Source organism: Taurulus bubalis (assembly GCF_910589615.1).
Source record: "Taurulus bubalis genome assembly, chromosome: 21".
Classification (NCBI taxonomy): domain Eukaryota; kingdom Metazoa; phylum Chordata; class Actinopteri; order Perciformes; family Cottidae; genus Taurulus; species Taurulus bubalis.
In genome coordinates, this window is record NC_136609.1 from 4,623,864 (window position 1) to 4,768,042 (window position 144,179).

General features: G+C 41.4%; 1 protein-coding gene across 4 annotated transcripts; it reads right to left on the reverse strand.

Moving 5' to 3' along the window:
• Positions 1-24,717: 24,717 nt before the first annotated feature.
• Positions 24,718-106,661, reverse strand: nlgn4xa (neuroligin 4 X-linked a; the record flags this gene model as incomplete). 4 transcript variants are annotated; one of them, XM_079236952.1, is made up of 6 exons in its annotated part: positions 24,718-25,612; positions 37,949-38,738; positions 41,521-41,706; positions 81,646-81,798; positions 95,183-95,242; positions 106,211-106,661. In XM_079236952.1, the coding sequence occupies 6 exons, from the start codon at positions 106,659-106,661 to the stop codon at positions 24,718-24,720; spliced, it is 2,535 nt and encodes an 844-aa protein (XP_079093078.1). The 4 variants fall into 4 exon arrangements, with proteins under 4 accessions (XP_079093078.1, XP_079093080.1, XP_079093079.1 ...); XM_079236954.1 differs by having other exon boundaries at positions 95,183-95,205; positions 106,171-106,316; XM_079236953.1 differs by lacking the exon at positions 95,183-95,242.
• Between the last annotated feature and the right edge of the window lie 37,518 nt (positions 106,662-144,179).

The following is a 144,179-nucleotide window of genomic DNA, read 5'->3' on the forward strand; positions in this document are numbered from 1 at the left end:
ACGAGCATGTTGAGGATACTATCCGTCAAGACAGCGGCTTGCTGTGGTGTACATGATGAATTTCCCATCAAGAAGCCTCTCATGGTTTGCTGTTTTTGTCTGGAATCAAAAAGATAGTATATGTAATAGCATAATTTATATCAACTCAATACATACACACTTGTTGTTTTAGTTACTAGTTGTGTAAAGGTAAGTAACCCAAAGAGCGAGCGCGCACACACACACACAAACACACACACACACACTACAATGATGGTAATCATTTCATGAATTGTAAGTGCAAGTTAAGTTCATATATACACCACATTTAAACACAGCTTAAGATGACCAAGTGCTATAAGAACTTTATGTCAACAATAACCGATATGGGACAAAGCACAGAATATATACATGACAACAGATTGAAAAATGAATGGGCCAAAAAAGGCGAGTGAATAAAAAACGTAGCTTTAGTCTTACAAACTATACCACCCCTGCTTTACTGTTATTAACGAGCTAGCGCTAAAGCTAACGTGATTTACGAGCTAACGCTAACTTGTCAAGCTGCACCAGAAGAGCTACTGGAGGGACGTTACGTTCCTCACTTAAAAACGGGACAAAAGTAGGATTCTGTAGTGACTTACCCTGCTGTTGAACTCCTGTCCTCCTCATCAAGGACTCCAACATGCTTACGTTTCAGGTGCTGCATCATAACCGTGGTGCTCCCGTGCCATGTCATGTCTTGTTTGCATATTTTGCAATTAACTCTTTTTTTTGGTTTATTTAAAGTGAAATGCTCCCACACCTTGGACGACTTCGGTCGCATTGATTTAGCTGCCTCCGCCATGTGTTTTTCTTTAAATTACGTTTTTTTTTTAAGGTGTGGATTAGAACAACTCTCCGGTGGTCTTTCCTCTACCTGCGCTCTGCTCCGCTCCGCTATGCGCGCCGCTCAACTCTTTTTTTTTTTTTTACATCATCGCGACTTATTGCGTGGCGTAATAATCGCGCGACACAACGAATCGATAATACAATTTGTTGGCAACACTTTTGATAATCGATTTTATCGATTCGTTGTTGCAGCCCTAATATATATATATATATATATATATATATATATATATATATATATATATATATATGAGTGCAGGAGAACACTGACCCTTCCTCTTTTCATACTTGAAGCCAAATGCTACACACACACACACACCCTGCTGCGGACTTTGTTGTTTCTGATCACCAGCAGTACTGCGAAGTGATGATAAATATAAAAGCGTGTGTTTTCGGACATTGACTTTTTATGAGTTGGCTGTATTTCTCCGACAGGCGAGGTGTTTGATTAGGACACACATTGTAACACTGTGTTGCAATTAGCACATGAACTGGGCTTTAAATCATTCCACTTTTGACCCCCGCTGAGATGCATTTTGGACTCTTTTAAGATTACAACTGCTGCAGACCTTGATAAATAGTTTTTACACACTGTTGTATCAATAGAAGCAGTCAAAGTTGAATTATATTGTCTCTGTATGGAAGATATTGAGGGTGTTCGATGTAATTTCCAAAGGCTGCCTGTGAATTGAGAAAAAAGGCAATCGATGAACTCCCCAGCACCGAGCATGCAGGTGCTGCTACAAAGGGAAAGTCCACATTGAGCCAGTTCAATTTACATATGCTGCTTTTTTTCCCCTCTCCATTTCAGCACCATCCAGAGTAGAAAAATGTTTTTCTCCCCTCAAAATGGAGTTTTTCCAAAACAGCTTTCAGAGCGTGTAATGCCCGAAGCCACACAGCCTGCGTGAGCGGCGCGTGGCGGCTGAACCGCTCTCTCATGCTGATGTCCACAAAGACAGTTCTATGCTGCCAGCCCTTCTTTCTGCATATTGTGTTATCATAAAAGCCAGAAAGTGTATTTTCATTCCATTACAAATATCATTCCTATTCATTTTTTTTTGCCTTTTATGGTATAGTCCATTTTTTTACTGGTATTTAAGTTGAGTATACTTTGCTTCTCTGTAGAGCACTCTGTTTTTAAAAGGTGCTATATAAATAAAGTTATTATTATGTGTGTCTGCTTCCCTCTGCAATTACTTTTTTATTTACAAAAATCAGATTTTGTTGGGAGTGCAGTTAGTGACAGTGTGGACTCCATGGTTGCTCTCACAGCTTGGAGTAGCAATGGGGGGGGCGGCAGTGGTGTAGTCCAGGGTATACGCAGGTATACAGTGTATACCCACTTATTTTGCAGTCAGCATTGCGTATACCCACTTCTCAATCACCGCTGGTGCCTGGTGCGCATTATTTAGTAGTGCATGGGTCACTCACAGGCGGTCCGGGTCCGGACCCAGTCACCGTTGATTGATCATTGTTAACTAGATATTGTTGTTTTGTAACACATCGTTTTTAATATATTGTTGAATATTTGAACGATGATATTCAATATTTGTGGTGATATTTGTATATATCTCAAGAGGTATGCTAAAATAGTGTTCAGCTGTTGAAAACCTTTTTTTTCAGTTTTAGGACTTTACACTTTTGAGTTTATCTAATTGGTTTTGATGTGTGGAAGAGGATGATTTGTGTTTTTTATTTAAAGTGAAACATGAACAAGGATGCATGGTCTAATTCAGTTTTGAAGTCATTTATTTAAATAAATGTTAAAACTGTGTTTGCCTCATGAATATATGTTATACTCATGCATCACACCACCTGTGTAGGACCAGTAATATCTGCTCCAGGTGAAGTAATGTTAGTTTCATAATAGTACCACACTCTGGCCTACACTATGTTTTGTAAATTAGCTGTTCCAAGAGACAGTTTACAAAGAAACTACTGGTCTATATGGACAACTTGCAAAGCGAGAGAATAGTTGTCCAATGTTGTGTGGAGGGAGTAAGGATAAGGAATAGTTCACTCAAATTGCATAATTATGTAGTTGTCTCTTACCAGTCTGTGGGTCAGTATTGGGTCAGTAATTTCATAATCCTTATTCCCTGAGGTCAAGCAGCAGGAATCATGTGTAAATAATACTAGGTTAATCATTTTTGGGTAAACTAAATAGAGTATGTCACTATTTATAAAACAGGGGTTTATCCTTTGCTGTATGGGCTGCTTAAAAAAAATGCAAAATTAAGAGTGTACCTACTTCTCCAGGGACCACTACACCACTGGGGGGCGGGGCTTAGTAAAGAGTCAATTTATCTCTTTGTTGCTTGTCATTGTGATTGTACACATCATTTTACCACATGAATATTCAGTGAAATGTTCTCAAAACTTACCAGCTCAATTAAATTGTGTTGGCCTTAATGTGGTAATGTTTGTTGTTGGTCTGTTTGTTGTGGCGAAGCGGAACGGGAGCAAGAAGCGTTTCATATCTTCCAAATGTCTGCATCTAACTGCACTGTCACATTGGGGAAGGTTGGGTGAAACTATTTGCAGTAAATGACATCCTATTAAAGTTGGTGTTCTCGTGGGTATGCATTCGTCCCCACAGATCGACTGACGCCAGCAGTAAGAGAGGAAGTCATAGTTTGTTTGTTTTATTCTTTCAAAGCTTTGGATCGGTCTAGAGCAGATGGTATGTGAGGCCGAGTACGAAAGATATGCTGGTGAGTTATATAAAGTGGCAGCTTACAGTTTGTAGTTGTTGATTTTATTCCCTGTTTGTTCCACTTTAAGTTGTTATTGGTTGAATGACTAGGGGTTTGTGTTTTGTCTTTATTTAAAGCGAGACACTACAGGCAACAACATGATTCTGCATTGCTCTGGTAAACCTTTTGTACTATCATCCAAAATACACATTTTTCATCTATTTACACCTGTACATTTAAACATTTGCATATTAAAACATAATATTTCTGAAAACTTGTAATACAAATAATTTTTATGTCTTGAATCAAAATGTCTGGACATTTTCAATAAATATCTTCTAGCCATTTATTTTTTCCCTTATACTCTTGAGCCAAAACTCTCCAGTCCCACTGACAAACACCAAACGTCCTAGTTTCATCCCCATCTATCTTCTGAAGGTCTCCCTGAAGGGGTTTGTTCTTATAGCCTTCATAGCCATATTTATATTACTAAAAACAGTCAAATGAATTATTTATGACTGACAGTGTTTTCTGACTATGAAGTCATAAAAAGAGTCTCTCTCTCTCTCTCTGAAATCAATAGTGGGACACCTATTAGATACATAATTGAACTATGCACTTGCGGGTGTGTACCCTTAATTAACAGGTTTGGTAACAAGCCTTTTTCTTGCAGACTCCCTCCATCTCCATCTTTACATCTCGTTGCAATGGCCTGAACCTGGTCCTTTCCTGGCTATCCTGATTTTGGGCCATACAGAAACCATTGCTATATTTTAATTGAAAAATAGCCATGCTGGATATTATATTTCAGAGGCTTACCCTAATGAAATCCTCAATAGGAGTCAACATTTCCATATTCTTCAGCTATTTTCTGCTTGTTTTTGTGGCATTAAAGTGGCTGCTAGACTTTGAAATTGGATTATCATGGTATTTGCTTGAATGTAACCAGAGCCAGCGTATAACAGTGGCAGAAACCAAGTCGACTTATAGGATCAACAACTTAGGGAATTTCACAGCAAATAAGAAAAGAATAGCACCAGCATGGTTTCTCATGTGATAAGACTTTCTGTCACATTCTTAAGAGCTGTGAGAAAACTGAGAAACATACCAGCTCAGTGTGCAACTGATGAAGCTTAAAACCATTTAGGTAGTCGTTTAAATTAGTTTCCCTCAGTCATTACTTTTCTACTTAAAGGCAATGCTTTTCAAATTCCATGAAGGCAAGTAGATGTGGATTAGATTGAAATATAAGGATGCATGCCACTTTTTCCCAAATCTTTTTATTGAAGTACTACACAACAAAATATAAATTTGACTCATTTCATGGGTTAGTATATCTTTCCTCAAGCCTGTACACGGTTTATTTCCCAAGCAATACTACACACGGCACAAGAACTCAAGCAATGTTTGAAGTCCAATTCCAATACTTTTTTATTATTCAGCTGATATTTTCAATATGTTTGAATGTGGCCATGTTCGTGCCCAGGGCCTCACGGAACACACTGCAAACAAATGAGAGATTTAAAACACCTTGGTGTCTGTCTGTCTTTTGCATTGCGTCATTTATTTACTCTAATATACAACGATCAGCCGACCAGGGGCTTCAGATAAAAACTAGCCTTGAGCTAAATCTGACAAAACTGTATGGGGCAGTGTCGTCACTTTCACTTTTCATCAAGCATCAGATATTATAGAATCCACAGAAAGGGAACACACTTAACTTGAGCTTTGATAGAAACTGTAATACACTATCAACCGCCTGTGTGTTTGATTTATATCTCATCGATAGACAATAAACACAATGTGTGCTTTATGTTGGGCTACCCTGTTTTAAACTTGTTCCCACCACTTCATGAATAGTTCATTAATTATACATTCTGCATTATGGCTAAAGAGAAAAAAAATGAAATATCAGGCAACATATCTTTTTCACAATGTTGTCATCCAAACATTTACAGTTTATAAATAATGTATTTATTATTACGAAATTAATTAATCATGTCTTTTTTTCTTTTAACCGCAACATCATTGCCAGGCACCATGTCATCTTGGTAAATTATTTAATAAACCAATTATTTTCGGCTTCTATTCCCTTTATAAATTATTCCTTATTATAAAGAGCTGGCAATTCATTTGCACTCTCTCAGACGACAGAAATGTAAAGTGGAATTGTCAGAAATAACTTCTACTGTTATCAAATTATACTTTAATCAAAAACAATGTAGACTGCCATCAGTAGACGAGTAAAGTCACTTGTGACTAAAGTTTCATTCCCACAGAATTTAGTCTGTAAGGCAGCATGTAAGGACAATACATGTGTGTATATAGAATGTATTAGCATTTGCTAAACGGTGACTGCATTCTCATCTGCAGTGTTCATAATTACACATGTGCATTATTTCTTTACATCCTAGCATAGACATATTTCACCCCAAATGACCCACTGTTTGTCTGTGCACTCACTGGCTCTTTTATACATTAAGTCTCGTCCAGTGAGACGCACTTGAGGCTTGATTGTGTAAAGCAACGGGGTGTCCCTTACCACTCTCACATGGTAGATATGGATACGAGAGGCCATCTCTAATGCATTACACACTGCTCTGTGTACATTAACTGTGCTGTGGTGGCGGCGAGTCGGTAATCATTGCAATCTCTTTCCGTTGTCACGGCGGAGTGTCTTCTTCCCGCCTGACGGAGGAGCAACGCTCCCTCCTGCTCTTCATGAGCACTAATTAGATCCAGAGGCTTCCTGTGGCATCAGCACCTGCATAGTGATGATTCCAAATTTACCTCACAAACAAACAGGTGGGGAATCATTATATCCTCGTGAAAAGGAAGATGGATATATATTGCCATTTTAGAGTTAAGTAAGGTTGTGTTGCAGTGATAATTACCTTGCATATTGTTTTTTTATATGCACACATATACGCCTCCTAAATATGTACTGGGCTTGAGGGCCAGTTCAAATGTATTGTTAGAGGTGCAAAGTGTAAGATTGGACAGCATTTGTTCAAGTTAACAAATAAACTATCTACAGAAAGGTGACAAGGTTTTGCCGAAAATGTTCGAGCTGCCTATTTAGTCAGCAGTCACTATGCAACATTAGCATTAATGTGGCGTTGTGCTCGTGAATGTGAAGCCAATATTAACTCTCCTTTTCTCTGCTTTGGTCCCCACCAACCCCCTGAGGGAGATCTCTGACTGTGATGAGACTGAACTAAAACAGTTACGTTTTGGACCATAAAACCCAAACCATGAACTCAAGGAGGCTAAAAAGCTCACAGCTGGAGGGAACTGCACAGTTGGTGACAATTCTCTGGAAACAACATATTCATATTTGACCCATTGTTAACAGAACATATGGATTATTATATGAATGATTTTCATGTCCATTATAAACCTTTCCAACCTTAATGTCTACTATGTGCAGGGCCTACAGCTAGACAACCACTGCCAACTGTTATGCTTTGGTTTCTTGGTCAGTTTATAAAAAAGTATTTGCACTACAAACTCAAGCGAGTGTGAACCATACCATGGCATTCAGTTATTCATAACTGTGTTTAAACTGTGGAATATTGCATCCAAAACAACATGGGAAACAATGCTACAACATTAATATATGTTCCATTTGTTGTGTGTAATGTATAAAACAAAAACGGTTCCATTTAAATCCAATTGTAGCACCAAAGATAATGTCTGCTCTTCCCCAGTGGAACATCATTAATTTTCAGTAAATATGAGACCTTTCTGTAAACATAGTCTGGTTAGCCTAATGTTACATATTCTACTGCTGATGCTGATTTACAGTGAAACGAGCGGCGTGCCACGGTGCCGGGGCGTTGATTAAGCAAACATTAAAGTTCCCATGATCCTCCAATGCATACAAGAGGAGGAGCAGAGCCACGAAGGGCCACAGCCGAAGCACAGCTACTCACATTAATCAATGGATTCTGTGAGTAAACGGAGGGCAGAAAGTAAGCAAAAGATAACGGTTTCCTTCAACCCAAGAGGTATTATAGGTCACAGGCACAGCATGATATTGTACTGTGTTGTAGGGGACCAATAGGACCGAATACACAGGGCCCTTTAAGATAAGGGACGTGGCCCTGGTAACAAGGGGTTAAAGGGCACCAGGAAGTGAATGTTGTTTATGATTGTTGGGATGTAAATAAACGGCCGCAAGTTACAGCCAAAGGGAATACTCGCCTCGTTGTTTGTTTACACGCTCCTACAGTGTAATCAAATAATGAAACTCAATATAAAATCATAAAGCTGAGGGAATAGATATTATAAATATATGAAATATAGCTGCTTAATAGCCCAAAATAATGTTGGTGGGACAAATACAAGCCAAACCGAAATCAGTGAGTGTAAACGAATTGCTCGACAGAATAGATGCAGTGTGATAAGTTGTCAGTTGGGTCTGATGATGCTAGGAGGCGGGCTTTATCTGTAACATTATTGGACCTCACTAACGTTCTTGCGGGATGGGGTAAAAGCCCTGCAGTCCTGTTCTAAAATCTTTTGAAAATCTTTTCCAGAAGAGGAGGATTTTCTGCAACCTTTGCATCTAACCTAATCATAAGAACACCCACCTGGGTTGCCATGTTGTGGGAAATCCTCCTTCTGCAGAACACTTGCTCTGTCCTTTTAGGCCTTTTAATTTATCAGGAGGAATCCTAATCAATCTATTAACAACTTATTGAATGTTTACAACTGCACACTTGATGCATTGTATTATTATGAATCTATGAACTTTTAGTACATGACTCATTGACTATCAATTAAGCCATTAGTTACAATTTATAAACCTTGTTAGAAGTGGTAAGTGTATAAATCAGTGTTGGGACTAAGATTTGCATTTTGAGCTTTGGTGGTCAGACGAGCCTTTTTCTTACGTAACTCATGGGTTGTACCTTTTTTAAAACTTGTGATTTATGTTAAGCATTCAGAGAATGCAGTGTGTTTGTGAAGCATCCACACTGACAGGACTACATCTGTGTCTGCGGTAAAGAGGCATGGAGAGATGAGAGACCTCTGTAATCCAGCAGTATTAAAACAACCTGCAGGGGAGGAAGGCCGTGATTAAATTTGTTTGTCTGAGACAGACGGAGCCTTTACGTTTCGTGAGTAACCTAATTCTGCCGATGTCGGCCGGGGCCAGTGAAAGCACTACTCCCTGCGCTGCTGCCCTCCAGCCCGCCGCCATAAATCATCTGTGCTGTTTCATCAGGCGGCGGAGCGGCAGGGCAAGCTATCATCTGGCACTGACCTCCACGTCCTATATGCTGTGGTTTCCATCAGAGGGAGATGCACTCTGTTTCCCTCCACAGGCTCACAACACCAAGCCGCAGTGTGTGTGTGTGTATATATATATATATATATATGTCTGGAGCTGCTGTTAGTGTAATCATCTTTACTGGTTACCAGCTGGTGGCTGAAGAATAGCAATGTTCAGGCAGTAAAGATGCACATTAACCTAAACAATACCATAATATTCTCAACATTACAGTGCTGTTGTTTTTGAGAGAGAAATTTCTTCAGCTTTACCACTGTTTTCATTTTTATTATACGTTTCATGCATCTGTTGCACTGTAAATTGGGTTATCAATCTTGCAAACATGTAATTTATTGTGTAATTGAAGTGCACTTGATTATGCAGGACTTGGAAGGTCAATTGTGGACTGCACACGCCATGCATGGAAGGCAGCAGACTATGTTTCCCCTGCATGAGGATGAGACAGCTCTGGTACTAAAGCTGAGGAAAGAACTCCAGAACACAGACCATCTGTGAAAAGACTATAGTGCCAGAATATCTATGCAGCAGCTTTTCATTAATAGTTTATAGTCGATAAACAGCCTACAAATAACCTCATGCTTTATGCATCATAGCCTATAGGTTGACTATTGTATTTAAATAAACAGGTTTTATAGCACAATAACATTTATCAGATAAGTATAGAACTCCACACGGCAGTTCAAGACACGGCAAAACTACTTTTCAGCCCTTGTACTCCAGAAATCTCTAAATATTTTGGAAGAGGAACAACATCACCATCATGACTGTAATATAATTACCAAACTACACTAAACTGTTAAGCATCAGAAATGTATTTTTCTCCTGATCTTATACAATAGTACAACAATAGTAGAATAACTAGGGGGAAATGTGTCTTCCCCTAAAGATCCACACAATGTGCACAGTGTCCGTGAGGGTTTAGTTCTGTCCCACTGTCACATTGTAGAGTGCTTTACTGCCATCAACATTATTACATGCCAAAATAATTATTTGCACGTTCATGATATATATTCATTCAAGATGGCCGCATATGGCAGCCTCGATATTGCGCCCTCGTGTTTTAAATTTTTTTTTACAGTTTATACAGTTTTACAGTTTTTGCCTGTTTGTTTAGTTTTTAGCTCTGTAGTTACACCACCATTGCTGTAACTGGTTCCTCCCTAATGGCAATTGTTGTGTTCATAGTCTCGACAGGTGTCCTCATCGGTCTCCTAACAGGTATCTCGGTTAGGAGAGGCGAGCAAAGGTGGTTGTGCCTATAGGAGCTGGTTAAGGCCGTGGGGATATACTGTGGTTAGTGTCACCATCCACTTTCTTTCTTTAGCCAACCTTTGCCTGTCTGACCACCATGGGGCCGACTCCAACCCCATGATCGCCAGGTTTTCCTCCCCATGCTGTCTGAAGTGATCGTACAGGTGAGTATGCTTTTTAGTTTTGCAAATCAGGTATAGATGTTGTTTTAATCTCGCAATTAAACTGCTCTTGGTTTGACCAATGTACAATTTTGCACAAGCCCGGCATTCAATACAGTATACCAGATTCCGAGGGTTAGGGTTAACACTGTTGAATCTTTGAATATCTCTGAACACTTGACAAACTCTCAACCAAACTCGGAAGCGTAATTAGCCTGCCAACCCCAGGATTTCCGGGTTTGGTCCATGGTACTGCTTCTGTCCTGCTATTGGAACCATTGGTCTTCTTACCCCTGGCTGCCACATCGCTGGCCGGCACAAGCCCACCTGTTTACCCTGCTGGGATCTTTCCGCTCCGGCGTGATGAGCAGACCTGGGTTGGTCACCGCTAGCCTCCACTGTACCAGGATCACCAGGCTAACAGGCTGGTAGCCTCTCCAGGCTACCACTCTCTACCAACCGGAGTGCTGGCGTCCTCCCGTTGGTATTCTGTGGATTACCCCGCTAATTCTTAGGCTGCACATCGCTTCTTGTCTTGCGGACGGCCAGCTCTTGGTCACAAGCTGGTGCTAGCTTAATGCTAGTACTCCCCTACCGGACCATGCCGCCACTAAACTCCTCGTCGGACCTTTGCGGCTTCGATAAAAAACTGCGCCCGGACTGCGTGGACATCTTAAAACAACATGGAATACTTTGCCGAAGCCATCCTTCACACAGAGGCTCTAGCCGCATGTTCATCTCCAACTTCACGTCCCAAAACTCTATTCCATCCCTCTGGTTCTGTCAGAATCGCACTTCCTTGCTACGTAATCACAACAAACAACACGTGAATCTGTCCAATCTCCGTCCCCTTCCTCAGTCCTCACAGCCTATCACAACGCAACGTCACCTGAAACTGGCCTTGCTCAACACCCGCTCACTCAACAATAAAAGCCTCATTCTGAATGAATTCATAAGGACAGTAACCTTGATATCCTCTGCCTCACTGAAACATGGCATAAACCCCTGGACTATTTATCACTAAACCAGACCACTCCCACAGGATTCACATGCATACAGTGGCTTGCAAAAGCATTCATACCCCTTGAACGTTTCCACATTTTGTCACATTACCGCCTTTTGCTGCAATTACAGCTGCAAGTCTTTTGGGGTATGTCTCTACCAGCTTTGCACATCTAGAGACCGAGATGTTTGCCCATTATTCTTTGCAAAACCGCTCAAGGTCAGTCAGATTAGATGGAGAGCGTTTGTGAACAGCGATTTTCAGATCTTGTCACAGATTCTCATGGGATTTAGGTCTGGACTTTGACTTGGCCATTCTAACACATGAATATGTTTTGTTTTAAACCATTCCATTGTAACCCTGGCTTTATGTTTAGGGTCGTTGTCCTGCTGAAAGGTGAGCCTCCACCCCAGTCTCAAGTCTTTTGCAGACTCCAACAGGTTTTCTTCCAAGATTGCCCTGTTTGGCTCCATCCATCGTCCCATCAACTCTGACCAACTTCCCTGTCCCTGCTGAAGAGAAGCACCCCCAGAGCATCATGCTACCACCACCATGTTTGACAGTGGGGATGGTGTGTTCAGGGTGATGTGCAGTGTTAGGTTTCCGCCACACATAATTTTTTGCATTTAGGCCAAAAAGTTCAATTTTGGTCTAATCTGACCAGAGCACCTTCTTCCACATGTTTGCTGTGTCCCCCACATGGTTTCTGGAAAACTGCAAAGACTTCTTATGGTTTTCTTTTAACAATGGCTTTCTTCTTGCCACTCTCCCATAAAGGCCAGATTTGTGGAATGCACGCCCAATAGTTATCCTGTGGACAGATTCCCCCACCTGAGCTGTGGATCTCTGCAGTTCGTCACCAGAGCTGAGTCACCATAGGCCTCTTGGCTGCATCTCTTGTCAGTGCTCTCCTTGTTCGGCCCGTAAGTTTAGGTGGACGGCTGTGTCTTGGTCGGTTTGCAGTTGTGCCATACTCTTTCCATTTCCGGATAATGGATTGAACAGTGCTCCGTGACATGTTCAAAGCTTGGGAAATCTTTGTATAGCCTAACCCTGCTTTAAACTTCTCCACAACTTTATCTCTGACCTGTCTGGTGTGTTCCTTGGAATTCATGGTCCTGTTTGCTCCCCAATATTCTCTTAACAAACCTCTGAGGCCGTCACAGAACAGCTGTCTTTGTACTGAGATTAGATTACACACAGGTGGACTCTATTTAGTCATTCGGTCAACATTCAATCATTGAGCAGTCATCAGGCAACTTCTGAAGGCAATTGGTTGAGAAAAGGGGGCTGGATAATTTTGCACACTGCACTTTTCAGTTTTTTATTTGTGATTTTTTTTTTTTTAAATCATGTATAATTTTCTTTGTACTTCACAATTGTGTGACACTTTGTGTTGGTCTTTCACATAAAATTCCAATAAAATATATTATGTTTGTGGCGTGTAATGTGACAAAATGTGGAAACGTTCAAGGGGTCTGAATACTTTTGCAAGCCACTGTAATTTTGAACATTTTGCCTTCAAACTCTCTGGAGGAACTGCTACAATGCTTCAACTTCACACTATGTCAACTTCCCCACTCATAGCCGAGGTCACATCCTGGATTTGGTCTGCTCCACTGGTTTCACAATACCTCAGCTATCCAGCCTCAACATCTCTGACCACCTGGCTATCACCATGGACATTGACATCCCTATCCCCATCCCAAATGCCAATTTCAATCCGGTTTCCACTCACAGCACTGAAAAAGCCCTTATGAAAGTCACCAATGACCTCCTCCTCTCCTCAGACTCCGGTCACCTCAACATTCTCCTCGAACTGCAGTCTTTGACACCATCAACCACAGCATCCTTCTCCCGTCTCAAATTGTCCCTCAATATCACCGGAACTGCTCTCTCCTGGCTCAAAAAAAGATCTAATAGACAACAATTCATCAGCATCAACAACTGCACCTCCTCCACCGCTCCTCTGTCTCAAGGCGTCCCCCAGGGTCCAGTGCTTAGTCCTCTTCTGTTCATCCTCTACCTGCTCCCTCTTGGCAACATTATACGCCAACATGGTCTCCTCTTCCACTGTTTCGGCGATGATGTCCAGCTCTACATCTCCACAAAGGCCATTCCCCCCACTACTCACTCCACTCTGACCAACTGCCTCACTGACATCGAATCATGGATGAGAAAGGCCACAGGTCCAGACGGCATAAGGTCAAGGCTCCTCAAATCCTGCGCAGACCAGTTGTGCGGAGCACATGTTCAACTTGAGCTTGAGGCTGGGGAACGTACCACAACTATGAAAGAAGTCCTGCGTGGAACCGGTATCAAAGACTTCGCGGCCCAAGGACCTCAACAACTACCGGCCGGTGGCGTTGTCATCCCACCTGATGAAGACCCTGGAGAGGCTGGTCCTTGCCCATCTCCGCCCTCTGGTGACCTCATCTATGGACCCACTTCAGTTCGCCAGTCTGGCATCGGGGTGGATGACGCCGTCATCTTCCTGCTGCAGATATGCCTCTCTCACCTGGAAAAGGCTGGAAGCACTGTGAGTCATGTTTTACTACTTCTCCAGTGCCTTCAACACCATCCAGCCTTTACTTCTGAGGGACAAGCTGGAGCAGACCGAGGTGGACCACCACCTCACTGCATGGATCCTGGACTACCTCACCAACTGTCCACAGTATGTGCGGGTATGGGAGTGTGAGTCAAATCGGGTGTCCTGCAGCATGGGAGCCCCACAAGGCCCACAAGAGAGCACACCCGAAGACCTTTCTCGACTCTGTGGTGGCATCAGCCATCTTCTATGGAGTGGTCTTCTGGAGCTGCAGCATTACGGCAGCTGACAGGAGGAGACTGGACAAACTGGTGAGGAAGGCCAGCAGCGTGCTGGGGGTGTCCTCTGGATACTGTGGAGGTGGTGGGGGACAGGAGGATGATGACTAAGTTCTCATCCATGATAAACCACGACTCCCACCCCATGCAGGACACACTGGCAGCGCTGCACAGCTCCTTCAGTCACCGGCTGATTCACCCCCGGTGACTGAGGGAGAGGTACTGCAAGTCCTTTCTTCCCACTGCTGTCAGGCTGCATAATACACTGAGCTCTCAGTAGACCACGAACACTTTTGATACTTTGGACACTTCTGAACACTTTAACCATTCACCTGGTGCAATATCCAACACGTGCAATACGTTTAAGTACTTTTATATACTTTTTTTATACAGACTGTATATTTAATATTCTTCTTTACTGTTTTTTATTGTTTTTTATTACTGTTTATTTATGTTGCTTGATTTGTATCTTTTTTGACTTGTGAGCAATGCTGCTGTAATCCTGTAATTTCCCCACTGCGGGACTAATAAAGGATTATCTTATCTTATTTTATCTTATGCAAGCCAATTTTCTGAAACTCAACTGTGATAAATCTGACATGATCATCATCTGTCCCAAATCCATCACTACACTTGTTCCTGACAGATTATCTTGTGTGTTACATCCGATCTCTCCAGAGTTATTCCTGGTTACTATCCCAGATCTGCCTGTTCCTGATTTAGGATTCTCTGCCTGCCCCTTTTGGATGTGTTTGCCTTTGACTGATCTCCTGGGTTTGACCCTGCCTGAACTTGAGTAAATCCAACTTTCCTGGTCTATCTGTCTCTGTCGTGCTTTTGGGTTCCGGTACGAGTAACTGTTACAAAGTCGCTGTAAACATTGTGCATGCTTTGGGAATATTCATCCATCCTTCCTTCCATCCGTCATCCTGGCAGATATTATTCATTTTTAAGTCTGTGTCAGACTACTTGCTTAACATTACATTTAGTGCTACATTTACTCTTTTTAGATTTTGGTGCAGACTGGTTTTATAAAAGTGGAGCAAAAACTTCCCTTAAAAGGAGATATATATATATATATATATATATATATATATATATATATATATATATATATATATATATATATATATATATATATATGTATATATATATATATGTATATGAGCACTGTTCTATAAAGTTGTGGGCCACAGAGTCAAGATTTTAAATTTGCTGAAAATTACAAATGATCCTCAGAGGGCTTTACAATCTGTACACGCATGACATCCCCACATCGGTTCAGGAACAAAATCCCCCCAAAAGTGAAGTGTGAAGAAACCTTCGGGAGAGGAACAGAGAACGATCCCTCTATCACGATGGACAATAGATTAGTTATGACACATTCTGGTGTTTATACCTGATATTGTGTCAAGCACCAAAATCAGTGGATCCTACAATTGACTAATTATGCTATCGGTTACATTATGGCAGAGTCTCTGAGACTGAGAAGATGACATCACAGTGATGTCTTCAGTGTTATTTGCTCAAAGTTCAAACCTCTCCACCATGACATTATAATAACTGTTTCAAACGCTGAACAGAAGCATGAAGGATAATCCTATGAAGTGACGGTATCAGAATATAAAGTACATACAAAGTAAAGGCACTCATTCAGAAATGTGGTCCCATGGTATCTTTGTCTCCTATAATTGGGCTGTCAGCGCCTCATTACAAGCATCTTAGATCTTCGGTCTCCAGGAGACTTAACTTCATCCTTCTCTCTTCACTCTGGGAATGGCGTCTTTGAGGTTTGCCTCGTGTGTGCGTGCAAAGTCCTTCCTGTAGGTGTTGTGTTACAGAGGGGAAAATGTGTGGCTCGGGTCCTTTTGCCCTTGGGCACCCGCAGGAAGTGTCTTGACGTCTGAGAATAGATGGTGTCATTATGTTGAACAAAGGCTGCAACAAAGAAGGGATACCAGAACATTTCAAAAGTGATAAATAAGCATATTTACTCACAAAGTAACAATGAATAACAAAACAAAAATGGAAATACGTTATCACAAACAGACCAAACCGCAGCCCCGTCAGCAAAGACCAGGTATGAAGGAATCTCAGGTAGTGGGTCGTGGGCTGCAGTGGAATAGTCCTCTTTGGTTAGAACCTTCCTAACTGAGTGAAATGACCTGAAGTACCTAAGTGCCCGCCATGATTAGTGCCGGTCGAATTCTCTAAACGCAAAGGAAAGGAGCTTCATGCTTCCTTACTTAGCTCCTTTAGCATAGGAACCACTGGACCTGCCTTTACGAAAGGAAAGGAGATAATTCCGATCCACAATTCCTTGCGACGGCAACATTTAAAGTGACGTATCATTCGGCCGTTCACGAGAACAAACGATCATGACCGAGAAACGCAGATCATGTAAATAAGCATTAGCATAACTTGGAAATACTTTTAACAATCTGTTAAACCTGCTGGCAAACGGTACGTTGTCAATAGATATAAACTGACTGGACTGGAGAATTTGTGTTTTAAAGTTAGTGGGGAACTTTTGACTGGTTATGAAACGGTGTCAATGTAATACTGATGGTTCTGTATGACCTAGATCAGTAAACAGGTCCATCAGAGAGAAGACTTTCTGTTTGAGTTATTCCTTATGATTTTCACTGCTTCAACTCTCTGCTCTGCCGGACGCCGATACCGACACCATGCTTCTGGAGACCCGGCCATATTGCCTATTGGAGGGACGAAAGGCAGACTAACAGACCATGCTGCAGCAAAATTAGGTTTTCTCAAAGGACGACATCGAGTTCTAGGGGAAATGAAAATGTTAACAATTACGTCCAATTTCCTGTGTAATAACCTAATCTGGTCAACATTTAATTTTCTCCAAATCATATCCGCCAATGCACATTAGCTGCACCTGAATGTAATTCTTAATAATTGTGGATTCCCATTTTAAGGTCTTTAAGTAATTGATGGGTGAAGCAGCATGTTGAACACTCACCACACTGTAGTCTGAGTGTAAAGAATGAATCAGGAGAGTAACTAGTCAGATACATTTTGCTGAGTGTGCTTCCGTGTTCTACAATGTAAAATGGACCCTTTGAGTTGCATTGGATGATTTTGCAGCATGGTGTTGGAGTTCTGTGTTAGTATTCCTCAGGTGGTATAGAGTGTTTATGTTAATTATTTTATTCAAAGATAAAACTCCATAGATTAGTCAACTAATGAAATATGGACCCTCTGAAGGTTTTAATTAAATCTCACTTATGTGGTTGACAAGCAGGTGAAGATTTTGCTAATATTAATTAAGCTTGGCTCCAAGCCCAAAACGTATTTTAGTATTCTGCTCCAGATGCTTCCACCGACAGGCTGAAAATATTACATTATACTGGTTGTTGGCACACCTTTGAGCTGGGGGACCAGGTGGAATCCATCTTCAAAGTAACAGTGACAGAAGAGGAAAAATCAAACGTGTGAAGCCTTTTGGCACTACAGTAGATATGAACCAACACATTCACATAAACAATGATCTCGCTAATTGCTTTGGCCAGACCCAAAATGTTAATAATAAAACATTCTGAACTGCAGTCTGAGAAGGGGCCGTGAAGTTGGATGAGATCCACTGAACAACAGCTGAGCACACAAGATGTCGGTACATCTGCTGGGCAGTCACAGAGCCACATTCACCAGCGTAATTACACCTCGAGCAGACCGTCTCATTCTTACCTTCAATCTTTGCTCTCCCGGTTCCCATTTTCCACTGTAAACATTTTAATTGAATGGCATCAGTTTGATGTTGTGACGAGAAAAACGGGAAAGTAAAGAGAAACAAGGACGTCAGAGGAGGCCAGCTGCTTCCAGCATAAGTCCATCCAGGATCACTGGCTTGCTGATGATCAGTCTATTGCACACACATGAAGCTTGCACAATGGATTGGATCAGTTCAATTTTAGCATAGAAAATTGCAAACAGCATATTTTTCAGTAATTATAGTCCACCCAAATGAATGATGGTACAGTCTGTCGGTCATGTATCTTTAGCAAAATCATCTCATGAATCTTAGGCTCAATGCACACTCATACGTTTTTCTTTTAAAACACATTGATTTTGCGTCCACACAATACAAAGACGTTTAAAAACGCTGTTAGTTTGAAAACTTTGGGGTTGAGTTGTGTGGACGGGCAGAAACGGAGAGCTTTAAAAAACAATGGAACGGTCCGGTCTGCCTCACTGATTCGTCACGCCGCTGAAGGAAAACTAGCATCAGCCTTGATTACAGATCGACTTCTGGGGTCAATTCAACAAGGATAACAGGATACAGGCGTTGCTGACCTCGTTCTCTATACTAGCAGCAGTTGTGCTGTTAAATTCTGCATTTGTGCGGCTTTGAGGAGGGTGATGGACATAAAATGAAGGACTTTCCTTTTCTTATCGATCCTCGTTTTGTTCTGCTCAACTGTTGTGAAGTCCACACAGAAACTGTTGACCCGTAAGCTAGTAAGACTTGTTACTGAATCTGATTGCTATGGGTCCGCTGAAGGAGCGCTGGAAGCGGCTTCATTCAGACACTCGTCCTGGAGGAGTCGGAGCTGTGTGCGACTACGGATAATATTATGAACCCAGACACGGGGGCAGAACTAGTGGTTATTTCAATGGTGAATGGCGGAAATGGTAAATGTTTTCACAGGGTAAAGCCACGGAGATAAGCCCCGCCCCCTTTCCACAGCGAATGGTTACGAAAAAGCGTATCCACATAAAGTCGAGCGAGTAAAGCGTATCCACATAAAGTCGAGCGAGTAAACTCAAGCGAAAAAGCATTGCGAAAATTCGCAACTCTTTTGGTGTGAACACAGCATTAGTCTGCTGAGCCTGTGGTCAGTCCTGAAATTGTGCAGTATACAGCAGTATACAGCACACAATGCAATGAGAGTGGGAGGAATTGGGGATCATCAGGGGCACACGGCTCAATCGGACTCTGGGACCACCTACCGTGTTAATTCAGGCCTGGCCTTCACAATCTCTGGATATGACTGACAACCTGCTGTCATGAGGCTTTATGGAAGGAACAATTATAATGTGTCCCAAAGACCTACACAGGGACACGCACACTTTTGATTCATTATTACCAGGCAGACATTTTTTAAACTTTGTGTAGGCCCATGTTGTGGAAAGGGAATTTGAAAATGTAGCTGGCATGAGCCCCATGATCCTCTGCTGCCAACAGCTCTGAGCCACTCATTTACATGGACAACAAGTGATGTGGAAAATACCTCTGGTCTGGAACCTCATGCTGCGACTGATGAGAGACCTATTTAGGGGGCTGTGAGTCGAGGACAATATTTTCCAAAGTAAAAGATGTTGAAGAAGATTTCTAGAGGCCATTACCGCTACATCGCCTTCTCACCGCTCAACTGCATATATATTGACTGAAGATTTTATATTCCTCTATTAAGGCTCCAGCTACCCAGGGAGGGGAATGCAATCAACTGGCTTGGCTGCTGAGGTGTTTACCTGCATTTTAATTCAAGCTTGGGGAGCACATCAGAGGTTCTGGCTGCAGCTGGTAACAGCAGGGTTCTGCGTGGCGTTCATAAGTCCTCACCCCAAACCTGCACACACAACCTTCATCTCTCGCCCGCTCCCATTTGGTGCGCTACCTTGTCACCGTGGCGATCGATATTCCTCGGTAATGGCTGCCTGGAGAGCGGTGCACTTGACTGACAGCTCTGGGACTGTGGTTGAGTGATGAAGCGTTGTTTGCCAGCTTAATTAACTTCTAGTCGACTCTCCAGTATTCACATCAAGCCACCCCGGCTCCACCCCCACCCGCCGCCATTCTTCCTGCATCACTCCTCACCCGGCCCATCCTCCACCCTCCACACCCATTACCCTCAGCATCAACAACATGCCAATTAAAAGGGCGCCTGCACATCCGTGCTGCTTTGTTTCCACACGAGTCTCAAAATAAATATTCATTTCAGTATGTATAAGGCTTGTTTGCTGGATCATATATTATGGATCAAACAATTTTTCTAATGAAAGAAAGTTTTCCCTGTCTCCTAAAAATAATTTTCCACATCAACCTTCACTTATCGGGGAGCTTTGCAAATGTCACAGGAGATTGTATGGAGACATTCACTGCACCTCAGTAACTACAGATTACTATTAAAGATTTCAATTTTCCTCCCGTCACTTCAGTTTTAAGTCAAAAGCTAATTTGCTTGGCTTGTTGCAAAGGGGATCAATAGATGGAATAGTGCGAAGGGTGGTGCTAGTGGAGAGGGTGATTTCTAGACACTTTGGCTGAAGACAGCTTGCTTCAAGCCGGGATGCGAGTATCAGGGGAGGCTTGTAACCACGGCAGCAGCACTCTTTGCTATTCAGCTCACGAGTCTTGTTTTCCCTTACGGAGCACAACAGCAATTCACAAAGGCCAAAATAGTCCGAGAATTTAGCTTTGCTGGCAGAGCCCAAACTGTTTGCAGATGCAATTCAATGTTTGAAAAGTTTCAAGTGCAAGATTGCCGGTATTGATCGAGTCGAACTGAATAAGCACTCCACAGCCGCATCGCTGCAACAAGAGTCAATCTACCGCCGATGACAATGAGGGTTTCATTGCATCATCCTGAGAAAGGTTTCTTATATGTGTGTGTGTGTATGTTTATATCTTTTACAAACCAAAATACCAAATTACCAAAATAATTCAGATTTTTTTAGGTCCAAAGTATGTACCGTGAAATGCGGGTTATAAGGCGCACCTACTAAAGTCGTATTTAATCATAAACAAGCCGCGGCGGTTATAAGTTCGCTGCTGCTACTGACTGCGTCCCCGCTGCTTGAGTCTGCCGTCGAGCCGGGGATGGTCCCGCTACCTTCAGTGGTTGTCAGCTAGCGCTCACAACACTTTTTATTTTTTCTGCTGAATTTTCAGTGTTGTTTACTTGAGCTCAAACAGTGTAGGGCAGTGAGCGCTCGCGAGCAGCCACACTCCCTGCTGTCCTGCTTGCCTTTCATCCCACCACCCCGCTTGGCTCTCCACCGGCATCCACTGACGATGCCACCACGATCACCCGAAGAGGCGCGATGGAAAACAGGTCTCCGCTACAGGTCAGCACTAGCTTGCGAGCTAGCAGCGAGCACGAGCTAGCCTCTCCCACCACCTCCACAGCGTTAGCTCGCGCTGCTAGTTGGTCAAAGTAAGCAGCTAAAAAAATAAAAAAATAAATAGCGGCTTATAACCCACATTTTACGGTAGTTAAAACAAACTTGTCCTGTTATAACTTGTGTTGAATAATCGTAGAAAAAGTTTACTGGCTAAATATAACCTACATAGACGCTTATATGTCACTCAATTATTGTATAATCCAGGGGTGTCAAACTCATGTTAGTGAAGGGGCCGCATGCTGCCCAATTTGATCTCAAGTGGGCCGGACCAGTAAAATCACAGCATATTAACGCATACATAATGACAATATTTCTCTATGTTTAAATCATTGGTGAAGGTTTTTGGATGATAAACCCTATTTTAAGGTATTTTTACAATAAACTAGAAACATAAAGACCAACAATTCAGACATCAGCCCACTGTTTACCTGCCTGGGCTCTCCTCTGCAGATTCCCTCGCAGTTGAGCAATATTTATAGTAATGTCAGTGGTCTAATGAATTCTGACTCTGGGTCAATGTATAGCGTGCCCTAGGGCTGGGCGGTATGGCCAAAAATTCATATCACAGTATTTTGTAAGATTCTGGCGGTTTCACGGTATATCACGGCATTTTTTTTCCAAAGAAACACATTAATTTATTGACGTCGAAAAGGACCGTCACCGCCGTCGCTCGCAACTGGCCAGCAGCTGTTTTGATTGGTACACATTGGGATTTAGGACCCAGGGGAATACCTTGATACTCGGCCGTACGACTATTGTCATTCCTCAGCCGGCAGCAACAATGAATGTTTACAGTCACAGATACATGTACAGCGGTCTGAGCTACTTACGTCTCACGGATATAAGTTGACTCGGGGTGTGCAAGACATGACATCGCCAAAAGGCATGATGGGTAAAGCCCGCCCACTGTGCTGCACAGGAAAAGACTTCTTCCTTCACAAGAAAAGTCTTCCTGTGTGGGCGGTGCCATTTACCCAGCATGCCTTTTGGCGATGTCATTTTGCACACCCTGAGTCAAATGAGTTAACATGAGAAGTAAGTAGCTCGGTCCGCTGCTCCTTCAGCTTCAAGCTGTCAACATTAAATATTGTTGCTGCAAGACAGCGGTGACCGGTATGACGGTATGTGAACAATTCATACTGTAGCACAACTGTATGTCGCACAGCCCTAGCGTGCCCGCCTTTCAGTCAGTGGTTCGAGACCCAGCTCAGCTTTCTTTCTTTTTTCTGCAATTTTAACAATCATCCCGCAGGCCAGACTGGACCCCCTGGCGGGCTGGATCCGGCCCGCGGGCCGTATGTTTGACACCCCTGGTATAATCCTTCCTGTATAGTGGTTAAAAATAGTCCTGTAACCGGCACAGATAGCAGCATTTTATTTTTGTCAGAACATTTGGTTTATTGATTGCTGTCGGGATGTAAAGAGAATTTCCACAAATACGACAACGTTGTCTCTAAAATACATGACCCAGCAGCTTTGAGGGCCTTTAGGCTAATTTGTGCACAACAACCACTTGTCTACATTCAAAGTTTCCTCTCCCTTTCTCTTTGTGCTATTACCCACAAGTATTATTTTTTTCAGAGTTAAAAAAAAAAATAATTGTCAGTTCACATTAAAATCCAACCAAGAAAGGCAGAATGTGCCATTTTAACTGCTTTGTTTTCTTGTGAAACTATGCACCACGCACTGAGTTTTTTTGTTACTTAATTAACTGAAGCAATCAACAGAAAACCACGATATAAACTATAGAAAATAATTAATATATGTTAACTGTATCTCTATCAAAAAGAGAAACTAAGAGCAGCAGAGTGGTTAGGATGATGAAATTGATTAAAAAAAAGAAGTATTTAAAAAAAGTCAAATAAAGTATTGTCAAATTGACATTGACAGACACCCGATCACATCCATCCAATCAAATACAAATATATTTTTTTCTCTTTTTTAGAAAATACTGTGATATTTTATTAAAAATGTTGCAGAAAAAGTTTATACAGGTTTCCAGCCAGAAATATCTCTATTATCACTTAAGGCAAAACCGCAAACAAAAATAAGACAAACTAAGGATTTTAAAACTCTACATTAAAACCCTTGTCTTCTTGACTGGTTTAGGGACCAAATGGCAAGAATATATCTTTTATAGAATTTACAAATGTAGCTTAAAATCTTCTGGATGTACTTCCATTTTTTTCCATTTTTTGTAATGGGATGCAAAACGGAAAACGAGTTATTGGTTACTTTTGTTGTAATTTTATAATAATTAATATCATTAATATTTACACTCATTCACTTGCTTTTGTAACCCAAAATATCACAAGCCTGGCACAATACTTTACATATTGCTAGCATATGACAATTTGAAATATCTAACATATATTTCTTTACAAACATATCCAACTAATATTGATACGAAAAAATCTCTGCCTTTTTTATTTCTAAACAATACATTGCTGGTCACATTGTAAGCTCAGGCAGTGCTGAAATTGCAAGACAGAAAAAGCCCACAAAGAAAACTATGGGAAGCCTAACAGGATGACAGCGGGTGATGGGATCAAGTCGTTCCTCATTCTCAGACAGAAGACGTGTCTGAAAATGGAGAGTAAAGCTCTTCCTGGACATGCAATGTCTGAAGAGTGGAAACAAAGCAACGTACGAGACAGTACTGAATGTAATGACCTGCAGACGCATACGTGCACCTCTCCGAGGATGGATTGTGTTCGCATTTTGGTTGTTCTGTGGAAAAATATTGAAACGCAGGTTATGATCAGAAGAAGAATGAATGTTTAGATATATTTACACGCACCTAAACAGAAAGCACAAGCTGGGAAACCCAAAAGATGTCAGCCAAAATAATAAAAAAAAACAATAATAGAAGGATTTCATAATACATCTTTTTTTCTTTTTTAGATTTTAAAATGTCCACGCACAACTATATATACCTTTTTTCTTTTCTTTTCTTTTTTTCTTCTTTTTTTTTTACAAAGTTTTCATAAATACATTTCAGGCTGGGGTGTAGAATCCTGTGCCCAAGTCAGGTGTCTATGCATGAAGGATCATGAAAAGAGGATTTCAGACGTTTAATTGTTGCTTTTCAACAAGGGTTGCCACTGTCTTCCGGTTGTGTATTTATGGCACAAAAGCCTCTGCAAAAGCTTCTCTGTCACAATGAAACTGTTCATTTTATATTGTAAGAATATTAATAGTCTTCCCCTGGTTGCCTTTTCTTTTGGTCAAACACCTCAAAAACCATCCATGAAGCTTAGCTCCAAGTAGAGTTATTACTATAGTAACATTCACTTTGAATATTTTCAGGATCAATTTATACTGTATATGCTTTTCCAGAAGACATGGTACCAAAATAACATCTTCTAAGGCTGTGCTTCACACCCTTAGCCACTCATATTTGCCTTGCGAGGTTAGCGGCTGATCCAGAGGGAATCGTCCCATCCCATCCCAGAGAAGCTATACCCGCGTGGTGGAGTGGCCATGGGGTAAGTTGGTACTGTTCTGGCTGCCACCGAAAGTATTGAAGTTGTGCAGAGGCTGCATGCCAGCCAGCGAGTTAGGGATCATGGTGATGGTGCTGGGCGTCATTAGGGGTATGTCGTCGGGCGAGCGGCGCAGCGTGAGGGTGTAGTCGGGCGGGCAGGTGAGGCGCAGCGTATCGTGAGTCTGCAGCGCCTCACACTCGTGGTGATGCTCGTGCTCCAGCTCCAGCTGCTTCATCTGCAGAGACATCAGCTCCTCGCTCTGCAGGTGGGCCACGTCGTTGGCGGTGGAGGGCGTGTTGGTTGGTGCGGAGTTGCGCTGCGGGGTGGGGACTCGCCGGTTGGACTCGTGCCGCCGCTTGTCTTTCTTGTAGTAGAGCGCGGCGAAGGCGAGGATGTTCAGGAAGAGCAGGGAGGCTCCGACCGCGATGGTGACACTGAGCTCGGTGGAGTAGTCCCTCTTGGTCTCGATCACCACAGTCGACTCATCGGTCAGGTCGCCGCTCTTGCGCTGGTCCGTGGTCTGTTTGGTATTGGCAGGTGGGACCCCTGGGTGGCGGGTGGTGGATGGCCAGTTGTTTTTGCCAGGGAATCGCTTGGTGTAAGGGTAAGGGGTGGTATCCTGTGGAGGTATTTTGGTGGTGGTGGAAACGTATTGAAAGAATTCATTGATGTTGTGGAGATGCGGAACTAGTTCTAACCAGAAAGCCACTTTGGTCGCGCGGTAGTGGTCTCGGACTCGAGGTTTGAGGCCAATGTGAAGGTAGAGCTGGTCTTTGGGGTTGTACTTGGTCCAGGCTACCTCCTCAAAACGGTTGGGCTTTGTGTGGATGAACTTTGTATCCTGTGGAACCGGTTGATTTGGATCCCTGAAAGAGGAAAATAAAAGAAAGAAGAAATGAAAATCAAGAAGATTTACTCAAAGCCAAACTCTTTTCTATGCAGCTGGATACAACCTGGATACAGGGCTGAATGATTAATATGGCTCATCCCTCCAAATCCATTATAACACAACAAGCATGAATTAATGGGACGTCAAATAACAGGAAACATTTTAAATGTATCATTCACCTCATCACCATTTAAACAAAATACCCATATTTTTAAACATTTTGACTCTGTAAATGCGCTCGTCCTTCAAATAATTTTAAAGCTGCATGATTTATTTGATTGGATCCACTTAGCACTAATTTGTGACACTTCCAGATGACTAATTATTTAAAAAAGTCAAAGCCTTTCTTCTATTTTTCTGCTGCCTCTGTTCAAAGCTAAAGCGTTTTGCGGTGACTCTAAATTTAAAGACACAAGGTGACAACATGTCCTTGTATACACCAATGACACATTTCCAGGTCTTTTGTCACATTTTCTTAATATTCAATCTCACTCGGGATGTTACTTCTCTGTAGTTTGGAACAGAGCTTCTTCTCTAGTGACTTTGTGGGAGCGATTTCATTAACTTTGGAGAGGTGAGGGGGAGTGAAGGCTAGACAACAACCTTGGAGCCGACACACTGGAGTGTTTGTGTAGCTGTGTGTGTTGTTGGGTTGGTGTGTGTGTTGGGGGTGTGTATCTGAATACTCAAGAGGAGGAACTCGTCTTGAAGCATGCATTGCATTTTAGGGGCCACCGAGGAAAACTAATGAACTCCTATGTATAAACAACAAACAGTGAGGGTCGGTTTGTGTTGACTGTTTATAAATAGGGGTGTGTGTGTGTGTGTGTGTGTGTGTGTGTGTGTGTGTGTGTGTGTGTGTGTGTGTGTGTGTGTGTGTGTGTGTGTGTGGAAGTGTGCAGTCTATGCATGGGTGTGTTACGGATGTGCAATTCCACCTCTTCATTCAAACAAATGCAATATATCAAACGTAAAGTGTTGGTGTAAGAAGGTGAGAATGCCCATGTTGCTAATGCACCGTAGAGCTGTGTTGCCAAAAGCCATACTATAAACAATTTCTATGCATGATATCAGTCGGTATCCACATTGGAAAAGTGACAAAATAAAGTTTTCACAAAAGATTCTGAGTCAGGCTAAAACCCATTATTTGTGGATGTGCTGTTGATGGCCACGTTTGCCCTACAATGCAATTTGCAAAAGGAAATAGAGAAGCTGCCATAGCTGCAAAAAAAGAAAAGGTAATTTAGGACAGCTCCAGGAACAGCCCATACAAAACCAAATAGCTATTACATTTTGGATCTGCACGTTTGTGCAGTTTAATTGTCAATGCCATTTCAAAGTTGATGTTTGATTGATGGTGCACGCTTAAAATAGTTAAGTCTGTTGATTTCTTTTATACCAACTGCACACAACAAATATACCATTAATGTAGTGGTAGTATGGAACATGTGAGCCTGAATGGACGTTCGGAGCTGCATATGAATTAAATCATTTCAACACATTGAAATTCAATTTCAGTGTGCTCAGTCCATATTTGATTGTTAAAGTGAAAATGTAATGGAAGTTCAGTCTGATCATTAATGATATGGTTTAAATAATAATTATAATAAACTTTTCAAAAACGGGTAAAGTATGTAAATGTGTCTCTGTTATCTTCTAAATGCCCCAGTTCTGTTGTCTGTGGTTGTCACATTGCATGAAGCTGTGGTTATCCTCAAGGTCACAAAAGGTCATTTTATGCAATGAACAAAGATTGGGGACTACTATAGGGACTGACATCGGATATGAATACAATTGAGCTCATTGAATCCACAAGAGCTTGAGTTTTCCAGTCATACCAGTCTATCCCAGTGGACACCCTTTGAGAATAGGGGCATGCTCCTAACTGCATGGGATTAGCTCTAAATTGGCACGTCTGTCAAGGGAACTTTTTAAAGTTATTAAGCCTCCTACCTGACAAGCTAGCATGACAGGGTACCAATGGATGCCTTTAGTTTCTAGTGTTTCACATTATACCTCCCTTCACTTTAGCTCTAAAACTGAGCCTACAGTAAAGTTGGCTTGTGTTTGAGAAGGATTTTCTGTCAAGGTGAAACAGCAGATTCATATGGCAGGTAACATTGTGAGCCAACCCATGGGTTCTCTTTCAGGATAATACCCAGAGTAAGACGATGCATTGAGTCAGAGGAATCAGCTGAGGTAAGATTCCTCCAGAGTCATCCCTGAAGCGTACAGAATTCATTTGGTTGGTGTGGTTGGTCTGAAAATATCCTAACTTGGCGCAAACCTGGAGCTTGTTCAAGCAGTAGAGGCCTTCTGGGAGACAAAGATTTCTGAAGTTTGTTCCACTGATCGTGCACAAAGGAGGGAAGTCAATTTGCAAACACAAGACCTTCACACACTCCATCGGCTTGTGCCTCTTTTTATTTTACCATTTCAAACGGTCTGTTTTAAAAGTACTTCATCGTGTTTTTTTGTTTATGCTCCAGGCAAACAGCTTATTATAATATTTGATTGAAACCCATGTATACCCAATATTTAATGCTGATTCATTGGTAACCTGGAATAGATCACTTTGCTCAGCCTCCTTCTATATTCTATCATTTACGCTGTCAGTGTGTCAGCTGGCTCTAACGACGAGCCGGGATAGACCCAATCACCAGCCAATCATCAGCCTCCTGATGCATATTGCTCCACATTCCTTTACTGGGAGGATTTACGTGGGACCTCTCAGAAGACATCAACCTAAACTGTGCAGTGATTATGCACATTTTGCCCTTTATTTAGCCATTTGGACCAGATAATTCCAGGAACTGTTCCAAGAACTCACACGCTACACCAGAAGCTAAAAATCCTCTTTGGGTATTCCTGTTTGGTTTTCCACCACATTTGAAAATGTATAAACATTAAGCACATTTTTGAAAAAACAACAACAGCAATATGGCTAAACAAACCAAATTAACTTCCGGATTCCTTCATTTGGTTGAATGCATGTCCTTTTAGTTATTTAAAATGTTTCTTAGCTCCAGCTACAGAGGACATCAGGCCTTTTGCGAAATTAAACACGGGAATGTATTATTTCCATAATTCTTAATGAAAAAATGTTATATACATAATGTAGATAACCCTCTTATTCCTTGTCCTGTTTTCCGCTTTGTGACAATTACTTTTCCAGTTGATCCAAGTGGCTTTTTATTGAGTTTTAGAGAAACATTTCTTCCCAGAGTTTATTGCAATCATTCAATTTGAACAAATCAGGAGAAACATGATCACTACAGGGGCGACTGTGGCTCAGCAGTGAGCAGAGTCGTCCTTCAATCAGAGGATCAGTGGTTCGATCCCCGGCTCCGCTAGCCCATGTCGATGTGTCCTTGAGCAAGACACCTAAATTGCTCCCGTAGCTGCGCCTATGGTGTATGAATGGCTGATAATCTGATGTGGCCCCTTGCATGGTAGCTCCTCTCATCAGTGTGTGAATGGGTGAATGATGTCATGTAGTGTTAAAGCGCTTTGAGTGGTCGGAAGACGAGAAAAGCGCTTTGCAAGTACGGGTCCATTTACTACACAAGAAGAGGATTAAAAACCTTCTGAAAGATGTAATGGAGAGAAACGTACAATATTTCCCTCCAAGATGTGGTGGAGTAAAAAAAGGAGCAGAACAAGTACATTGAACTTGGTACTGTACAGGACTGTCTCAGAATATTGTGATAAAGTTCTTTATTTTCTGTAATGCAATTAAAAAAACAAAAATGTCATGCATTCTGGATTCATTACAAATCAACTGAAATATTGCAAGCCTTTTATTGTTTTAATATTGCTGATTATGGCTTACAGCTTAAGAAAACTCAAAAATCCTATCTCAAAAAATTAGAATATCATGAAAAAGTATATTAGTAGGGTATTCAACTAATCACTTGAATCGTCTAATTAAGTCGAAACACCTGCAAGGGTTTCCTGAGCCTTGAAAAACACTCAGCTTGGTTCAGTAAACTAAATCACAAGTATGGGGAAGACTGCTGATCTGACTTCTGTCCAGAGGACAGAAGTCCAAGTTGCTTGAAATCCAGTGTGAAGTTCCCACAGTCAGTGATGGTTTGGGGTGCCATGTCAGCTGCTGGTGTTGGTCCACTGTTTCATCAAGTCCAGAGTAAATGCAACTGTGTACCAAGAGATTTTAGAGCACTACATGCTTCCGTCTGCAGAAAAGCTCTATGGAGATGAGGATTTCATTTTCCAGCATGATGTGGCACCTGCCCACAGTGCCAAAACCACCAGTAACGGGTCTACTGACCATGGCATTACTGTCCTCGATTGGCCTGCCAATTCCCCTGACCTGAACCCCATAGAGAATTTGTGGGGTATTGTGAAGAAGAAGCTGAAAGACACCAGACCCAACAATGCAAATGAGCTAAAGGCCTCTATTGAAGCATCCTGGGCATCCATACAACCTCAGCAATGCCACAGACTGATTGCCTCCATGCCACGTCGCATTGATGCAGTAATCCGTGCAAAAGGATTCCCAACCAAGTACTGAGTGCATTAATGGACATTTTCAAATGTTTGATTTTGTTTTGCTGTTATAAATCTTTTTTTTTTACTTGGTCTGAGGAAATGATGAGGAAAGGATTGTTGAGTTTTCTTAAGCTGTAAGCCATAATCAGCAATATTAAAACAATAAAAGGCTTGCAATATTTCAGTTGATTTGTAATGAATCCAGAATGCATGACATTTTTGTTTTTTTAAATTGCATTACAGAAAATAAAGAACTTTATCACAATATTCTAATTTTCTGAGACAGTCCTGTATGTACTTAGACTGAAATGGATTTGGTTAAAGTAGATGGATATATTGATACAGATGGGCACAAACAAAACAAATGAATTATGTCACTATCATCACTCTCATACTAAAACGATTGTAACAGAGTAGTTTGCTTGTATGGACCCCGGGAGGAGTAATTACTGCTAAGGTTACTGATCTAACACAGAGGTCCAAACTATGACTTTGGCTCATGTGGCTCTCATTAAAAAGGTACTTGGCCATAATGCAATTTGCCCTCCAAATGGTGGCTACATATGGAACTATACATAAGGCACCGCTAGCGTGTGGTGGGCCTGTCATCTCAGTGTAACATATGCTGCAACAATATGCCACTGAAATTGCTCAGGAAAAAAAGATAACGTTTGGGGCCTTTGGTGCTCATTGAACTGCAAAATAGCAGTTTTGCTTGCATATGTTTCCATTGAGCATCCAATCTGTTGTTAATAGCAGCGAGTCTTGCCATAGGTGGCGATACTAAATCTCTACTCCTCAGTCAGGTGTATGAAAGCAGACATTTCAGTCACAATAGGTGTCAGCAGAGTGTGGAACAGATGCTATCGTGTCTGCGATGTAATGGAGTCGGTGTCACTGTTTACTACCTGCCACCAGAGCAGCTTTACATTTCAATGCAGCATGACTTTTTTTCAGTGATAAACAAACATGCTAATAGAGCGCTTTTTAATCTTTTGACTATTTATTTATTTATTATTTCTTAGCTTCATAAATTCACTTTTTCAGTTCATGATGAATATTTTAGTCTATGAAATGACTAGGGCTGCAACTAACGATTATTTTAATAATCGATTAATCGGCTGATTTATTTTTTCGATTAATCGATGAATCGGATACAAAAAATCTAAAAGTCAAAAAAGCATTAATTTCCAACCCTTTATTCAAAAACAGAAGTGACAGTGCAAATTCACAGTGCAAAACATCTTCAGAAAGCACAAACAGGTTGCTCCTTGAACATCCCTGAACCGTTAATAAAAAATAAAAATGGACTAACACTAAAAACATACACATGTATGCTTTACATCTGCCAAATGTGAGCCCTTTTTACTGTAATTGATCTCCTTGGAGCACAGGCTGCTTTTAGCATACCCTGCTTTATCAATATGTATGAAACACTGGGACAGTGGGAAGCTGTACTGCTCCTCTCACGTCTGCATATAGAGCGTCCTCTTCCTGAAACTATTTCGTGGTCGTGGTCATAAGAGACCCAGAAGGGGTCTCTTATGACCACGATATAAGAGACTAAGGCTAAGGCCGACTACGTGATTTGGTTCATTCTACTTTGAGTAAATCAAAAACCTGCAGACAGATCCGCCGGTGTGCCGATTTAACGATAACGAGTGACAGCGTGAACTGAACCAGTTCACACTGTTTTTTCCAAGCAAGACTGAACTGTAACGGAACATAAAGTAACTTTAACGACAATACACAACCCAAACTCGCTAGCTAACGTGATAGCAAGCTGACTAGATTCCATTAAAACAAGTTTGAGGGAAATGAAGACGCTGTAGACATCTTAACGCTGATTGGCCAAGACTCGACACATCAAAGATGTTTTATTTTTGCGAAGATCACAACGTTTTCTCCGTGTGTCACTCCAATCTCAGACACGCTGGCAGGCCAGTTGCTCTGCTACGCTCTTTTTTTCTCTCCGCGACGTATTGACTGGCGTAATAATCGCGCGACACAACGAATAAGGAACGATAAGGAAAATTGATTTTATCGATTCGTTGTTGCAGCCCTAGAAATGACAATGACAAGGAATTTGATGCTTTCGGCTCTTTAACATGTGTACAGATTGTAAAGCCCTCCGAGGCAAACTTGTATTTGTGATGTTGGGCTATATAAAATAAACTGAATTGAATTAAAACTTGCTAATGTATTTTGTCTGACCAACAATCCCGAAACCTTATTGTACTTAATATACAATAATATCAAACTTTTGAGAAGATGTATAAGGCAATATTAGGTATTTTCACATAACTAGTGTAGTGCCCTTTCTTCTGATTGCTCATCCTCTGGTATTGCGTCCATATTATTTGTTTTATTAGATTTAAACCATTCATTCATTACGGAAATGATCAGTAAAGCATAGTCCAGCTCTTTTGTGTATTACTTACATTAAGTTTGGTCACTTTTAGTCCCTGTTATCGATCAGGCTTAAGATCCTACACTTCCCACGAGGCAAAGCGGCACCTTCTGTCTGGTAAACACTGTTTAAACAGTTTTGTAACAGTGGTATAATGTAAGTAAGTACATTTACTCAAGTATTGTCATTAAGTTTAATTAACATGTACTTGACATTTACACAAAGTTTAGAGTAGTGATTGTTTTTAATTAGCCAGAACATCATTGGTACCATTTACTGAGCATCAGTGATAGGGGTGATTGTGAAGAGCTCAAAGGATAAAAAAGTCCTTTTTTCCTGTGTCGAGCAAGAGATACATAGGAATCAGCTGCCGTGCCAGCAGACTATAGAACTGCTTCTTTCCTCAGGACCCTTCATATACGATAGTGCTTTGTTATGTAGCAAAATAGGACCAGAATCTGTATTTCATTGTGCAACCCTGTCGTACATTGAAATAACTTGTAACATGTATGCGTTGAGAATCTTTATATAAAAGCCCTTATTCCACACATGTCTTAAGTATTATCAACTAGATGTACCTATAGTATTTTCACATTGTGGTATTGGTACTTTTATTGAAGTAAAGGATCAGAGTATTTCCTCCACCACTGTTCTTCAAGCCCAAAATAGCCCTCGTCTGTAGAAGAGGGGTGGAATCCACAGCAGCCGCTGCGTGACTGCAAGCCGCTGAGCATTATGGGAAATCTGTGCTTCCTGCAGAGCTGGTAGTCGGAGGTAACCAGCCTTGAGCAGCAACTGTCTGGGTCTCTGTGTCTCAGAGTCTGGCTGCTCTGTGACCGTCAACAGAAACATATTCATGGCACTTTGAGAGAGTCACTGTGTGTCTTTGAGTCGTGACAGTACATAGTTGTAGCCATGCTGTTTATTGGCAGTTATGGTACGGTGCATGAGCCCTAAATCTCCTGTTAAGCTCTGAATATTGGCTCCTTTGTTATGATTACTGCCAATAGAAGAGAAATACATCTCAGCCAGTATTTGTTGGGGTAGTCAATGTAAGAAATATACATCTGAGAGAATTCTTCTCATTCAACTTTTAAATCCAAGAGACGCATGGAATCTTGTTTTATTAGAAAGATCATCTCTATTAAAATCATATGTATCTGCCAAAGCTTGTTGGTAATAAAGACTTGCCTGTGAGATTATGTGGCTGACTGTTGAAGAGCACTTTGGTATAAAGTACAGTATAAAAAAATGGATTTAACTGGACTTTAAACAGCTGGAGGCTGAAGACGGGATGTAAGAAGCTGCAGTGCTCTGAACTGCAGGACTGAACACTTCATGTAACCCATTAAAACCAAAATGTTTGAGTACACCATTTCAGTAAAAAAAATCATTCTATTGATTCAAGCTTTCAATCGACAGTCCTGGCTTCAAAATGGTACTTTATACTTTTTTTTTATTGAGTCGTTTTCTCATGTTTGACCGATGTGGCGAATGCAGGCCATGTCCCTGGTTTCCACTGAGCATTGCTGCTCTGTTATAGAGGACTGCAATGCATCAACATCAATGTTGTTGCTAATAATTGACATATACCAGACTGTAGGGGAGGGGGATATCATTTAGTGGAAGCATGTTTTTGTGGTGGACACTAATTCAACGTATCCACTTGACAATACAACGGTCAGAGTTAACGACTTAGTATGAAATATTGAGAAAGACCTTTTAGTGATCGATGTGTCGGGTCAAACAAACAGGGGAGTGTCGCGTTTGTGATGGTTTTACCAAAACTAGTTTTTTTGTATTGCCTAAAGCTAATGTTGGTTTGTATAATGCTCTCACGACTGTCAGAAATGAAAAATGGTGGTGCAGGCAGGAAAGATGCTTTCAGTTGATATACACTACCATTCAAAAGTTTGCAGTCACTTAGAAATGTCCTTATTTTTCAAAGAAAAGCATGTTTTTTTTAAATGAAGATAACATTAAATTAATCAGAAATACACTATACATTGTTAATGTGGTAAATGACTATTCTAGGTGGAAACGACCTGAATTTTAATGAAATATCTACATAGATGTATAGATGCCCATTTCCAGCAACCATCACTCCAGTGTTCTAATGGTACATTGTGTTTGCTCATCGCATAGAAGAGTAATGGAGGATTAGAAAACCCTTGTGCAATTATGTTAGCACAGCTGAAAACAGTTATGCTCGTAAGAGAAGCTACAAAACTGGCCTTCCTTTGAGCTAGTTGAGTATCTGGAGCATCACATTTGTGGGTTAGATTATACTCTCAAAATGGCCAGAAAAATAGAACTTTCATGTGAAACTTGCCAGTATGTTCTTGTTCTTAGAAATGAAGGCTATTCCATGCGAGAAATTGCGAAGAAACTGAAAATTTGTCTGGATGACCCCAAACTTTTGAACGGTAGCATACATTATTTTGAAAGTCGTGCAGATCAACATGAAACCCATTTGTTCATGAACACAGATGCATTTCATGAACTGCCTTGAGACTGTGTTCCCCGTACAGGCCAGCTGCACACCAACCCCTCTAGAACCAGAACCTGAAGCAGCAGTTTGAGAAAGTCAACACAATGCGTGTCAACTGATCCATGAGGACAGAAGCTCGCTGCATTCAGAGAAGAAAGTTCCCATTAAAGCAGGAAGTCAAGCAGGTCAGAGATAACTTTAGAACGGGGAGCTTTACATCCAGCTCATGAGGTATGAGGACAATATTACTGAAAGAGAAGCAGAAATGAACCGCATTTAAGAAATTCTCATCATCCAGGTGCCAGAGGCTGGGAGAGTCCAAGCTTGGTGGCAGGGAAAGAAAATGATACAATGGAAGCTTCCTTTAAACGGGAGAATGAATAGATTAGGACTGCCTTTGAGAACAACTGGCACAAGATGAGACCCGGTGTAGTTGTAGGGAGGAGAGCATGCAAGCTAAATGTGAGGAGAAGGTATGACAGCTAGAACTGCTGATCAGAAGAATTAAACGAGATGATCACCAGATTAGGACAGGAATTATGGCTCGAACCTGTAAACGCTGGTCCAACATCCACAAGGAAGACATCCTCAAACAGTGAATAAGAGTGGAGGAGGATTTATGGCCCACTGCCAGACAAGCTAGATCAAGAATGATATATATATATATATATATATATATATGTCCATTCTATATAGAATGGACAATATATCCAGTTTATGGTATACTTTAGAATACATGCTCAAAATTACTCAGAAATATCCTTCACTCATTTGAAAATGTGCTCCCTTCGTCTGTACAGGAGGCTCTTTTGAAGAAGAAGAAGAAGACGAAGACTAGCAACAGTGACTGCTGAGATGCTGGGGTCTGACAGGTATCAATCCTAATTGTCTTCTAAAAACCGCTGTACAGTCAATTAAAATTTGGTTGATATTTAAATTAGTACCAGTGAGTGATAATAATAATAATTTTGTGTATTTTTGTTTGGTTTACTTGCATGAGGATGCAGACGCATAAAGAGAACAATGCCACAACCCGGGACATCCCCTTCATTTTAGTTGGACCCAATGGCTCAAATGTTAGTGACGTTCAGTATATTTATTTTTATTTTCACAGTCCTTTGAACGAAATGTTGACAGCAGGAGTGTGTTTTGTGTGTGAAGCACAGTTTTTACCTGCTGCGGACCGTGTCAATTAATGTTGCCCTAACAGGAGGACCACTGTGAAGCAGTGCTAACTGAACTAATACATACATTACAATTTCCCTTAAAAGGTGAATTTAAGAAATTATGTAAAACTGAGAAAATGATCTGAGACCTCAGGGAGTTAAAGACTAAACAATTATGTGAATGAAAAACAAGCTAGTTAATCATTACTCACATTTTTTAACTCAGTTGTACTGTATATCAACACAGAGGTATTAGACATCCTCCGTGTCAAATCCAGTCAGCACATGCTTGGATTGATAAACAGCACAGTGAGAACCAGCCCATAATAATCACACTGATCGCATTGTGTGTACATCCACATGGAGAATCTTATTTTGTACATAGTTAACCTGCCATGAAGCACGACGGGAGGCTTTGCAAAGTGTGGGGGAGATTTGTTGAGAAATGGCCACTTTCACTCTCCCTCTCTTTGAGGTATGAACCGGACGGGAGTCAGACCGACAGCAGGGGAGTAAACGCTGCAGCCTATGAAGCTGATCAAGACTCCATCATATTTATTCAACTTAAAGTGAATTTTCAGGATGGCTGGGCTGCAAACAACCTGATACCTAATCTCAAGGTGCATGAAACAAAAAACGTGATCCAAATATAAACAGTGAGCCAATCCTCTCATCAATTCAGAATAGCCGCATCACCAGGGGAGGATTGGACCGCCACTTGATCTCCTTGACTCGTGAGTTAATTATTAATACACTAATCATAACAGAACCTCTGTTGATACCCCACTCAAAATCCATCTTTGGAGTATATGAAATGAAGGTTACATTTAAAGGTCATTTAATTGTATCAGATTGAAGCTAGTTGGTGTGCACTCCAAAGACCTGGTGTGTGGGAGTTTGGATTCAGCATTCAGTGTTAATTATAGCCGAAGCCTCTTTTTTGTCTTTCAAAGAAAAAGAAGCTTTTAAGAAACAAACAGGTGACAAATTAAAGAAAAGTGTAACATGCAAGAGATGTTATGTATTGAATATGAGGGAGTGTTGTAAATGTTGTGTCATATTGTCCTATTTCCCTACTGTATGTGATTAGCTGCAAACAGAGGTATGTTCAGGTATGACCATGCTGAGGTAGAAAGAGGATGAGGAGGAGAGAGTAAAATAAAGAGATGAATAAATGCGTAAATAAAATGGTCGTTACAATTACGTTGATTAGTAAGTTTAATAACTGCATAAATGATAATAAGAATACGAGTCAGGAAAAACAAATAAGTGTGTAAATAAATCGCGTGAGAAAGCTTGGTGATTTGTGTTTTGGTACGACTGAAGTGAATTCTACAGTGAATCTGACCTCATCGCGTGTAGAACATTACTTAGGTTTTTTGAATGAAGCCAGTTTGTCGACGCTTTATTCATTGAATCGCACAATACAGCAGATCTAACCTCTACTTTCTAGCCATGCAATTTCCATGGTTTTATGGAAGAATCCATTGGAATGTTGCATGTTTTTACAACAATCCCTGGATTACTTTTGATACCAAGGACACAAGAAAACGTGATCCTAATAAAGATTACTTCGAAGCAGATTATGGATGTTTACTCTCAATGGACGGTGTTAAGAGTAATTGATTTCCAGCAGTGCGTGATGACTCCAGGAAGAAGGGGGGACGTTTTAGACCCAAAAGTGAACGATAAGGATACGAACGGCATGGCTTCAAAACTCAAGAAAACACTCACCCTGTTTTAGCGAAGTTAGTCCAGTAGGTCATGACGACGGCGCTCAGCATCACATCGTTCTTGGAGAAGTTGCAGTTGAAGAGATCCGTGGGGCCGATCATGGGGATTCCAAAGACGTACGGTACTTCGTCACCGTGAGCCGAGTCGGCCCAGCTGGGCTTCATGTCGCTCTGACAGTGGTGGTAGAACGCATAGAAGTAGGTGGGCGAGCCGTACTGGGCGTGGAGGTCAGCTGTGGCCACTGCTGGGGCCACCCACTGGTGGTCGGTGAACAGAGCCACCAGGGTCTTGCGCCGGGTCTCTGGGTTCTCCTTGTCCGCCCAGTCCGTGTACATGAATTTGATGGTCTCGCGCAGAGTGTCCTTGCCCTCCGGGTAGCCGTAGAGATGGTCCACAAAGTCCGACACGGCAAAGTCAAAATCATTGGCAGACACCCCGTCCTCGCTGTCCACGATGCCATCCACGAACTTGAACCCCTCGCCCTGATTGACCCCTAGCATGATGTCGTAGTTGAGGAACTCCCCTTGTTCCATTAGGATCTGGGGATCATCTGGGATGACGTCGCCGTCGATCACGGGCCCGAAGGCGATGTGGTATTTGGCGGGCGTGATGTACTGCTCGATCAGCTCCTTGTAGTTCTTGTTCTGCAGGCACTCCACCAGGTCGATGGTGTCCAGCATGTTGCAGCCCACCTTCTCAGCCAGGGCTCGCGTGTACTTGGCCGGCTGGTAGTTGACGGCCCAGCTGGACAGCGCTGTGCCGCTCTGGATGATGGCTTTCTGGAACAGATCTGAGATTGGAGATGGTATTAGTAAAGCACACACGTGAACAAAAGCATGGACATTTCGCTTACCTTCCTAAAATAATGGTCATTTTTTCAGGTTTTTCAGAAAACACAAAAAACTTAACACAAGCTGCCTCTAGACACTGAACAACAGGCATACTGTAATACCGGTCAAATTATGTTATGATTACTAATAGCATGTTCCAGGGAGATTTTCATTGACAAAAATGCTAAATTGCTAGCTTAAATTCTAGCTTCAAAATGCCATCTTGAAAAGCTTGTCAAATTGCCTACGTCACATTGTCTTGTTATCAGAGGTGGCCAGTATCTTGAGGAGATGATTTAGGCAAGAAAATCATTTTTGTCAAATATTTTCAAAAGGACACAAAGAAGGTTTTGGGGTGTTATTCCAAATGCGAATCTTGTTTTCCCTCAGCCGCTGAAGGGGTGTGTCTGTGTTGGATTGGCAGCACTGACAGGCTGAGTCCCAGCAGGGAACCAGAGACAAATAAACAAAGTTGTGCTGTAGCTTTACAAGCAATTGGCAAACAGAGTTTTGTTCGCAGTGGTTTTAAAGAGTAAGGTGCATCTAAAGTGACACATTTGACATTTGCAGGTATGTTTTTTTCTTCTATTTAACGTGCTATAGCTGACTATCTAATTAGAAGAAATATCCTGCAAGCGGATGTCAGCAGTGCCCTTTTCCTCGGTGGGCGTCTCAGGCGCTTGTTTGTCTCAGCAGCTGTCTGGCTGTTTGTCAGTGTGAATGCTGCCTGGTAGCATTACTGCTTCATGCAAATACAAATGATTTAGGCTGTATGGACACAAACTAATGGCAACCAGTTAATGAAAAGGGACCAGGTTTAATCATGGAACTGTCCCGTTAATCTTTAAATATCACGATACAAAGCCAGTCGGACACAGAATTCTTAAGCTCTGTCTCCTGTCACACCAGCATACAAACATGTCAAGGCGAATCAAAGGGTGATTCAGAATATTGACGTTCCATCGTTGTGTCCCTAATGAACAACCCGCAGCATAAAAGATATTTGCTGCGTATATAGCAACAACACCGTGGGCATATTTCACATCCTGGAATATTCATAGCACAGCTTCACAGACTGCCAATCAGCAAGTAGGCCACAATGCACTAGGAAAGCTGGAGTTACGTGTTTTTTTTTGTTTTGTTTCACAGAGTTCTATTTATACTCATGCAAACACACAGTGGTGGTGACTCAACCAGGCCGACTTGAAAAGTATGTTTGGAGCGCACAGCAGACAACTCCCACAAGGCCTGGTTAGCAGTGTAGGAGCTGTTACTGCTGCTGCTGTTAGTCTAATGCGGAAGATCAGTTAGACTTACAGTCAAAATGAACTACAAAACTACACACAAGAGTGACTGAGTAATGATCTTGGTATGTTGCTGATGGGTCCTCTGTCTTCCATGCAGCTTAACAAGAGCAGAGCTCCATTTTAGAGGAGAACACTTAAAAAGAATCCAGATCACAGAGAATGCTCGGCAGGGCACGGTGTGTTTTCTACTCTCTCCGCCATGATTGATGTCCATCAGAACACGAGGACTTTAATCTAAATGTAAAGTAAGACGTTTATATTCCCTCGAGTCCACCGTGAAGAAAAATGAAAGAGACCTTATAACTGCAACAAGCAGCAAGATAAAAAAGGTTGATTTTGTGGGAAGGGGCATTTTTCATTCCACAAACCCTGTATTAGTCACACAGAGAAAACAATGAGCTGAGAACTACAACATCACTGTCTGGGTTCCAATCCTCCAAATCCTCTTTTTCCTGACAGATGGGTTTCAACCGTTGCATGCAAGTTGCAACTAATCATTTGTGAAAGCCAGAAAGAGAGCAACCTTTTTCTCTTCTGTGTCCATTAATAATACATTTAATAAAGATGCAAATACAGTATCATAATTCAGAATCTAGCCTCCATCATCTAATGCGTTCAGACTGAGGTGGAATACACACTTGAATAAACACATACTTTAGTTGCTGTCCCGGGTGGTGATCCAAAAGGATGTCATGAGAACAGGCTATTTTAATTACTGATCAGTGCCTTCTTGCTACTGGAGTGATGTTTTCTGTGTTGGTGCTCATGCCATGTTTAATGAAGCTGAGCGGAAGTTCACTCAGGAAGACTCTGTATAAATATTACATATTCTTCATCCTGTTGCTGCAGTTTGTTCTGTTGTTAATGTTGTGAAAATATATCACTCAGTCCAGTTCTTTGGGATTTTGAAAACATTGAAATATGAAACAAGGAGGGCCGAGAAGAGATTTCTTCCTGACGGTGGTACTGAAGTTAAGCAAATTATTATCTATTAATTATTATTAATTATTATGTGTCTCATGCACAACTAGCAATATATCGTGACAGTTTAAGAAAATATCACAAACGGTTATTTTAGTTTCTGTGAGTTATATTTTTTTAAAAGGTACTGAACCTTTAAATCAAATGAAACCAATGCTCCAGAGGTTACTGTGTGGCCCATGTACCAGAGCACCCGTAGATACACACACAAATATATATATATATATATATATATATATATATACGCGTATATATATATACATATATATATATATATATGTGTATATATATATATATATATATATATATATATATATATATATATATACACATATATATATATATATATATATATATATATATATATATATACACATATATATATACACATATATATATATATATATATATATATATATATATATATATATTGCCTGTGGGCCAGCAGACGTACCTTCTGAGTAATGTGAGAGGGTGAGCAGGCTGACGCACGACGCTCCGGCGCCAGAGCCAAAGATGGTCACTCTCTTTGGATCTCCTTTGAAGGCCTGGATGTTCTCTTTGATCCACCTGAGAGCCTGGATCTGATCCAGCAGACCGTAGTTGCCCTTGGCTGCCTGGTCTCCTGTGCTTAGAAACCCTGGATTGATGAAAACAAACAAGAGACAAAAAATTATAATTTCAACAAAAGGTCTTTGACATAAATTGAATCAGAATTGAGATCGACAAACATGGACCCTTCACTGTTACATTACATTGGTGAAATGAAGGCACTTCAGCGCTCGTCTGAATTCATCTGGCAGGTCTTCAGTATTTTATGAAAGTAGCACTGTCTCTGTGTTTATTACCATGAGACTTGTACTGAGCTTTTTGAGTGAGGTCTGACCAGTAAAAAGTGTCTTTCTTTGCTAAATGAACAGGATAAATCCTGCGTGAGCACCCAGACGTCGTGTGCACGTTGATAACAATTGTGTGTTTGAAAGACACATCTTCCTCCTCTGTGCCATACAGCTCCATTGCTGTCTCAAAACTATTATTAATACATCAATGAGCACTGGGTGACATGTTCCTTCATTACCACGAGCACATGTTTATTTTGACTCAATGCCACGTACACCATACTACTGCTAGAAATAAACATTTAGACACTGGAGCACATATGAATCCGCAGCTGGAAATAGTCATAAGAAAAGCACAATTATTTTTATTTGAGTGATATTTTCTAAAAACTACTTGTTTACGGTAATAATGAGCCTCTTTCATTAATTTAATTATTATCCATGAGCTGTTATGTTTTCAGTAGAACCAATACAGACACGAGCACTGAAGCTGCTCATCACTTCCTGTTTAGACACCATCGTCAATGCAAGATACGCCAAAAAGGTATTCTTATTTACTGTCTCTCATAACTGTATTCTTTCTACCATCGATAATTCCTCTACATAAAACCCTGGACAGTAAAATAATGATCCTATTTGTAAGTCGTTCAATATTGAGATCTGCTGCCTCAAGTGCCAACATGCAAAGAGTCAAGTATGCAAACGCCTTGGATTTGATTTCGCCCGTGGCTCCAGAAATGGTCGGCCAATCGGGATGCCTCCCAGTCCAGTGCCAGACCAACCGGCCTGGCGGCGGGTTCAACATCCCAAACTTGTTGACAAATTAGCAAATGCGCCTAAACCCCATTAAGTGGCTTTCTAAACGCCGCCACGGCGAGGGACTGGCGGCTCGTCTCGTGCCAGGCCTGTGAGCGCCCGGCCAAGCCTGGCAGCGACAGCCGGCACCAAGACCGAGGCGGTGTAAGTGACAAATGGGATGAGGACTGCTGGGTAAGAAAGGGGGAAAAGAGGAGAGGTAGCCTGTGGCTCTCTGATGGAGAGCAGATCCGGTTTGTCATGGTAAGGTGGAGGGGATGATAGAGAGGAAAGAAGGATTACAAGGCCTCTGGCAGCCTCAGACACCCTAGGGTGACCCCCGGCCTTCTCACTCCTACGGCCTTCTCTTCCTCTTCGGTTACCCCTGTTTTTCTCCCCCCTCTGATCTCTCACCTCAAAGGAGCCGAGGTGAGCAGTATGCCTGCCGGGCTCTCCCCAGGATGTGTGAAGATTAGTCAAAGCTTCATTTTAAATCATTATGTCCCGAAAATAACTAAGCCTACGGCCAAGAGATACATTATGGACACCATCAGAAAAACACAGACGTATCAGAAACCTAAGAGACCTACAAAAAGAGCCCTAATATAGAATGATAAGAAGCATACAGATTGTGTATTTGATCAAATAAACCTGTACAGATAGGATCTCTTCTCTATCAAAACTAGCATTTGAAAGGGTAAGATATATTTGACTGATTCTTAACACACTGTAGTATAAATACGTTTTTTATACACTATGACAATTTACACACTAGTAGCTTTCTTGAGTCAATTTATTTCTGTTATGCAGTTGGATAACAGAAATAAATTGACTCAAGAAAGCGATTTCCGTGCATGCAGATTGTGTGTTTGTAAGGTCATTCAGTGCATTCAATGAAGGCCTGCTGTATCTGCATGATGATATGCTGCTGTTACAACAATATGAATATTGAATGAAACTGCTATTTCCAAGGTCAAGACTTCCAGTTCAAATTCCAAGTTCTCTCTACCTGAGCACTGGTGAAATAGAAAGTGAAGAAATGATGCCCAATGTCAGAGCTGGAGCAATTGTGTGCTGTTCTACCTGTCACTCAACCAGTGCATCAACCTTAACAGAACATGTATGGAGAGAAGAAATGTAGCTATTACACGTTTGGCCAGAATCTGATAGACAGCCCATCGCTGTATTTTGTTTTCTCAGTTCCTGCTGATTCAACCCATGCTGTGACTGACACTGTGCTCTCTCACGGAGCCCTTCATCAACAACGTGGCTCTGGGGGGCTTTAAACCCTCACCTCCCCTAGTTCTATTAATTCTGCCTTGACAGGGTGGAGGAGCTAATGTAGGTCATGACAGAGTACAGAGGGACACAACCAAGAGGTCTGAACACGACCGGGGCAGGAGGTCTAAGGTGTGATCGCACTAATTCATATTTTAACCTGTTTTAAGTGGAGCAGTGACTGGAAGATGATATATTTTTATTGAATTAGCCCTGCCTGATGGGGGCATATCTGGTGAAACACTACATGGTGTTGAGTGCATTGTGGTAGTGGTTTTGGAAATTGAAAAAAGAAACCTATAACCTTCCCTGAACATGGGAATGCATCAATTATGTATGTCATAACAATAGCCAGACTAAAACCTTGTTAACATCAGTATTCGGACAGAGCTTAATTCCTCCAAACCTGCAAAACCTCCTGGATAAAGATCAGGATCCGTGGGATCAAATTGAACAAGTTGATGAAATGCTGGCATTTTGGAATACAAGTGATTTTCAGCCGACAGCAGAAATGAGTTAGCAGAGCCCAGTCCTGCAGCTCCATGTGCAGCAGCTAAACTGATCAATCTGCACTAAACATCTCGATTGAAATTTAAAATGAGATTTTACCAAGTGCTGAAAATACCATGGGCGTGTTATCTAAAGGCCACAGCGTGTTTTTTTTACACAGTGTGATGTTAAAAAGTAGCAGCATCAGATGGCAGCAAAGCAGTGTGAGTGACACAAATGACATGGAGTAAAATGGCACGGCGGCTCGATGGACAGGCGGAGAGCCGGCAGAATGCTAGCTTTGTTATCTTCTTGTAGATTTAGGCATGCGTCAACGTAACAGATCAAATTGGGACTAATCAGCAAATTGTCACATGACCGACACTTTAAATACAAAAAAATAGTATTCTTTTTGTCTATTTAATTCTAGAAATGATAGCACATTCATAAGTTGGTCGCTGGCTCTACCTACCTCTTTAGCATCAGTTTTGGACCTATTCACTTTGTGACTCAGAGACGGGGGGCAGTTTCCTCTAGTAACATGCGTTGTGTCTTTTCAAAATAAACTTCCGTGGTCATGGGAAAAATACAGGTCCCGCATGTAACATGTATAATGTCTTTTCAAAATAAACTTTACGGGAAACGTACAGGTTTGTGCTCAATACATTCATAGTGTCTTCAAAATAAACTTCCCATTTCAGAGGAAACCTAGAGTTTGTGCTATTTACATGCATACAATATAATTCTTGTCATATGCATTGAATGTGTTGAAACTCTGGTATGTATCTATTTTTTTCATAAATGTTTTAGTTCACAGGAGACCAACAGTTTCCACTTGTTACATGCACAGTCTTTTCAATATACAATTGATTACATATCCAGTAGGATAACGTTGTTTTTATGTTTTCTTTCCCTCCCTAAACAACATAGCTAGGTCTAGGAAACAGACCCAATCTTTACCGCAGCTGAACCAAGTTTGTGTTCAAATAAGTGTTCGTTAGGTAAAATAACTACGCTGTTAAGCAACTGCGGTTTTAAAAGTCCAGAATATATGAAACACAACTACAGTGCAACAACTCAACATTCCTAGAACAAAGTCCAGGGTTTGTTTGACTCATACGTCCTCCATGTTTCACTAGTTCAGCTAAGTAAACGCTCTGGCCCTTGAATAATAATGAAAATCTGGTGCGTCTCATGCAGACGGCTCAGTGCTGCGGGGCGTTGACTTAACTGCATTACTGACGCAATGGGAGTGAGACCAGGTTAAGAATGTAAGTTTATGTTCCATGCAAATTATTGCAATGAGTTCCACGTAAAGAGGAATACAGATTTTGAATGTGGACCCTTTTATAAGATTGGAAATGTAGATTGACATTGCATATTGAGTTATCTGAATCAGTATCAGGAAAGGAAAAGTTGAATTGGTGGCTGAGATAAAGTTATGTCTCCATCAATCACATCACACATTATACTGTTTTACACTTGACAACTTAATTGGACAATTTTGTGACTAAACATGACTAAAAGTGACTGAAGAAACAAATTCCAAACCCAACTGACAACAAGACCCTCCATTCAAAGTGTAACGCTGTCTTTTGTACTGAGGTTTTGGGTGATTTTTATAGGGATACGGACTTTTTCTGCTTGGAAGCACTCAGCTCCGACATGAGACATCATCAACTGGGCATAAAAGCTCAAACAAACACCCCGAGAGTCCTCATTCAGAGGCAGATTAATTGTGAGTGGAGCAGCCAAAAGCCTTCCTCTTCTTGTGTCTCAATCTGGGAAAGAGATGGTTGTCATAGCAAACATAAAATGACATCAAATAATCTGCGCACATTTACTTCATCCATCACTCTTGTTCAGCAGGAAGGGAAACAAGAAGAGGTCCTTTATCATGCTGTCCTATGGAGAGGCAGAGCTTGACAACATGACAGTAATAGAGCTTGATCGTGCTCCCTGTGAGAAGATAATCTCTCCCACAGCTCCCAGATAAAATGTTAATTATCAAAGGGAATGATGGGATAGGAATGGTTTGGGATAAGGTCAGCTCATCCACACTCAGAACTAGAACCTGTCAGACCCACCCGGCCGGGTCAGCTGAATCCCAGGGATGAGGGAAGGTGAAGCGGAGACAATCAAAGCCGGGCGTTTTGTCGCAGCTGAGGTCTGTAATTAGGCTGAGGCATTAAAGCCCACGCGGGGCCGCCTGGCGTTAAACACAACCTTCCCGCCTGGCAGCGTGGCGGTGACACAAACACGGCACAGCTGTCACAGGGCGACAGCCACGCCGGTGCATTTGAGGGTCACATCATGTGGAAGCTTTTGGATGACAGCGGAGCAATGAGTCACACTAAGAGTGACATCATGATAATGACTGAAAAAGACAAATGTGGACATTCCCCAACAACTTCTCTTTTTTTTTCTTTCACTTAAGCTGCAGATTAGCTGTGGTTGGCTAGGCGGCGTCCTGTCTCCACACGCTGGACAGATTTGAGGGTATTTTAGAGGATGACACCAGTGTCATTTTTTTCCCATCATCATTAACGGCTGTGAAAAAAAAACAAAATGTATTTGCCGGTGATTTGCAGGTTCTCCTCGCCTCCCAAAGCCGCCATGAAGAGGAGCTCACAGAGCCGCCTCGCCTGATGCCATCACTCATGTTCAACAACACGTGCTCTGCAGTCTGTCTTGCTGTGACTTTATTATGCAGCTAATTACCAGTTTAATGGGACTATTTTAACTTTTGTCCCATTACTGTGAACAGTTACTTACTTCTGGTGGGAGTGAGGAGGAAACACAGCGGAAGGCTTAATGGAGGTGAAACACACAGTGGTCTCCTCATTCTTCCGCTCACTGTGAGATATAGAGATGCAGTGACTCAAGAAGTCATGTTTGGTACTGATATTTTCTCATAAAACATCTATATAAAAAGTGAAAGGTGTTCCTGAGGTTTCCGAACATTATTCTCAGATAAAAGAGTTTCTTCTGCGTCTATAAAGTTGTCATCGATCATTTAGACGATGACAACTTGACTACAGTAGACAGAAAACAGTAGAAACAGTGTCACCTGAAGGTATTCTGGTGCATTATTGGACCTGTTGCATTGAGGCAAAAGTTGAACCAGGACGTTTTGTTTGTTTGCTGGACCTCCAACGCACTGGCATCATTGAAATAAACGTTTGTTTGTGCATCATCTTTCTGAACAGAGCCATAAGCTTTCTTCTTTCTCAAAAGTGGTTTGAGTGGTTGGAAGACTATAAAAGCACTATTACAGTGCTAGTAGAGTCCATTTACTGCTGTTATGTCTGAACGAAGACATTCACCCCGTCTTTAACCCTAAAACACGAACCGGGGGATTTTCACCACAGCGATTGTGGTTACGTTATTTTCATTGTGTTGCTTTTGTCTGAGTTGTGTGGGTCTTTGTGTAGCTTCATGCTGCTCACTGACGTTATTGGAGGTGGGAGTGTCTTGTTGAAGGTTACTTTCAGGTAGGCGTGTCTTATTATTGAAGGTGGGTGTGTCTTATTGAAGGTGGGCGTGTCTCTTTGCTCCAATCCCAGTTTTTTTCAACAGGCACGTGTTCGGGTGATTTTCACCTGACGTTAGTGATAGAGGGTGAAAACATTTCGGATGTGTTTTAGGGAGACTTTTCCTTCACAGGACAAGACTCACAAAGAACAAGTTCATAGCTCCATTATTTATATTTTTAATCATGTTTTATTGACGATTCCCTAATTTTTCACCCGATTTTGAGCCTTTTCCCCCCCATAGTACCTGTTTTTGGTTTTATGAGAAGTTCTATAGGGTAAAATAAAAGAAGAGTACTTCAACTTGCCTTGTATTGTTGTAATTTAATATATTTTGATTTTTTTTTAACAGGTACATTATATCGGGTGAAATATACCCGACGTTAGTGAAGGTGTGACTATTTTTTGTGTTTCTAGGTTTTAAAGGTGATGCTCTTTAGTCTGCTGCCACTTCAGAACTTATGGTATTTAATGTTTGTTAACATTCACCATCCTTATCTGGACATCTGTAGTGAAACACAACACGCTATGTGGGTTAAGACTGTGTTACATTGCTGGGGTGTTAGTAATTACTTGGTGCTTAGTTTTTCACATTTCACTTTTAATTCAAATGATTTTCTCCATGAATGTTATCTCCTTACGGTTGAAAGGCTGTTTCAAAGCAGATTCAGCCTTTAAAACCCACCAAGGATAAATGTAGATGTACGTATAACCTCTACATTACCATGACCAATACAGACTCAACCTCTTTGTTTTTAATAGTAGCTATAGCCCTGCTCTTTATATTAGTAAAACAAAAATAAAAAGTGTTTCTCGTGACGTTTGCCTGTGATTGTCACATTGATGGGTTAAGACTTTTCATGGGTTTTAAAAGGGACGGACAAAAATAAAAAACTCTCTTGAAGGTCCCCGCAGATGAAGTCTAAGAGCCTTAAGGCAGATAACTAGACAGAGTGCAACAATACGGCTTTCATAACAGCTTGAATGGACTCAATCAACACAGCTCCTCCATGCTGAACATTCATATGTAATTGAATGCCACTCACACACAGATGTTGCCAGATGTAGCTTAATCATTTGGGGGCATTGTTTGAAGTAAATAATATAATAAATATGCTATCTGGGTGTTTGTGATTTTTAGTGAGCAGCTCTGTGATGAGATAGGACTTCTCTCCTGATAACAAGTCTTCTCTTGTTGTTTACTTCGACACTGAGATGTTTGTCTCGCAGTATCAAAGGAAACAACATCCTGATCTAGGACAAGCCTGCTAATCTATATAAGTATTCTGTGTGTGTGCGATGGTGACAGTATCACAGGCTGGTGAGGGTTCTTACACCAGGTACCATCAGCTCTTAAATCCAGATGAGATGCTGGTCACCACTCACATAAAGACTTATTCAGGTCTTAACGTAAAGCTACTACGAGGAACTTTCATTCTGGCTGGTTTTTGTGTTTCCGACTACCAGATAAACTTTAGAAAACTGCTCTTTTTACTGCAGCAGGGTCTGACATTGGGGGGTCTGACATTGGGCACAGTCCTGGTTCTTGTTCTCCTGGGCCTCCCTTCCCTTCAGCTGACCCAGCAGTACAGCCTGTGTCTCCAGCAGCATGTGATGAAGCTCTGCTCCCGGCCAGAGGAAGAGCTACTACTGCCTGGCAGGTGAAGACAGAGGCACCGCTGGAGCTTCTGGTGAATCTGCATGATTTTTGTCAGATTTGCACCAATGACTTGCATTAAGAATGATTCAGAAATAGATCATCTATCGGTGCTGGTGTTGTTTGCTTCTGTAGGTCATACACAGGCTTCAGTGTTAAACTAAGACTGTCTCTCACAGTAACTTGAAGTAAAAGTACCAAAGTAAAATTGATGGCATTACTTAATAAAGTCCGGCATTCAGTTTAAAGACAATAGTATTCGCAAACTGTAAAGTGTGAACAAAGCAGAGTGTAATATTATGACATTGTTCCAGCACTAACAAACTGCTATATATATATATATATATATATATATATATATATATATATATATATATATATATATATATATACACTCACCTAAAGGATTATTAGGAACACCATACTAATACTGTGTTTGACCCCCTTTTGCCTTCAGAACTGCCTTAATTCTACGTGGCATTGATTCAACAAGGTGCTGAAAGCATTCTTTAGAAATGTTGGCCCATATTGATAGGATAGAATCTTGCAGTTGATGGAGATTTGTGGGATGCACATCCAGGGTACGTAGCTCCCATTCCACCACATCCCAAAGATGCTCTATTGGGTTGAGATCTGGTGACTGGGGGCCATTTTAGTACAGTGAACTCATTGTCATGTTCAAGAAACCAATTAGAAATGATTCGAGCTTTGTGACATGGTGCATTATCCTGCTGGAAGTAGCCATCAGAGGATGGGTACATGGTGGCCATAAATGGATGGACATGGTCAGAAACAATGCTCAGGTAGGCCGTGGCATTTAAACGATACACAATTGGCACTAAGGGGCCTAAAGTGTGCCAAGAAAACATCCCCCACCATTACACCACCACCACCACCAGCCTGCACAGTGGTAACAAGGCATGATGGATCCATGTTCTCATTCTGTTTACGCCAAATTCTGACTCTACCATCTGAATGTCTCAACAGAAATCGAGACTCATCAGACCAGGCAACATTTTTCCAGTCTTCAACTGTCCAATTTTGGTGAGCTCTTGCAAATTGTAGCCTTTTTTTCCTATTTGTAGTGGAGATGAGTGGTACCCGGTGGGGTCTTCTGCTGTTGTAGCCCATCCGCCTCAAGGTTGTGCGTGTTGTGGCTTCACAAACGCTTTGCTGCATACCTCGGTTGTAACGAGTGGTTATTTCAGTCAAAGTTGCTCTTCTATCCGCTTGAATCAGTCGGCCCATTCTCCTCTGACCTCTAGTATAAACAAGGCATTTTCTCCCACAGGACTGCCGCATACTGGATGTTTTTCCCTTTTCACACCATTCTTTGTAAACCCTAGAAATGGTTGTGCGTGAAAATCCCAGTAACTGAGCAGATTGTAAAATACTCAGACCGGCCCGTCTGGCACCAACAACCATGCCACGCTCAAAATTGCTTAAATCGCCTTTCTTTCCCATTCTGACATTCAGTTTGGAGTTCAGGAGATTGTCTTGACCAGGATCACACCCCTAAATGCATTGACGCAACTGCCATGTGATTGGTTGATTAGATAATTGCATTAATGAGAAATTTAACAGGGGTTCCTAATAATCCTTTAGGTGAGTATATATATATATATATATATATATATATATATATATATATATATATATATATATAGCTGTCAACACAAAGTGTCAGCACAGCAACAGGTAAAGAGTCTGACATTAAAGTGAGAGCAGAACACTGACTACTTGAAACCATCAAAAGCATGCATTGGATATACATCGCAGCGAGAGGAGTCTGCTGCGTGTTTTAACTCAAGCTGCCTAAACGGTTTGAACTCATTCAGGCAGCATTTAAAATGCAGCATTGAAGAACAGTATAAACCATAAGGCATCATTGCCATTGAATGTGTTGAGGCCTTATCATGCAGAAGGTCTGTGTGTGCCAAAACATAGTTGTAGTACTAATTAAAAACTAATAAATTATTCTTACATGAATTAAAAATCACTCCTCTTTCAGTGTAAAAGTGTAATTCAGTGATTAAGTGGGTTCAGTGATCCAAAGTATTTAAAAAAAAATGAACATCATGGGTCAAGCTGCAAAAACAATGGATCCTACATTACCCATAATTCAACTTGATAGCATTGTTTCAATCTGCCCTCCTTTGCAGATGAACACCCACATCTTTCAAACTCTATACTCCGGACACATTGGCTCTGTCTTACATTTGCATGTGGAGGCGTTCACAGGGCCATAGTTCACTTTAGCTACACAGCTGAAGGTGGAAATACTCTAAATTGTACTATAAATAATAATACACAGTACAGAGCATCTATCATTCACTACTCACATGCACCTCATATGCTAAATGCATATTTAGGAAATGTGGACATTAGACATAATTTGTTCTTATATTCTATAATGAATAACACCAGCTGTGAAATTATTGGAAAGAGCATCAGTTTTAAAGATTGAAAATCAGTTTTCCTGTTTCCTGTCTATATGCTATATGTGCTAAACACATCCCGATCTATGCACTGGACTGACAGAGATGGAATGGATATTGATCTCCTCATCTGACTCTGGGTAAGATAGTAATCAGGCATATTTTTCAAAAATATAAGAGTGTTGCCTTAAAATTCAAACTCGACAGGCAAAGGGGAAATCAGATTTCCTCTGTGTACCACAGCTGCATTTTAATTGCAGGTGTAAATATAATCCTGCTCCCTGGAGCGTAACACTGAGCCCTTTTGGTTTTGTGACCAAAATTCTAAAGAGATTTGGATGAGAGCTTCACTCTGCAGGAGCATGCAGACATGGTGCATGGACACATGAGGGCATTCAGCTGGTGGAATGGTTTCTGTCTCCACTGCACGGTGACAGTTCACCACAAAAGCATAAGAAATATGATTTATCTTTCCTGGAGTGGTATTCATTGTCTAGATTGTTTTTATATCCGAGGTAGAATGAAGGTACTGGTATCCTGTGAAACTAGATAACATGAGGCCTCCATTAGCATGTTATGGTGATGCTGCTACTCCATCAAGCTGACAGAGCTGCCATGGAGCCCACACTGTCACTAACTGCACTCCATGAGTACATATGCGTTTTACAGACATATATTGGGTGTCAAATCAATTTTCTTTTCAGCGAGACCATTTTTTTCAAACTTGACCTCACTGTATAAAATTACCTTTTGTGACATCTCAGATAATCACATGCTCATGAAACTTTACAACCACACAACTACCTCGACCTTCAGAAGATGGTATATTGACAAGAAGAAGATTTCTGAGCAGCTTCCAGAACACAAGTGCTAATTATCCAAAAAAATGCAATTCATATTTTTGATACCAAATCACATCATGTATTTTTCTATATGGTGTTCCTCAAGGTTGGGGTCTCTTAAGGTGGTATTTCTAAGGTATTTTTGATCATTTTGATCAATTCTCAAGTAAATCTTGCACCAAATCTGTGAAACAAATAGTTTCAACCCCCATATGAAAGAGTATTGAAATCATATACTTGCATCATTATATTCTAAGCCTGTACACACTCTAAATGGATAGAAAGACTTGACACAAAATGCTTAACCTCAAATGAATCTTCAGGTTCCAAGCTCTCACATGATGTTCATCTCTTCTCTGTGGAATGTACTGCTATCTCCTCTGAAACATACCGCCTCCCTCACCCCGTAAAAGACTAAACATGAGTCTATCTATGGTGAAGACGAGTAGAAGAGGTTAAACAAGCTCACTTGGCTTCCTCGTTGCCTTGAGAAAAAGACTTCCTGGGAAAGAGAGAGCGAGAATGTGCCAGAGAGATATTGTGCTGTAGCGAGCCCCTCTCAGCTGTGGAAAAGTGTGATTGGTCACACATCCATTCAGCCCCTCGATAAACCTGCGTATGTTCATTACATTCTGCAGAGCTAATTAGAATCTATTTGACATCCGTGGGGAGACGTTTGCACAGCTTGCAGAACTGCGCAAACAATTCACGGACACAAGCAGCCGCGCACACTGCAGGCATTTTATGTGGGGAAAGATGCAGTTCCAGTACTTAAATAAAGCATGTGAGTCTTCTTGACTTGAAACGTCTCATTAGACAGAGCTCTGCATGTAATGAAGCACTTTGGGCTAGGATTCCTCCTTAAACAATATAGGCAGGCCTGACAGCCCAAATGTATTGTTGTTCATTTGAATCCTCTGACTGCTGACTCAGCTCCTCACTGAAGTAACACCGAACCCGAGGCTTGTTCATTCTGATATTCATCTCCAGCTGAGTTTGGACTAACACAAGTAGGATAGCAGGTCTCGCCTCGAGGCTTTTAACTTCCGAGGCGCATACTCCAAAAATACATTTACAATTAATCAAATGACCAAAAAGCAGCTGACACACAGGGGGAGATGGCTTCCCACATCCGCCTGCCACTTTGAGAACCTGGCATCGATAATAGCAACTGGATCTTCATAATTACCAATAATACTGAACTGTGTCTAATATAGTCTATAGTATATTAGACAGTTCAGTCTTATTGGTAGTTATGACATAGCACCTAATACTATATGTGTGAGATCTGTATCTCCAAACTACAATAAAACTATTTACTCATTCTTGTTAATATGAGAAGTTCATATTTAAGTATAATAAAATGTATACATAATAGTTTCCTAATTACAAGATCTAATAATAATTATTTAATAATAATAATATATTTCTTATGACTATGAGATATATGTTCCCTGATAAGACTAAAACACAAAAGACAAATCCAAAATCATAAAATATGATAAATAATAATAAACATGACAACTTAACTTATCGGACACATTTTTTCTCATAATCATTGCTGATAGTAGTTAAAGCTCATGACATATGATGTGTATATGTGTATTTCATAATTATGGGACATGTATTCCATAATTACAGGGAAACAACTTCAGTATCTTGAAAAAACGTTCGCAGGACGTTGCTAGAAATTCTTGTAATTATGAAATATGTTTCCTATAATTAGGAGAAGCAGATCTCATTTCTTCTTATGGTAATTTACAAATACAGAACTTCTATCTCTAATTACAAGCTAAAGATCTCATAATCCTAAAATAATGAGTTTCCGCATTTATATCAGACACTGTTTTTGTAATTATAAAATGCCACATATATATTTCATAATGAAATCCAGTAGTGAGGATTAAAAGAAACCTTCAGAATTCGGTATATTCCAGAATTCCCTGAGCAATCTAATAGATATATGTTTTCCAGTAATCATGAATGTATTGACTGAATGAACTCCAACATGCACCATGTTGGAGTTCAAGTTGTAATGTAGAACATTTGAGACTCATTTTACTCTCAACCCGTTTATGTGTATTACATTATGAGGGTGATTATGAGGGAACATGGCAGCAGAGAGCAGGAGTGTCGCAGTAGGAATAATTGGTTAGTAACCGGTCCTGTTCAGACGCAGCAGGAAATCCACAGTTCAGTATCACTGCTAACGAGCACAAACCCGCCGGATCACCTTGAGGAAACGGGAGCCACAGTCTCGTTTTGTCACATTCCAATGCAGAGTGTGATGGCGAGATCCCGAGGCTTGTGCCTGCCCGAGTGTTTGTCACTTCATAAATGTCAGCGGAGTCGTCAAACTCAGACCATGTGTCAGGCCGAGTCAGAGCGACTTCCTTCTCCTCCTCCTTTCCTTCTCCTCCTTTCCTTTTCATCCGTGACGTTAGGCCCGAGGCGCGGCTGCTGCAGCTCGACACCCACATCATTAAAGCCTCGTCACGGGCCGGGACACGTGACGGTGCTCACTCACTCACTCACTCCTCACTCACTCCTCACTCCTCAAAAAACACACACAAAAACTCTCTCACACAGACACTCACAGACAAAAAAACACACACAAACACACACACTCATGCACTCTCTCACACACACTCACACACACACACAAACACACACACACACATGCACTCTCTCACACACACTCACACACACACACACACAAAAACACACAAACACACACACTCTCTCACTCTCTCACACACTCACACACACAAAAACACACACACTCATGCACTCTCACACACACTCACACACACAAAAACACACACACTAATGCACTCTCTCACACACACTCACACACACACAAAAACACACTCACTCACTCACACACACACACACACACACACACACACACACACACACTCTCTCTCACACACTCACTCCTCACTTCCCACTCACACACACAAACAAACACACACACACTCCCTCACTCTCACTCACACACACACACACACACACACACACACACACACACACACTCACTCACTCACTCACACCCCACTCACACACACACACAAAACACACAAACACACACAATCCCTCACTCTCTCTCACACACACAAACACACACTCTCAATCTCACGCACACAAACTCACACACACACACACACACACACACACACACACACACACACACACACACAGGATGGTAGGAGACTGACGGGCCCGATAAAGGATCTCTGACAAAGCTCTTGCCCAACAGCAGCCGGTACAGGAACAGGGTGTGTTCCCCTCCAACATATTACATATTTTACCCCTTTGACTCTCACCCACTCTCACCCGCCTCCCGTCTCCCGTCTGACTTGAGTGGGGATGTCAGCCCCCTCTTAGTTTTCCAAATTGCTCCCGAAACCTAGCCAGCCATGGCAGATCTGCATTTGGCAGAGGACGGAATGAGGGCACACGGAGAGGAATAAGTTTCCAAAAATGAAACATGGAGATGTTTCTTTGCATGATGCCCCCGGGAAACGGGCTTTTTAAACAGGGTAAAGGAGTCACTTAGTCATACTGTCGAATTAAAGCCGACCTTCAGGATACTCGTGCAAGGACGAGGAGGCCATTTCCAATGATTGGATTATTACTGCATCAATGTATGTCGGCATATTTATGTCTGAACCAGTCTCTGTGATGGAGTGCACATGAATTTAGAGCAAAACGAGAATTCAAATCAAAGACCGAACGGCACACAACATGAGAGGTGGGCGTGACCAAGTATATTTATTAGAGTACTGTTAAACACAGATTCACTCTGATACACTTATATTCCTTTGTTTCACTTTTTTGTCTTCCTGCAGGTAGGTTCAGGTACAGGTGGTAGAGGTACAGGTACCAGTACCAGTACCAGTAGGTACAGGTGGTGCAAGTGCAGACACAGGTACATACACAGTGGGTACGGGTATAGGTACATGTACAGGTGGTACAGGTACAGGTGGTACATGTACAGTGGGTACAGGTGGTACATATACAGGTGGTATAGGTACAGGTGGTACAGGTACAGGTGGTACATGTACAGTGGGTACAGGTGGTACAGGTACAGGTGGTATAGGTACAGGTGGTACATGTACAGTGGGTACGGGTGGTACATGTACAGGTGGTACAGGTACAGGTGGTACATGTACAGTGGGTACAGGTGGTACAGGTACAGGTGGTACAGGTACAGGTGGTACATGTACAGTGGGTACGGGTGGTACATGTACAGGTGGTATAGGTACAGGTGGTACAGGTACAGGTGGTACATGTACAGTGGGTACAGGTGGTACAGGTACAGGTGGTACATGTACAGGTGGAAAGCAGCTCGGTGAGCCGGTGATGGAGTCAGGTGACTGAGGCAGGAGTCTGAGGGCATCTGGTGGACAGGTAGAGAATGTCAATGAGTGGTTTTGGGGAAGTAGGAATGTGGCTGAGGTCGTTCTTCCTCTGATTTCCTTGCATGTTCTCTACTGATCTTCATTCTTTCTTCTCATTCCTTCTTGAAGAAGGAAGGAAGAAAATGAGGCTCCTGACCTATTTTTCTCCTCTTTCCATCATTCCTAACCATATGTTTCCCCCTCTCCTTCCTGTACTTTCTCTCTCTTCATTTTCATTATTCCTTAGCATTCCATCTTTTCTCTCTTTCTTTCTCCAACTTATCTGAATGCATAACAAATTCAAATTTAATTTCACCCAACGGGTGAAACTTCTCTTTAAATTGACCATTTACATTTTCCAATCTCAAGTAAAGATTGACTGCGAGGCTTTTACTTGTACATCATTTTCCCTGAGTGGTATTGGTGCTTTAACTTCTAAGGATTACAATATTTCTTCACTCGCTGTCATCTCGACACTTAACACTCGGAGGAAAACGGCAGCAAAGAAGGAAATTGCCGGAGATGTGAGTCTGCGGCATCGCCGGTGGACTTGGCAGGAAGGCTTAACAAGCTTTCTGCTCTGACCTCAGCTGTGCCAGCCCTCCTCGGACTCCTCGTACACAGCGAGGCGGGTATGATGAGTGTGACACAGCTGTCACAGGTATGAGCCTGTGTGTGGCAAATCCACCGACTGTGGCGAGGAGCGCGGGGAGGACAGGCGGGACGGAGGGAAATAATGGGGGGCTGAAGGGCGGTGGGGGATCTCCAGTCGGAGTGACAGCTGGGAGAGCCAGGTGACAGCCGGGTGACAGTGATGGAGGGGGCGGAGCTCCAACACACACTGCCATCAGGTCCCTGTAGGCGCTGCTGTTCTTTGCTGGCTTGAAGAGTTTCTATAGCGCTGAAGCAGGGTTCTTACACATTTTGACCAATGGATTTCCATGATTTTTCTATGGATTTTCCATGACTTTAACCTTTTAAGCACCAAGCCAAAGTACAGTACCCAGCATGCCCAAATTAGCCAATGTTTTGCCATAAAATAAGTAATTTTTCATTTTTTTAACCGAACGAAAACAGTTTTTTGACTGAAACTCCTTCCTAACATGCCAAAGGTTTATTTTATTGTGATTCTGATTCTTTAAGTCCTAATCTTTCCAAAAAAGATGCCGTATTAGTATGTGGGCTGTTGTTAAGGCCCTGAAGCATACAGTTTGAAAAACTCGGGGATCGCTCAAGGAGGCATTTTTGGGGAATCTGCCTCATGTCATGCTGGATGTTCATAGTTATGATTTTTTTTTTAGATATACATTTTTTTCACAAAAAAGTCATCATCAATCATATCAAATATTATAGTATTATAACTAATTGGGGGTTCCTAATGAGAACACGGGGGGAAAAGAGGTGCAGACCCCCATGGGGGTCTACCGAGCTTAAAAGGTTAATCTAAATTTCCATGACCAAACATTTAGTGAAATCTCGGTGTAAATATGAAAAAGTGAGAAAATGTAGTATTTAAATACAATGAGAATTCCAAAGCATACAGTATATCTTAAATGACACAAATGAAGGAGACAATGTTTGATTAAAAGAATAAACATTTATATTCTGATTCTGATAGATGCCTTTCTTTTAAACGCATATTAATTATTTCAAACTCGGCGTAAATGAACGACATGAACATATGAATATAACACATTTTCATGACTTTTCCAAAACTTTGGGGATTTTTTATTTTTTTTAAGGACTGTTCCAGGCCTGGAAATAACCATTTTAAAAATTCCATGACTTTTCCAGGTTTTCCATGACTGTATGAACCCTGTGAAGACACAGGGACTTGTGCAGTAAAAGCATATAATAAGCATATAATAGAGTGTTTATACTGTACTGCAGCATGTGGAACTACACTCACATGCACTTCCACAGTGAAACCCGACTACACCACTGAACACTGGACACACATCACTGCTCAGGCTAGATCTGGGTCACAAGTCATTAAATCCCCTTGTTCATCAGCTGCCCTCATACACACACACACACACACACACACAGAAGGGTGCGCACACACACATTGCAACCCACTCCCGCTAACTCACCGCATACCATCTGTCCTCCTAAAGCTGGGCTATCAAATCCAGCGGGTCTAGCAGGTCAACATCCACAGCGCTGCCAGACGCACGTGAAGCCGCCAGCTGACAATGGCCACGTCTCTGTTTACAGGGCCGCACGCCGCCGGGGATACGCCACCCGCTGCAGCTGGGGTTAACGCTTCATCACAACATCATGATTAACTGATGAGGATAATGTTTGCTAATGCGTTCATTTGTTATTCTAACAGCTTCTGGAAATGGTTTGTGAAACCTCTGTTGACATTATGGACCCAGATATTTGTAACATCTCACTAATGGTTAATAATTGTTTTGTAAACCGTCAATAAACGGTACTTGTATGACTAAAGTTGGAACTGATGATTATAATATCTTGTTAAATAGTAAATACTTTGTAAAGCATCTATACACTTCCATAAAGTGTCTTTAGTGTCCACGGTTATTAATTCATTGGTTTCTGGTCCATACATCGAAGTAATAGTTAGATATAAATAGTGTGTGCAACTCTCATCTATCTATCTATCCATCTATCATCTATCTATATTATGATGAATAATTAGCAAATATTTGTATAAGTATTTCAGTGTTAAACAATAACTACAACAACTCAAATGTAATTAACTCTTGATTTACCATTTAGGAATGTTAGTTTTTTATTATTAGTTGTTAGTGTTAACATGAAAACATTTATTTAAACTCTCTTAAAGCATAATTGCATCACAAATTAGTACACTTCATGGTTAGAAAAGTAGGGAATGAGAAAGTACTGAGCACTTTTCATCGTTGCTATGGGGGTTTTCTTTTAAAAATGTCAAGTGTTATTGTATTTTTCCGGACAGCAATGATCTTCCATAGAGGAACGCAACCTTACCATTCTTGGTCAGGCTGCTGGAGAATAGTCTCAGGCAGATGAATGTGACCATAAAAAGAAGAACAAATAGGTTTTCAGAGAGGCAGAGACAGGGAGAGACATGGGAGGTAGGATGTTCTGTAGAATAAGACTATAAAGAGCCTGGTGGGCAGAGCCGGACCAACAGAGATCAGGAGGAAACATGTCGGCTGGATGTTCAGATAAAACCCCAGAACAGCTGGTGTTTTTCCAGCCAGTATCTATACTGTCAAACTCCACCATGAAAGGCTTTAGTTGTTCTGATGTTCATTCCAACTTCAGAAAATCAATGAAGGGAGATGAGAAACTGACCTCCACAGCAGGACAAGGCGGACGGGAGTGCCAGCAGACGCTCTGTTAAAACAAGCATGTATTGGTTATGTCGAGCCACAGAGCCGTTTCTACAGACCCGGAGAACCCAAATCCAATTGCAGCCATGTTGTGTTTACTCTGACAGGTTTATGTGGAGGGTGAGGGTAGAAATTCTATATAATAAACAATCAATATTTGTGATTGCACATCAAATGAACTCCTGAGGACACTGATGACAGAGCGCTGTTGTCTTTGCCCTGACTTGCCTTTTTTCTTTTTTCTTTTTGGGCTGCGTTCCATCTCCTCAGCCATCGTGCCAAGTCGACAGAAGTGGGTCACAAAGCAGAGAGAAATGATATAAGTAATCAATATCGAGCAGACGTAGAAGCATGTCAAAGCAGCTGCTAATCCTCTTTGTTAAGAACTCCTCCAGGCAGCAGCTCCTCCAGGGAAGCTGACCGGGACATAAACCGCTTGATGCAGCATCTTCCACTAACGCTTGAAATCAATGCTTTATCGGAATATGTAAAAACATGTTGAAACAATTGCTACAGTGAGCCGGAATTACTTTTAGTCTTTTCCCCAAGAAACCTTTTCAGACTGATTTAATGCACTCTGAAATAATGGATCTTAATTGTCAGAGTGGCGAGCCCTGCTGCTTAATGCATTGAAGTTGCCATAGAGACCGCTATGAGAAAACATATTCTCTAATATTACATCTTGACCTGGGAAGACTTAAAAGCATTTTCGCAGAGTTCCTCTGGCTGCTTTTTGTAATTATCACAGATGAATGCAGTGAAGCGCAGCGGTGTGACAGGTGATCTCCTCTGGGTGCTAAGAGGGAACAGGACATCACTCATCCCAGGCACAGCTCTCAGTCATATGGGATGGATCCAGGTACTGTGGGACATCAAGTCACAGGATATTTTTAGAAAAAAAGAAAGAAAAAAAAGTCTTCCTAATTTACTGTTTGTGAAACTCAAATGAAAAAAAAGCTCTGATGCCATCCTTTTGCTTTTACATTCAAATTTGACTATAACTCAAATAATAGACATTTCTCTCCAAATTGCATAACACATAAAGTATGATGTCGGGAAGAGAAACACAAAAGCTGTCTAAATATGCTTTCAGCAAATGTATGCATATCCAAAATAATGTTCCAATGCTGCTGCGAGGAAAGGCAGATTTGTTTTGCTCTGCTTGGTGGATGGATGGCGGCCTCATGCCTCTGTTCCAGTGTGCAGCAGCCATTTCCTCCTGCCACAAGGGTGCTGGGGACAGACCCCTTGCAGTTCTTGTATGGGGTCAAAGCCCAGCGATGTGGAAACTGCCATTGGTAATTCAGGCTTCCTCTGGAGCGCTCCTCTCTGAAGGCGGGGCTTAAGGCAGCACTGACCTCAACTAAAAGAGTGTGTGAACTAACCGCCCTGTCGGTGCACCCACGAGTTATAGAGCTACTGCACGTCGAGGGCTATAAGCTGGATGCTTTTTGTCTTCACCCAAATGTCCGGAGCAGGAAAGCGAAGCTATATCCGCTTGGTGTAGTACCATGCTTCAGCATGTTGTGTTGAACGTGCGGCCCCCATCACTGAACAGCTGTTCATGTGCTCTATAAATATCACAGAAACGGCTGATGCTTTGTGCATCTCACGAGCCTGCAAGCAGGCAGGAAGAGTCCGTAGACACTGAACACAGGACTGGGGAAAAGGGTGGGGGTTTCGTATGTGTTGCCCCCGACCCCGTCTGCACCCTCTGAGCACGGTAAACCGACAGGAAGTGGTGAATGTGCAGTGTGTCTGCTGCTTGTCTTTTGACCTCAGCAGGGTTCGGGCAATTACTCTACCAAGTTTATGGCAGCGCATGCATTCGTTGCCTGTATGAGTTTAAACGAAGGATGATGTAACTCTAGTTCTAGCGGGTTAGTGGCAGTCGATATTAGGAGGTGAAATCTGTTTGGATAAGAGCTCTCCTTAAAACAAGCTGCACTAGAAACAGCGCTATAGGCTGTGCGATGAGAAAAAAAGGCTAATAGGGAAAAATAATTATAATACATGTAGTGTATTTGTGAAAAACAATTAAATTATAAAGTAGCTATAACTTTGTGATTCTGTTTAAGCCAGCAGTGAAGGCTTAGCAGGCCCTGAAGGCCCACGTGGCCTTATGGGTAAAGGCTGGTGTCTGTTTGACCCATCAGTCTCACCTCCTACCTGCCCTGTGTGGGTTTTTGCGGCATTTATACTTCCTGGTTTATGATTATATGGCTTACATACAAATTGATTTTGTGGGGTATCCGAATTACAGCACGTAGGTAGAGCAACGAATGCTGCATGAGAACAACAGCCTATTCCCATACCTCGCTCACTCTAATCCAAGGAAGGCCAGCCTGCAGATGAGAGAATTCAGTAATATCCTCTGACGGCAGCTTTTGCCCTCTTGCAAGTGGAAGGAAGTGTTGTCTTTGATGTACAAACTGTCTGCAGGATTTGAATGAAGGCATACTGAGCCTTTTTGCAAACACCCTGCTCTTCAGCCATAACAGCCAGCATGTGTGATGTTAAATTTCACAATGACGGTTGTGTGTTCACAGACACCTTTGAGTCCTCTGGAACGAAGCTGTCAAGCCAGGCGTCTCTCTCCGACGCTGTTTAGTGGTTCGCATCATGGCTGTTACCTCACTTGTCTTTCTGATTCCAGGGCCTGAGCCCAGTGACATGGTAAACTGTGCATGAATGTGCTTTGACAATGCAATGCTAATGTGACATATCAGATGTTACATCTGGATAATGGTTAAATGGTGACACAAAAAAACTAAATACTGAAGGAAAGAAAAGAGGAAAAAGAAAAACCACACTCTCTCTGAGAGCACAGCGTTCATTTACATGACTGTGATACAAGCAACTGATGTTTGAGAAATATATTATAGAAGTCTTTTTTTTACCCCTGAACAGAATAATAATTCCTACAAGTTAAACTACAAAATACATTGTCTCCCTAGGACCACATATACATGGATGGATTACTGAACAGGCCTACCGGGGGACAGCCCCAGGGGGCCACAGTCTCAGGGGCCTCTCTGGCCTTCACCTGCAAGATGTCACTCAAAAAGACATGTACCGCTAAGGGAAGGCCTCAAGAGACCACAAAGAAACATAAAACAACTACAAAGAGACATAAAAGACGACTGTGGCTCAGTGGTAGAGCAGGGTCGTCCTTCAGTCAGAGGATCGGTAGTTTGATCCCCGGCTCCTCTAGCCTATGGGATGTGCCCAAAATGTTTGTGAAAGAGTATGAATGTTAGAGTCCTGATGGGCAAGTGGCACCTTGCAGGTAGTCACGCCCATCAGTGTGTGATTGTGTGTGTGAATGTTAGATACTCCTGATGTGTGGCGGAGCCTTAGCCCCTCCCATCAGTGTGTGAATGGGTGAAGACTAGAGAAGAGCTCTACAAGTACAGGTCTATTTACCATTTAGATGGAGACCAAAACTACAAAGAGATGCAAAACATCTATAAAGAGACACAAAGTGACTAACAACAACTATGAAAAGGAGAAAAACAATCACAGACAAGAAATTGCTAAAAGATTAAAACACTTACACTGACACTGAGCCACTACAAAGAGACACAAACCCAGCGACAGATGTATACCAACCACAAAGAGGCAGAAAACAACAGTAAAAAACAGGCTAAACTACGCTAAGGTCTGTGTTTTTTGCTGCTATGTAGGAGAGGTGTCATGACACGCTCATGCACACGTAAGAGTGTTTTCTGATTTGACTCCCTTATTAAGAGGACAACATCAATGGATGACTTCCAAAACTGTTTCATAGTTGTGTTGAATCATTCTAAAAATTGGTTACGGTTTGGTTTGGTTCATGTTTATGTGAAGACAAATTGGTTAGATTTAGGGAAATATCAAGGTTTGAGATTTAGCTGAGGTCGGGGAAACTGAGGTTATGGTTAAAAGACTCCGCGGTTACAATGAACCACATGGTTACAGTTATGGATCCATGGTTTTATGAATAAAAGCATCCATGGTTGACAGAAGATGGAAAAACAGTCATCTTGGTTGAAATATCATCTTTCATGAAATGATAACTTCGATATTCTTCAACCCGGAGCCTATTTACCCATGTTTTGTGTCTAATTGACTAATAGGGACAATTTTTGAAACTAGTCCAGTATTGAACGGGAGCACTGCAGCCAGCAGCCAACAAAAGGGCTGTAATTGAATTAGGGCTGCAACTAACGATTATTTTAATAATCGATTAATCGGTTGATTATTTTTTCGTTAATCGATGAATCGGATAAAAAAGCAAAAAAGCATTAATTTCCAACCCTTTGTTCAAAAACAGAAGTGACAGTGCAAATTCACAGTACAAAACATGTTCAGAAAGCACAAACAGGTTGCTCCTTGAACATCCCTGAGCTGTTAATTAAACAAATTAAATTAAAATGGACTAACTCTAAAAACATACACATGTATGCTTTACATCTGCCTTTTTACTGTAATTGATCTCCTTGGAGCAGAGGTTGCTTTAGCATGCCCTGCTTTATCAATATGTATGAAACACTGGGTCAGAGGGAAGCTGTACTGCTCCTCTCACGTCTGTTTGGACCTCAACCTTCAGGCCCAGCTCCTCTGCATCAAGCTGTGCTACATATAGAGCGTCCTCTTCCTTAAACTATTTCATTCTGGGCCTCTTACGACCACGAAATGACGTTGTTTGCTAAGCCCAACTACGTGATTTGCTTCATTCTACTTTGAGTAAAAAAAACAACCTGCAGCCAGATCCGCCGGTGTGCCGATATAACGTTAACGAGTGACAGCGTGAACTGAACCAGACCGGGGGGTTACGGCATGTTTAACCACGTTAAGGTTTTTTACAAGCAAGACTGAACTGTAACGGAACATAACGGTACTTTAACGACAATACACAACCCAAACACGTTAGCTAACGTGATAGCAAGCTGATTAGCTTCCATTAAAAACAAGTTTGAGGGAAATGAAGCCGCTGTAGACATCTTAACGCTGATTGGCCAAGACTCGACACGTCACATCCAAGATGTTCTATTTTTGCTAAGATCACGATCTAAACGTTTTTTATTTCTCGACCACAAATGTGGGGATATGACAAAATTGTCTGTTCATTGTCTGATTTCACATCCTTTCTGTGATTAGATGTCAAACTTCCCGCTTCAAATACAATCAATGACTCATTTCTAGTTTGAAATGGTTGATACTGTTAACTCCTGTGGAGAGGAAGCGCTTGGGGGACGATATCAGTCAATCTTTGGAAACAAAACCTGGCTGACTAGACCACAAAGATGTTTCTGCAAAACAGCGTCCAAAATAAAACACAGAGCAGTATGTACACCGACTGGGATCACGTCAAAGTTTTAGTGGCACTGAGAAAGGAATAAAAGCTAAGAGAGGTCTTGTTCTGAAATTGTGTGTCATCACATTGTTCACTGTCGGTTTCATCCTTCCATATATCCTGTAAAAGGCTGTGTTTAGTGCCTATTGGCAAGCATTAGCATGCTAACACGTTAAACTAAGATGGTGAACATGACAAACACTATACTTTCTAAACATCATCACACTGATGTGTGCGTCCAACTGCTGCTGTAGCCTCCTAGTCATGGCCACAATCTTTCTGTGACATCAAGTTTTAGTTGCTTTACCTAACTGTAGATAAGACATTCTATGTTGATCATGTACGGGTATTGCAGGAATACGTTAATAAATAATTAGCGATGATCTTTTTTTATTGTTTTATTTATTCTACTAATCTGGGGTCTTGTAGAAATGTCAAGTATACATATCCTCTAAATACGGATGCATTTTGACTTTATTCATTGGATTCCTCACATGTATTGCATGTATTGTACCAAAATTGTTACAAATTATGTGAGGTATTGTGTAGATCAGTAGTGCAGCAACAATGTCACAGATAGAGGCCTTGTTCATACAGAAGCCAACCGCACTACAAATTGATACACTTATAGCAATGGGAGGCACTTACCGACTGTCTGCTGGCTGCAGCACAACATAAGTGGCCCATTACGTGAAAAACCAGCCATATAATTTTGAGGAAATGACATATGTTCATTCTTATGAAATTTGTATATTTTCCATTTCAAAGTGATGATTGACCTGAAAGTGGTGGGGGCCACAGGAAATGACTCACACACTCCCAAGAGGCAGTGGGGGAAACGGAGTGTGCTGATGTTCAATGAGTGACTGTAACTGCTCAGCCAATGAAGACACCAGCTCTGTGAGCTCCAGAAAAACAAACCGATCGTCTAACTAACACACACACACACACACACACACACACACTGCTGTCACAGATTAAAAGCTATTGTGACTATCTTTGCTGTTATTCTGCCCCACGTAGCCGTCTGATTTAGATGTTCTGGATATATTTTTTCGTGTTTTGTTTTGTCAAAGCATCCATTTGGACATGCCATTTCCTGTTCCCTTTCATTATCCTCGAGACCTGCTGCGCTGCTTTTCAGTCCCGGCAAAATGAGCCCGCCGTCTCAGCAACTATATTTGATGAAAATGTATTCCAATTGTGCAATTTTCATATCCTTTGCTTATTAACACTTACTCAAAGGAAACTATATCACACTCTGGTGGGGATAAAGGGTTGTTATTGGCGCTGTTATTATTATTATCATCAGCTGGTATTCGCCGCGGCACAGCAGTGTCCATGTGGTGGGTTGAGGCTGACCGGGACATCCATCTCTTCGCAGGGAAAACCATCTGCCTCGCAAATCCCTCCAGTGCATCTGTTGCATTGTGCAGACGACCGTCTGTATGGAGAGAAGCTCCTAAAGCTAATGCATGCTTAAAATTGCAACATTTTCCCAACCAACACTGACTCATAAAGCCACATTCAGTTTTGAACCAACCATGTTTTCTATCCCACCCGGATATATTCAGACAGCAGGGCTGGGAGAGAATACTTCAACATACTATTAATGTAGTAGTTTTGAGTAAAGGGCTGTGGCATTTTTAAAGGCAGGTTTGGTTAGAAAGTTTTCAACAAGTTATTTAAATAACAAATGGAGGCGACTACGAGAGAAAGAGCCTCACTCCACTGCAACCACATGAGAGTCAGTGGCTTCACAAAGTGACCTTTCATCTGTATGCTAAGCTAAGCTAACCATACCATGTCCTGACCATACAGGAAGTGGACAAAGTCACAGGGATGTGTTTGTTTGCTACTGTTTTGAAGCCTTGAGTTCTGCATTTTGGCCGTCACCATCTTGTTTTTTGCAACCAAAACTGACACGAAAGTGCCGAGCTAGGCTGAGCCAGAACGCTGAATGGGAGAAAAAAATTGTCAATCAAAATGTTTAAGTTAACTTTCATAAAGTGAAAACACACTGTAAAAGGCTTAAAGTTCGAAGACGAATACACAGACGAGTCCCCTTGGTAGTGACCTGTCAATCACAGGTAACACCCTAAAGCGTACCCTTCTTTATTATCTATTTACTAAATAAATGCCAATGAGAGCATAAACTCATGTTAACAATGTTTACTGGGGTAATAAATTAAGTAAGCAGTACGGTCATTTTCTCATAGACTTCTATAGAACTGGACTGCTTTTTGCAACCAGACGAGCCGCCGCCTAATGGCCATTAGAAATAATGCAGGTTGAAGGTAAATTCACGTTGGCTTCATTTCTCAGACTACCACCTGGTCCAAATTCCAGCTCTGTTTTTAACACAGTTATGAGATTGATCTTTTCATCGTTTCGTTTGAAACAAAGCAAATAAGCGTATTAAACAATTTCACTGAGCCGATTACCTGAACCAATGTGATCATCCTGTGACATTACACTGACGTAATAAGAGCCAGTGGACACTGCTGATTAGTCAAGACCATAGCAGTGGCACACATTGGGAAAAGCACACAGAGCACCATTTGTCATGTTGTTTTGCCAAAGCGACAGATGACTCTGCTCACCCTCCTCTCCTCACTCTCATCATGTGTGCTGGCCGAGATGAAGAGCGTGTTTTGTGCTTTTTTAGTTTTTTCTTTCAGCGGGGCCTGAGCTGCAGCTGCAGCCTTCTGCCTTTCTGTGTCACGTCAGAAGGCATCACCTCATCGTCTGACTCACGACCGGGGTGGATATCCGCCGCTGACGATTGTCGTACTTTAACGCCACATTTCCCTCTTGCTCCTCGCGTGCCGTTGTCACTCCACCGCCAGGGGGGAGGGACTTTGGAGTGGTATTGACCTCCTCCCAGCCACAGCTGTCCTTGCAGAGACGGAGGAGTCATGAAGGAGGAGGAAGAGGAGGCTGCTGGGAGGCTGAGTACCTGCCCTCTGGCAACTAGAGAGGCCACTAACAAAGAGTAGAATAGAATGATGCAGAACAACATAAAGGGAACAGAAAAACACGGATAATGGAGAGTAGGTGAGTATAAATTAGTCTCTTAAAAATATGGTATAAATAACCAAGCTAAGACTGTCCTGGACCTGGAGCACATGGAGATTAAACTTCTTTTCAGCAACATGGAGCAGATAAGACAAAAGATGTAATTTTAACACACTCAGACACTCAGTATAACTCTGCTCTACTTGTACGACCATTTCACTACATTTTAGCATTTACTATGTCCCATAATGGATATTTTGTAGCTTCTAGATATTATCCAGCAAAGCTCGCTAATGACAGTTATTAGTGATCAATTCCTAATCAGTTTTATCTGACGGAGGTCTCGTTTCTTTACTAATCCCTGATGTTATGGAGAGTCCAAGTTGCCGCTGTTGATTGGTGAGCAGCGGTTTGACAACCTCTCAGAGCTGCTTCCCATCTGAGAAGGATGAGATTTCCCTCTCAGGGTCACAGACTCATACTAAGCAAACAGTGCTGCGCCATAAAGTAATACCACAGGAAAGTAACGTTTCATTCAACTCGTCAGTCACGACAGCATTTCATATTTTCCATCACACTCTGTTTTGCTGTGACAGGCCTTGGACGGCTGAATGAGATGTCAAAAACATGATGCTTAGGATGAACACTGATTCAGTTTCTCCTTTAAAAAATTCCCATTATCCAATCCTATTCATTAGATGAATAGTTTCCTAGTTTTTCAATTGGTGTTTTATAGTGTCTGCTTTTAGCAATGTTTAGGGGACGTGTCCTCGGGAAAAAAAAGTTCTTGAGGCCAGCATACTTTGAAATGTCAGCGTAACATTACGTAACAAACAGTAGCAGCGTGACCAGGTGAGCATCTATTACCTGCTGCACGTTTGTCTTCATTTTTTCTGGTTTGAGAGATTGAAATCTCAGTATTAAAAGATTTCCGCTGAGGTTCCGATTTCACAAGCCCATCTTAAAACGATACACACAGTTTACCATATGATCATCCAGAGAGTTATCCAGGTCAATAATCCTTGCCCCATACCGACATACTGGATACCCATGTGTCCATGGAGACACAACGATGGAGGCTCTAAAGGATAACTGGAAGTATATCTTGCTTCTTGATAGCCTCGTTAGAACCAGAGCATCTTTTTTTTCACAGCAGACATGCTGACCTGTTGTTGAGTAAATGCACAGGTCAAAGTACTTAACACTGGGTGGTTCCTTCATAACAAATATCCCAGTTCAATGCAGCAATTAAAAACATCTGCGTTGGACAAGGCAAAATGTCTGCTGTGAAAAAAAGTCCATGCAATGTAATCACCTTACATTATCTGGTCATGTGCACCCTCCCAATTATTAACAAATCTGTTTCCATCAGCTCTAAGAAGCCTCCTACGCTTCTTCCTTTTCACGCTTGATTGTGTTGGTTCCAGCAGCAACAGCCCAGCAGCTGTTTTCAATGAAAAGGGCCTGATACAGCCAAACTGTACACTCCCTGCTCCGCCAACCCATTCCCACTCTTTTAACTCGTTAAATACAGACACTTGGTCAGTGACACTTGGTCCTTTGATAAACCTTGAGCAATGTGAAGATGTCGTAGTTGGAACGATAAGCCTGCGTCGGGCGAGTGGGAATTATAATTAATAGCAGTGACGTGACAAACCTATTATCTTTCTGTAAAAATGGGCTTAATTTACTCACCCTACCCAGGTACTTTTGTTTCCTAAACATAACCAAGTATTTTTGTTGCATAGGATAAAAACCTGTGTTGGAAATGTATTTTGAAAAGACTTCCACTTCATCCCTGAGTTCAAATCTGACGCTATGGGGCATCTAGTGTGTTATTGCTTGAAGCAAAGGGCCACTGACCAAGTGTTGGTATTAAGAGTCGGGAGTCAGAATGTGTTGGCTGAGCACAGCAGACAGACACAGTTAGAGACTCGCTGGTGGACAAAGTGGAGCATTTAGCAGTTAAACCGGAGGAGACCAACAATGGTGGGGACCAAAATGTTGGACACCAACAAGAAGAAGCTAAAAGCAGAGTCAATATTGGGCTTTATTCATCAGATGGACAGAAACACCACCTTTAATGAAAGATAATGTTGCTCTGTTTGATTATAAGCAACTGTTTATAACGCGTTGACCATTACAACTTAATACGAGGAAAATATGTAAGATAAAACTCTGATAGAAAGTTGTTCGAAAAGAAAGGATACAAGAACTATTCAGTTTTAGTGATTCATAGTAATACAAAATTGTATTAATTAGTATTAATTATATTGAAACAAATCAGAGCTCTATTTGTAATAGCACCACAAATCTGTTGATGGTTGATCACTTCCTGGCCAACTGTGTAATTCCTGACATTATGTTCCATTAAATGTGATTCAACTAGATCAAATATATCGCCGGTCTAAGGGACCTCTGATGTACTTGTAGTGAGCAAAATGGCGAGTAAGCTGAGTAGAGGTTGCAGGTTTAATTTTTTTCTCCCATTGGTTTGTAGCACACAGAAAATAAATCACATCTCCTTCAGTCAAATATCATGAGTCATCTCACGTCTGGGCCAACGGGCAGTGGGGGGTCAGAGCCATGTGCCTCTGACAGATCCCAGTGCAGCATAATGGAGCTCACCGTCACTCTGGCTCATGCGACAGCTCCCTGCAGCCAGATGGCACTTAGTGTTATCCAAGAGACCTCATCCTGGCACCTCCCACACCCCATTATTGGAACCAAAATATGTATGTGCAGATGACCCGCTGTAGCTACGGTGTTGGCTCCAACCTGTGGACTATCTTGATGGAAAGAGCGGAACCAAGAGTGTACTAGACACGAATAGCATGCGATGGACATGAAAGGTCATGCTAATAGTGTATCATGTGCCCTGGATGTTCCAGGAGCCAACATAAATGCTCCTTTGACCAGTAGTTTAAGCAGTTTAAAGCCACAAAATGTACTTGACTTGGTTTAAATAGACTTCAAATGAAACACAGTCTTAAGTATTGAACTTGTAAAATGTTTACACCAAAAAATAATAGGTGGTGCTGAGATGCAGGCCTTACATACTTTGAATATGAAATTATTTGGCCTTTACATTGAAAATATTGTTTTCAGCAACGTATAATCCCCATGTGCACATCTATTGAAGGAACATGTTTGTGTGCATATAATGGTTTCTAATCAGAGAGTTGAAACCTTTTTTAAAATAAAATGTTTCTCTGGAAATAACTAGTCAACATTTCGTTTCAATTAGTTCACTTCCAAATAATTAATTCCAATAATTGGTAGCATTACCCATAGCAGAACATATTGTTGGCAGTTCACAACTGACCCTTTCTGCACAGAACACTGAAAAGTATCATTTGTCTTCAGACAAGCATACAATGTAACAAATATGGACAATAGAATTTCCAATAATAATTAAAGCTTTACTTTCCAAGCGTTGCCTTGGTTGACTTGGATTTACACCAGAAGACTTCAAAGGCATGCTTTGCTTTAGCATTGTGTTGAATAACCTTAGGCTTGGAGTCAATGTTCCTGATTATATCACAGTCACACAGTAATTAAAGCCTAGGTAAGTGTATTCATGTTTATGGTGCAATGTGGGGAAACTGTACTACTTAACTACTTCAATGGAAACAATGCCAATGGAAAGTAAAATTGGATCCTTTGTTGTGGTGGAAACACAAATTCCTAACCTGACCCACCAGATGGTTTGTTACATGGAACCATCTGAGGAAACTGTTTAGAAAAAAGCAGGCACTTTAAAAACAAATACTTGGCGGGTGTGGATAAAACAATTGCCGTTCAAACTCAAGAGGGAAAAGATATTTTCCATCAAAAAAAATGTCTTCAGTGCTATTCTTTGTTCAATAAAAAAAAATACGCTCCCGTTTTTATATTACTGATGCAATAGAATTACTGAATAGAATAGCATCTATGGAATAGCATCTATAGAATATCTACGCCTATGGAAGACACAAATCTTCACAGGGTGCTGATTGGTCCATTCACTGGTTAGCTGGACTAGATGGTGTGATCTCGTGACATTTATAGGTTCACATCCTGACGTCTCTGATTACGTTTAGGAACGAGATGGTTACGATTTTGAGAAACACTAGTTTAGGTTGAAAAATTGTCTAATCAACCCAATATTTCCTGACCCCCCCTGCAGTACCTTGTTAAAGACCTCTGCACTCAACTGTATTTAACCAGATGATGATGCAGTCATTAGGAGCAGATATTGTATTGCAAGACTGGATATTTAGAGGGAACAAATGACACAGTCAGTGAACATTGCAATCCGGATGCAGTCAGGATCAACATTTGTGTGATTTGCCAGATACCTTAATTAACATTTCCTCATTATGTTAAAAGAAAATGTCATCTGGTCAGCATTCTGTTTCCAACTAAATATATTTGCTGTGTCACATTGTATATCATTTATACATTAGTTATAATATATAATGTGATTACTATCTGCAGCTCTGCAGTAGAAATCAATACACAGCCTCCAGCCAATGAGAAATGAGCATTATCTGTGGCCGCCGATCCTTTAATGCACACTGCTTTGGATTATCTCATACATCTTCATACTCATACCGATTAGCACTTAATTTATTCTTATTATTGACTGAAGTCTGAGTCAAGTAAAACAGGTTTTTCATATTTTTGTAACCAGCCCGCCCTAAAGCCGGCGACTCCAACATCCATCTTGCAGTTGGAGGAATAAATAACACCCTTTTCTGGTGCTAAACTGATTCTGTACAGTCTGTTCTGCTGAGTCATGCAGCTCTTTGAAGAAGGCAAGCCAATCTGTTGTCTGTGTGACTTGATTCTCCTTAGTCTTAGATGTTTCAGTGATTTAGTGATAAAAAAAAAACATGACGTTTTTGCATATTGATTTTAGCCTCAGATAGATGTTCCACAATATTCAGCAAATATCTGTGAGAGACAGTAACCATAGCTGGTTTCACCATCACTGTCACTGGTTACTGTCTGTGAATCAACCCGAGGAAAGCGAGCTGAGGGAAGCAGTGTGTGGGTCCAACAGGGCATGATGAGTTAAAGCGGTGGATGGTGACGAGTGTCTGATGACTTCTCTCACTCCCCTTCTTAACGTATCAGCCCGCCAGCACAGACTGTGGGAAGCTGCCCTTTGTGTTCCACGCAACATGTCTGCCTCAGCCCCGTCTGTTCACACACTGCGATGGGTAGTTAGCTAGTGAACGTTAGCACCTTCCCCACAGTGGCTGGAGGTATCTGTTGGAATCATTCGAACCGCGAAACCCAGAAACCCTGTGAGGAGAGGGACTGCTCTGTAGAAGACCTTTCTCACTCTGTCACATGAATATAAGTGGCCTCATTGCGTCCTCAATGGGCTGGTGTTTTTGTTGCTCCTGGACAAAGAGCGTTCTGTGCCAAAGAATGTGCTTCTTACGTAGCAACCCTGTCTCCTAAAAATTACGTTCCCCCAGAACTAATACGCATTCCCAAATACGTTTGATCAGAAACGTATCTCCTCCCTGATTATGTTTGTGTTTGACGTATTACACATACGTTGATTATACACGTATAGGTTGATTAAACACGTATGTTGATTATACACATATTTTTGTTTTATTGTTTTTATGTTTGTGCTTGACGTATTACAAATACGTTTATAATTGTGTGTTATTGTTTTCTTGCTTTATTTAAGCATATTTTAATTTTTAAACTCTGCGGAGGAAAAAGAAAAGAAGGGTGGGGTGAGGCCAGTGACAGCCGGCCAGTAAGAGCCGGCCGGCCCGGGCCGGGCGCCGGCCGCACCGGGAGCCCGAGAGTCGGTCGCACCGGGAGGCGAGCACCGGGGGGACCGGCCGCACCGGAGCACCGGCCGCACCGGCCGCACCGGGAGGCTCGGGGCTCGGTCTTCAGACGCTTGGCGTTGCCGTCAGGCCGTCGGTAACAGCCTCTTAACTGTACAACATCTTAACTGTACTGGTCTTACAGAAATATTGTAATAAGTCAAACACAACGTACTGGTACAGTTAAGATGTTTGGATGTGGTCAGAAATGTTCTGAACACATTCATATCAGTTAGTATTTTGAAAACCGGATGTTGGGTCCCGTGACTCCTTCCGCTCGTTTGAATATTTTTCACGGAGGATTCTGCACTTGATGTGACCACAGAGATCCGAGTGTCTGCTGATGATCGCAGTGGTTTACTGCACTAGATGGAGTTTATCACACACTTTGGGCTGCATTCACAAACAACCCGACTCAGAGAAGACCGGAGCCGGCGTGAAGGAGGCTGTTACCGACGGCCAAGCCTCTGAAGACCGAGCCCCGAGCCTCCCGGTGCGGCCGGTGCTCCGGTGCGGCCGGTCCTCCCGGTGCGACCGACTCACGGGCTCCCGGTGCGGCCGGCGCCCGGCCCGGGCCGGCCGGCTCTCACTGGCCGGCTGTCACTGGCCTCACCCCGCCCCTCTTTTCTTTTTTATCCGCAGAGTTTAAAAATTAAAATATGCTTAAATAAAGCAAGAAAACAAGAACACAAACATGTAAAGATCGCATAGGTCCGCCTGGGATACGGCATTGCTAAAAGAAGCACCTTGGTTGTTCTTTTTCTTTTACACGTTATTGCTGTACCGATGATATTATCGCCGGCCTGAATAAGGACACGGGTTTAACCGAGACCGTTTATTATTTGTTGTTGTTATTACTTTTATTGTGACATGGGTATTTAAGGTGACAGGGGGGAAGTGACGCGAGGGTTTTTTTTTTGGTCTTCCCGAGCGGATTTCGGCGCGCACGGACTCGGGTGCTCCTGGATGGGATTACGGCGGCTGCCCTGCGCGAGTTTCCAGACCCAGCGGGGGTGGATGGGAGAGCAGAGGACTGCGCCGACAGCCAAAGCACAAAGCCCAGCTGCCGGAAGCACGCCACAAGGTTAGCGCGGGGCAGGTGGACGCGGCGAGGCGCGCTCGTCACGTCTCCGCCCGACGCGGAGCGGAGTATACCAACTTTGGGGGGGTTTCTTGCGCCGCTGGACGCGTCCTCCGGGACTCCGGGTGACTTTGGGACTGTTGGGATTAAGTTGTGTTTTGGGGGAGGGGTTAATGGTTTGTCATATGTCTTGCCTTGTGGCACTGAATTTTGTTTGTTAATAACACTGAGACGCTCAACCGCCTGTTTGTTTCTGAGTGTTTTGTTTTCATGGGTTAGATAGTCCGATTTACCGGTATTGACAACAGATCCGCCCATGACCTTCTTAATTTAGCGTTGTGCTTTTCTCCCTCAGTTTAAGGCAGAGGGCGAATTGTTACAAACACACGATTATAAACGTATTTGTAATACGTCAAACACAAACATAAAAACAATAAAACTAAAATATGTGTATAATCAACATACGTGTTTAATCAACCTATACGTGTATAATCAACGTATGTGTAATACGTCAAACACAAACATAATCAGGGAGAAGATACGTTTCTGATCAAACGTAATTGGGAATGCGTATTAGTTCTGGGGGAACGTAATTTTTAGGAGACAGGGTTGTACGTAGATGATCTGATGGTAGTTTAATACAGCACAAAGCTTTATTTGACATGAATTTCAACCCTTCACACAACTTGTGTTCAAAGTGTATCCGTCTATTATTGGATGGATGGAATTAACGCAAACTGGCTAGCTAGTTAGTTAATTCACTCAAGTGAAACTAACTAGCTGTCATTATGATGCAAGGCCACTGTTTATTGTTCACTTCACCACACACACACACACACACACACACACACACACACACACACACACACACACACACACACACACACACACACAAGCATTGACGCAATTAGATGGGCAAGTTGCTAATCTTGGCGTTGTACAATATCTTTGCCACACCAATGTTTAGAAAATGAGTTCCCGACTTTTCTTACGTTAAAAATTCCAACAGCGACATCAATGCAAATCTAGATTTTGATTCAGGGCCCTGGATACATTGTGAGCCTCGCCAGTACCTCTACCTCATGTTGCCAAGGTTAACTTATTTTTTGTTACCATGCCATTATGGAAAAAAGTGTGAGTGAGCTTAGTACAATATTAAAATGATTGGTAGAAATTATGTTAACTAGAAAAATGACACATTTTGTGATTAACTGGATTATAAGTAAGATTTAACAAGCTACCAAAGGGACCAGAGAGACACCAGGCTCCAGTGATTCCAGCTCTGTTTGGAACACACTGATCGATGCTGCTTTGGCTTACAGTCTTTTCACCTTTCTGTACACAGATGGCTTCCCAACAGTGACTGCACTGACACCAGAATGTTATATGAGTGAATCTACTGTGTGTCAATTAGTGGAGATGGAACACTCTTTTCTGTCAGAGCCACAATCACGCTGTGATTTGGAGTGTTTTTACATCAAAATCTGCAGCCTAACAAGATCATCACTTCTACAATGTTACTCTGTTTTTTCTCTCTTTCTGTTCCACTCACTTTTCTGTCACTGTCTCTATCCTCATCTGCATTCTCTCTCTTTCTCTCTCTCTCTCTCTCTCTCTCTTCACCTCTTTTTTCCTCTCTGCAGTGCACACTTTTCCAGAACACCTTTTCCCCCCGGCTCGCAGGCAACTAAATATAGTGACTGGTTCAGACAGCTCGGCCTTATAACAAATGGTAAGCGGAGCCGAGCAGTGATGGTAGCAGGAGCGTAAAGATGTGGCTTCAGTTCAACAATGAACCTCATGCATATGATCCACATAGCAGATCACATTTAAAGCTGCAAACAATGAAGAGAAACAGAAATTCACAGCTAATACCACAACACGCACTTACATGCTACAGAGTAACTGTACACTTAAATGTTTTTTTTAAGCTTTAAACATAATTATTTAGCTGTGGAATATTGCCATTTCTTAAATTCATAAAATATCTCCATTCCATATTTGATAATAGATAAAAAAAAAATACAATCTCCTGTTTAAAATCAGCCCTGATCTTGCAAGGGCAATTGTAAAATAGACTTGACATTTTGGACTAATCTATGTGATTAAATAATAGTATTAATCGTTTTTCTTTTTCCGTAAATCACCTACAATCACGGCACAGATCTAGCCTGCTATCTCCTTTACTTGAAATAAGCACATTACAAAATATAGATAATCAGTGTTAATGACTAACATTGCTAATCTGGCATTAGCAATGTGCGGGTCTATGCTAAGACACACTAATTAGTCCCTTCATAACCTTGTGATTTTCATCCCTTTAAATGTCACATTTTAAGATGTAGATAATGTTTCATTTTACTCATTTAGTTGCAGAACTGTTCGTTAGCTATCGTTAGCTTGCTAATTCTGGAGCACAGACGGACATGCTAGGTGGACTTAACCTCAGGAAGTGCGCCAGGTAATAGTGGAATTACAATTCATGGGTATGTCACGTGATGTTATGGTGTAATGTTTTCCCCACAGACTTATATTGGGTCATTCTTTGAGTTAAATCAAGTTCCCATTGTGAACACTTGAATAGCCCGCGTTAGGTTCTTATTAAAATGCATGCAATGCTGCGTTCACACCAAACGCGGTGCGAATTTGACGCAAAAAGCGCTTTTTCCGCTGGGTAGCGCAAATAGCGCGTTTGCTGCGGGGCGAATATGTGCTGAGTTAAACATTTAAAAAAAAAAAAAAACGTGTGACACTGAGTTGCAATCAGTGTTGAGAAGCTCCGCCCGTCATCACCGCCGTCTTGCCACTGCTAAAATCAAATTGCTGTTAGTGGCAAACGGTAACTGTTTTACGGAGATAAGCCAGACGCAGTTCCTGGAGGAGTCGGTGTGGCTACGAATGGTGTTATGAATCCAAACACGTTTGATGTTTCTACGTTTTTGGGACTTCCACAACAAGTACAATGCAGAAATAATGTTTTTTTCTTCTATGGTCGATAGCGGAAATGATAGCTCTTCTCACGGAGAGAAGCAACAGAGACGCCAAACGTGGCTCGAACACACTTTTATTGTCGAGCGAGTAAACTGACTAAAATGCTGTACCGTTCTGGAAGGCACAGAGAATATGTCGATTTAATAGGACAGCAGATTAGCCAATACTTGTTGTCATACTAGAGGCCATGAACAAATGACACATTTTACATTTAATTTGGATTTTGTAGAAAGTTTCATCTTGGATTTCTTCACTTTTAGGATGTTCCATCTGGAACTGATTGTCTAGGGCAGCGGTTCCCAAACTTTTTAGGCCACGCACCCCCTTCTACATCCCGACCGGGTTCACGCACCCCCAATCCCCCACACCTTAAAAAAACCCCGCAACAGAGCCTATTTATAGCCGCATAAAATCGCGCTTTTGCTCACGCGTGGCGTTTGTTGCAAGATTTAGTCCGCTGTATAAATTTCGGTTACACAAGGCGTCACTTTTAAAGAGCAATGAGGATGGCGAGGACACACGCACAGGCTCAGAGGCAGATTGCATTTCACATTTATTTACTTAAACACAGTAAGCCACGTAAAGAGTGGCACATGCATAGACTCAGAAACAGATATAAATAAAAAAAAAGGAGGCTCCAGGGGTGCGCGCACCACACTTTGGGAATCCCTGGTGTAGACCCAACACGTGAATGAGACTGCAATCGTTTTTGGCTGTTTTGTAACTCTTCCAATTTTGATCTAAAAAAATGTAAGGGGCTTCTGACTTGCACTGGCATGCTTGGTGTTCAGGTGGCGGCGCAAATAAGAGGCTTCAGACAGCTGTTAGCCAGAACCTCACTGCACAACACGCACTGTGGCTTCGGGCAATCTACATTGCCAATCCAAGTGAAGCCCAGACCCAGATAATTGTCATCATATTTCCTCTTTTTTTCCCCAGTCTGATGCTCACTCTCATTTCCTCTTTTTTCGCCTTGACTCCGCAATGGGCCTCTGTGCTTCCGGTTTGTCTGTGATATCCCTTCTTCCTTCTCGGTCTCCTCCGTCTCCTCTTTCTCCGACTCCCGTTCGACTTCTTCTCCCGGTCTCTCCCCAACGCACTTCTCCGTTTCTCTCGCCTCCGGTTCCTCGCAAGCTTCACACTAGCACCACACTAGCACCACACTTTGGGAATCCCTGGTCTAGGGAAATCAGGTGTAAAATATGTGCTGCTATTGTGTAGAAATGGTGTTTTTCATACCCAGGAGGCACCTTGGAGAGGACATTTGAAAACAGAGAGAACTGTTTCTAAATCACACATCACTATTCTAGTTGTAATGTAATGTAAGAATTTTCTACAAATCCCCAACTCAGGCTAAACTCAAGTGATATTTTTTCTAATCAACTGCTGAGTTTCTTGGTGAGATGACTGCTATTTCCTCCCATATAGCCTTCCATCTTGCAGAGGGAAGAGTGTGACTGTAATTCTGAAGCTCATTTAATGGTTTCTTTTCAAGCTCGTGGCTGAGGACTCATACATGTGAGAGATGCTTCTTTAACGCCTACATCAGACCTCAATTTACAGCAGATAAACTCAACAGCCTCTTGGCTCAGTTACGTCTACATCTGTGTTCCTAAATATCCCTCTGTGTTACTACTCAGGTAATGTGCCCCTGGAGGATGAACTTCGATTGAAGTCACCAATTAGGCATTGCAAGCCGTTTACAAAGTTGTTCCCAAAAGAGAAAGACGGGTTGTTTGGTTTCCACATAGTTTAGAGGTTACACTTAGAATAGGCAAAATAAACTTTCTGACAATCCTTTTAAAATGCTTTTTTGATCAGAAGATGTTCGGTGATAAGACGGCGACAGCTAAGCTCTCTTCAGCTGGAATTTCAAAACTCTTCAGAATGTTTGATGTCATCAGCCTCCTCTCAGACTGCGACATTCTCAGGCAACAGACATTCAGAACCCAAACCTTTACGCCAAAGGCAAGATATAGTATCCCTGTGTGATCCCGAAACCACTTTCATCTGACAGAAGGAACAGAAATAAGATGCATAGCGCTGTGGTGTAGAGACCGGCTCAGATCACAACGGATCAATTTTCCAGGCATGGGAATGTTGAGGCTGCTGGATGTTTGATGCTGCAGAGTGATTAAAGTAATTGAAAACGCTACAAATGTGAGATTTTTCACTTAATTTGCAAGGGATTATTTTGTGCTGTGAGGGTCATGCGAGACTGCATATGAATACAACCATTTGAAATAAAGCAAATAACGATGAAAGATGCAAACTATCTCCTACACTGCCATTAGCAGCTGATTAGCACCAGGGGGTGGAAAAGCATGATAGAATTTAAAAAAGAAACACAAACCACGCAAGCAATCAAGAATATATCAAACATATCTCCCTAAGTGTGTGGAAATGAATCTGCTAGATTTGCTACAGTATATATTTGCTTCGGAAGAAGGAAATTATGTTTCTAGTTCAATTGAAGTCATCAAAGATTCAAACATGGAATGAAAGAGCTTTACAAGACTCCTTGAATGTATAAAAAAGCAACATACATGTCATCCACCATAGCTTTCCTTCACACAAGGACCATCCAGTGTGTGAGCCAGTGAGTCATTAAATCACTCATTTGATCAATAAGTCACGTTCTGACTCAATCAGCCTTTTTCAAACTAATTAAAGCCTTGGCTTGGCGGACTCACCCAGAACACCCAGCCGGTAGTTGATTGTGATGACGATGACGTTCCCGTAGCTGGCCAGGATGCTGCCGTCGATCATGTTGCCAGTTCCCTCCATGTAGGAGCCTCCGTGGATGTAAACCATGACTGGCTTTAACCCATTTTCATCGTGGATGTCTGCCAAGAAGAAATAAAAAAGATATATGAATTTGTATGCTTGTATGTATTGCTTTGTATCCAGCAACCATTTGGTGTAAAACCACAAGCAGGTTGTGGCTAAAAAACACATTGTCAAAGATCCCCCAAAAATATACCTCTGAAAAACTATGGACAATGTCACAATAGAGTGCTGAATTGCAGGTTTTTAAATAGACATCAGGAAGAGCTCATTTATATAGTTTTGGATATCTGAGTTCAGTCGTGGAAGGAACATACTTTGAGCTACTATTATTCTGGGATTTCAATTGTGCATTACATTTTAAAGTAAGGTGAGGGAAATGCAGATAAACGGCATTAATCCTATGCAGGTAAAGCAGCAGGGAGGGAGTACAAAGCAGATGCATGCAGGGGCAGTTACCCCAGGGCCTCTAAACCACCAAGGGCCCCATGCACAGTGGCCCCATGCCTCAATCTGATTTTAGTTCCTTCAATATTTCACTACGATACACCATCCAAAAAAAAAAAAACGTCACAAAGTAAATATAAAACATCACTGTTGAATTAACAAATGAAACGACCCAACAATTGAACTAAGTGAGAGAATAATTAAATTACAGTGAACAAAGCAAAACTGCAGCAGTTGAGGAATGAATGGTGGGTAAGATTCCTTGTGTCTGCAGACAACAGTGTGAGTACCGTGATGAAGACCAAAGCAGCAGGAAAACAAAGAGCCATTCTCCATAGTGAGAACTTAACCCTTTCACAAATTCCCTTAAATGCAACAAGTCCTCCAAATCCCTATTAGACCACATTGGTCATTTGTTCCTAAATAAGCGCCTACCAAGGGCAGGAGATCCACACATTTAAGTTAATAAACAGTCTTAGTTTTAAACATGTGGCTAACGTTGTAAAACGGTCTCAGTTTGATGAGGTTTAGGAACAGATCCTTGTTTGGGTTCAAATGAGCAAGTTTGTTATATCTTCATGTATGCATGTTATCTTAAATTATGGGGATATAAGTACAATATGTACGTTTATTTAAGTAAAATTTCACGTGGCACACAAACTGCATCATCTGCCTTCCTCCTTCTCACTTAGAGGTTTCAGTCTCTAGTAATGAACAGCTCTTTACAATTGGCTGCTGGTGAAATGAAAATATTGTCCAAAAAATATTATCTTTCATATGTTTTTTCAATGATTTTTTGAAAACAATCAACACATTTTTGCCTCAATAGCCTACAATGAAAGGTATGAATAAGAATTATATATCTAAGGATAATCTAATTTACACAAATACATGCATATTAATCCCAAAATAGTTTTAGTTTTTATAATTGTACTGAGCAGGACATTTTACATCTTTCTCCTGACATTTCTTATTACTAAACTATTTGTTAGCCTCCATATGCATCAATACCAATCTAGTTGCAGTAAGCTCAGCTCCTTCCTTCTCTTGCTCTGGCTGATCTATCGGCCGGTCTCTCCATGAAAAAGCCAATACACAGATCCAACGAGGGAACCCGAGGCTCAAAGCATCCCGTACTGCAGCGGACAATTTAATTTACATTGTCTCATTCTGTAGAGACAAAAAAAATCCATCAAAAATAAATTTTAATGTATTAGAATTACATAAAAATTCTACATCTGGCAGCTTTTCATTAAAAGATAAAACATTTCTACCACAACTGTCTCGCTAAAGTCTTCAATATAGAGAACAGCAGCAGCCAAGGAAACACGGGTGACATCCATTTGTTGTAATCAACAACCAAACACTGTCTACACAACAAGGAAACTAGTTTGACCTTTCTTGATTAAACACTGATACTTTTTACAGTACAGCATAAGAGGGATAGATGATGTTGGAGATATGAATCTCCAGCAGACTCTAAAAAGAACGGTAGCTTTAACAATCTCTACATCTCTCCTCTTGCTGCTCCATTTGTTCTTTGTGTAATTTGCAGGGAATGCTGCAATTAGGCCAGATGAATACCTTGTTGATGAGGCTCTCCAGTTGTGATTAAGCTGGGTGATTAGGACATGTGTAGGTGGTGATTATAAATTAAGAGTGGGCCCTTTGCATGAAAGAAGATGGAAGGAGAAGATAAATCCTCCCAATGAGCAGGGCTCCCAATCCATCAGCCAGCAGCATCTTCATCATCAGGAGCCCTCATCAGGGCCTCAGGGTGCAGTCTGCCAACACGTGAGACAGGCAGTGTCTGTTTTTCTTACTTCAACCCACGAAAGCAAATAATAAATTGCAAAAATAAGATTCATGTTTGCCCTCATATGGCCGAGGCGTTTTTCAGACCTCCTGCACTACAGTGAGCTTTGGTTGCCTGGAACCAACAGCTGAACAAACCCATTATCCCCGGCCCCGCCGACCAGGCGGCTTGGAAGTCTCTTAAATGTCATTCGGGATGAGAGCATCTGCTGAGGAAAATGTCAAATTGAGAGGCGGCCTGGCCAGCTTGTGCTGCCAGTGTGAAAGATTTAGAGCCAAGATTGTGTGTTCACCGTCAGAAGTGGCCTCGGTTTACCTAAAGTGCAGGAAGTGGGCCTTCATTTGAAACACACTGACAGTATATGAGAGAATATATTGAGTTTACAGCTAATGTCCCTGTGATCAGCTTTTCGTGGGGATTCATTCGAAAGGTTAGAGTTCAGCCTCCATTTTGAATACAAGTGTTCTTCCATGCTCACATGAAAATGTCTGTCATATCTGCCAGCTGATAAAAAATGATGCAACACCAGTTTGTGGATATTTATGGTTGCAATCACGTGTTTTGGACTAAATCTTTTATGGGACTGGATCGTCTGGACCTTTTTACGACGTAACAAGACCGTCGTTGTTGGAATGTTATCGATTTATGGATCAATATGAGGCGTCATCTGTGATTCTGATATTGTTTGTTTGTTTGTTTGTTGTTGTCTGACATTAACGTTAACTGTAGCTGCTGTTGTGGTCCGATCTTGAAATGGTCGAAATAATTAGAATCCAGAGAATCGTAGCTTCCGAACGCACTCGTAGTATCAAACAATAAGTAGCAATCGTCTAAAGCAGTGATTGTCAACCACTGTGCCGCAAAAAAAAATAACTTTCCTGAAAGAGGACATTAATGCTTGTGATTCGTTCCAAACTGAACCAAAAGGAAACACAGTAATTCACACCAGTGTGCCATGAGAGATTGTCAGGTGTGCCGTGGGAAAATGTCAAATTTCACTTAATTGGTCCAAAAAAATAATATTTGGGTGCCGCAAATGATTTTCCATTGTTGAGCATCTGTGCTTCATTATAGTGGCTGGCAGAGTAATATAGAACAGGTCTGTACCTTGTTCTGCGATTAAACAAACTAAACGGCCGTATGTTATTGATCTTATCTAGACTACATGTAATTTCTGAGGCAAAAAATATGTTGCGTGCTTTTCACAATGGGATTTGCTGCTTTAAGATATCAGTATTTTAAGCGATCAGCGATCACTTTTAAAGCCCAACAGTTAATGTATTTGCAGGTCAAGACAAACTTCCAACAGGCTGCAGCCTGGAGCTCTATCAATGACTTTCTGACATCGAGAGGCTCTGGAAATATTCTTCCAAAAGCCCGAAAAACACACTGCAGTGACAAAGCCTGCACACTTTGTAGTTGTCATTAAGATAAACGGCATGTTTCCTTTAAGTCAGTATTTATCAAACTGGGGCGGTATTTATTACAGGTGGGGCACAAGAGGAAATGCTGATTTTAAATGTTCACCGTCCGCTGTTAATAGGTTACGCTAGAGCATGCGTGACTCGCCGATTCTTGTCATTTCGCCAAAAGCCGATCTTTATGAGATCTCCGTGAGGTCATTTTTTCTGCTGTTGTGTCTCTCAACATTGAGCATGAATTGAGAGCGGCAGTATCAAATCTAAAACCCTGTTTTAAAAAGATGTGTAGAGGAAAGCAGCTCACTGCAGCCACTAATACTGATACAACCTGATGCTCACACATCTGCACTCATTCTGTTTTGCTTTGCAAAAAAATAGCTTATTGCTATATATCCACAATAAGCTATTTAGTAGTAACTAAATATTAGTTATTTTTTGCATAACTTTATTTTCATTTTTCTAACATAGTGATAATAATTTTTTTTTTGTCTGATGGAGCAATCTGGTTTACTTTTTACTTTTTGGGTTGTTGGTGTGCCTCGGGATTTTTTTATTGTAGAAAATGTGCCGCGGCTCAAAAAAGATTGAAAAACACTGGTCTAACGTGTACAGTGTATGTGCACGTCACGCGGGCGGGGTAGCGGAACACGGCGTGTTAATGCAAACTAAACAGTATTTTCAGGGGGTCATGTAATACTCACAACTCTGCTGCTGTGTTTCTGACATTATAATTGTTTTCATTCACCAATAGCTTCCATTTTGCCTTTCCCCTCTGAGGTGGGGTTAAGGGGTTAAAGGTTCAAATGTAACCCCAACCAGAGACCATGGTGAGATAATTGTTGCCTCTCTCACCTTCATCCTGCCAGCCAATCAATGGAATATGCCCTTTGCGTTTTCATGTTAATGTCAAAGCGTTGACCTTCATAGAAAGTTAAAAACTTAAACGTGTTCAAACAAAACAATAGATAAAAGTATAACACGACTGCTGTGGAAATGTACATTATGCTGAGTTTACTACTCCAGCTGTTTTAGTACAGGTCATTCCATCTACCCTCCATGTGTTTTACCTTTATTCTATCATTTTGACCTTGAGACCCAGCACCTGCTTTTATTAGAAAAATCAAGTGAATGCTGTGGAACATGAATGTATTTGAAGTCACCTGTGTAATTTAAAACAGAGCATGCCACCAATCTGCGCTGTGTAATGAGTTTAAAGAAGATGCCGGCTACCACCATTTATAGCTTCCTCCTCCAGCTGTGGAGGAGCACCGGTGTGCAACTGAAAAGCTGGCTTCACTGTATGTGATGCACATCAGTGTGCTTGGCAGAAAGCAACACTGCCAAGAATCTAAGGAGGCGCAGGGCAGGAGGAGTGTATCATTCTCCTCCTCCGCAAAAGAAAACAGTGAGGTAAAGAGTGGAAAACAACCCACGGTGACAGGTTATTAATCTCCGCTGTGCTTCGAGTGGGTTGCTAATCCTGCAGCCAAGCAGGAAGAGAGAGGGGAGGGTGAAGCTGACGAGCAGCTGGGGTCGGCTCGGGACGCCGACCCCAGACAGATTCACTCTTAAATACAAGCCTGCTAATTATGGAGGCAGGACTTATGGTGTATATTATGGTGTCAATAACTTCCTGTTTGCCATTCAGTTCCACGTTAACCCTAGAACACTACGGCCTTTAACCCTAGAACACTAACGTCTTTAACCTTAGAACACTAAGGCCTTTAACCCTAGAACACTAACGTCTTTAACCCTAGAACACTAAGGTCTTTAACTCTAGAACACTAAGGCCTTTAACCCTAGAACACTAACGTCTTTAACCCTAAAACACTAACGTCTTTAACCCTAGAACACTAATGTTTTTAACCCTATTTATATTTTTAATCATGTTTTGACGATTCCCACATTTTTCACCCGATTTTGAGCCTTTTTTCAGGGTACCCCATGATACCTGTTGTTGGTTTTATGAGAAGTTCTATAGGGTAAAATAAAGGAAGAGTACTTCAACTTGTCTTGTATTGTTGTATACTAATATATGTTGATGATAAGTATATTTTATCAGGTGCATTATATCGGGTGAAATATACCCGACGTTAGTGATAGTGTGACTATTTTTAACGTTAGTGTTCTTGGGTTAAGGGAGAACTGGTGGAACAGTGTGGGGGCGGAAACAACCTTGTAGAGGCAGAGGCACATAAAACAAGACCGCTGCCATTACGTTGTCATAGTCTCGACCTGATACGCATCGTATGGTCGCTGCCGGCCTCTGTGGGCTCCGACCAAACCATTGTGCCGGCTCTCCATCAAACAAACCGTCAAAGTGACTGTTACTGCCGATCTCTTCCTGTGTAGTGCAGCGACAGAGTCAGAAGTCATGAGGGCGGTCCACTCGGGGCACTTTGATCAAACTCTCAGATTCCCTGCAGATTTAGAGGCAGGTTTTATGGCCGGGGAAGGAGAGGGTGGTCTCGGGCCACCGTGTCCCAATCCTGTCAGCATGGAGTGCACTTAAAACTAAAGAAATCAAACTGCTTCAAGTGCTCTTCTGTCTTTCTCCCTCTCTCGGGCCCGTGGTGCTGCCCGGGTGACTGTGCAGCGAGTTCGTCCCCGACATTCATCACTGCCACCCGGGCTGGAGGGATAATATATTCCTCCAGTGGCTGCGCGGCGGTGCACACATTACTCATCTTTATATGGGAGGCGGAAGGAAGGGCATGCTATTGAGCTTGTTCCAGGGGGTCTATCTGGATTGTTCCATTGCTTTCAGCGTATTCTACTGTTAGCTGGATGAATACAAATGGCAGCTAAAGGGAGGCGATGTAAAGTGTCTCTCATCGCTGCCGTCACCTCCGTCTGTCCCAGAATGCCTGTACAATGCAGCTCATGCCCACAGCAGCAGCCAGGCTCCTCGCTCCACTGTCACAGAAAGTCATTATTTGGCCCAAAGTCCAATACAGACCTGTCAGCAGGAAGTTTAACAACCACCGAAAACAGCATGCTGAGTATTTTGCGAAAGAAAAGTCTAGAATATGGCTATGAACACAGATAATAAGCAATGGACTATATATGTTTACCTACAACATATGGACATATTTTTTATTCAATATAATCTTTTCACATTCATCAAAAACTGTATGTGCTGATATGGAGCAGGACTATTAGTTTTGAAGTCAAAGATGTATTTCAAATACTGTGCATGTTGTTTAATATACTATCCCTATAATATATTTGATATAAACATGTGTATTTGTGATCAATATGGCCATACCTTTAAATACAATATATAACTGAAATAAGTAAACCAGAATGTCATATAATTACTAATACAATGCTAGAGTAAATATCATATATCATATATACTGTGTGTGTATCAGTGGTGCTCGTCAGGGCCTGCTAAGCCTTCTCTGCTGGCCTAAACAGAATCACAAAGTTATAGCTATTTTATAATTAGCCGAACAGCATCCCGTCATGCGTGTATTTATGTATACGATATCAGACAGCAGGCCTAGGTAGGAAATGCACGGCCCGCCACTGGTGTGTGACGGGCCGGGTGTATATTTATATCTATATTAATGCCAGTAAAGTAAAATGCACATGTGACTTAATTTAAACATTGGTCACAGACCATTGAGGGTGTATTTGATCTGGTAGTAAGTGAGATTCCCATGTCTTTTTTGATTCTACAGCAGGTCTAGGTATGATATAAATACCAGGACAACAAACTGCCAGGACTGCCGTAAGGTTTGTGATGTCACAACTATACAGTCACTTGTAGAAGAAGTCCACCTAAACTCTGTAGTCACTACTATAGTCTGTATATCTGTAGTTGGCTGCAGGGATGCAGAAGATGGTAAAACAATCCAATCAGAGCAGAAGGGGCTTTTTCGGCCGGGGAGCATAAATTAACAGAGGATGATCACAGGTATATTCAGATGGATGGAAATTGAAAGATGCTGTGTTATTTTAATATTAAAGCATAAACATGTTCTAGTAGAAACCCCTCAAAACAACTATGATCCTGAAAATGAGCACATGTCCCCTTTAAGACAAGCAAAAGCAGTGAAGAGCAAACTTCCAGAACAGGCGATGTGGAAGAGTGTGCTGCACATACGGCCTGAGCGAGGCGGCTGCAGGGCTGAGAGGTTCTCTGCAGCAGGAACCACGGGGATCCACAGGAGTAATTCATTGCCACTGCAGATGTTCAAACAGTCAGAGAGCATCGATCGTGCGTGCTCTCCTGAAAACACAGTTAAGCCAAGTAGTGTCTGAAGACACTGTTTATCCAGAGCTTTCACCATAAAGAAACGTTTTCCAAGTGTTTGTCTTTTCTCCTGTAGTTTCAGCAGAAACTGGGTTCATGAAAAGTTGATGCTTCTTCTGTTCCTTTGCTTATATGTTGCACTCTATAACTCTACACCTGAGCTAGTAATGTCTAAGTAAGAATACTTCTGTCTCCATAATCAAAGGCATTGGGTTTCCTCTGGGGGATGTTGTCTTTTTTCCACACCAGCTGTGGGCAGATGGTGTGTTTTTAATCGATTTAAACAACACATTGCCATCCCCCAACGATCTGGCCCTTCTGAATAAAGGTACACTATGCTGCATCTGTTCGGAACAAACTCAATATATGATGGCGTTCCCTATCATATGGCGCGTGATGAAACCCCGGAGGGAATTCAAGCTTTTAGAAGATGGCGCTACAGAGCAAGACTAAATAAATTACAGTTTCCTAAAGAAACTGATAACTTTATGAAACCAATTTGAGGAACGCTCTCCTGTGAGAAGCAACAATTTGGCCTGCATGAAGAAACCTCTGAGGAGAATTTTTAAACATTAGTGTATCATTTCATTTATTCTGAAGACAGCTTAATCAAAGAGAAATACTCAAATTATAGGAACTGTAGGATTCTCTGCTTTTGGAGGTTGATCCATCCTCGAGACTAAAAGGTCAGGCTTTCTTGGCCTGAAGTCCACCTTCAATGGCCGACCAGCTCTGATCTATCATCGTCACTTTAAGTCAAAGACCACAGGACGACCACTGCAAACAAAGGATATTGTGGTCAAATGCTAGCATGTAGCTGATAGAAATTAGGAGTTTCTCCAAATAAAAAACATCTTCCATCAATCCTGTTGCTTGCTCTCAATCGTTCATCCACATCCACATTAAGCAACTTTTCCTTTATTCCTCAGCTGGAAGCTCTAAACTTTGGTTGATTTTGATCTTACAACTTAAAGTGATAAAACAAAACATTAAAGCTGCACTAATCAATAATTTAATGAAGGATCAAATGTGTGTAACACGAACAATTTCACTCATAAGGGACTAATCGACAGATAATTATCACCCGTTCCTCTCAGCTCTACTGAGCTTTTCAGCCTCTTTTAGCTCATTATTTTGGTTTTAACTTCAGGGTTTCAGTTCGTTCTCACCAAGTGGAGCATAGTAGATCTTTTGTTTGGAGTTGGTGGAGACCAAATACAAAGGTAAAAGAAGCGTGACACAAACACAAATCCTTTATTGGACGATCATACGTAAGAGGTTGTGTCTTATAGTGTGGCAATAATATGAACTAATGCAGCTTGAAATTAAGCATTGAGGTTTTTACAGATAAACTGTTGTCATTTTTCAAATATCTGAAAGTTCAAGTGGTTATTGTGGGGCGACTGTGGCTCAGGGCGTAGAGCGGTCGTCCACTAATGAGAAAGTCAATGGTTTGATCCCTGGCCTTTACGAGCGGATGTTTAGCTCTACTAATGAGCAGATGGCACCTTGTATGGCAGCCAATGTGTGGGTGAATCCTGGCGGCTTGTGTTTGAGTGGCCGCTAAGATTTGAGAAGTGCTTTATAAATGCATTACATTGGCCATTACCATGGTCAGAATGGTAGCGATACAAGTAAGTCCATTTACAATCTCAGGCAAATGCAGTGTAAATTATTATTATTGTTTGGAAGACTAGAAAAAAGCGATACAAGTGAGTCCATTTAACATTTCCCATCTTTCCACTTTACAGCTTTAATGGTTCACCAGTGCTACTTGCACTTTCCAACAACTTTAACAGCACTTATCTTGTCGTACTTTATCTCTACTTATCCATCACTTTCATTTGAATAAGGTTCAAGCTAGTAAAGGTTACTTTGTCTCACAATTAATGGAAATATGTTGTACATATGGAATGAAAATGCATTAGGCTGCAAATTTGAGTGCCCGTAGTATTTATAACGGGAGCAAAGGAGGAAGTCATGTGACGTAGTATAAAGAACAATGACGTCAGAGTAGGGAGGTCAGGTGGATGGATGGGTCAAACAAACACACGAGGGTTTCGCAACGTGCACCTGTTGTTGGTTCTCTCAAGTGTCATATTATGTTGTTTTTGGAGTCATTGGCATTTATTGTAACAATCTGGTGTGACGTCCATTTAACAATAAAGTATTTCTATGATGACACTCTATATTTCTCTTTATGTCAACAAAAGGTCTCTCATGTGCAGAGACAAACCAATGTTGGTATTGTTCTAATAATTGACAGTGAATCTGGTATTAAGAGCTGGAGTATATTCTGTTTGTTTTACTGATGAGAGGAAAACCACAAAAGCCTGCTAACTTTGTCTAAATGCATTTATTTGATCTCATGTATAAATAATAAGAAATGTTTTTTGTTTTTTCATCAATAACACTTGCAGAAAACAAAGTTTTCACCATGAATAGATAAGACCTGTTGTGAATTGGGTCGCAATGGTTTTTCATTTTTACAAAGTGGGTCCCCAGAGAGAAAAATTGCGAGAGCTGAGAAACAAAGACAGGATAGGGAGCTCAGAGAGTCTTTTCATCAGATAATAATAACACCACTGTGATCCTTTATTGCAACAATTTTAGCTATGGAACTGGCAGGGACAGATTTACATCTGTAATAGTGCGGGGCAAATTTGCACTGCGCCTTTTTATTCAATTTCAGCTCACAATTTGCATGTAATTAGCACCTGAGCTAGCACAGCAGCAGCTCATTACAGTAGCAGTGTTGTGCAGGTGATGCAGCAGAGACGGTTCAGATTTATTAGAAATGATAGTGTGATGCAGCATAGTAATAGTATGAAGCAACAGAAAGCTTTACATTTACTTCTACAGATAATACATATGTGTTTTACTCACTAAATTGCAGCAGAGCCAAAGCTTTAGTTGTATTACTACAATGCTGAAGACAGCTGATACAGCTCAGTAGAGTACTGAGACAATCTCCGGCAAAGCAGTGTACATTTTTATTATGGGTTAGAGGACTTAAGTCTACTGAAGATAAATGCATGGACACGTTTCTCCAAATCCTGTTGAGGCATGACTACTGTAACGGTGTGTTCTCAGGCCTCTGAAAAAGTCAATCAGAAAGCTGCAGCTGATTCAGAACGCTGCAGCTCGAGTCCTCACTAAGACCAGGAAAGTGGATCACATCCCTCCAGTTGTGAGGTCTTTGCACTCGCTTGCTGTCAAACAAATAATTTACTTTAAAATCCTGCTGCTGGTTTATAAAGCACTAAGTGGTTTAGGGCCTAAGTATGTTTGTGATCTGCTGCTGGTCTACCTTATGAACCATCTGACCCCTCAGGTGGTCTGGGACAGGTCTACTTTCTGTTCCAAGAGTCAGAACTAAACATGGAGAAGCAACGTTCAGCTTTTCTGCTCCACATATCTGGAATAAGGTCCCTGAAAGCTGCAGGCCCTCAGCTCTTTTACATCCAGATTGAAGCCTTTAATTGAACCAGATTCAAGGAAATCAATTTCTACACCTCATGTTTTCTTCTGCATTATGTTTTGATGCTTTTAATGGTTTTATGTGAAGCACTTTGAATCGCCTTGTTGAAATGTGCTATACAAATGAACTGGCCTTGCCTATTACTCGGAAGACTAGAAAAAGCGATACAAGTAAATCCATTTTCCATTTCCCATCTTGTAATTGTTCACTGTGCTACTTGCGCTTTCCAACAACTTTAACAACACTTATCTTGTCATACTTTATCTCTACTTATCCATCACTTTAACAAGCATGTCAGAGGTTCAAGCTTGTAAAGGTTACTTTGTCACACAATTAATGGAAATATGTTGTGCATATGGAATACAAATGCATACGCACCTTTGGTTCAAATCTAAATACAGTACAGAGTTCCATCTAAACCAATTAGGACATATGTTGACATAGTTTGTTTTAATAAAATGTCTTGCACTGTGGGGGTAGCACATTTCTGTTCTGTTACATTTCTGTTATATTTTATGGAGTAAAAGTATTTTCTTAGTGCTTTCTTCACTGGCAGTCGTGTATTCTGGTGGAGATTACAAAAACATTGTATTTTATTGAAAATATGCGTAATGTATATTGGTGGATAGACAGCAATAGTCCTTAAGTGCAGTCATTTCATGCCATTTAGAATGAAAATAAATATGAATCAAGGCCCTAACCATCTGTATGGAGACTCAATGTGTTCAAACATAACAATTTATGAAAAGCACTAAACAATCATATGAAAATATACATACCAAAGCTGTAGAATATACAATAATTACTACTAATGAACTACTTTGTAATTAAAAGTGACATCTTGAAATAACATTAATTCAGAAGAAGGACTTTTAGAAATGAAACTGAAATTACATACAAATGACATAATGACAATAAGTCTTATTGTAAAATATTATTGAGCTGGGATATAATTGGATTATCTTTCTTTGTGCATGTTATTGTTTAATATAACACAAGTATAGGACATTAACATCGGCAGAGGTCATACTGTAAATATGTCTATCATGAGGAGAACTAGTGACTTAATTCATATTTTTTGGTTTGATTTGGTCACAGACGGTTTATTTTTGTATGATTGGTCCGAAAAGGTATGTGGATGCTCTGACATTTATAAATCAATGAAGAATGCATTTAAACCCTTATTTTTAAGGACTGGCCCCTGGTCAGGCAGCTCACGTAGCTGCCTGGCTAATGCTAACTCATGTAGAAGAATGCACGGTGAGGATTATGTCAAATATCACTCTCTGGAGCAACATCCGTAAGAATTGAACAACTGCCCATGTGATTCAGAAGTGAAGCAGCGTTTCCTGCACGTCTCTCCCCCTCAAGACAAATGGTGCCCTTTAACTGAAACTTCTTCTTTTCACCTCCAGTCATCTCAGTCCCCACAGATTTCCCAACACAGTGCCCAGGAAATAATGCACTCTGGTTATTATCATGCAGGGGAGCGAGGCGTTAATAGAGGAAAGAAAAAAGATGCGGTAGAGATTTCTCTTTCTTTTCCCGAGCCACTCGTGAACAAATTTCCACTGTCAAAACAACATGGGTTAGTGCTCATGCTCCACCAAGCAATGGAAGCAGAACAAAAATAAACGTAGAGAAGGGAAGAGAAGGGACAGGATCGTTCTCATATTGTAATTCCTCCGAAGAGGCAAAACCACATGCAGAGCTGGATTCAGATCACATCTATATTGGCAGTACTGAGACCTCCTTCCTGTTCAGAGGAGCCCTCCCTCCTCAGACGAGACCCTCCTGGTTTACATGACTCCAAAGAGGAAAGAGGTTGATTCAAAAAGAAAAAGCTGAGTGCACTCAGAAGCACTTCAAGGGGAGTAAAAAAAAAAAAAGAGAGAGAGACGGGAAGGGGGGGTCAAAAGAAACTGACTAAAAAAAATAGGTCTGCAGGTATGCTGTCATGCACAAGTGTCAGGCTTTTATTTTGTTGGTCAAAAAGGGGGGAAAGATAGGACAGTACCTTCATCACCGCCACCACCATTACTGTTGAAATCTGCGCCTTGCGTGTTTGAGTTGGCCCCTAGTGTTGAGGAGAAAAGTAGAATAAGGGGAAACATTTAAAAGGAAAAAAAAGAGAAAAAGGAAAGATCTCTTTTTTTTCAGCCAAAAAAGAAGACAAAAAATCAAGACAAAGATGTATGGAAAAAGGTTTGGGTGCTGCGTGAGGAAAAAACAATTGGGAACAAATTCATTGTGAACAGCTTTGGTGTCGTTGACCAACAAGCAGCACATCGTGACGATTCCGTGAGAGACTCATTCAATCACAGAACAGATGATTCAAGATCAGTCACATGACGCCTTCATTCTCATGTCAAACGTGAACACTTGAGTCCACTATAGATTTTACAAATATGTAATACAAACAAATATTTATCCTTTGTTTCTTTCATATACCAGTTCCCTTCTCTTACACCTACTAGTGGCATGCTAAGTATCATATTAAGTGTTTAAATAATCGCTTCATCCAAATTCCAAAAGAATTGTTCTTCATTTGTGGACGTATATATTTTCTTTCTTGCCAAGTGTTAGACGAGAATATTGATTCCATCACCATCACCAGTCTTCAGTATTACATGAAGGGAACATCCAGGAATTATCTTAGCCTAACCTGCCTCTGTGCAATGATATCTACAATCACTTTTTAAACATATTTAAACAGAAGAAAAGTGCGAGAAATATTAGAATCACTATTAAAATGTTTAGACTTAGTCAGTTGCCAGCTGTTGTCAAATAACACACTTTTTGAGTTTTCCAGGAGCTCAGCAGTCAGAAACACAGTGACAGTCAGATCGGCAATGTGAATAATTGACACCGTAAACATCTCAGCCCTCAGCGCAGTCTGACAGGACTGACTGAGCTCACCAAAAAGAGCAACATCAAACTCAGCACTGCTCAACCAGCAGCTAACGGACAGGTTTTGACTTGTGAATGACGGATATCCTCCGTCGTGGCACTGCGCGTTCCCAACATCACACACGAGAGATGTGCTCTCTCATCCGAGGTAAACACGAAAACAACAGCGGAGTCAGACCTCTCAAGATACCGACTTTAAATGTCTCCTTGTACAACCTACAATTTGTAAGAATATGACAGAAATACATTTGACATACCAGCAAGTTGTATTGTTTGTTTATTTTAAGTTAAATGTGTGTCTGTAAATGAGAGCACATCGACATGGATCACGACACATGTGTTTACATGATGTGCAAATACATGAGCAAACGTAATGAGTCTAGTTGTGTGACAGTGGTCACTGAAACTACTTTCAACCAAAATACCATCCATTTGATTATTAAAAGTGCATTCTGTGAATTATTCAGAGTAAAAGGGACACTCGATATTCCTATTCAGTAGTTTTCTTTTTTACAATACATTTCTTTAATGCTTTGTGTCGTAGACTAAATCTCATTCACCGCCACTGTGTTAATGTGGAGGCAGAGTTCTTAAAGAGATAAATATCTCAAAGCCCGGACAAATACAAGACAATTATTTTTGCATGGAGAGATCCCAGTAAAGGTGTTTTGTTTCTGTAAACTGACCCTGTAATCACAGCTCACTGCAGCATATACTACATGGAACAAACGCTCTGTATGAATGCGTTCTACATTTAGTGGCGTGGTATTCCTGTTATGTCTGACTTTGATGAAGAAGGGCAGAAAGTTAAGTCAGAGTTCCAACTTTCAGGAAAGTTTATAATAACACTGATGTAATTAAGCAGGAAGTAAGCTAAAAATAATTCTAAGAACTCTCAAATCAATTGAGATAAAACAATCTGTCCGACCTAAAGGGAGGGAGTGTGTGTGTGTGTGTGTGTGTGTGTGTGTGTGTGTGTGTGTGTGTGTGTGTGTGTGTGTGTGTGTGTGTGTGTGTGTGTGTGTGTGTGTGTGTGTGTGAGTTACTGCGTGATGAACGTGCAGGTCCTGTAATGGTAGATCTCCCAGCCAGCTGGTGGGTTGCCAAACACAGAAGAGCAGCAGCAAACAGCTGAGCTAACAAAGACATCTGAGACGCAATACAGACAAAAACATCCATTGTACTGTGTCTGTTTCCTTTTGACTGGCAGGTCTCCATCCCGTCAGATAGCACTGACCTGTTGGACTAGAATGGGCGGCGGCCTTATTTTAAATGGCAGTGGCATGACTCCACTTTGTCCTTTCAGACAAACAACTGTTGATGATGGTTCAAGACCTTTTGTTGATCCGCTGTGGGTTTAAGGTTGGCTGTTCGCTGCGACAGCTCACTTTAGGTCGCAAATCCATCCAGCAACTGTCTGATCCTCAGCCTCAGATACCTCAGTAAACATGTGAATCCAGTTTTCATGCTAAGCTAGGCTAACTCTGTCCTGACTTCCGCTCTGTATAAAACCCAATTCAAACTGAAACTAAATGTTTGTCAATCAAAAAGTCATTAATAAATAAATTAATGAGTTGCCTCTGTTTTATTTACCTTAGAATGAGCCGTGTATCTACACATGGAGACGGTCTTCTTCAGAGCCAGCCGCCATGTGTCTACGGTAGCCCAGAACGGACAAACTGGCTCTAGAGAGGGATATTTGCCTTTCTGTGTCGGCTACCGTGATCCTCCAAGATTAAGCTGGTTGCATGAAGCCTCATTGCTAGATGCGGACAGAACCTGTAATGTGAGACAATGGTGTCGCTCTGTTCTCAGCATGTAAACTGAGCCCTCACAAGACTAACCCACCAGGAAATGTAATCTTCTCATCTCACTCTCTAACAGAAAGTGCTTCCCAAAATGTTGAATCATTCCTTTAAACGTGCACTCTGATTGTGTTACAACACACACAAATCACAAGTGTTCTCGCAGCTCAGTGTTGATGTCTTCAAACTCAAGTGAGCTGTGTTGATTTATGAAAAAATACAATTTGTCAAAAATACGAATAGCTTTAACAAAGTGTATCTTTAAGATGTGAGATTTCCTGTAATACGGGCTCAAATAAGAATGGGGTTAGGATATTCAACTGGATTTTTGTATTTTTGCTCTAAATAGACTCTGTGGCAAACAAACGATGATGTGACTCACATTTTGTTTTGGAAGATACTCTTCACATTGAACAACACTTTATCATTTTTGAACGTGAGCATATAAAGGCGAACTTGTCGACGTGATCACGTTTTGAAGTATCATTTAGCAACCAGCTCAAGACACTTAAAAGGATCAAGAGGGTAATTACTGACGTATTTTATATCATAAAACAAATAAAAAATCTAACCAAAATCTTATAAAAAAACCTTTGAGACAAGGGAAGGGGAAGAGTGCAAACGCTGATTCATTTCCAGGTATTAGGACTCATTCCTGCACTTCTCTGTTCCTGTTGCTGCTTCCCTGGAGTGAAGTGGAGCTAGCTATGAAGAGTTTTTGCAATACAATAAAGAAATAAAAGTGCTCATGCAGCCCAATAGTCCTTGAGCTCTTACACTGTCCAGAGTGTATCATCTCCTTGTCTCCCTGTGCTCCAGCCTCCATGGTGTGCTGTAGCATTCACTGATCAACACATGGTGGAGAATAGGTCTCAACAGGCACATTATGTGGCAGCATCGCTGGATGCTGGAGTGTTTGCACAATAGTCAGAGGGCAAGCTGCACAAACACAGGCTGGTGCCATGTCAGTGGAACTAGGCCGAGCGTGAATATGCACATCTGCTCAGGCTGTGTGTACACACACACACACACACACACACACACACACACACACACACACACACACACACACACACACACACACACAGATATATGCACAACAATAAATCAGAATACATACGTTTAGATATTTATGCACCTTATGAAATCAATATTTCAAAGTGGTTTTAGAATATAAACCATGACGCTTTCTACACCCAGAAACGTAAAAATATAAAAACTGGAAAATACACTGTACCCATTACATATCTCTCGCTCTCTCTCTCTCTCTCTCTCTCTCTCTCTCTCTCTCTCTCTCTCTCTCTCTCTCTCTCTCTCTCTCTCTCTCTCTGCCCAAAAATTAATAGTTGCATTTTTCTAAAAAGAAATAAAAAATAGGAAAATGCAGTAAGTAAAGAGGGCGGTATATGTTGTATAAGCAGTTGTCACGGTACAGGTAAGCTTATTAAAATGCCATAAAGTGTAACAATAATTTGAATTTTTTTTTCTGCAAGAGTCCAGAAAAAAGTACATTGCTTATAATTGGCACCTGTGATTGTATAAAAGGTACTTATTGCATTCATGTTTTTGGGTTTTTAGAACCTAATCATATTTTGTCAAGTCCTGTGTACAACACAGAAATTATGGAAGTTGTCACTGCAGTAAAATGAGCATTTTAACATTGTATTGTTATAGTTGTTACTGATGCGGTATCTAACTGTGTGAACCATGCGGAAAGGAGGCAAAACAATTATTAAGCCGACTGCGGCAGCATGGAGCACAGATGTGGGCTGTGGGCTCCACCAAACACAGTAAAGTGCTGACTTAACACCCTGCATATTACATAACCACCTGATGTGTTTGGCATCAAGATGCAAGTAAATAAAACTCAACCGCAGTGACTCGAAAAATGCAGTCTTAGAGACTTTTTCTTCTCTCGGCTTACCTCATTTTATCTACGCCCGTGAAGTGCTGCAAAGAGCATTTTAATCTAGGGAATAGCTCGCTGCAATGCTGCCCAAAAAGCTGAAAAACGTTTTTGGGTTGGGAGCTTGGAATAAATTATGGCTGCCGGTGAAACATTAAGCTTTTGGTGGGCCTGTGGTAGAGCATATGAAGCTTTAACACTGCACTGGCTTTCACATTCGAGCTGAGTTGAGCAGTAAAACACAACTAATGTGGGAGACGTCGATAATTAAAAAAATCGAGGCGAGGCGGCCGTGGCATTGTCCCTCCCTGAGAATGCCCTTCTGAGGAAACGTCTTCCCTTTACAGCTGCATGCCACCTCCCCAGTCAGTCTGCAGCGACACTGCAGAGGCGGATGGAGCCAGCTTTACTGCCTCAACACCACTCACACTCTCCAAACTTGCCTCTCTTTCTCTACTTCCACACTTCATCTACATCCTCACAGCCGCTTTCTCTTTCCATGCACACACATGAAAAGAGCTCCTGGGCATTTCAGTTGCAGACAGCCGGCACCTTGTCTGCTCGGCCAATGGATTTGGCTGGAAATCTAAAAGGCTGTGACAAAACAGTCATTTGAGCATACTCAGGCGCAGACAGTGGCGGATTTCCTCTCTCAACTTCAAATCAGATGACAAAGAATAGGCATCGCTTTAATCTGTCAACCCACTTGAGGTGCAGTAAAACTATAAATCCCTCCCTGATCCTCAGCTCGCAGGATATTTTGACATAACACTGGATTTCTGAAAAGGCCAACTCGGGGGATATAAAGATGATGGGCAGCGAGGGGAGCTCTAACTTGGATAGACATGTCACTCCCCGCTGAGCTCAGACTGTAAGATACACTATTCTGGCTTTCCTCTGTTTCTCCTCACACGTCTGGGTCTCTATTTGCAATCATGGAAAATAATGTGATGTCCATTATCTGTATCTATGTAGATACAGATAATAGACTGCATTCCAGAATGTTTCCATGTACCAAGCCAGGGATGTGGGGCAAGCCTCACATCCTAGTTTGTGTGTAGGTGAACACCTCAAAACTCCATTATGGGTGATGTTCACGTACCGTATGTTTTCCTACAGGTTCACCCCGCCTCCAAACACACACCGACTCCCATTGCTTTCAAGAATCCATTAAAAATAGCTTGGAGACATAGTGCTGCCCGGACTAATGCTGTGTGTCATGTTTCACAATGCTTCGCCTGATGAAAACCTTTCCAACGCCTGTTGGTAAAAGGATAACGTCATAGTGGCCGTGCTGAACAGCAGTATATTTTGGAAGTTTATGCCATTTTGGACACTCTGTTTGGACACTTTGTCCATACAACAACAGCATTAAATCAGAGAGGAGTGAATTTGAATGATATTACAGGAATCAGTTGCAAATGCACAGAAATTATGACTTTGAATACATTTGGGCTGGGCAAGTAAAACTATTGACTGCATTTTGCCTGCGATTCATTTATTAGTTGACTAAAAGATTGCCCGAGATATTTTCCAAGCCAGAATGGCCAAATTGCTGGTTCCAGCTAATCAAATTAAATAAAAGAATGTACCCTACGGTTGAGTTCCTAAAATGCTACTGTGGTGGTATCAAAAGTCTGGTTGTTTGAAGAGATAATTGATCTTTAAAGAAAATACCTTGAACTGTTAGAAACCAAACTGCTCTCAATTTATCCATTGTGGCGAAACAACATAAAACTGATTGGTTAGATGTGTAGTAAACTTTATGTTTCAGGTGCTGTCCAATCTACTTGTATTTACTATTGTAGTTGTTAGGTCTAGCTAGCAATACAAAACCACCATGCACTCCTGTTGTTTAAGACACTTTTTTTTGTCTTGGAACCATCAGTGCTTGCCACAGAGATCCTTTGTTTACACCTTGCCAGCCCAAGATTGGCAAAGGTACCTGGGAAGGAACTGTAGACTGCAGGTGAACTCAGGAGGAAACACTAAGGCTACAGAGGGGAGTTTAAGAACAGCAAAGAACTGGAGAGAGAAGCTGTATCTCTATTCCATCATAGGGAATTTGAGATATCTTGCCAAATAAACTGGATAAGCTAACGGTCCTGGTGAGGAGTCAGAGAGAACATAGGGAGTGCAATGCAAAGTCTTTCACTGAGACAAGGCTGCACAAGCATATCCTGGACCCTGACGCCACCAGCACTGGCTGAGAAGAGAGCGATTAAAGATGGTACAACCCTAGACACCACAGACATGTCGAGGAACATGTCTGTAGCCCGGCATCAACACAAAACCTTTAGCGTTGGGTCTGCGTCCCTATTATCTGTCGCTGTTATTGCTGTCGCTGTTAACATTCTGCATTCTGCCGACGAGGCACAGATTTGTGACGTCACACTGTCACAGCCGAGCGGACACCCCAATGTCTTCCTGCCAATCTCTGGAGACTTTATACACAAGGCACTTGCCAGCACATCAAAAACCTCCCAAAGTTTGCCAACCCCCATCAGAGACAATAAAGACAATGCATTTACTCAATGCTGATGTCAGAGAAGTCCACATCCTTCCCCCTCTGGACAGGTCTGATCACAACCTGGTTCAGTTCTAGCCACCAAATGTCCTTTGTTCAGCGGCATTCTACGACCACCTAGTAGAACCAGGAGATGGTCACTGGTGGAACGTGAGAGATTGAGGGGATGTCTATACTTCCCAGTATACATGTGGACAATGTTTCAGCAACGACTCTAACATGTTTCCCAAACAACAAGTTCCGGATCACTGGGGACATCAAAGATCTCCTGAATAAAAGTTTATAAGTAAGGTCATAGGGAAAGGAATATGGAGGCCAGACTGCAGCAGAATGACACTGTCTTTTAGAAGAGTCGACACATGGGCCCTCTCCCATTCTCAACATGTCCCCTCCACCTCAACATCCCATATGATGAAGACCCGCAAGAGACTGACACCTTGAAAAAAATCCAGAGTAAACGGTAAAATATGGCTAATATGACAGGACAGACAGGAATGTGGGACTGAAACCTAAATCCAAACCACAGACTTTCAGTTAGAAGCTACCACAAAGCTGGGTTTAGCTGTCCCTTATTGTGTGGCTGGAGTGGAAACGCATATCCCGCTGCTTGGCTTGGCTATTGAAGATACACCATTTTTAAATGCACATAAAACAGGCACAAAAATACATGTTTATGCATACAGCACTGCTGTCCACTGATTTATTGTGCTCTACTCGAGTACAATAACTTTTTGTTTTTTTGGAGACACTGAATCATTTGAGAAAAGCCGCCGAAAAACACAGGATTGTGAGATTATCCCTCTCCTGCACTTTTTTAATCTACCATGTACTCAAGAGCTCAGTCCAAATTTAGCTCTCAGCTGTCAAAGATCTCAGCCTGACACACGCGTTAATGTGCTTCACTATCCTTCCAGAGGATACTGTCCCGCTTCCTCTTAAAACAGCCCTGTCAGCCCGCTTTCGCTGACCTCTGACCCCTGCAGGTTACGTTCAACACACTGTGCTTTTTACAGAACACACTTTGAGTCTCGAACACGGACCCGGGTGGGTAAAGTGCTCCCCACAGCCACACATGCTCATTCAAACAGAGGAGTGCAGGAAACGAGCAATTATGGAGGAGCCTTTGGCCTGATAGCAATACAGAACCATTCTGTGCTGTTATTTAAATCTTGCATCACTCTTGCTTAAAAGCACAGTTATCAGTCATAGTACAAAGCAGCTTGGTCTGACAGAGCTCTGTCCTGATGCAAGGCTACGCATTTCCTCTCTTTTAGACAAACCAGAAACATGCTTAGTTTTGCCATTATGTTAATCACAAGAGGTTATGACACATTACTCACTGTAAAAGAAAAACATGCACTGTATGCATTTGTGTGTTGTCCATGACTTAGCCCAATATTTAAGCCCAACTAATCATGATTTATAGTGTTTTGTTTTCATAATTCAAAGGAAAAAAGAAGCTATTTTGGGTGATGGTATAAATATTAACCTTTTCTCTCATCCTCTAATGGGGTGTTAGTGCACCTGCATGATTGACGGTGGAGTTGGCAGCCCTGGAAAACAAGTTCTCCATCTACGCAGATGAAAAACCAACCGCTCTGACAAGTTAATACACAGATAGGAGAAACAATCAATACCCCAAAATATAAACTACACGTCTCCCACTGATTTATGTTTTTTCTTTTTCTGTCTGAGGAGATATGAACATGCAATTTACAGAGCGAGGAGAAAACCGGACTTCAACTGGACTTCATTAACAGTTGCCAATCAAAAATATAAACATTTGTAATCAAATTGCTCCGAAGCGTCGACCACATATAATCAATTCCATAATCAAGCATTTCCAGCATGACCTCTGTGAATCATTTTGTATAACCAGCCAATCAATGCATAATAATGCAATCACAGCTGTAAGTGAGCACACAGCAGACTAAACATTATAGCTTCATTATATTCTGCTCAGGGCCGTGAACCCACGATCCTATTAAGCTACAGTATGTATACGAAGGAGTACTGTAAATTATCAGATAGATTCTTTATTGACCTCAACTGCAGAGAGAACCAGGAATTTGTTTAAAGCAGCGTCTTATTTCTATATGTATGTTCTATCTACTTTAGCAAGAAGTTCATGATACCTCAACACATCCACATTTACCCGTCAGTATAAATTAATTCAGGGATTCTGCAGGGTTCATCAAGCTAAACGTAAGACTGAATACCAAATACTTTTTAATACCACATATAATGCAACGTATTACCTGCTTCAAGATCATACTATCTAAAGTATGTAATGTTGAAATCCTGTAGTAACTATTGTTATGACTTAGGGCATCATGGAAAGAAGCCCCACCTTAGTGCTGTTCACCTCCCCGCCTGAGGGGAGGTGTTGTGACATGTGTTGCCTTGCCCAGTGCTTTTTCATTCGCTGCAGGTAATTGGACGGCTACTTAGGAGGGAACCTGTGGGGCCGGCTCTCTCTCTCCAGCTTCCAACCGGGCCATGCTGCACAAGAGGGATCCTTGGGGTGGTGGGGTTAGGAAGAGTGTCGGTAGGGGTGAGAAGCCCTTTTTGTTTAGCTGTGTTTTCTCCTGTTTTCGGGTAGGGAGATAGGTAAGACACCTGTATTTTCTTTTGTTCCTTTTGTGGTAGGGAAGTTAGATTACGTGCACAGATTGTTTTGTTTATTTTGGGCCAGGCTCACCCTGAAGAATTTATGACACCTGGTGGAAAAATAAAAGCATAATTGAACTACTCCTCTGCAGCATTGGTCCTAATTTGGGAGGTGGGGAGACCCGTCCGTATGTTGCGCTCAGGCTCCCCTAGGCCGGGCGTAACACTATATGGCTTACAGTTAATTATTATATCACTTTTTTCAGAACTCCACAGCAGTATAACAATATGTCTTCATGTTATAATTAATTTAAGTAGTGCCGCCTGGGCCTGCATATGAAAATGGATGGCTGGATTTACCAATTCTAAATTATTAATTCATTGAAGTTCATTTACTGTAGTACTTTTGACACTTGCCCATGCGGAGCTAATGAGCTCCAGTAGTGAAAGTGTTTGCTGCAGGTCAGATGGTGCTTACTGAAACTCCACAAAAAGGATGGAAGAGCATCCTGCATGAACAATCCACTTTCCCAATTCTCCCACTTTTAGTTTATAAGTGTTTATTGTCACCCAGCCCACAATCACATTTAGGGAAATATTTGTTTGTGTATCGTTGCGTATTGGCAATGTGATGAATTGAGATTTAAATGTTATATGCAAAGGAAAACACAACACCATGCTTCCATCCAAGAATCTGATAGTGATCAATAAAGAATGTATGCCACAAATAGACTTTGGAATAAAAATGCAGCAGCTGGAGCATCCAGATGGCCGTACAATGTATTCTGGTGGTCAAACCATACAACCGTAATGTCCCCTGCTCCAGTCTGACTGTCTCTCTGTCGAGAAAAAAAAAATGTAAATAGAAAGGTCCTCATCATATTCATTCATGTTCAACTTTAGTGGTGGATTTCCCTTAACCAATTAAACAATAATCCAATAACCACACAGTCAAAACCGGGGCAGTCCAGTCCTGGTTAGAAAGGCAGATATGACAAGCTGTGTTACAATGACTTCACCTTTAAATGATCATGGTGTTGAAGCAAAACACCCTGATTTTGTAATAGCGCTAGTAGGAGCCATGAAGAAAAGAGAAATCGGTGAACAATGACATTTGTTTTAACATGAATCCCAAACGCGCTGCATTCTGTTTCCTGTGAGGCCTTCAGTGAAACACGGCCTTGAAGTTCAGGGAAGACTTGCTCGGGCAAGTGAGAAATAAGACAGGGAACAACACAAAGATATACAGGAAGAGGTCAAAGAAGACAACACAGTCAGTCAACCTACCGTCCTCTGTGGGCACGTAGATGTTTAGGTAAAGGCAGTCTTCGCTCTGCTCCTGCACATAGGTTACCACTGTATCCAAGTTGGCGGTGAACCACACAGGGAGCATATCATTGAGCAAAAAGCGGTCCTCTAAGAACTGAGGACAAACCGCAGCAAACTGAGTAGCATTCCTGATTCCCGGCCAAGACATGGGTGGCTCCGGCGGCTGAAACCTCCGCTCCCCCGTTGGGGCAAGTGCATACGGGATCCCCAAATACTGTTCCACTGGACCCAGGATCTCATTTGGTAATGTGACCTTCACTCCCCGCAATTTTCCATAGTTGGTGGTGACCACTGGTTGCTGTTGGGACTGAACGGCGGCCATGCAGATGGACGCCAGTCCCATCCACAGCAGAAGGTTGGCCTTTGCTGTGGAGCGACACATCCATGAAGGGCCTCCAGGCGCTGACATGCTGCTGTTGTGCTGAGCCTGGCAGGTCGTGGTTATGGTCCACGCTCGGGTCCTCGGTGCCCACCCCTGCCCCTCCACCGAGATGCTTCCTCCTCAGGCTGCGAGCTGAATGAAGGAGCCCCAGCCAAACGAAGCAGCTTTCTCAGAACTCCCCATCCTGAGAGCCTGCATGGAGATTGGCACCTGCTGTTAAAGCCCCCTGTCCAGAACCGGAGAGATCCTAGGATGCCTTGTGGTCACCTGGGCTCCAGCTTGATGGAATATCCTAAAAGAAAAAGAAAAAAGACGAAAGGTTCAGTCCAACCATTATCCTACAATGTTTTTAACAATGGCGGTTCCCGGGATGGTACTTTTATTTTTAATCCAGTTTGAACACATAATATATTCTTTAGGTTTTCTATGAATGTCTCAACCGTTTTTGGATGAACTGAATCATTTCAAGGTTTCCAGAGGATGGATCCCAGACCTTCCTTCAGCAGCGTGACAAAACAATATCAACTGAGGACTTTAACAAGTTTTAACTTTTACTTTAACCACATCACATCATTGCCTCTGAAAAAGCCACTCTTAAACCCAAGGTTTTGGCTCTGTTTGTAAACAATGAATCCCACATGCATTTCAAAGTAAGTCACATAACTATTCATCATATACATACCTCCTTTAGGCAATATCATCGGTTTTGGTGTGAATGTTTTTAGATATGGAGACCGGGTTCACAAGCTTTCACATTTTTACAATTGGTGGCAGAGGAAAACCAAAAGCAAAGTGATTCATTAGTTGAATATGAGTTCAACATGTTTCTTAGTCCTCAACAAACACGTTTAGGGAGAATTTAATATAACTTCCATACCCCACAGGGTGCATTTAAGCCGACAGAAAGCGTTGTGGATGGGTGCACAAGGACTTGACAGACTTGTCTGTGGAACAAAGCCAGTCGTATTCTTGCTCTTGGATAGCCTAATACAAATTAGACAGTTGCACTTGTCAAAAGGCCTCTTGATTAATTACAAAGAAAAGTGAGGTGATATTCAAAATGTTTCTTTCTACGCTGTGACTTGTGTGCAGTCCTCAACTGACAATGAATGTAGTCTTCAAACAAGTATTGTGAGTGTATATGAAGCCTGATAGGTTCTATCTTCTTGCCAAACCGCTCCACTGTTGTCCAAAAAACACATCAATGAGCTCCATTGTTGCACTGGCTGACATGTTCCTTCATTACCATGAACACACACTGAAGTTTATTTTGGCTTAATGCCACATAAACCATCCTGGGCGCTTTTTCTCGTACCTGGCTTACTGAGTTAGCGGGCTAATTGTCAGGATAAGATGACGTAGGTCAGGCTTTCTCGGTTTCTCGAAGCAAGCTTAGATAAATCACCATAGCAACACATCCAAAAATTTAAACCTGCTCCCGGGCAGGCTTACTGAAATTCACTGGATAAGTTGGCCACTGCCACGGACAAAAAAGGCAGCTCCCTTCCTCATTGATGAAGGAGCGATATTAGTTATATTAGTTTTATAGGGAGAGAGTTCTTTCAGATCGCCAGGATCCATCCTTTACATCATCATGACTTCCTGTACGTGGCGATATAGTTTTTGCCGGCAAGAAATAATTTATTTACGAGAGCTTCTCGAGCCGCGGACATTGATCACCACAGGCGCAGCTGATCGCCCGTCTCAGACATAGACTATCACCGCTGCAAGCCGCTGTTCTTAAGTTTATTTAGCGCTTCAGAAACTTATGGATGTGTTGAAAGCACTTATAATTATACGACAGTGCTATTAGTACACCATACATATCATTATTGTAGAGCATGATTAAGGTGATCGTGATGAGAATACAGAGAATCACACACAATTTATTTTCACTGCTTCAATTGATTGAATTTCTGATTATGAATAATACATACATACTGATCCGCCCACACACATATTCAAACTCATATATAATACATGATTCATACGTGCATACAGTACATATATCCTCATAAGTATATATGTATTCGTAAATATAATCTGATTGATTTGGGTGATGAAGCACTTCAAATTAGCCGATACATTTTCCCAGCACTGACGCATTTAACTTGTCTGATATATTTGCGACGCTTATGTCTCGCAGCGGGCGCTGTTAAAGTTGCGTTCACAGCAACAATGTTGCAAAAACGTTGGAATATTCGCAACGCGTTTGCTGTGAATGACTACGGTATTGACTTCCTCATATGCCTTCATGATCATCTCCTGCTTCTCATTAGAGAAATAAAAAGAGGTTCCTCTGAGTTTATTTGCCATTGTACTGTTAGAACATCATGGTGTCAGTGCTCGATTATTATCCCTTCTGAAGAGGAGCGGGCGCATTTATCCAGATGACTGACGTCTGGCTAGAATTAACGAGACGTTTCAGCGCGGATCAGCCGTGAAGAAACCCAGATAGCCTGATGTCAATCATCTCGCTAATTTAAGATGGAGATTAGGACATTTGCTTGACTTTGTTTAGCCAGGTACGAGAAATAGGGCCCTGCTGTCACGAATACTCACTGGAACGCCGAATGTGGATTAATCTGCCATTAAAAATAGTCCCCAAAAAAGTAGTATTTCGTCCTGTTTCAGTACCGTTGATTATAAACAACAGCAACTAGCTGTTTTTTGTGGGGAATTTGAGGGATTTTTTTAAAAGTGAATTATAACTAGTGTGAACTGTTAATACCTAACGGTATTAACAGTAAACAGTAACCCTAACCCTAACAGTAAAAACTCAATCCGCTTTGAGCCTAATAACAATGTAGAATAATTCCAACTTTGTTTTAATGTTTTAATTATATAATTGAATCATCCTAGAACATAGGTTACCTAGAAGTATGTTTTGTATATTATGTGAAGCAACCCTTTAAAGGTTTTACTGAAAACATATGTATGTAGACGATTCAGGGGGAAAAAAAAATCTGAAAAAAAATTATATATCCATTGAGCTTTCAGACAGCTGCCAAACTAAAGTATTACTTTTCCTAAAAATAGTATGATGGTTATGAGTTCTTCATTTAATAAAATGTAGCGGCTCCAAATTGAATGCCTTTTATCTCTGTGTGAGATTTAATCTAGCATGGCCAAAATAAACACTATCGGTGCTTTGTAATGTTGTGGAATTCTCAGATACCCTGAGAAACCAAAAGTCCTCATGATATCACCCAGAGGTGGTACTCACTGTTTCTCGCAAGCCAAAAGTCAGCTGATTTACCACGGTTGTATGAACCCAGAATAAACAGTTTTTATTGAAGTTGTATTGCAATATACGGGGATATAAAGGATGACAAAAAATGACGGCAAGCAAACAACATTTAAAATGCATGTGTTCTAAAAGGTGTTTGGATCCATTAGATTAGTCTAAACTATGCTAATGTTGTGCTCCATCATCACTCAAAATAGCATCATCTAGGCATGCGTACAGTAAGGACGCTAATGTTCATACATATATTTATACACATGGTTTCATTGTCTCTATAAATGTTAAATGGACTGTATATTTATTGTGGCAACAAGTGACAACTAACATTAGCACATATAAGCTAATTTAGTTTAATCATCCGAACAACAATAACCCATAAAATTACAATTTGGAATATTTCAACAAAACAAACTACAACTACCAACAGATAGGGTCTGTTGTCAAATGGAGAAAAATAACATGAGTTAGCATAATGGAAGCTACATGTTCCAAGCTAAACATTACCTACTTGTGCTAGCCATATCCTAAAGATAGCCTACCACAGATTAGGCCTACGTTACATGAATCGTGCAACACCACTGCACAAAGTTACATAAATCTTTAGCTAATGTTGCAAAATGAATTCAGTCTGGATGTCTGACAGCTGCAAAGTGGCAAAACAGACAAAACCTTTCTAATCATTTTTGCTTTGCTAACAATGTTGTGGAGCCTGCAATGGGAAGAGAAGGGATTTTTCACGAATGCCGTAAATAAGCCCTTAAAAATATTTTTGAGGGAAAATTGGTTCTTAAATGTCTACTTCAGTTATTCCTATCTCTGAATTTTTCAGTAAAATGCCCTGAAAACTATACTGCAGATAATGTCTGCTAGGCTGGATTTGCTCTACAAAAACACACACATTATCTTTAACGCAAAAAGTAATTATAGTTTTCTACAGAGAGGTTCTACAGTCCTCAATGAGTTTGCAACATTGATTGCAAGATGCAGCACTATTCCAGGCCGTAAAATTGAAAAAAAAAATGTATTGGAGAGAGCTGACCACATTATACCACACAGCTGACTCAATTTACCAACTACTTTCATTTGTAAATCTATTCATTATTATTGTGTGGCTCAATGGAGGGCAATGTTTGTCTGTCAGTAAATCCACCACTTTGACACAGACTGAAATATCTCAACAAATGTTGGATGGATTGCCATGAAATTCAGACATTCATGGTCCCTCTATACTGACGTAGGCGATTCCCTGACTTTCCCTCTGAGGTTGACATGATTTACGTTTCAACAGCTGGATTGATTCTCATGATACACACATTTATGTTTCCCTAATTTTCATAACTTTGGTGATCCCTTAACTTTACATCTGGCGCCATCCGTTGAAAACTTTAACTTGTCTACAACGTTGTTTTTTATACCTTCAAAATACTGACTTTCCCATCAGCCTCATCTGTATTTTGTGTTCAATGCTAATTTGCAAACATTAACATATGAACACGCTGAATCAAAACACACGATAGACATTAGGCTATACTTGCTAAACATCAGGATTGTAACATTGTCATTGTTAGCAAGTAAGCATGCTGGAGTTAGCATGTCAATAAAAGTACTACTGTCTAAGTACAACCTCAAAGATGTGCTAGCGTGGCTCAAGTTTTAGCAGGCTGCTAAGCAAATACTATGTTGATTACACAATGGTTGCATATTCCACACAGATTACTTTGTCGCCACTGTTTCTGTAGTAGAGGAAAAAAATATTATTCACTTTTATATTAAATGCTAATGTTTTACTGTTCTTATGACCGTCCCGTTGAACTTGGACTGAACCGCTGTCATCTGACTCTCTTTCTGCCGAGGGGCATACTAAAACTTCTGATTTTACATACTAAGTGTGTTGATCATCACAAAGCCTGATCTGTGTACCACACTGATGTACAACTGAAATAACTTTTCCCCATCTTTTCAAGCCAAGAGTGTGGCTTCAATTTGGAAAGTCCCATGATCTTTAATAAGTGAAGCCTCTTTTTGTATGATTATACATATCTAATCATATCATGAATGTCTATTGATTTGTTGTCCTGATGCCCATAAAAACTCTGGTAAGGATTCCTGGGCAGTCGCTTGATTGTCAACTGTTGATTGATTCTGTGCAGAAGCCTATTAAATATACAAAGACAAATGTATCTTTGTAGGTCTCCCTTTATTCGGTCAACCCACCATTTACAAATCACACGTATGAAGGTTGCTCTATTGTACGCATATCATATTTTTTAATTGTTGAATAAAAACTGTAACTATCAGAAAAACTACAACATCATAAGTGACTATAAGAGAAGATGATAACGTTCAGTCCTACTCTGATGCAGGACTGGTTTTAGCCCATGCCTAACTTTGTGCAACTCTTAGAAGAGATTTTGATGTGTGGCCTCATATGTACAAATCTCCCAATACTTGCTGTACTTTGTGATAAACAAGTGTTTTGCTAACTCTTGGACTTGATTTGTGTCCATGAACAAACTTCTAATGAGCCTGTTAACAAGAACCAGTCACTGATAACCTTATAATAAATGCTTTTATGTATCTCTTCTGTTACAGTTAAATAACTATTTTGTGCAGTTTCAGTAGTAAAGATCAAAATGTGAGGAAAGTATGGATTACTATCTCTTTGTGCTTTGCATATAGCTAACAACACTTTTGAGATGCTACAAAGGTTCTGGAAGCAGGACTGAACAAAAATCACACACAATTCAAAAACTTATCTTGGGATCAAAAGAGACTCGATGTGAAGAAAAGTCAAGACCCTGATGAAAACTTTTGATTGATCTGAGTTTCACTGAAGTTATGTGATAAGATAACTTCTATAAAGCAAACATGTAGTTTGGCTTAATTGAATAATATTAGAATTGAATAATTCAGGAATCATCTGCATAAGAATGTATATGGTGCTGATATCAGAGAGAGATTTGTAAAGGACTATGGACTGATGGCTAAAGTACTCCATGGGTGTTGGAGGATTTACAGTCCCCTGCAGCCAGACAAAATGTTATTTCATAATTATTATGTAATTAGTTTGTGGTATCTTTATTAAGCACACATTTATGCAGCATGAACGCACAGTAGTGTATACGTTTAGGTAACAAAGGCCTTTTCTTTAAGACCCGTATCATTTCAGTTCATAATGCACTTTAGTCACTTAATTAGAAGGAATTAATTTAATTACCACAAACTAATTGCATGGTGGATCTGTTGCCTTTAGATCCCTGAGGGTCTGAGGACGTTGCCCATTTTGACCAGGTGCTAATCCAGTTTACTGCCAGAAAATATAATGATGGGGAGAAACAGTGACTCCTTAATCTATTCATGTTATTGTTGTTACATTTTAGATCTGCAAATACTGGAATCAGTCTACAGCATATTGAAGCTTGGAGCTGAGAGCCAAGACAGGGATTTCTCGACTGAAAGAAATATATATATATATATATATATATATATATATATATATATATTATAAATAATACTAATACCATGATTATCCTTTTGTAGTAGATTTTGTTCTTTCCTAAATTCCCAGGAAGCTTTGGTATTGAACTGCAGCATCATAAAATTTTTTTTACAATTGCCATGAGAACAAAGGAACCCCAGATCAGAACAGAACACATCTTCATTTTTGTCCCACTGTTTCTCCTTTATGTACTGATTACATTATAGAAATTTGCATATTAATAAGGGCAACTGATTTTCTTGAAAAGTGCAAAATACTATGAGCTCATATTAATACACCAAATGTAAAAAACATAAGCATGTTAACAAAAACATACAGTGTGTGTTTATTATATCATTAAATAGCTAAATTTATTGTGAGTGTATGGAAATGAAACAATATTAAGTCATACTAACATTAATGCATAGAGATATCCTAGCAACAGGAGATGAACTGCCTTTAGCAGATCATTTTGCTCGCTGTCTGAGTACAACCACAGGCTTTCCATCATTGGCTTTTTGCCTACAAAGGCGCTTACATAATGATGAAATGAACTACTATATTAAGGATATCAGCGACTGTGTTTGCAGTCGCCTCACATGGCAGCACAGAAATTGTCAGACACTCAAAGGGGTTTGCACAGGTTTATGTGCTGCTCATTTTTCACTGAGGTTATATGCTTGAAAATGTTTGTGTGATAAACTGACACAGTGTACAGTGTTGGTAATACTGTGCTGCTCCGTGATAAACGGTTCTTCCGGCGGCTCAGGCTGAATGCAGAGCGTGCTGCGTGGCTCTCCTTGGCAGATTGTGAGCGTTGTTCTCACTCTTAATGATTATAGGAGATAAGTCTCATGAATACCAATGAAGGCGCTCGCTGTCATTTGCATTTCAATCATTATAAAAAAAGATCCTGTCACAGGCACCCTCTCCTCAAAATGTCACAGACACACAGCAGCTGATAATTACCACATATACATAATGTATGTACTAGACATATATGCTGTGTTTGTGCTTTTGAAGCAGTATTTGGACTGTGATAAGGGTCAGCCTCACAAAACAACTTCAAATTTCTGCCAGGGCCACACAACTTTATAACACGGCATCTTTGCATATTTTTAAGCTGTAGTATGGACTAACACTGAATGTGTATAGAACTTGGAATGCCGATTGTTCCAACTGCCAATCATTCTGAAACTCTAATAATCCAAATAATGTCCCATTGGACCAAAAGTCCATTGGTCTGACAGCCCGTTATCCCAAAAATGAATGGCCATTGTTCAAAAGTCCCATTGCTCCAAAAAAATTAAGAATGTACACGCCCTCAAGCACGGCTAACATCTAACAAAATGATGTAATTGAACCTGCTTTATTTTCTCTTGTACAGATAAAAGGCATGACCCACTGCCTCTAATTACTTCTGCCTTCGTTGGTTTGGTTGGTTGGGTTGGTTGGGTTTCAACATGAGGAGTGAACCTGGTTAGATTAAGAATATCAGGATGAGCCAATCAGTAGTGCAGGTCACGCCTTCACCATAGCAGGAAGAAACAGATTGTCACCAGGAAGGTCCAATGATGTCATGCAAATGGCTAATTATTACAAATTAGCCATATACTTCTTTTCGTTGTGGGAAGAGTGTGTGTTTTTGAGGCAATGGGCCTTTAGAACAATAGCAGTTTGTTTTCAGGGTAACGGGCTGTCGGATGAATGGGCTTCCGGATGAATGGGCTTCCGGTTCGGAACGGGCAGTCGGAACAACGGCTTGGCACCTACAGAAGGCATTCCTGCATTAATGGTGTATGCTGGCGAGTGTCTGCACAGCCAAAGTGACTTCACACCTTTAAAAACAGCCCTTATGTGAGCTCTGTGCGGCATGTTTTCACTTATCCGTGCACATCCGACATTTTCGAACGATGCAAGAAAATTGAGAACTTTGGGGAGCTTTATGAATTTGCATGCACGCTTCCTTTGTCCAATTCTCACCAATTCTTAATTTCTTCATACTATTATGAGAGGGTGATGACATTTCTTGAAAAACGACATAACCGTTCTATTTAACGTTGGCATATGGTCACATTTTTAAACGGAACAGCTTGAATAGGTCTATAAAAAGACCCTGGGTTAAAATAGGTAACTGTATAGCATACTGGCCGATTACAGTGTGTCCATGACATAGTTTGTGACATGGTTATGTACTAAAATAAGTCAACGCATTAACTTTCACATGGGACATGGACAACGGTATCCTGGGTGAAAGTCCAGTTTGTTTGACCCAACCATCCATCCCTGACCTCCACCCTCGTAAAGGTAACAACATACGTAAATGTGACCTTTACGGATGTTTATGTTTTTCAGTCGCTTCCAGCTTTAGTGGTTGCTCACAGCAATTCATGTTCTTCAAGCCAATCGTAGCAGTTTTTTGACAGCACACAATTCATGGCTCATGATGAAACCTAATGGGTGCATTCAACTGCCTTTCAAAACATAACTTTAACAAGCTACAATGACTTTAAGAAGAAAAAAACATTGCACATCCCTCGAGAAATGAACAACCTTGTTAAGCTAAGTATGTACATGGTGTGAATACGCTGTTAATAAGACACTTGCATGCTGCATGTTCGCCTTAATGTCCCACCAGCGGTGCATCAAGAGGCCCGAGTGGACCCAAACAGAACCCAGCGTGTGATATGCACAGGCTCTCAATAACCTTTAGGTCTACTGAAACATGTTGGCAAAACCATTTAGTGTCCCAACATGGAGGCAGGCAGAATCACAACTGAGCGAACATTAGGGTTCCTAAGAGGTTTACTTAACGTGTCCTCCCATAAGAGGTGGCACTTTTTAATGGTATGTCCCTGGATGAGTCATTGACATTGACAAAAACGATCAATACAAACTTTGTTAAATGGTCTGGTCTGGAGTAAAATTCCACGCTATGCCTTTCACATGCAACTCATTCAGTAAAAAAATGCTATTGAAATATTTTAAATGTCTTACTTGAAAAATGTCTTAATTCTGTCAGATTCAGTGCAGCATACTGTCCACAATACAGATAAATGCTGGTTGAGAAATGAATGTGTGGGATGCATGACATCTTACTGTGCAGTAATCCCTCGTCTGCTTACATCAAATACAATATATTTACTGTACAGTAGATAGTCCAGAAAGGCCAGCACCATATTACACAGCTATTGCTATTTCTACCTGTTAGTCATATGTTTGTGTGCATAAGGTTTAAACAGATCAGCAAACAACTGCCTACTCAGCATATGCATGTCATCACTGTCAGGTGAATATGTTGATGCTCCATGATGGAAGGCCTGCAGGGGAAATGACAAGATTATGGAAGCAGATGCACAGAGAGCAAAATTACAAATTAAAGGTTTTTTGTTGTGCATTAAAATTGCAAAATCTTGGGCAGATTCAGCTCCAGTTTTTCATTTTGACCACAAATGACTTCCCTTTTGTCCATTTAAAAAGAGGCAACAGGGAGGAGTCAGTGGAGTTACAAATGAAAATAAGATTTAAGGAAAAAACGTGTGTATTTTAGAGGCACCCGTTCTCATTTAAGATTGTTCTCCGACAAAACAATAAAACCAATTTCCTGCATTTGTACCGTGACATGTTCCAGGAATCCTCAATGTTATTTGGAACAGGCAGGAGGAGTGGATTATGGAATGATGTTGTACATCATTTTAACAGACATTTCATCCTGGGTGAACTGTGCAGTTTGGTGAAAACAAGAAGAAAAGGATTGAACGAGGATGGCTGTTTGATTGGCACGCGACCAAATGTGCATTCAGATTCCTGGAAGTTAGACATGTCGAGCTCTCAGTCCATCAAACAACAACAACTGGCTTAGAACTACCACGATCTTCAAATGTCTCGTACAGCCTCCCTGGAGTGAGCCTCACACCTGCCCGGCCATTTTTCCCCTCTCTGCTAAAGATGGCGATGGAATGAAGGCAACCGTTGCTTTACAGAATGAGTCAATGCTCAGTTAATATGATGCTCTTTAGTAATATTTCATATCAGAGATCAATGTATTATCAGTTATTAACCCCTCGTGCAATAGCAGTGCAGACCTGAGCAGGTTTAAAATGCATGAGATTACTTTTTCCCAGGAAACTCTCTCTCTCACACACACACACACACGCACACACTCTGGACTCTGTCACGTCATCTTGGAGCAGCTAGAACACACACAAGGTCATCCATACCGCGTTAAACCAGCATCCTGAGTGAAGCCCCAGCTCACGATGCACTGAATGCCACCCAGTATGAAGCACACATAAATCACAGCATTAGCAGAGCCCCCCCCCCTTTCCCCAAATTCCACATCCAGATATCTACACCACCATCTTGTGGCTGCTCGGATGGCGGTGCGCACGGAGCTGCAGCAGGTCCGTGCGTCTCTGCTGCAGCTCGTCCTCACGCGCACGTCTTGTGGTAAAAAGAGAGAACCAACCCGCAGGTGTGAAACGGGTTGAAACGCTCCGCCGTGTGGAGGGGAAGCACTTTGTGTCCGTCCGCGGGCACTAAAGTTAACCGAGCTGTTGCTTTGGCACCGAGTTGGCCAAAGCTCTGCGTGTGTGTGTGTGTGTGTGTGTGTGTGTGTGTGTGTGTGTGTGTGTGTGTGTGTGTGTGTGTGTGTGTGTGTGTGTGTGTGTGTGTGTGTGTGTGTGTGTGCTCAATCACTGGTTTACATAATTAATAAAAAGCCTGGTGTTTGACTCGTGATCAGCTGGTTGCAACCATTCATTCTTTTATCGACATTTACAGATGAACACATCTCCAGCTGGAGTCGGAGGAAAGTGCGCAAGAATCAGCCTGCGCTGCTGCTGTGTTCACGCCAAACACACATTATGCCCGTTCTCATAATGTTTCTCTAAGAAGTTGTGGTTGTCAGAATGACTGTGATCCAGCTGGTGTGGTCAGTGAATGTCCGTGGATGAATTCCTGGTGGATTATGCGCCTTTGTGAAACTGAAGCGCGTCCGGACAAGCCGTGAGAGGAGGAAGAGGAGGAGGGATCAGCGCCTAAAAACACATACATACACCCGCTTGTCTCTAAATGTTGTCTGTTTTCCTGCTGGAGTAAATAAGGCTCAGCGTCGCATCCCGGCGGCGGCACACTTACCTCAGCCGTCTCACTCTTTTACGTAAGTCCCGACTTTAGGCAAAACACACGCCACATAAGGGGGGGAAACAATTAAGTCCACCTCCAGCCTCCTGCTTTGCAAATCCAAAGTAAGAAGCGCAGTCCCGACGGGCTGAAGGCAGCCGGCTGTACGTCCTGTGCGCGCGGAGAGAGATGCGGCTTTATGAGGAGAGAGATGCTTCAATGAGTCACTGCAGAGGCTCTGAAACGGTGCTGAATCTAATTGCTCTCATAGAGCAGTGTACTGCGAGGACAAGATTAGTGTTAGAGAAACCAGGTCTCTCTATCGCTCTCTCTCTCTCCCCTCTCTCTCTCTCTCTCCCCCCTCTCTCTCTTTCTCTCTCTCTCCCTCCCTCTCTTGCCATTGGACTACACCGCCTGAAATTTACTAAGCCTGCAGCCAATAGATTGCCGCATTCTCTCAATCACCCTTAACCAGCCGCTGTGTGGTGGCAGCTCTGGCATGGAGCATGCAACATGGCAGCGGCTGCTCCTGTGGCTCCTGAGGGTCCTGAGAGCAACACCACACAAACACCAGGGACTCTTAATTTACTGGGACGTAAAGAAAAGTTAATACAGAAGGGCCCCAGGTGGGGCCCTCATTACCCATCAGTCCCTCTAAAATGATTTTGTTCTTGCATTTTAACCTTTGTGTCTTTACTTCCTCAATGATAATGTGTTTTTCTTCAAATGTTTTTCCTAACTTTTCATCCAACTTCATTAAAAATAACTGTGAGGAGCATTTCACTGTTTGAATTTCCAACTGATGCCTCTATATCATTACATTAGAAATTCCATTATTAGTCCCGCAGTGAGGAAATTTGCAGGATTACAGCAGCAAACCGGTAAAGTGCACACAAGAGACAGTTTTAACCAAACATCTTAACTGTACTGGTCTTACAGAAATATTGTAATAAGTCAAACACAACGTACTGTTACAGTTAAGATGTTTGGATGTGGTCAGAAATGTTCTGAACACATTCATATCAGTTAATATTTTGAAAACCGGATGTTGGGTCCCGTGACTCCTTCCGCCCGTTTGAATATTTTTCACGTCAGATTCTGCACTTGATGTGACCTCAGAGATCCGAGTGTCTGCTGATGATCGCAGTGGTTTACTGCACTAGATGGAGTTTATCACACACTTTCACAAACAACCCGACTCAGAGAAGACCGGAGCCGGCGTGAAGGAGGCTGTTACCGACGGCCTGACGGCGACGCCAAGCCTCTGAAGACCGAGCCCCGAGCCTCCCGGTGCGGCCGGTGCTCCGGTGCGGCCGGTCCTCCCGGTGCGACCGACTCTCGGGCTCCCGGTGCGGCCGGTACCCCGGTGCTCGCCTCCCGGTGCGACCGACTCTCGGGCTCCCGGTGCGGCCGGCGCCCGGCCCAGGCCGGCCGGCTCTCACTGGCCGGCTCTCACTGGCCTCACCCTGCCCCTCTTTTCTTTTTTCTCGGCAGAGTTTAAAAATTAAAATATGCTTAAATAAAACAAGAACACAAGAACACAAACACACAATTATAAACGTATTTGTAATACGTCAAACACAAAACATAAAAACAATAAAACAAAAATACGTGTTTAATCAACCTATACATGTATAATCAACATACGTGTTTAATCAACCTATACATGTATAATCAACGTATGTGTATTACGTCAAACACAAACATAATCAGGGAGGAGATACGTTTCTGATCAAACGTAATTGGGAATGCGTATTAGTTCTGGGGGAACGTAATTTTTAGGAGACAGGGTTGGATTAAAGTGACCAAAGTGAGTGAAGTGTTTTTTGTTGTGGTCTACTGCGAGCTCTGGCTGTGCCGCCTGACAGGAGCAGGAAGGACGGACTTGCGGTACCTGAGCTACATAAGTAAACAAAACCACTGGTGAGAAAATTGGCTATTTCTATACTTATTCTTAATGCTGTCATTGGGGCCACCGGGTCGGATTCAGCAAAATCAGAAGAAATCCTGCAGGGGCCACTGGAGGGACCAGAACCAGGACCAGTCTGTGTCTGACCCAGCTGCAGTAAAATGCAAGGTTGTCTAAAGGGAATCTGGTGCTCGGAAATACTGATGCTTTTGTTCACAGGGACTGCATATCACACCCACAAACTGAGCTTCCACATTTCATGAAAGTGACAAAATGAACCCTTTTGTTTGGAATCCAGACTGCTGTGCAAGTCTGTGAAAGAGAAAGTAGTGTTGAGTAAAAAGTCCTCTCAACACCGATCACAGATATGGAGCAGACAGAAAATCTATTGTGTTTAACCACGTTTTACAGCTGGAGTCTTACAGCCCAAACAAAAGTAATTTTCTTTAGCGGACTTCAATAACAATGTCCTTCCACTCCCTGTGAAGTAAATCTATAGGCTTCTGTATGCAATTCACATACACATTGTATTTGATCTCAAGAAAGAGATACTCATAATCCACAGATGATATTCTTTCCCTTCAACAGCCTGCAGTTAAATTTAGATAATGATAAAATGCTGGAAATGGATGCTAAAGCTTTTAAAGTTGCGATAGGATTTGCTATGATATCAAGGTCAAGTTCATTTCAAATCAACATGAAACAAATAATCAATGTTCCTCATCCTGATGTGAGTGAAGACAGACCTACAGCCGGCCTGCACAGTGGAGTCTGAGCTGGAGGATCAGACGGGCTGAGAGCTTTGAAATCGTCATCATTTATTCCCTCGCCCCACATCATAAGCCTCAGCGGTCGGGGGTATCCTCCTCGCCTCTGAAGTGTATATCAGCCTCAGTCAGCAGCTCGTCCCAGATCCACTGGGTGACTTTCAGAAGACTGATGATGGGACGTCGCTGCTGCCCGGGCGAAGCCAAATCAAACGTTCAGCAGCGTTACGAATCCACCTGCAACATGCGGCCGTGGCCATCAGAGCCCGACACATGTGACCTTTCTCCTCCTGTATTAGCATGTAGCTGCACGGCGGAGCCGTCGGTGAGGATTTCATCATCAAAGCAACACCCAGAGTGGAAGTTTCAGGAGAAGTATTGTAAATATGCTTCAACTGTCTTCCAGATTGTTGGTGTAAAATGTCATAAAATAAGGCAATTATTTACCGGTGCGATATAAAAATGTAAATTAACGTCATTAATTGACAATAAAATGCATAGTCTCCAGTTATCTCATTCATTATTTTCTTTGTTTTGAAAATGGAAACATCCCCTCAGTCGCTAGCAAAATGCATGTAGACTTATTTAAGTTAATCAAGCTAATAAATGAGGTTATGAATAATGTGAACGATAGGAGGCGACTATGGCTCAGTGTTAGTGCAGGGTCGTCCTTCTATCAGAGGATCGGCGGTTCGATCCCTGGCTCCTCTCGTCCATGTCGATGTGTCCTTCAGCCCAAATGGCTCCACAGGCTGTTCCTGTGAATGATGACTTAGTCCTGGTGAGCAGTGTATTTATACTTTGTTGCAAAATTCCATCAAACAGCATTTTGTAGCGCAACTCTGTGTTACCATGACAATAAATGGCCCTTGTAACCTGTGCACCTGTGCTGTAATACTGACTATACAAATGTGTACATACTGTTTTTGTAGCAGCACCACCATGCAGAAACCTACATCAGGTCTCGAGGGGAAACATTTTTCAAAGGTGTTAGGAAAGTATAGCATTTTACACCGAAATGTCAATGTTCTATTTTAAATACACAAGAAACTTCATAGCTTCAGAATTATACAAAAACCTAAAGAATATATATGAATGACCCAGCCCTTTAATATCTTAAATGTATGTATTTTTTAAAGTGTGGTTAAATTGACTTTTCAGTGCTAGTTCAATTAACTCAACAGTTTAAAACAACCAAGCTGCTTTCATGTCCATGTAACTAAATAAGTAAAGGAAAGCAGCTGGCTGAAGTACACTGATCGTAAATCCCTAGTCCCATAAACACTGGATCCTATTTCCCATAATGCAACTAAACGCCCACATCCTTCAAATTACACTCTTTCAGTTCGTAACGCAGTCTTTTTGATATAACCCTGATGACATCACTAGTTAGACTTGATAAAGCATCGGAGACACAAAGAGACATGCGTGTTGCAGTCAGCAGCGTGGGCCGCTCCGTCACATCTGTGCAGTGTAAATGCAGCTGTGGGTTGAGTACATGTGGATGGATAGCGTGCGCTCTTGCAGAATGAAGAAACTGTCAAACCTGTGGACTTATAGCAGCGCCACAAGATGAGGGCAAGAAGTGTGGCGTTTAATACTTCACAGAGGACAAGCTCGCCTCTGATGATTTAAACAAACAGTGGCAGTAACCGCATGCAGAGAGACAGAGATCTGAGACGGCGAGGACTCCTCTTTTCCTCTGTGTTTAAGCACAGACAATTCCTGTCGCCTCGGGGTAGCAAACAGATACATAAAGGCAGTAAAGGGGCCGCTGAGGCATGACGATGGGATTCTTCAGGAGCAGTTCGCTCTCTGGTGTTGACGCGTGAAGGCGAGGACAAGGCCTCTTCAGTGAACACTTAGCATTGTCACTGTGTTGATGCAATAGAGGCAGGGCTAGTGGCTTAATTTTCCTGCATTTTTTCTTTAACCATGACCTTTAAAGGAGCATTCAGTGACCTGTCTCTTCCCACAAAATGGTTATCCTCTGCTGTTCAGTGCTGCTGAGACTTCAGACTTCAACAGTGAACAGACAGTGAAGCTAACGCAGACGTGTCTTAAACTGCTTTTTTTCCAATGGTCATCAGGGCCCTCTTCTGGTTGCACAAAGCAGTCTGAAGTCTATGAGAAAATTACCCTACTCCTAACTTGAACTATTCAGTTAGTAAACATTGCAAACATGACTATGGTCAAATAGACTATAACGCATTGTATGCTTTAGGGCGGGGCTACCTTGAGATTGACAAGTCGCTACTACAGCGATGTTCGGTCTTTGAGTTGTCTGGGTTTTCGTCTGAGAACTGTATCCCTTTCACATTGTGTTTTCACTTCATGAAACTTAATTATAACATTTTTGGTTACCTAAAAATGAGTTATTCAGCGTTCAATTGTACTTAGCTCCTCCCTTTTGTGTCTCTTCTGGTTGAGAAAAACATGCCGATAATCTAAATGATAAACTTGAGTCCACAAAGCAATGGTTTACTTATATACCGTTTATCTATGAAACACCTTTCAACCTTCCACTTAAATGAGATATTTGTGTGCATTAGAAATATTTGTGGTGCTAATTCTATTATAGGTCATAGTGAAGGCATATCAAGTCCCACTGTAACCTCTCATGTCTGTGTTGTTTCACTATTGACTGTGAAATGCTTCCACTAAGTAAAAACACATTATGTAAGTTAGAATTGTGTTTTTTCTCGAAATGTGCCATTTGTTTTCCTTGTTATTTGTCTCCAAACAGATCAGCAACTGCATATAGCTCAACCTCAAGATATCTATATTATGACACATGACCGGACTGCAATTATAACCAGATCAATGAATTAATGGCTCCGGTTTTAACTGCTTGGACTCAATGATTTGGCCTCTCAGAGTTAGATAAATATAGGATTTGACCATATGCCAAAGCCTTACAGTTTACCACAGTGATTTACATTTGTATTAGTCATCTAGATTATTATTAGTTAGCACACAGATAAGTCAGCAAGTCATAAATTAAGCTAGAGACATTCACCAACACCTCAGCTCCCCATCTCCATCTCAGCAGAGTTATTGCTGGCTAACATCAAAGTGTAAATAATCATAGACGAACAAATGGAAAGGTACTAATATAAAGGCTATAAAGGCAAATGGAAACGTACTAGTATAAAGGCTCAGATGTATATAGTCCATTAGAGCAACCTCCTGATAAAAATGTTCTGGACTGAAATGATGAGTGAGCTGCTTCAGCCACATACAGTGAAGGGCTGAGGCTCTCAACGCAAACATGACTGCCACTATGGTGAATGGACTGCATTTATATATCACCTATTTCCAAAGCACTTTAAAATATGCCCATTTACAATCACTTACCCATCAGCGGCAGTGAGCCGTCATGCAACTGCCCATCAGGAGAAAATTGTGTTCCATGTCTTGCTCAAGGACTCTTTAACATGTAGAAAAGAGGAGCTGGTGTTTGAACGAGCCGAGCTCTGTTTCTAACTCCAGTAATGGAATTGGTACTTCTGTGGATACAGTGATATATATTGCTATGAAAGAGAACCGCGCTTAACAGCATGTGCAATCTAGACGTACATGGATGAAATGGCAAAGGGATTCACACTCAATATTTACAGATAAAGAAACTGAAATCACAGTAAGGTAAATAGAGAAGGTGTCTTCAAAAATAGATTCCTCAGGAGTATAAGTGTAAGACAATGTTATGCATTGCATAATTACAGTACTTCATAAGTACAGTGTGATGCATTTGAGTCATCACATTTGTCATAGCATTAGTGTTAAATCCAGACACTCAATACAGTATAAAAGCAAATGAAATCAAGGCAGGTATTCAAATGATGAGCAAATGTTACAGGCTGGCATGGAAGGCTGGTCCATAATCAAGAAAACAAGGAGGTGAAATACCTGTAGGCTACTACAATATCACAGGTGTTTAATTCAGCATGAAGTATGTTCCAAAGCAGTAAGTAAATCAGTAGAACAAACGTTGTCGTTGAGTGTCAACAATCTCTGGGGCTATTTAGAGCCAACAGAGTGAGCAACAGGAGGGAGTATGCAATGTGTGCAATTGGAAGGCTTAATGTAAAACATCTGTGCTGAAGGTATTGCCCCATTGACAGTTGCTTAACATCAAGTGACGAAAATTAAAGTAGTAGAAGTAGACTCTCAAAAAGAAGGCAAGAAGTAGACTCTCAAATGCAAGGCAAGTACCACATGACAGTGGTAATGCTGTTTTAATTTGTTTATATATAATTATTTTTGTAATAATTGTTTTATTTGTATAATCCTTTATTAACCATTGTTATAAGGCACAAGTGTAAAGAGATAATATGACTCTAAAGCTGAAAAATGTAATCTACAATTTTTGAAAACATAACCAAATTTTGTATTATCGTTTTTTGAGTGGTCTGTCACACCTTTCACCAAGATTACAAAAATGGGACTGAGAAATGACTTCATACTGCAGATAAAGCTTCATGGGGTGTGTGCAAATGAAAAATGACCATTACGACATAACATTTTTTGTTTATGTTTTATGAATTTTAAAAATATATTTACACAATAAACATGTTCAGAAATAGAAAACAGACCCGGGCTGGTGGGGATGGCTGTGCTAGAGCAGGCCTGGCTCTTTGCCTGGTTTCATGCGGCTCTTACGTTCATATTGAAGTTTGTGTTTTTTCTTTTTTTTTAATCTTTTTATTGATTTTGCAAATACTATAGACAGAGAGGTAGGACAGGATAACATCGACCAGGAATTTCCAAAAGGGACTGAACTTCGCAAGCACAAATTGGTCACTTTGAAAAGTCAGGCAGAAAAGCAGATACAGTTTTTCCAAAAATCTACAAAGCACTCAGAGACCGTAGCGCTTGCATCGTATCAACTGGCTTGGAATATTGCACGGGCTAAAAAGCCATACAATGAAGCAGAGTTTGTTAAAAAATGCCTCAGTGGCGTTGTTGAAATCTTGTCTCCTGAAAACGACAAACTAAAATGAATGGTATTAGACGTCCAACTGTCCCGCCACACTGTTGAACAGAGAATACCAGACATTATCAGATCTGTGAACGGGCTTGTGGGGCTGTGCAAAGCTGACCAAACATTTCCCGAGTTTTGGAATTTCCACTGCATCATCCACAGGGAGCAACCTGTGTCTAAATAATTGAATTTAAACGATGTCATGAAGCCTGTGATGGAAATTGTCAACTACATCCGCACACATGTGCTTAACCACAGGCAATTCAAGAATCTCATCGCTGAGCTGGACCAAGGGCTTCCAGGTGACCTGCCGCTGCACTGCACTGTGAGGTGGCTGTCAAAAGGCGAGGTACTCTCTCGCTTCTTTGAGCTTTTGGATGCCGTGAAACTGTTCATGGAAGAGAAGGACAAGGACTATCCCGAGCTCTCGGACATCAAGTGGATTATGGATCTGGCCTTTTTGGTCGACATGCTGTGTCACTTGGACAGACTGAACCTGACCCTGCAGGGTAAGTTGAAAATGCTGCTTGACCTGGTGCAAAGTGTGTTTGCGTTTGTCAACAAACTGAAGCTGTTCAAGGCGCATATTCAAAAGGGAGATTTAATACATTTTCCCCCGCTAAAAGCCAGCGGGCAAGTCACCAGCGCCGCCCTGAATAAGAGCCAGATATGCAACACTGATTGAAAACCTGCACGAAAGCTTTGTGACCCGGTTCCACGATCTACAACTGAAAAGGCCACAGATTATGTTCCTCGTTGACCCATTTAATGCGGACTGTTTGAAAGCCCCGCTAGTCACAGATGATGCCGCGGCTGAGTTGGAGATGATCGATCTTTGTGAGGAGGACCAACTGAAACCTGCTTTAAGGGAAGGGAGCATTGAGTTCTGGAAAAGTGTGCCAATGGAAAAATACCCCAATGTCAAACGGGCTGCGCTTAAGATACTGTCAATGTTTGGGTCAACATACGTCTGCGAGTCTGTGTTTTCTACCCTGAAACACGTGAAATCTAAGCATCAATCTGTTCTGACTGACACCCATGTGAAAGAATTGCCTCGAGTGGCAACAACGGAAGACAAGCCAGATTTGAAGAGGATTGTTCAAGGCAAGCAATGCCAGAAGTCCCACTAAGCAACATGCATAGTAAAAGAAAAACGCTATTGTAAATTATTATATTTTTGTTTGTGGACTTGGTTGAACTGAGAGTTTGTGTGTGTGAGACAATGTGCACACAATGTTCATTGTTGAAAATGACTGACCTGTGGTCTTAGTACTGTAGGAGTCAATTTCTGTCATTATCATGTTGGTGTGCGACATTTACAATACATCTGGCTGAGCAGAGGTCTATGTGTGTGTGTGTGTGTGTATGTGTATGTGTATGTGTGTGTGTGTGTGTGTGTGTGTGTGTGTGTGATGAAGGGATGGGGTGATAAAACAGTAAAACATGTGGCTCTTAGTCTCTGACTTGTTGGCCACCCCTGTGCTAGAGGGTCTGGTGTTGGTGAATCCTCTCTGTAAAATAAATGACTAGTCAATACTAACTTCACACAGTTTGAACAGCTGTACCTGGTAAACAGTGTCCGGGTCGTCGTCAGTCTTCCACAGCAGCGTAGGTGCTGGTGGCTGGAGCGAAGCTGCATGTTGTTCACTGCTGCAGATGTGAATCCTCTGTAAAAATAAATGACTACTGGTCACTACTAAATTTACTGAAAGAAAGTTACGATTGCACACCAAAACCCGTAACAGAGATCCAGCAGGGACTATGCTCAGAGCCTGAGCTAACTGTGCTAACGGCTAGTAAACAAACTACGTGCGTACCTGCGTTACGCCAGACTCGAGCAGAAAGGGACTAGCTAAATGTGCTCACTCTGCTAGCATACATATGCTACTGCAACACAAAGTTTAGTAGCTACCCACTTACCCATTTTCAAATGTATCCCTTCCGTCTGCATATTTCTCTTTCGTCGAAGCCTTCAGGGTCTGACGCTCCTGTCATCGCCAAAATCACCGTAGTGAAGTGCCATAATCTCTCTCTTCTTTGAGTGAAAACGCCAGCGTGTTTACAGAGCTCAGGTGTGTAGTTACATGCTGGTTCTTTGTGATTTTCTTGAGTGTTCATTTGTTTGTTTATTTCACAAAATGTCGACGGACACATGATTCAACAAATCACGGTGAAGGATTTTGCCGAAGCCCCTATCTCTTGTCTGAATCATAGTAAGATGTCGCAGGAGGAAGGCAGCGGAAGCAGGAAGTCTCCTCTTTCCGCGAGACGTCAAACCATATTTCTGCGATGTATTATCGTGTACTTAAAAAAACTGTCAAAACGTAGACTTGCGTGGGCGGGGTCGGAAGAGTTAACAGGTTACGCTTGCACGACTCGTCGATTCTTGCCGTTTTGTCAAAAGCCGATCTCCGTGAGGTCGGCTTTCCTGCTGTTGAGTCTCTCAAAACAGAATACAGATGTAAGCTCAGCATTGAATTGAGAGCGGCCGTATCAAGCCTGCAACCCCGTTTTAAAAAGATTTGTAGAGGAAAGCAGCTCACTGCAGCCACTGATACTGATACAACATGATGGCTCACACACATCTGCACTCATTTTGTTTTGCACAGTTATTGTCTTAAAAATATATTCAGTGCAAAATAGGTTAATTGCAGCCACAATAGGCAATATATTTGTGGTGAGGCATGAACATTTTTCTTTCTCCAAAGTGGGGTGTGACAAAAAAAGGTTTGAGAACCACTGGCTCAGGGTGAGTAGTGAAAGCGTCAATTCAATTCGAAGGCCCAGGTGGAGAAAGAAATTCAGCCAAACAACCTTCTCTTGTTACGAGTGGTCTGGTTGATTTATTCGTCAGATCACGAGTAAAGTACAAGTACAAAACATTGCGTTTGCAAAGGCAGGGATGATTCGTCCAGCTCTCAGACTGGACGGAAGCACTTCTTTAATGCAGAAGACATCACCTTTTTATCTCACTGTTCGGACGTCTGGGCGTCATTCATTTATTATTTACAATCTTATTGGTCCTAACTATCATAAGGGTCTCCCAACCCTCACGATGTCCGACACATTGCATACAATGCTTTCTGTGTCTCTCTTATCTACGTGTTTAATATCAAGACATTTGTGAATGTTGAAGAGTGCAGAGTGTGCCATGGACTACTGGAATGTATCAACCTAGATCTCACAGTCAGGGCCGAGTCTACACTATCTCCTGCTGACTCCCACTGGCTTCCTCTGTCCTTGACAACCACAGCTGCGCTCGCTTCACACACAGCCCTCACACAAAATTATTCTAGCACACTGATTATTAAAAATGATTATCAGTAGGAGCAGTGGTGGCTGGGGCAACAAACGCTGGTCTATGAGTGAAAACTCATAGACCAGCGTTTGAATCCAACGTGAAACGAAAAGTAAATGTAAACATTTTGTGTCGTTATTCACGTGATTGGTTTGTGACTCACTCGTGTCGTTAGTCTAAAATAACGCAAGTGGCTTTTAAGTCAAGTTAATGTCAACCACGCTCTTTTCTTAAATCTAACTAAGTTGTTTTATTGCTCACACCTAAATTCTTGTGAAGACCAAAGTTTATTTCGAAAGGACACTATGTCCGTATTGATACTTAGTCCTGACATTCTCCAAACTAATGCTAGAGGGGTACTTTGTGTGCTGATCTTTGATGCCAAGGGGCACTGACCAAGCGTTGGTATTTGATGAGATGGGAGTGAGAATGAACTGTGCTAACAGTGCGACCAACGACGCAGTTGGTCGGGATAGCGGTATCGTCGGTAGCAATGGTATTAGCAGAGTGGATAGCAACAAGGAACTAGCCAGTGGGGCACTCTTACATGCACAAATGTTCCCTAAAAGGCATGTCGAGTCGGCCCGGCTATGTAAACAAAGCACAGAAAAGATCAGATGCAACACATTAAGAGGGGGAGTTTATTCTCTGCTCGGCTACTTTACTCCTATGCTATACCTTTAAATAGCAAATAGTTACTTGCTGCTATAATAATGGTAATTTCAAATGTATCCCCACATTTTTTAAGAAAAATGGTTGAGTGTTTGAGATATGGTAGAAAATAGAAAAATAAGCAGATCAGAAAAAAGGGAAATACAAAAATATGATAAATATACTTGAAATAGAGAAAATGGAGATCTCTCATCAGCTGAGGTAAATATAGACCGTCACCCTTTATTTCACTTTCATGAAGACACTACAGGAATGACAGTCCAGAAGTTAGACAGGTAACAAGCAGGTACGCTAATCAGGTAACAGAAGCTCCAAACAGCAACAAAGCAAGATGAACCGACAACCAACAGAGAAAAGTCAAGACAATAAATACTAATCAGACAACAATACACAGGTGGGAAGACATGAGGGCAGGCTGAAAGCTGATTGGTGGAAGAAAGGAGGCTGACGAGACTAATACAGGCGACAGGAAAAGGACTTAACAGGAAAAGGACTTAACAACATAAATGTTAATTAATACTCTTAAATAATAAGTTATAAGTTGGCCAAATTTCTGGAGTGTGTTCAATCTTTTCTGCGTTTTGAACCTAGTTAATATTCTTTAGCTTCCTTTCTCTCTTCTTTCCTCTTTTTTCTTTTGATTTGTCAAAGGTATTTCCACTGTGTTTTGCATTGCTATTTTCACCCTTCGCTCTCCTTGACCTGTTGGTGATCCTTACTTCTCAAACAGAGAAGTGCACCTCGCAGACGTCCCGTGTCACCCTGAATCTCATGAATTTGGATTGATGTTGCCCACAGTTTCTCTCTGACCTTAGACCGCAGAACTTCCCAGGCGATCCGTTGACCAATAAGGCTTTTGATCTTTATCGTAAATGACAGCTGCCACGGTGAACTGGGATACAGACAGATGGGTAGTCACGGATCACAATATGTTCTGGATATCATGAAGTCTAGGATGAAGTCCTCATTTCTGCACTGCAGACAATACAAACATTGCTGTAATGTTGTTCATCTGATGGACAAATGAACTGGTGAGACGACCATGATCATCAAAAACTCAATTATGCTAAAGGGGAACAGCTGGAAATACCTTGCCATGATGTCACACCATTGTTGCTGCTGACAACTCTGAACTGAAACTACAATCATGTCGACTGTGGCTCAGAAGGTAGAGGGACTCGTCCCTCAATCAGAAGATCAGCAATTTTGAGTCCTCTTCAAGTCCAGTCCATTTACCGTTAAAATAGGAACCATTATAGTGAGAGCTAGGTGGAAGCGCTATCCTCGCCATCAAATCGCCATCAAATCGCCACTGACCTTTCAAAGTGACATAACATAACAGCTGTATGTGATGTGGCCACTTTTTTGATGACGTACATCCTGCACTGTGCTTTGCCTCTGCATGTGTCTGTATGCTGCACATGCCTCATGGTGTGCGAAGAGCATACTTTTTTTATCATCGGAAGACAGTGTTGCAATCACAGAATAATGAAGTTAAAAATAATGAAGTGGATGTTAGTAGCATGGTGGGGTATTGTGTTAAATGAAGCTCAGCATAAGTTCAATCAGGAACACTGACTATCTTCATGCTCACTCTATTTATTACCACATTTTTGGTCAATACTCAAATTATATATAATATATAAAATAGAGTATTTTCTATTGCGATCTATGAGCTTCTCTCCTGTGTTATTTTTTCAGAATCAGAAACCCTTTATTAATTAGGAATGTTTACACAAACAAGGATTTTTTTCTTGGCGGAAGGTGCATAAACATTAGACAAACAACAATCAACGACAACAACAGTGCAATGGGTATTACATTAAGTATAAGATAAAGGGCTCAGACAAACGATAACGCTAATGTAAGTGTATGTTAAAGTAACGTGTGTTTAAATATGAAGTGTGAAGGGGAGTGACCGTAAAGAAGAAATAGTCCTGGGGGTGACAGAGTCAGTCAGTGGGGGACCCGGGCTCTGTTGATGAGCCCGGCTACCGACGGGAAGAAACTGTTAGTGTGGCGTGAGGTCTTGGTCCTGATGGACCTCATCCTCCTGCCAGATGGAAGGGACACGAACAGTTTATGTCCAGGGTGAGAGGGGTGAGCGACAATCATCCTTGCCCGCTTCAGAGTCCTTTAGCATAAAGTATCACTATATCATACCTATAATCAGGAATCAACCAGACAGGGTGTGAGCTCTTCATTCTTCGTCTGAACATGTAATTCTTCAGGAATTGGAGAACCCCATTTTCAACCCCATTCCTCTGTGTCAAAATGTCCGTCGGCTTGTCCAGATGCTGCGTATTGTTTTTGTGTTTGCAGGGCTTGTGAGGCTTTGAAAAATGCCTTTGAATCGCCCAAACAACCAGACATGGAGAGGGCAGGAAAGAGTACCGCAAGAAAAAGTTAAAGAGTAAAAGTGCCAGTATTGTGTTCTGTCGAGTATCGGCCTACACAAGCACTGTGTACAATTTCTGGCATCTTAAAATGATGTCACAGTGGGGTTTCAATTTCTTACTATGTCAATACTCAGTATGTGTTATTTCTCTGAAAGCATCTCTTTTATGTTTTATGTTCATGTTTTATGTTCTATACAAAGGACTCTGCCACAGCAGAGCATTGGTCCTGTGGGTTGTCCCCCATAGGGATGTGTGACAGGGATTTTATGAGCAGTCTGCCACAATGTGATTTGGTGGCTTGATTTGATTCATTATGATATTTACATACATGTAAATAATATATTAATTAAGGACAAAACACAGGAATTAGGGTTACTAAGGTACATTATGTCAGATTAACATTATGAGGTAATTTTCTCGATTTTACATTATTTCTTGAATTCACCTTTTTAAAGGCACTTGCATATCAGATACATACCCATGTGTTACATCAGAAATGGCAGAACAATCTCAGCTCTCTATATAATGAGGCACCATTGTCCTAAGGCACAGGGGTAAAGAGAATCTCGATTTTGGGAATTCTTCATATCTCTTGTGAAAACATACCTTTATTCATGTGGACGAAACGTTTTGGTGATGGAAATTGGTTTACCAAAGGTCTTTGGTTCACAAAAGCAGTGGAATATATGATTAAAATGGTAGATACATGAGAATAAATGTCTAATACCAAATTTGGTATCGTTTTTTGAGTAGAAGTGTTGTGTCTGTCACTACTTTCACCAAAATGAGAGAGGGACTGAGATGAAATGGGACTGAGAAATGACTTCATTACTACAGCCCAAGCTTCATGGGGTGTGTGCTAATTAAACATTAATATTACAACAGTTTTTGTTTTCAAACAAAATATTTACTATATATTTGAGTTAATATATGTTCTATAGAAAAACAAACTATTTACAATGTTTACACAATGTGCATGTTTTAGTTTCAGTTTTCAGAACAAGAACATCATATGTACTCTGTATGTATGTATGTACTATGTACTCTGTATGTGTGTACTATGTACTCTTTACGAGCGCATGGTCGTGTGTAAAACTGAACAGCTGATGTGCCGTCTCTCTGTGGAAAGTGTTGTGTTTTCCTGTTTTCCAGTGTTTTTTGGCTTGGTGAAGAACCCCGTGGTGAAAGTGGACAAGTACGTGCTGCAGCTGATTGTCTATCGGCACAGACGTTTCATTGGCACGTCCTACCCCAAACTACTCCACAGCAACCACAAGGAGTTGTAATATCGGTCCACCCAAGCTGTCAGATGTCATGTAAATATTCATATTTTCAACAAATTTTGTGACACTTTGATTTCATTCCGTTATAGCATAAACCTATAAAACAAATCTGGATCAGGCTTAAACTTTCTCTAATGAGTTTTCAGCCTAAACCTCCTAATCTGCACTGATATCATGAAAGGAGTGTATCTTATTATAATAATGTATCTGTCGGATCTGTACCCCATTATGGCGTAAATAAAAGTGTCTTTGTCTAGGAAGTAGTTGTTGTCATGTTGTCACCTAGACAGTCCAGTAGTTTCCCTGTCCTTTAGTCTCCTGTGTGTCCGGTCTGTCTGTCCGTCGGTAAGGAGGTGTGGTCATCTCCTCCTCATTCTCCTGGAGAGACAGCCAGTGCGATCACTGGCAGCGGCGAGTCCGCGGCGAGCGTGTGGCAGGCGTCAGGACAGCGGCGACTCAGCGTCGAGTCAGCGGAGAGTCAGCGGCGTGTTATCGGCGAGTTAGTGGCAGGCGCCGCTCAAGTGCCAGCACTCGTCAAAAGCTGACAAGCTGAGTGGGTGGAGCCAAATTTCCAACAGGTCATCTGCCGTAAATCAGTTTTTTGATCATAGAATGGAGGAGCTGTGGGTTTTTTTCTTTTGTCAATCCTAAGTGTACAGATAGATAGATAGATAATGTGTGTTTTTTTGTAGACTTAATACTTACAATATGCAATAAGTTAAGATATTTCTGTATAATGCTGATGTACTATATTGAATATTGTTTTGCTCACTTCATAATATATTACACTTATATACCATAATACGTATAATGTACCCGCCTTTTTTTAATAAAAAAAATATATATATATTTTACCATGTCATACTTTTATACCATCATTATAAGACTCTATACTTTGAGGAGACGGCACTGTTGGCCTAAGCTAAACACTGGAATGATTTTTCTACCATGTAAACCTGAACATGCACACCTCTTGAGTGTGACAGCAATTATAACCGCACAACTATATTGATTCTAATTAATTGGAGGATACACTTTTTTTCTACACGTATATCTTAAACCCTTGAATATAAAGAGGACCCATTGAAATTGGATGGGAAATGTAACTCAGCAACAGTGCAAAAAAAGTTGGACGTGCCCGGAAAACCTCTAATGGGAGGCGTCCAGGAGGCATCCTGATGTCCAGGAGGCACCACTTCAAGTTCCCTGCTGATGTCCGAGCTCCTTACCCTATCGCTATGGCTGAGCCCGGCCTCCCTACGGAGGAAACTCATTTCGGCCACTTTTTCGAATTTGTTTTTTTAAATACAAGTTGGATAAAATCGCCACTTGTCCTCTCCTTATATATAGTTAGGTGTCGGTCGGTAGGTGCCACGAGCTGCTAGTGCCAGTAGTTGTCAGAGAAGTGCCACAACTTGCCAGACACTTGTCACCAGTAGTCAGACATGAGCCACCACGATAGGGCCAGTAGTCAGAGAGGTGCCACCACGATAGGGCCCGTAGTCAGAGAGGTGCCACCACGATAGGGCCCGTAGTCAGAGAGGTGCCACCACGATAGGGCCAGTAGTCAGAGAGGTGCCACCACGATAGGGCCAGTAGTCAGAGAGGTGCCACCACGATAGGGCCAGTAGTCAGAGTGCCAGTAGGTGTACGATGATTGCCACAAGTCAGAGGAGTATGTCATCCTCTTTTATTCATCTTTCTTCAGAAATTGAAAACACAATTCCACTGACATTTGATCAAAACACTTTTTTTATTAATGTAACTGCAGTGTCATTTTTCTAAATATCTTTGTAATGTCTCGGGTTTCATTCTGTCAGCTGAGCATGTTGTCTTGTTGTTCATCTCAGACTGGCATCAGATGTCAGACGATTGCCACAGAGTGCCAGGTTCTGACAGGCTATCAGTAGTGACAGGGTGGATTTACGACAGCTTAATTATTCCAATGAGGGATAATGGTTATCACAAAGGTGGTTTACAAATGTCTCTGTTAAAACTCTTCTGGTATGGACCCTGCCCCCGGCGACAGGAAGTGACTATGCAGATTTGAAATGACCATAACTGATGAATTTGGCAATCAATGTACTTCCTATGTATTCTGAACACTAAGAAGCTGAGCTTGCCAATGGTATGCAGTAGTTTACTGTAATAATTTAGCCAAAGGGCATTTTGATTTCTGAAACATTTATTGATAAAAAAAGAAGACAAAAAGGACCAGACGGACTGTCATAATTACAGATGTAATACTTAATATTTAAACCTCTAATACTACTACTACTAAATGCATTGTCAATACCTAAGTGCCTTGTGAAATAAAAAATAATTCAATAAAACATTGAGAGACACTTTTCTGTCTTGTGCGATTATAACATATTTATAAAGACACGATATATTTTTCAGTGGTAGGCAATTATCAGTGCAAATTCCTGCAGTTATCAGAAACTTTGCTCATTGAGAGGGCATGTGATGAGATAAATGTATTAGGAATTTCCAATAAATGTCCTGTCAAGTTTTAAACTGTTTCATTACTATATTGAATATTTTGGAGTTCCTCATGACTTTGCATCATGTTCTTTTCTTGTATTTTGTAGCCTCAGGTAGTTTATTTTTTGCTGAAAGAGCCCCTTTTTTATGGTGTAAGAGCCATTTTGTTATTTCATTTTGTTTAACCTTACACCACTTGGGGCGTAGGGCTGTTGTCAATTAGGCAAAAGGTAAATATAATCAGGAGGATCAGCAGGACAGGTATTGCTGTAATGGCAAGAGCAAACAGTTTTTGAATGTGTGATAACTCATGATAACCTGTGATCCTAAATATTATGATTTATTTTAGTCTACGGTTTAGTAAAATGGATTTTGACAGAACGTCTCCACATCGTTAATTGTACGCATCTCTAAACTGAGCAAACAGCAATGTAATGGCCTTTTTTTGATAGGCAACGGGTCACTACATATGATAACATGCATTTAGCGTGTTAACATATTGTGTACGGGCTTTTATTGTGAAGGGAAAAACGGAAGAAGTGTGGAGGTTTGAGTGAAGAGGAGAGAAGAATAGAATTCCGTACACAATATAATAGCTTACAATCGCTGTATAGTAATAGTGTGATGATAATAAAAACACACAACATATTGTAGCCTGCTGTGTATTCATGTAGTCGTATTTGTGTAGCAACATATACAACGTAGGCTATAAAACAATCAGTACATAGTAGTGACTTGAAAAATCCAATGTTATCTTTCAGCCACTGGGGGCGAACGGGGGAGAATTTGTTCGGACACGTGTTCAACAAATCCCTGTCCCATTCTCTGGTGTCTCTTTCGATCTGTTGATACATATTCCATTGCACCATGACACCAGAGCATCAAATCAGCAATGTTAAATCTACTTGTATCCAATTCATCTGACATGCTTAGTGACAGAACAACACAGGATACCACATGACAGGATAAGACAAGACGAAGCTTTGACACGAACCATCGACACGACCACGGTCAAAACCTGTTTGCTTCCCGTCCACACACTTTTTTATATGTTGTTCTACTAACTATGTCATAATCACACGATCTTCAGTGATGACTTGCATAACAGGACACCTACTTTTATGTAACACAATTAAGTAGGAAATGACATTTGGCACGCAGGCTATTTATGTAGGGTACAATAGATGTCATGTGTACTAAATGAACAATTCTGTTCATTCAATGAATATGACAGAAATGATTAATATAATGACTAGTAGGCATGATGAAAAAGTTACAACTACCCAAAATACCAGCAGCAGTGGATATAGTAGAATAATAATGATAATAGAAACAGTATGTATATTTCCAATGCTAATAGTAATAAATAATAAAAACAATGTTAATAGCAGTAGATGTTGGCCCGGACCAGGATCCAGATATAACCACGGTCCATGTAAACCATGGCTGCAGTTGTCTGACAACTACTGGCACTTCTCTGAGCGCTGTCACTCCAAGAGAGGTGTGCATGTTCAGGTTTACCTGGTGGAAAGATTATTCCAGTGTTTAGCTTAGACCAACAGTGCCATCTCCTCAAAATAGTCTCATAATGGTTGTATAACAGTATGACATGGTAAAAAATATATTTTTTATTTTTATTAAAAAAAGGTGGGTACATTATACATATTATGGTATATAAGTGTAATATATTATGAAGTGATTATTATTTATTTAACACACATAAAAAAACTCACATTATCTATCTATATCTATCTATCTCTCTATTTATACCAAAAACCAGCAGCTCCGCCATTCTATGATCATAAAACTGATTTAAGGCAGCTGACCTGTTAAAAATGTGGCTCCACCCACTCAGCTTGTCAGCTTCGCTTGCCGCTGTTGAACGGCGACACGCCGCAGGCACGCCGCAGGCACGTCGCAAACTCGTCACGCCTGCGCAGACACGTCGCAGACACGTCGCCGGCGAGTCGCCGCAGACACGTCGCAGACACGTCGCAGACACCCTGCCTGCCGCACGCTTGCCACTGGGTGGCGGTGCCACAAGGAGGTGCTCGGCCTTACTGTTCTCCTGGGTGGTGTTGCTGGAGCAGCTGGCACCAATCATTTATCAAGACACTGCAGTATATCAACCCTGGTCTTTCTGCCATTCAGCCAAACCTGTCTCCAAAAAATTACGTTCCCCCAGAACTAATACGCATTCTCAATTACGTTTGACCAGAAACGTATATCTCCTCCCTGATTACGTTTGTGTTTGATGTATTACAAATACGTTGATTCACGTATACATTGATGTTATTGTTTTTATGTTTGACGTATTTCAAATACGTTTATAAGCATGTGTTTGTGTTATTGTTTTCTTGCTTTCCCGCTGAATTTAAGCATATTTTAATTTCTAAACTAAAAAAAAAAGGATTCCCTCAGTAGCGGCAAGCGAAGAGGGACGGGGTGAAGCCCGCCGGTGAGAGACTGGCTCCGGTCTTCTCTGAGTCGGGTTGTTTGGGAATGCAGCCCAAAGTGTGTGCTAGACTTCATCTAGTGCAGTAAACCACTGCAATCATCAGCAGACACTCGGATCTCTGTGGTCAAATTAGCTACAGAATCTGATGTAAAAAATATTCAAGCGCTTCTGTTTTTCAATATACTGACTGATATGGATGTGTTCAGAACATTTCTGATCACGTCCAAACATCTTAACTGTACCAGTATGCTGTGTTTGACATATAACAACATTTCTGTATGACGAGTACAGTTAAGATGTTTGGATTTGCAGCTCATCCAGAACACAGCAGCTCAACTGTTCTTTAATTCACCCACACTACTCCGCTCTTCTGCCCTTCACTGGTTACCAGGCCTGGACTGGGACAAAAATTCTGCCCTGGACTTTTTGGTCCAGACTGACCCACCACAATCCGCGCACAGATACTGTGCCAACTCTGTCCGTTGATGTACTGTACAAATAATCACATAAGCCCTTAATAACACTACTATACTGGAATGGGTCATTGTCTCCTTGTCTCTTATTTGATGTAATTTAATCTGAAAATTTCCATAAATAAGTGTTAAAAAAAAAGAAAAGCAAGGACAATAAACCATAAACACTGACAGAAACACTTAAAACACTTTAACTCTTGTGACCTGATTTGTAATTATAATTAATTATAATTAATCAGGATAGTATATTATTTTCCAACACTTTTGAACTAGATTTACACCACACGCTATCTATTATGTCAAGTAAAGTTCATAGACAACGTTTCTGAACATTTAGTGAATGAGTGTTTATCCACATGTTAGCTAGCACACTCACCTGCTATCACCACCACCAATCTCCTCCTCCCCCTCCTGTATGTTGTAACTTGTTTTATTACATTATTTACTCTTATTGTGAAGAGCATGGAAACAGGAAGTGCTTTTACTTTGAAGGCACGAAGTACAATGATACATGCTTGTTAACGCTAACCAATGTGTGTGGAAAATATATACATGTCGGGTGCAAGAGCGCGTTCTCAATGCTTTAACAGTTGTAATACTGCAGTTCACCAGTAAAGTGAGTCCGTTCATACCAGACGTGTCTTGGTCCTCATTAGAAGCTTCACTTCATGACACTGTGCCACCATGGCAGCGGGAGCCTCACTTTCACTGTCCGACACCTCCTGAGAGGGACCCACCGCGCCCGGCGCAGCCAAAGCCCCGGAGCCGGAGGCTACGCCACCGCCAGCGACCCCCGCAGCAGCAAACATGTTTATTATAGTTCTGCTCTCAGCAGCATCAGTTGCGAGAGCTTTTTTTCTTCTTTTCCCTCAGTTTTTCTGCACTGCCTTTTCGTTTTTTCTCCATTTTTGCTTTCTCTTCTCTCTCACAGATTGCTAATGATGTGTCATTAGCTCATCATTAAAGGTGATTGGACGAGGGGGAGGGCTGGAAAATGTGTGGGCAGGACTACTGGGCCTATCATAGGGCCACTGGGCCTCTTATGCGTCTTTACATAAAAAAAAAAAAAAGGTCAGCCACTGCCGGCCCATTACTGACCGGCCCACCGGGAAAACTCCCGGTACTCCCTATGGCCAATCCACCACTGCTGGTTACCATGGCTACAGCATCCGCTTCAAAACATTGGTACTTGCGTACCGTGCTGCGAACAGATCGGGTCCAATCTACATTCAGCACATGGTAAAACCGTACACCCCGGCTCGTTTTCTCTGCTTTGCTTCTGGCAATCGGCTCGTAACTCCGTCACTGCGAGCTAGACACTCAACAAAGTCACGACTGTTCGGTGTCCTGGCTCCTAAAGGGTGGAATGACAGCAGGAAGTCTCTCCATCTTCCACCACGAACTAAAAATACATCTTTTCTGACTATACCTTGAATCAAATGAAAACAAAATTGCGCACTTTAGTAGCACTTAAATAGCACTTAGTGCTTATAGTACTTTGTAGTTTGGCTTTCTTGGAGAAATTGTACTTTCTTGATTCTTGCACTGAGTTTGTACTCACGATTGAATGCACTTATTGGAAGTCACTTTGGATAAAAGCGTCGGCTAAATGAAATGTAATGTAACCCCGTGTTTAAAGTCACAGAGCTATGAATGTGGGTAATGCCCTGAGGCAAAGTCTAGTTTACCTTCTGAATTGGGGAAACACCCGGTGTAACTCTCACAGACTTTACCACAGACTACTGAAAAAAAAATCACAGAATGCAAAGCTGGGCTGTGAATGCAAAAATCCAGCCCGTGACCTTGACCTGTCAAAAGCAGGCCGTGCCTCGCAGCACTCTGTTCACTGGCTGCGGTCACTGAGAGCCCATTAGTCTCTGGCAGGCGGTGAGGATGCTGCAGCTCTCACTGGTTTGAGGAATTTTGTTTAATCACATAAAATCATAAGCAGTGTGCATTAGTTTGTGTAATCATGCATGTGTGAGTCAGCAGAGCAAGGAAACAAACTATGTCAAATGTTCATTATAGCTGCATTAGAGCACTATCTGTTGGACAGTAAGTGGCAGGGTGGAAGGCCACATTCACACAGCTGCCATGTTGGATTAAAATGGATTATTTGTTTGTCAGAAAAGTAATCCTGGGTAACCACTTACTGGCTGAAACATCCCTGGGTTGTGATTGGTGGTTGGCATAAGAAGGGTATCATTCCTTCAACAACCATTGTCTCACAGCACTCCTTTGTTCATATTTATTCTGCCTCAGTTGTCAATTAACTGAGTGAAAAAAAAGTGTTTGTTCTCTTTGTTCTCTTCTCAACAGTACATCATCAACTCAAAGTTTTTTAACAACCATGTGGTTAAGGTCAGGGAGAGGTCATGGTAAAAGAAAAAGGCCAACCTAGATTTATTGTAGGAAATAAACAGCGGCCTCCATTCTGATATGTTCTTGACCCATCCATCCAACCCAACCTTCTCGCTCTGAAGACTTTGTCACTGACTTCCATCTTTGCACCAGTCAGAATGATCATAACCTCTATAGGGCGCTGTCACTTGAATGTAAACATCATTGCAAAGAAATTGGATACTGTTGGGTTGACAGACTCCAGTATTTGATTTCTGCAGCCTTTTTCCAAAAGATTAAGTTCCTCTGCAACAAAAATGCATTTGTAATGTATGTAATGTATGCTTTTGACCAATACGTTTGTAATTAAGTCTGCAAAAGTCCACTTGGGGAGGAGATCCATGTGGATGGGTGGGTCAAACAAACACAAGACTTTTACATAGGAAGTCCCTGTTTGTGTCCCGTGTGAAACCAAAAGTCAACATTGAATTATTTAAATTTACGTCAGTTATGAGGGGGTGTCTTTTGCTACATAACATAACAAATGTACCTACTTCAAGCCTAAAACAAGCAATTTTGTTACCTTTCTATTTACAATGTTACACTGATGTTTAAAACTACTGACGTAATCTGTTAGAAAGGTTTTCCTAAAAACGTCATAGAGTCAAGTTGTATTGGAACTTCATTTGGGAGGGGACAGTTGGAGAAATAGGACCTGTGTCCATATACCGCTTTTTTCTAAGCACCAGCTTTTTCAGTTTGTCCCAATGAAAATACCGTATGCATCTTTTTTTCAGGGTTAAAATTCTCTGAACCTTTCAATAAAGTGCTGGAGACGTGAAGGTAGAGAATGGAGAAGCTAGTTTTGTCCGTGTCTGTCTATCCTCCAACATTGTATTACACACAATCATAGCAAAAAACTAAAATCACTTTTGTGGAGCAGATAGGCCGGACGGAAACTGAATATTGATGGTGAGTGTTATGCTTTTATTATTGTACACCTTGTTGAGGTGTACAATAATGACATGCTCATCTGTACAAAGTATGATGCAGACATCCTCCTTTTGGTGTGCAAGGTGAACAATGTAAAACAAATAGATAATACAAAGCAAAAGGGTTTCATCCAACCATAGTATGTTCACACATTGAAAATGTGCACAATCAGAACAAACAGCCGGCCAATCAGGACGTTCCTACCCCACGGATCCTTTTCTCTCTAGCGAATGGCTATTTGACCATTAACTGCCTTTATGACATTTTACAATCATTAAACAACATACAGAGTTGATTATTGTTTTCATAGAAAAACATTTTAAAATGCGCTCAGAACACTGGATGAAGTACAACCCAGCGCCCCGTGGCGGATTCTTCTGCCTGAAATGGGTGCTACAGGACCTAATTAAGCATTTATTATCAAAGTTCCTCATTTAGATTTTATATGTTTTCACAATGTAAGAATGTAAAGGAAATTATTACTTCTTTTTTTTTCGACAGACCAACACAGAGATGGTTTTATATTTAGTTTATCTAATTCTGTATTTACACCCAACATCTACACTATTAGTCCGCAGTATGAAGCTCATAGAGAGCCCAGATCCTCAGTGGGATTTTCAGGGTCAAAAGGGCAAATTAAATTACATCTACGAGAGAGACATTATGCTTCTGGTTAGGAATAGTTCAACTTTCATGGAGGTTCGCACTCTGTGCCTTCATTAGCATGAGTCATGGAAACTCCTTCAGATTTTACACTCAGACATGAATTCATTTTCACTGCCTTTCCATGCAAATACTTTTTCCACCCCCGCCGAACTGTTTGAAGAGCTTTTCAGGCACTTTTTAAAAAAGCAGGAAGGGGTCTGCTGGAGGAGGACCATGCTGAGTTTACAGCTCTGTACAGCTGACCTCTACTACTGTGGAGCATCACACACACACACACACACACACACACACACACACACACACACACACACACAAATCACAATAAGGCTTTATTTTGCAGATCTGTCATTGAACAATAGTTAACAAGTCCTTGAGTCAGTGCACTGCAGGTCAGCTTTACATACAACATTGTTTACTTTTTTCAAGGAATTGAAAAAGCAAGATGAAGGTGAACAATCATTCCCAGGTTAGCAGACTTTTGTTAGGGTTCATTTTGATGAGTTTTCAATCAACACTGAAGCTGTGGTCATGGTTGTGGAACTTAAGACTAGACCGACTCCCTTTCCTTACTACTGGAGGAATATCTGCAGTCAACCTGGGGACAGCAGTTTGGTCCTGGCCAACAAATCCTTCTGTTGGGTCCATATTTGGTCGGTTGGTTCTGTCACAATGCTAGAGAGCAGGCAGCAGGAAGGACCTAAGCACGACAAGGATGAACGTTCAATCCCAGTCCAAAGAAAGACTAGAACAACAGATGGGCCAAAGCAAACGGGTAGCAAAAGAAACATACAACCAACAGTGGAAAAATAGGACTATAAACACAAAATAACTAATCAGAAAACAAGATGCACTTGGGAAGACATAAGGGCAGATGAAAGCTGACGAGACAAATAAAATACAGGTGATACACAGAAAAAAGGAAAGAAAACCACAAAGACAAAAAAGGACACATGAGGCAGGACACTTCTAA